This window comes from Miniopterus schreibersii (genome assembly GCF_964146895.1).
Source record: "Miniopterus schreibersii genome assembly, chromosome: 7".
Lineage (NCBI taxonomy): Eukaryota > Metazoa > Chordata > Mammalia > Chiroptera > Miniopteridae > Miniopterus > Miniopterus schreibersii.
The window spans coordinates 1-107166 of NC_138108.1; the positions used below are offsets into that span (position 1 = coordinate 1).

General features: G+C 53.8%; 4 protein-coding genes across 5 annotated transcripts; 1 reads left to right on the plus strand and 3 right to left on the minus strand.

Annotated features, from left to right (window-relative positions):
- Positions 1–24731: 24731 nt before the first annotated feature.
- Positions 24732–51299, minus strand: RTP5 (receptor transporter protein 5 (putative); the record flags this gene model as incomplete). Its single annotated transcript, XM_081142849.1, is given in 9 exon segments — positions 24732–25007; positions 47089–47185; positions 48807–49006; positions 49009–49041; positions 49044–49097; positions 49100–49222; positions 49225–49249; positions 49253–49376; positions 51148–51299. Coding segments are annotated over 9 exon segments (1084 nt in total), but the record flags the coding sequence as incomplete, so codon positions are not given.
- Positions 51300–57642: 6343 nt separating this feature from the next.
- On the plus strand, positions 57643–66831 carry PDCD1 (programmed cell death 1). Of its 2 annotated transcripts, none has more exons than XM_081142705.1 (5): positions 57643–57768; positions 63698–64057; positions 64303–64446; positions 65582–65616; positions 65869–66831. In XM_081142705.1, the coding sequence occupies exons 1-5, from the start codon at positions 57693–57695 to the stop codon at positions 66100–66102; spliced, it is 849 nt and encodes a 282-aa protein (XP_080998831.1). In that variant the 5' UTR covers positions 57643–57692; the 3' UTR covers positions 66103–66831. The 2 variants fall into 2 exon arrangements, with proteins under 2 accessions (XP_080998831.1, XP_080998832.1); XM_081142706.1 differs by having other exon boundaries at positions 57656–57768; positions 65872–66831.
- Positions 66832–79299: 12468 nt separating this feature from the next.
- NEU4 (neuraminidase 4) lies at positions 79300–85096 on the minus strand (the record flags this gene model as incomplete). The annotated part of the gene is made up of 4 exons (XM_081142707.1): positions 84991–85096; positions 81821–82024; positions 81499–81754; positions 79300–80300 (listed from the first exon to the last, which is right to left on the minus strand). The coding sequence occupies exons 2-4, from the start codon at positions 82019–82021 to the stop codon at positions 79300–79302; spliced, it is 1458 nt and encodes a 485-aa protein (XP_080998833.1). The 5' UTR covers positions 82022–82024; positions 84991–85096.
- A 4799-nt stretch (positions 85097–89895) lies between these two features.
- On the minus strand, positions 89896–99954 carry GAL3ST2 (galactose-3-O-sulfotransferase 2; the record flags this gene model as incomplete). The annotated part of the gene is made up of 4 exons (XM_081142850.1): positions 89896–90714; positions 91608–91881; positions 92977–93060; positions 99926–99954. The coding sequence occupies 4 exons, from the start codon at positions 99952–99954 to the stop codon at positions 89896–89898; spliced, it is 1206 nt and encodes a 401-aa protein (XP_080998976.1).
- Positions 99955–107166: the final 7212 nt, after the last annotated feature.

Below are 107166 nucleotides of genomic sequence, written 5' to 3' on the forward strand. Positions count from 1 at the left end.
ATAAAAATAAATAGATAGCCCTGGCTGGGTGGGCCAGTCAGTTGGAGCATCCTCCCCTACACCAAAAAGATTGCAGGTTCGATTCTGGGTCAGGGCACAAACCTAGGTTTTGTGTTCGATCCCCAATAGGGGTGCATGCTGATCAATGTTTCTCATATCAGTGTTTCTCTCTCTCTCCCCCTCCTTCCTCTCTCTCTAAAATAAATAAAAACATATCCTTGGTTGAAGATTAAAAAACAATAATAATAACCCTGACCATTTGCTCAGTGGTTCGAGCATCAGCCATGGACTGAAGGGTCCCAGGTTTGATTCCAGCCAAGGGCAGGTACCTTGCTTCCAGGCTTGATCGCAGGCCCCAGTCAGGGTGCGTGCAGGAGGCAACCAATCAATGTGTCCCTCCCACATAGATGTTTCTCTCTGTCTCCTTTCCACTCTCTCTGAAAAGCAATGGAAATAATATCCCCAGGTGAGGATTAAAAAACAACAATAATAATAGACACAGCGTGGAGGTGCAAGAGGGTATAGGGGGGATAAATGGTGATGGAAAAAATAAAAGAAAGAAAGAAGAATAAATAAATATATATTTATAGATAATTAATAAGCATTAAGTATATAAAATACAAAAGTGAGTAAGAACTAACTAATTCAGAACAGCTGTCATCACAGAGGAGGAAGAAGACCTGGCTGCCTATTAGCTTGCATAGGGACATATGAGAAAAATTAATAATCATGGTGATTAAGGGGGTTGGGCTGTGGGCCTGGGTAGAGAGTAGTTCATCACTTAATCAGGCCTTGATGTTTGCCATGGCATCATTCTGTCAACTTTCATGAAAGTGTGGTCAGTAGGGTCGTCCCGCTTTCACGGGACTGGGGTTTAAACACAGCTGAAGTCAAGATGTTATCTCTAACTTACCCAAAACTCTGTGTCTATGGCCAACAGACCTGAGCCTTTGTTCCTAAGACTGTGTGATGCTTACCAGAATCAAATGATTAAGAAAGGGGGTGGACGGCCAGTACGTGCAAAGGTGGAAGGATAAGAAAGGAAGGAGGCAAAGTAGTCACGGTGCCATTGGACTGGACAAGGCCAGTGTGAATCAAGAAGACAGAAAGGAGAAACAGAGTTTGTGAATGGTTACGGAGCCTTTATTACATTTCTGTCATGAATAGCTAATTTTTTACATAAATGTAATAGATAACTTATAAACATAGGAGGAAGCAGAGATGATGCTTTCTCTCTTTTTTTTTTTTTTTAACATTCTAAAATAATTGATGTCCCCAATAGAATCATAGGCCTTAATGAAACCTCAGAAAACATTTTCCAGTTATCCTTGGACTATCCTTGTATTACTCTCTGATTTAGAATTCTCTGTCTCTCATAAGAATCTCCAGATTTTGGAAAAAATTACCAACCAAAACACTGATTTCTCGTCATCTTTTAGTCAAACCTTCTTGGGCGACCTTCAGAGTAGAACAGAGTAAATACCAGAAGGTGTGTATTTCCCAAATCCTGTTGACAAGAAAATCTTACTCATGGGTGCAATTCAGGTAAGAGTAGGAAAATGCAGAGAGTATCCTAGGAACTGCTGCCTTCCTCTGCTGATCTCTTCAACACAATGTCCGATATTATCATCTTAATAGTTCATGACAACACCAACAAGAGTAGCTACCACTCATTTTATTTTCACAATGTTTCAGACTTTAAGAATTCAACATGAATAAACTCACTTAAACCTTACCCCACTCCTATGAGCTAGGTACTATAACGATCACCGTTTCTGATGAGGAAACCAAGGTTTCAGACATATAGAAATGTTTGATTTTTCTGAGATCACAGTATCAGTGGTAATGCAATATAATCCACAGCCTCTTCTCTAAACCACTTACAAGCTCATTAAATCAGTCATACTTCTATACATTTTACCCTGTCTTATTCATATATCACTACATCATTCATCTGATTGGTGATTCCAAACTCAGCTCTTTTCTGCTATGCTTCAGTGAGAGATGCACTAAGACCCTCTAACTAACAGAAGCTCACTCATGTATAGACAGTTTGTACAGTGGGTGGTCCCAGATGAAGAAGGGTGCAGGATCCCCGGTATCAGAGCCTCCCACTCTGAAAAAAGAAAGCATCTCCCATCCCTGAAAAGCTTCAGGCTTGATGACTGAGGAACAACAAATAAATAATAACGTGACTTAAGGACTTCATCTATGTTACACACTATTCAATAGAAACTTATCCATCTGGAACTGATTTCAAAGGTCCACTCCTGTAGGAGGAAGTACCAGCTTCTTTCTCTGACCTCTAATTAGGCCACTCTCATCTTGTTTGGAACCATTTGTTCAGCCTGCCTGGCTCTGCATTGTGAGCTCTTTGAGAGGCTGATTCTTCTAGAAGTCCCAGGCTCAGCTCAGGGTCCCTGAGGGTCCCCTGAATGTTTGCTGAATGAATGATTTCATATTTACAAATTAAACTAGAGGAAGGTCAATGAATACTAAAGATAATTAATGTGCAATTTCAAATATGGAGATGGCTGAGGGGTAAACTGATAACAAGACTGTAATCTCACAGTCAGTATTAAATAGCTCACAAAACACTTTGGTGTGGACATCATTATATTTCATGTTCACTATAACATTAAGAATTAGCATGCGCCCAGCCAGGCATGGCTCAGTGGTTGAGCGTCGACCTAGGATCCAGGCGATCAGGGTTCGATTCCCGGGCAGGGCACATGCCCGGGTTGTGGGCTCGATCAATGACTCTCTCATCATGGATGTTTCTATCTCTCTCTCTCCCTCTCCTTTCCTCTCTGAAATCAATAAAGATATATTTTTAAAAAGAAAAAAAAAAAAGAATTCGCATGTTATCGATCAGGAAACTGAAGAGAACTAGCTAGTGATACAACCTTACTCAAACATAACTGATGGGAGCCAGCTAAACTAATCACAAATATTCTTTCCAAGATACAACAATTTGCAAATTTCAACACCAATTTCTGTATTGTTTAGATATATTTCTGCAAACTATTTCTTTTTTCTCTCCCCAGTACCCCTCACTTTCACTACTATAGAGAAAACTGAAAGGAAAGAGCCTTAAGGCATGGGTTCCAATCTTGGATTCACTACCCACATGGCCCTTTCTTTTCCCTCTAATATTCATACTTCCCAGGTATTTCCAAGGGTTGTTGAAGTATTGATTAAAGTCATGCATGTAAAATATATCATAAGTCTTAAAGCATTAAGAAATGAATGTTGTCTTTTAACGTGTGACTTTTACATTGCAGGCAATGTCCAGGGCACCATTAAGTAATGATTCCAGTTTGAAGGAATTGTCAGGAACAGCAAATCTGCTGACCACAAGTGGTTCATAGCCGGTCCAGAAACCAGTGTCCCCTCCTGGGGAAGCAAGTACCTCTGGACAGCACTCTAGACCAAAATTGGGTAAGAGAAAATAATTTGGAGGTTTCAGTTCCACTAAGTCCTCTAGAAAGGCTGATAAGTATGGCTTATGTATGTGGGGTAGACTGCAGAGGCCTGGATTGAAGCTGGACTAAGCTGAGACAGAAGGTAGCACTGGAACTTTGGGCAAATCTTATAAACCCTGAGCTCCTGAATGCTCATGTGTAAAGGGAACATAAGGATACATAACTCATATATTGTTTGAGAGCATTACATTATATTTAAAGTAACTGACACATGCAAGTTTTCCAATAAATCCATCTGTGATAATAGCAACCATACTTTCTTGGTGTTGTACGCCCAAGCCTTTACTCAATACCTAACCCATAATGTACCCTCAATAAATATTTTATGAATGAGTAAAGATTGGGAAAGATTTTCCCTGATAATGGGAAAAATCTAGAAACTAAAATTGAATCCGTCTTTGGTAGTCTTTGTGGAGCCTTAGTCTCTCTTACTTAACAGAGGAAAATACCAAGAGTATATAGAAGAACAGGTAATAATTTTTTAAAAATATATCTTTATTGATTTCAGAGAGAGGAAAGGAGAGGGAGAGAGATAGAAACATCCATGATGAGAGAGTCATTGATTGGCTGTAGCCCGCAACCCGGGCATGTGCCCTGACCGGGAATCGAACCCTGATCGCCTGGATCCTAGGTCGACGCTCAACTGCTGAGCCACACCTGGCTGGGCAGAACAGGTAATAATTTAATGGGAGGAGATTGTGTGTTTTCTGACAAAACAGGGACCAACACTCCACACCCCACCACCCTCTCTCACCTGCTCTTCTCCAACTTAGAATTCAGGAGGAAGGGGATGGAAGTGAAGATGTACAGCTTACAAGAAAGAAAGGGCCACATGTACCAAGAGGTCAGCGAACACCCAGGACGGCGACTACCTCTGTAAGTGACCCTCACCAAGAAGCATGTTATATCTTGATACAATAATTTCATCTGGTCATTGGGTGCCCAAATCATTCCTTTCCTCTAGTGACCTGGAGTACAGGATTGAGGCTCAATTATGTGAGTGCCTGGGTTCTCTCTGAAACTCTTTACGTCCAGGAACATGCACTACACCTTTCCTGATCCCTGTTCCTCTTGCTTCCAGATTGTGAGAAGTGTCAGAACTTCTTCATTGACAGCATGGGCCCCCTATATTTGTAAAAGACAGTGCAGTGGACAAGGGGCACCCCAACCACTCAGCCTTCACTCTGCCCCCTGGGTTGAAAATCAGACTGTGAAGCATCCCCGAGGCTGTGCTTGGAGTGTGGAAAGAGGAATCGGATCTGCCGGTGGGTCTGCACTTTGGCCCTTATGAGGGCCAGATCACAGAAGATGAAGATGCAGCCAACAGTGGATACCCCTGTCCTCTGGCTTCACACATCCCTCCTGTGGTTTGGTGGGACCCCACCTTCTACATGCTAGATCATGGGTGGGCATAATATGGTTAGCTCTGTGTACTGAGTGGAGTTTGTATGAACAGGGAGCTCCTGTTTGAGGATCAGACCGTGAGTGGGAGCAAGGTGGTACAGACACAAAGGAGCGGCTCCTCCCTGTGAGACTCCTGCTCTGAGTGGACAAATGGACTCAGACATATAGATTATGAGTCAGAAAAATATCGTGTGGTCACCATCGACAGTTGAATCCCCATGCAGGCTGAAGGAACCCTAGCCCTAACGCTAACAACCCTAAGCCTAGCCCTAGCTCTAAACCTAGCCCTCGCCCTCGCCCTCGCCCTCGCCCTCACCCTAGCACTAGCCCATTTCAAAGAATGGATGAATGAATTTGTTAGTCTTTTGCCAATATTTCCCAATCCTTAAGTTTTTAAGAGTGACTGTCCTTATTTTACAATTAGTCTTTATAGGGCCACAGGTGTGGCTCCAAAATATCCAAGCCCACCAAATCTTTTTACCTCCCCAAAACCTCCTCAGTTCCTCAGATTCACATAGATAATTGGCTTTACGAAACCCAGTCCTTGGACCTTTCAAATGCAAATACCTGGTCAAAAACTCTTATCTAGATAATCTTTTAAAATACGGAAATAAAATACAAGTTTCTGGGAGGTGAGCCTTTTTGAAAGGAAAGAAAAAGGAAAAGAAAAAGGAGAACCTTAGCAATCTATGTAAATCAATTTAACTTATTTCAACTATTCCTTTTTAAATTTCAAGCTGTTGATTTAATGTCTTATAATTTGTGGGAGGTGTGCTTTTTGAAACTGAGAGTATGTTTGAAATGTGTTCATAAAACTCAATCTAAAGAGTAGTAATTGCTTACTTTAGAGGGGTCACTAAAATCAAAGGTTTTAAAGAGTTACGAATTTTAATTAATTGGGAAGAAAGCGTATGCTTTGGATAACAGAAGGTATAAGGTACGGAAACATATTTTCAAGGGAAAAATAAAGTGAGTTGTTCTAAAGCTGCTTGTTTCAGAATGGGTAAAAAGGTCTGAACTTAATAACACACTCAAAGAATATAAAAAAGACTTACAAGGGAAAATAGACAAATTGATAATCGTAATAGATTTAACACACCTCTCATTCAGGGACAGAGCCTACCTCTTTCAGAACCAACAGACGGCCACTAAAACCTCAATGTGATGTAAGAAACTTCAACAACATGACCCGCAAATGGAGTTCAACATTCACAAATAATCCGCTCTACCCCCAGGTTTGCCTGATCACCTGCGCCCGGGTGTTATTCCCAAGGTGCCCACGAGATGGCAGCATTCAACATGCAGGTGATGCCCTCTACCCGGCCGCTTTTCCTGAGCTCCTGCGCCCGGGTGTTATTCCCAAGGTGCCCAGGAGACGGCAGCAGAGAAACACGCTTGGAATGTCTCTAAAGTGACCGTGGCCAGGGCGCAGAGGGAGCAGAACAAAGGCGCTACACCCTCTGCGCCCCAAGGATCATGATCCTGGGAACTGAATCTGACCGGGGCCTCCTGGGTGAAACGCGCAGGGAATGCTGTTGGCCGAGGGGCTCCCCAACTCCGTCTCCACTTCACGGACAGAGGCCGAGGCCCATGAAGGCAGCCAGTCCGCAGCCAGCTCCATCAGGAACCTCGGTGTCCAGCCTCTGGGCCCCAAAGATGCGACGTCAGGCCGGGCACCAAGCAACATCACGTGGGCTAAGACGTCACGGCGTGATATTGTTGGGGGCAGAGATGTGGATCACCCTCTGTTAACCATGATTGTGAAATGGGGAGGGCACCTCGTAGGAACAGGACCCTCGTTTAATGATGATTCACCTTACTGACTATAGGGGATTTTCCTACAGAGCCCGGGAAACTGCCGGATGTGCTATGGCGCAGCCCACATCGAGCCCACTGAATAAACCTCATTTCAGCCTCAGGACATGTCCCAGTGGCTGCCAGGGCAAGAGGGTTTAAAGGTCACTTCCACCGCAAGGAGACGTTAACTAGACTGCGACAGAGGGGTTGGCGTGTCATTGGCAGCCCGGCAGAATACCGCGGTTGGTTAGAGGGCCCTCCAGACTAGGACAAGGTTGCGGGTTCGATCCCCGCCAGGGCACATATAAGAATCAACCGATGGGTGTGCGTCACGGAAGATGATGCACCGGCTGGGGCCCTAGGACATGGCCTGTGGCCCACAAAGTCCCCCAAGTTACAGGAGCCGCTGTGACCACAATGCCAACCGCATCCTCCCCCACGGTCAGCACCAATGGCTCAGGGCGCCAAGGCCACCACCCCCTTCCCAGGGAAGAGGGCCTGCAACCACAGACCTGACAGCTTCACCACCCCGAAGCCCCGCCCTCGATGCTCAGACTGGGCGAGCGCCCCTGGAGAAAATGAAATGACTGAGGTGAACGAGGAAATTGCCAGGTAGAAAACTCCTCCCACCTTGAGATGGGAATGACTCTGGAAAAGAAAGGAAAGCATCAACGGGAAGTTGCGACTCAAAGGCATCCTTGGCCCACCTGGAGACAGACGAAAGCATCCTAATGAGGAGACAGAAGCAGAATCACGGCGGAAAGAACACCATGGCCTGTGACCGCAGCATTAGAGTTCCCGAGGACCTTCCAAACATGGCATGGGCCAGAGCCCCCACAGCACTTCTCAGCAGAACAACCCAGGGAACTCAGGAAATCTCCCATTTTCATCAGGATAAAGCTGTCACTTGTGTTGAATGGACGAATGGCCACACCTGCTTCCCTAGGGCACTGGCCTGGCTCTGAGAGGTGGCTCAGCCCAGGCTTCCCCCTGAAAGCTCAAGGAGCATCCTGGCCCCCCAGAAGGCATCGCTGCAAGCCTGGCTGTCAGCCCACTGTGCCTGGAAACCCACACAGCATTACTCAGGCAGGTGCCCTCTGCCTGACTCCCCCTCCGCCCTGAACAACCCTGCTCCCCACTGCACAACCCCCAGCTCCCATTCCATTGACGTCCAGCCTCGAGGCCTCATGTCCTGTGTTCATCTTTGGCTAGCTGATTCACTCCAGGAGTTAGGAAGGAAGCCCACACTACCTCCTAGGAAAGCCTCACCTGGCTGGATGGCAGGGGCTAGAGCTGGGAAAGGTAGACAGGCAGGTGTGGAAATTCCTCGCCACACTCCTTGGTTCCCCCTGTCTGCATGCTCCTGGACTGTTGCTCTGGATGCTGCTGGACTGTTGCTCTGGCCCCACACACAGCCAGTCCACAGCACCCAGGATCCCCATGGCCCTCCCAAGGCCCTTTAAGACTACAATCTGGATATGAATCCAGGATCTTTATGCTGCTCAGAAACTCTGACAGCCTTTATCTGGGGAAAGAAAAGGCCAGAAAGAGGCTGCAGGAAAATCCCAGGACAATCTCAGGAAAAGGCCTGAGCACCATCCTTGGGACAGATATCCTGTCTGCCCTCACGATTCGGGAAGTTTGTCTGAGGGAAAAAACACCCTCTTCTTTTTGGGAGATGCTGGCTGGGGACTGTTGTGATTTCCAGAAACAGGTAAGCAAAGGACTTTATTGGCACTGTCTTGGTGGGCATCAGTAAACCAGGTAAGACTCCCCCCATAGCCTGTGGATAGTGTTGCCTGAGCCACAAGGCTTTGCTGCCTTACCTCTGATGGAAGGCAAATTCTGGAGCCTGCAGTGGGGGCTGTGTCACCAGGAAGCTGCCCACCTGTCTGCCTGCCTGGCTAACACCGGTGCCTGGACCCTCCTCCTGGTATGTGCTCTGGGGGCTGCTGCTGGGTGGGTCCACGAATCCTGCACACAAGGAACATCCACAGCCCAATGTGGGGGGGATGGGGCCCGGCTCACATTCAGCACAACCAAGGCAAAGCTAGGAATTCTCTTAAAATATATCTGTCGAAATACAATATTGGAAGACAGAGTTTAAGAAACACCCTCGAAAGCATGTCCAATAACAAAGAAAAGAAGACCTAAGAAACAAGGTAACCATTTTGGAAGATTGGTCCAGGATTTCCAACATCCACATCACATCTGTGCTCGAGAGAGAGACCTGAGAGCATGGAAGGAAGAGATCATCAAAGAGACTATTGAGTAAGATGACCAAACAATGCCCAGGGCTTAAAGGAGACCTTGATATTGTATTTAAACTCAAAGGCTTAGCACGAAGGTGAATTAGAAAGACTCTTACCTAGGACTTAAAACTCAAAACAAAACCCTCCTTTTCAGCTTCAGCCATTCACGGCAGATGGAGTATAAAACAAAAAGAGTAACCAGTGAACTAACAAAACAATCCAACTCATAGGGACAGGTCCCAAAAGGGTGGTTACCTGGCAATGGGGGTAGAGGAGGGAGAATTGGGTAAAGGACTCAAAATACAGGGTAACGGCTCAGGCGGGGTGACTCCGTGGTTGAGCATCAACCTATGAACCAGGAGGTCCGAGTTTCAATGCCAGGTCAGGGCACATACCTGGGTTTTGGGCTCGATCCCCAGTAAGAGGCATGCAGGAGGCAGCCCATCAATGACTTTCTCTCATCATTGATGTTTCTCTCTCCCCCCTTCCCCCCCTCTCCCTCTCCCTTCCTCTCTCTGAAATCAATAAAAACATACTAAAATATATATATACAAAGGTTAAGCACACAACTCAGTATACAGACACCAAATTATGATGAACTGTACCTGCCAATTATGTGATGTTAGTAACCAGTTACCTGCATAACTTTAATCTTTTCAAAAGCGCCAATAAAGGAATCGCAGGTGACCTGCAGAAAAGGAAATGTCCGAGCGACTTATGACTTATCAAGGACCCTGGCTGACGCAGTGATACAAGGCCTTCAGGTTTCTAGTGGGAAAAGTATTTTAAACTCTGAATTCTGTCCCTGTCAAATCGTTAGTCCAATGTGAGGGCAGATGAAAGACAACCTGAGAACAATTTATGAGGAAATTTATTTTTCATTCACCCTTTACTGTCAAGTTAACTGAAGACAGTCTCGGACATAATAGGGGTGTCAGGACAGAGAGGGTGAGACCTGTGACTCGGGACACCCTAGAGCCGACCCAGGGAAGCTACTGCAAGGGCTGTCGGGAGGACGGCCTCACCCCTGGCTCAGGGACACATCCCTGAGATGGGGACAGGGAGGAGGGCTGCAAGCAGCAAGTCTTCACTGGGGACACTTCAAACACTAGAAAGACTGAAGGATGTGAAAAAAAAGCAGGCGATGGAAGAAGAAAAGGAAGACAATTAGAAAACCCAAGAAAACATGCCTGTAACCACAGAAGACTCAGAAATGTGGGGGAGGGGCCGCAGTCATAGCCCAGGCACCTTCCTGAAGAGGTGGGAGGTCTCACGATGCTATTGTACTGGAGGACAATACAGATACACCTATCGCAATGCACATTCTTTAAAGGGACTGATGACGGCAATAACCCCTAGGAAATAAACCCAGATAATGATATTTCTACTGTGGGGTGAGAGTGGGGGGAGGCGGGTCTCAGAACCTCCACCCTCTGCTGCAGGGCAGGAGCTGGCAGGTCCTCAGGGGCACTGCAGTGGGGAGTGCAGGGCTGGCAGCGGCGTCCTTTCATTTTCTGCTCTTTCCTCACTGTCCTATTTTGTTTCATGTGCATATTTTATTTTGACAGATAAAAGACATGAGAACGATAACCTGGGCACATTAAGGGTGGGGGAGGACTGAGTGGAAGCTACCCTGCCGCTCTCCCAGGACCAAACTGGAATGACAGCTAAACTACACAACAACCATCCTGAAAAACCAACTGCAACTGAAGACGAGCTAGACAGCACCCCCATAACCAAGGAAGAAAAGGGGAGATCGCATAGAGATGTGTAGGAAGTGCGGAGGCACGAGAGGGCTGGCTGGGCTCCCACAGGCAGCAGCTGAAGGTCCAGAGGGAGTTCTCAGCTGTGGGGGGTTCCCACTGAGGACTCTGGGGCCTAAACCCCTGACAGGGCTCCCCAGCCCAGAGCACCAGACCTGAGACAGGTGCCCACATAACATCTGGCCCTGAAAAGCACCCTGGTTTCTATCTACCAGGGAGAGATGGCTGGAAATGCAGACCCCCCCTCTTAAAGAGCCAATGCACAAAGTTTCGTGTGCAGCCACTCACCTTGGGCTCCAGCAAAGGGAGGGCAGAGTGGACTAGAGCTGTGTGAGAACCTAGGGCTGAGGGCCCTGGACATGGAGCTCAAAGGGCAGGCCTCTGGATTCTTGGGCCCAGTCATTCCCCCAGACTGCAGAGGCAGGCATTTGCTTACCCAGCAGCTTTTGCCTGAGGAAAAAGCCATTGCCCCACCCTGCAAGAAAACCTCTTGCCCTATCCCCCTGGAGTTTCTACAGCCTGAGGCTCATTAAGAGAATCAGATTAATCAGCCTGCAGGCAGAGGCAGACCTCAGAGTGCTTTGAGTCTTTGCCTGATCTGCTTCTGGACAGGGGCTTGCAAAAGCAGACTTTGGTGTGCATCTCAGACCTGTTCGAACACACTCAGCTCCAACAGAGGGGACCTCAAGCTGTGGGCTGCTGATAGCTTTAAACAGGTTACTCAAGGCCACTCACAAACAGTGTCTGGCATTGGCTTGCATTAGAGACCCTCCACAAGGACAGCTTGTCCTAGCAGGCCAACCTAATGATTAGAAACAAACGCCAATAGGCAGCTATTACGGTAACCATCAGCTGCTAACGGACCCTGACATGGAACCCTAACACAAAACCTAAAGCAAACTTTCATCCTAACACTAAACCTAACATTAGCCTAAACACTATCCCTAAACCTAGACTTACCCCTAGACATAAACCTAACCCTAACCTTAGCCCAAACCCTAACTCTAACCCTAACGCTGGACCTAAACCTAGCCACAACCCTATCCCTAACCCTTACCCTAGTCATAGCCCTAACCCTAGCACTAACCCTAATGATAACCACAAACCTAACCCTAACACTAGCCCTAACCATAATCTAAGCCCTAACTCTAACCCTCCCCCTAAATGTAACCCTAACCCTAACCAAAGCCCTAGCCTTAAACTTAACCCAGCCCCAACCTTAATCCTAATCCTAACCCTAGCCCTATCCCTATCCTTAACCCTAACCCCAACCCTAGCACTAACCCTAACGATAACCAGAGACCTAACTCTAACACTAGCATTAACCCTAATACTAGCCTTAACCCCAACACTAACCCTAAACTTAGCACTAACCCTAACCTTAACTCTAGCCATAATCCTATTCCTAACCCTAACCCTAATCCTATTTCTAAACATAACCCTATCACTAACAAAGTTCTAGATTTAAACCTAACCCTAGATCAAACTCTAACGCTAAACCTACCACTAATCCTAACCCTAACCCTAACCCTAATCCTAGCCTTAAAACTAACCAGAGGCTTAACCTTAGCCCTAAAGCTATCCCTCTCACTAACCCTAGAACTAAACCTAATTCTAACCCTAACCCTAGCTTTAACACTAAACCTTACCATAGCCCTAAGCCTAACTGTAACACTACCACTAATCCTAACCTTAGCCATAGTCTATCCATTGCCCTAGTTCTACCCCTAATACTAACACTAGCCCTTACAATAACCCTAAGCCTAACCATAGCCTTAAAACTAACCTTAGCACTAGCCCTAAATCTAGCCCTCTCACTAACCCTAGCACTAAACCTAATTCTAGCCTAAGCCTAAGCCTAGCCCTAGCCCTAGCACTAGCCCTAACCCTTACCCCAGCCCTAGCCCTAACCCTAACCCCAACCCTAACAGCCCCAACCCTAACAGCCCCAGTCCCAGCCCTAGCCCCTAGCCCCTAGCCCCTAGCCCCCAGCCCCTAGGCCCTAGGCCCTAGGCCCCAGCCCTAGCCTTAGCCCTAACCCTAACTCTAACTCTAACTCTAACCCTAACCCTGACCCTGACCTTGACCCTGACCTGACCCTGACCCTAGCTCTAGCCCTAGCCCTAACCCTAATCCAAAACCCTGACACTGACCCTTACCCTAACCCTAAACCCTGACCCTGACCCTACCCCTAACCCTGACACTAACCCTAACCCTAACCCTAAAACCCTAACCCTAACCCTAACCCCTAACCCCAACCCCAACCCCAACCCTACCCCTAACCCTAACCCTAAAACCCTAACCCTAACCCTAACCATAAAACCCTAACCCGAACCCTAACCCGAACCCTAACCCTAACAACCCTAACCCTAACCCTAACCCGAACCCTAACCCTAAAACCCTAAAACCCTAACCCTAAAACCCTAAAACCCTAAAACCCTGACCCTGACCCTGACCCGACCCTGACCCTAACCCGACCCTGACCCTGACCCTGACCCTGACCCTAACCCCTAACCCCTAACCCCTAACCCCTAGCCCTAGCCCTAGCCCTAACCCTAACCTTAGCCCTAGCCCTAGCCCTAGCCCTAACCCTAACCCTAACCCTCACCCTCCCCCACGAGTCCACATGGGACCGCAGACCTGACAGCTTCACCAGCCCCGAAGCCCAGGCCTAGATCTTCAGCCTGGGAGAGTGCCATGGAAGATGATGAAATGAGGACTGAGGCAAACAATGAAATTGCCAGATAGAAAACAAAACCCCTCAGAAATGACTTTGGAAGAGAAAGGAAATCATCATGGGGAAGCTGCAACTCAAAGACATCTCAGTTGACCTAGAGATGGGAGAAAGCATCCTAATAAGCAGACAGAAGCACTTTCACCGCGGGAAGAACACCATGGCATTAGAGGTCCCGAGGCAACTTCCCAACATGGCATGGGCCAGAGAGCCCACAGGGCTTCTCAGCAGAACCCCCCAGGGAACTCAGGAAATCTCCCCTTTTTATCAGGATAAAGCTCTGTAACCTGTGTTGAATGGCCGAATGTCCACACCTGCTTCCCCAGGACACCAGCCTGGCTCTGAGAGGTAGCTCAGCCCAGGCTTCCCCCTGAAAGCTCAAGGAGCATCCTGGCCCCCCAGTGGGCATCGCTGCAAGCCTGGCTGTCAGCCCACTGTGCCTGGAAAACCAACACAGCATTACACAGGCAGGTGCCTTCTGCCTGACTCCCCCCCCCCCCCACAACCCTGCCCCGCAGCACACAGCCCCCAGTTCCCATTGCACCAACGTCCAGCCTCGAGACCTCACGTCCCGTGTTCATCTTTGGCCAGCTGATTCACTCCAGGAGTTAGGAAGGAAGCCCACACTACCTCCTAGGAAAGCCTCACTTGGCTGGATGGCAGGGGCTTGCTCAGATCCACAGCAGTCGCAGGGCTGGGAAAGGTAGACAGGGCAGGTGTGGAAATTCCTCGCCACACTCCTCGGTTCCTCCTGTCTGCAGCCTTCTGGACTGTTGTCCTGGCCCCAGGGCCAGTCCACAGCAGCCAGGATACCCACGGCCCTCCCAAGCCCCTTTAAGACTACAATCTCGATATGAATCCAGGATCTTTATGCTGCTCGGAAACTCTGACAGCCTTTATCTGGGGAAAGAAAATGCCAGAAAGAGGCTGCAGGAAAATCCCAGGGCAATCTCAGGGAAGAGGCCTGAGCACCATCCAGATGTCCTGTCTGCCCTCATGTTTCTGGATCTTCATTTGTCTGATGGAAAACCACCCTCTTCTTTTTGGGAGATGCTGGCTGGGGAAAGCTGTGGTTTCCAGAAACAGGTAAGCAAAGGGCTTTATGGGCACCAGCTGGGTGGGAGTCTGTAAACCAGGTGTGACTCCTCACATAGCCTGTGGATAGTGTTGCCTGAGACACAAGGCTTTGCTGCCTTACCTCTGAGGGAAGACACATTCTGGAGCCTGCAGTAGTGTCTCCAGGAAGCTGCCCGCCTGTGTGCCTGCCTGGCTAACGCCAGTGCCCTGATCCTCCTCCCGGTATGTGCTCTGGGGCTGCTGCTGGGTGGGTCTGCGAATCCTGCACACAAGGAACGTCCACAGCCCAATGTGGGGGGATGGGGCCCGGCTCACATGCACCACAACCAAGGCAGAGCCTGGAATTCTCTTAAAATATAGAACTGTCCAAAGAAAATATTGGAAGGCAGATTTTAAGAAACACCCTCAAAGCATGTCCAATGACCAAAAAAAGAAGACCTAAGAAACAAGGTAACCATTTTGGAAGATTGGTCCAGCATTTCCAACATCCACATCACATCTGTGCTCAAGAGAGACACCTGAGAACATGGAGGGAAGAAATTATCAAAGAGACTATGGAGTAAGATGACCAAAAACTGCCCAGCGCTTAAAGGAGACCTTGATGTCTTACTTTAACTCAAAGGCTTAGCACCAAGGTGAATTAAAAGGTCTCTTACCTAGGACTTAAAACTCAAAACAAAACCCTCCTTTTCAGCTTCAGCCATTCACGGTGGATGGGATATAAAACAAAAAAAGGAACCACTGAACTGACAAAAACAATCCAACTCATAGGTATAGGTCTCACAAGTGTGGTTACCTGAAGAAGGGGGTGGGAGAGGGAGAATTGGGTAAAGGGCTCAAAATATAGGATAACACCCCAGGCGGTGTGGCTCAGGGGTCGAGTGTCAACCCATGAACCAGGAGGTCTGCAGTTCGATGCCCGGTCAGGACACATGCCTGGGTTTTCGACTCGATCCCCAGGAGGGGGTGTGCAGGAGGCAGCCCATCAATAACTTTCTCTCATCACTGATTTTTCTCTCTCGCCCTCCTTCCCTCCCTCCCTCTCTGTGAAATCAATAAAAACACATTAAAATATATATATACAGTCAAAGGTGGTTAAGCATACAACTGAATATACAGATACCAAGTTATGATGAAAAGTACCTGGCAATTACGTGATGTTAGGAACCAAAGTTACCTCCGAAACTTTAATCTCTTAAAAAGCTCCAATAAATGAATTGCAGGTAACCTGCAGAGAAGGAAACGTCCAAGCGACTTGTGACTTATCAAGGACACTGGCTGCCGCAGTGATACGGAGCTTTCAGGTTTCTAGTGGGAAAAGTATTTTAAACTCTGAATTCTGTCCCTGTCAAATCGTTAGTCCAATGTGAGGGCAGATTAAAGACAACCTGAGAACAACTTACGCCCTTTCCTATAAAATTAACTGAAGACGGTCTCCGACATAAGACATGTGTCAGGACAGAGAGGGCGAGACCTGTGACTTGGGACTCCCTGGAGCTGACCCAGGGAAGCTACTGCAGGGGCTGTCGGGAGGATTTCCACACCCCTGGCTCGGGGACACATCCCTGGGATGGGGACAGGGAGGAGGGCTGCAAGCAGCACGTCTTCAATGGGGACGCTTCAAACACTAGAAAGGCTTAAGGATATGAAGAAAAGCAGGTGATGGAAGAAGAAAAGGAAGACAATTAGAAAACATGTCTGTAACCACAGAGGACTCAGAAAAGTGGGGGAGGGGCTGCAGTCATAGCCCAGGCGCCTTCCTGAAGAGGTGGGAGGTCTCAGGATGCTATTGTACTGGAGGATAAAATACAGATGCACCTATCGAGGTGCACATTCTTTAAAGGGATTAATGACAACAATGACCCCTAGGAAATAAACCCAGATAATGATATTCCTACTGTGGGCTGAGAGTGGGGAGAGGCGGGTCTCAGAACCTCCACCCTCTGCTGCAGGAGCAGGAGCTGGCAGGTCCTCAGGGGCACTGCAGTGGGGAGTGGAGGGCTGGCAGCGGCTTCCTTTCATTTTCTGCTCTTTCCTCACTGTCCCATTTTGTTTCATGTGCATATTTTATTTTGACAAAGAGACGACATGAGAACGATAACCTGGGTGGATTAAAGGTGACGGAGGACTGAGTGGAAGCTACCCTGCCACTCTCCCGGGACCAAACTGGAATGACAACTAAACTACAGAAAAACCATCCTGAATAACCAACTGCAACTGAAGACGAGCTGGACGGCACCCCCATGACCAAGGAAGAAAAGAGAAGATCGCAGAGACGTGTAGGAAGTGCGGAAGCACGAGAGGGCTGCATAGGCTCCCACAGGCAGCAGCTGAAGGTCCAGAGGGAGATCTCAGCTGTGGGGGGTTCCCACTGAGGACTCTGGGGCCTCAACCCCTGGTGGGGCTCCCCAGCCCAGAGCACCAGACCTGAGACGGATGCCCACATAACATCTGGCCCTGAAAAGCAGCCACATTTCTGGCAGGGAGAGATGGCTGGAAATGCAGGCCCCCTCTTCAAGAGCCAACCCACAAAGTTTGGTGTGCAGCCACTCACCTTGGGCTCCAGCAGAGGGAGGGCAGAGTGAACCGTAGCTGTGTGGGAAGAATCTAGCCCGAAGGCACCCCTCTGGATTCCGGTGCAGAGCCATTCCCCCAGACTGCAGAGGCAGACACTGACCTTTCCAGCAGGTTTTGCCTGAGGAGGAAGCAATTGCCCCCACCCTGCTAGAAAACCTCTCGCCCTACCCCCCTGGAGTTTCTAAAGCAGGAGGCTCATTAAGAGAATCAGGTTTATCAGCCTGCAGGCAGAGGCAGACCTCAGAGTGCTTTGAGTCTCTGCCTGATCTGCTTCTCAACCTGGGCCTTGCAAAAGCAGACTTAGGTGTGCATCTCGGTCCTGCCAAAACACACTCAGCCCCGAGAGAGGGGACCTCAAGCTGTGGGTTGCTGATAGCTCCAAACAGGATGCTCAAAGCCACTCACAAACAGCATCTGGCATTTGCCTGCATTAGAGACCCTCCAAAAGGACAGCTTGACCTAGCAGGCCAACCTAATGAATAGAAACTTGCCCAAATAGGCAGCTATTAGGGCAAGCTTCAGCTTCTAACAGATCCCATGCAAAACAGGTCCACTGTCCTAAGGGTTTTACCTGTTCCTTTTTGTTTTATACAAACAAAATTTATTTGAAATGCAGATGTCCAAGGCCTATCTCCAGAAATTCTTCAGCTGAATTTGGAGTAATATCCAAGAATATGCATTTTAAACATGTTTAGATATTTATATCTGGATTACTGCCTGAATTTTACAACTGGCTTCTGTTTTTGTATTTGCTGAGACACAATGACAAGTAAATGGGCTTGAATTTGGAATGTCAAGATGGACCAGATATATTATATTTGAAGTTAATGTAATACTCAACATAAGATTAGTGGTGTACGCCTCTCTCGTTGCTTTCTATTTATATAGGGTTAGATATAGTTTGTATTTCTCAAGGTACTGCTTCCCATTTTAAGTCTCTTTTTGCACATTAACTCCCTCATATGTGCTGATGTCTATTATGTATTTATTTAACAAACCAATTAAAATCAGTATATTTACTTATTTACTTTATAATCAAACCTCCATTACACCTCTGACTTAGACACTCCAAAATCCTGAGGCTGTGCGTTCCTATTGCCTCCTTCATAAAGTAGAAAACTCCTACCCTATTACTTAATGAAAAAAGAACTTTCCTACATTGAAAAGGGTTATTGGAAACAAGGGGAGAGATGTACAAAATTATATAGCCACAAAGATGACGCAAGAAATTGAGCCAAGAAAGACTTTTACAAATGGATTTGTGCCCCTTTTTTGTGGCTCTTACATTATGATTATTTTCATAAGTGCTAATGAAAAATCTTCAGGGAGATGATGGCATCTAACAAAGTCATGACTTCAGGGATGCTTGACGTCCTTCCAGTCAAAAGAAGAAGAAAAAGTTGCCTAAGATAAAAAATTACAGGTACTAGTTAACTCCTATGCCCAAGTCCAAATTCAGATGTTGAAAACCCATAGCCCTAAATAAAAATTTATTCACTCTCTCTAGTTTTTCAGCATTGTGCCTAGAAGAGGAAGGTAAGAGAAATGGAAATAGGCATCTAGGATGAAAAAATAATGCAAATTGAAGGGAGATATAAAAATTATCAAACGAAGGCTGAGAAATTCAGGAATATCGTCTTAGATATTTATTGTAATCTCCAAAAATTAAAAGAAGATAAATCCAAAGAACAAAAACCACTTTCTATACAGAATTCACATACAAATACCTAATACAGCGCATACAATTTTTACACAATGAACTTCAAGAGAAGTAAAATTTCAAATGTGAACGCACTTTATAGCTTTAAGCCCAGGCAAGAGCTCCTGTGGCCACGTGAAGAGTCACGAGATTTGCCGCGCAGTTTTCAGCTGAACAGCAGATCGCCACAGGAAAGCATGCAGCAGTTGCTAGTATTTGCTCAAGAAGAGCTCCACGGTGTCCCCAAGGCGCCCGGGGCGCCCTCCCTCCCGGCCGCCGCGACCCGCACACGACCTCTGGCGGGCGGGGCTCACCGCCCGAGTTACCTGAGGGCGAACTGCGGCTCCCAGGGCGCCTGGGGCCGCCCCCACTCCCGTTCTCGGCGACTTCCTTCTCCCTCAGTCCCGGGTAAATCTCGGCCTCTTTGTAACCCCGGGGGAGGCTCTCAACGGACGGGGCGGGGCCAGTGGCGGCTCAGCCAATCCAGGCCGCTCGCCCGTCTCCACGGCGACCGCGGGGCTCGCTCCCTTCCCAGCTGCTGAGCGTCTCTGCTGAAGGTCGCTTGCGGTTTCTGAATCGTGTATAAAAGAATCTAATAAACAAAATAGACTGAAGAAGAAAAAAGATCCAGAGAAACAGAAGCAGGGAACAGTCTGATGAATCTCAGTGGGGAGGCGGGGGTGGGGGAGTGGGTGGGGGGAGATTAATCAAAGACCTTATATGCATAACCTATAGACGCAAGGCAACTGTGTGGTGAAGGACTGGGGGGCGCGGATGCCGGGTGGACGGGACCCACGGGGAGAAAAGGGGGGGATATATATAATACTTCCAACAATAAAAGTAATTTTTTTTTTTTTTTTTAATTAAGACAGCTCAAATAAAGTCAGACCTGCTACCAAAAGCAAAGGAAGGTCCAGGATCCAGGAGACACTCACACAACTTCACCACATGGGCAGGGAACCAGCAGGCTCAATGGCCCTTTCCTGGATCCTAGCACCGGGTCGGAGTCAAAGGGGTGGTCTTGGGGGAGCATCTTTGGAAGCCTAATGACTGCACCAAGTAATGTTAATGTCAGAAATCATTCAAACCTGTGAAGATATTTTGTGAGTTTATTTTAAATGGCATGCATGAAATCCATTGGTGATACATTAGGGAGGCAGGAGAAAGCAAAGCAGGGAAACCTCTGTGATTGGATAAAAGGTACAATGATAGACACATACTTCTTTTACGTAGGTGGTTACAGGATAGTTAACAGTCAACAGTTAACAAGATATCAATAACAATGAGAAAATTCCTGGTCTCTGCCCTATTGCATTGAGGGCCTGGAAATTACTTTGTTTTGCAAAGACATGTGTTAGGTGTGCCATCCCAGATGCAAAAGACAACAGGTTAATGTGAAAATTAACCTTTGTCAGTGAAAAATACTGCCTCAGGAAAAGGCTATGAACCATAAGACTCTGATTGCTCAAACCGTATGTCCTCTGGCCACCAGGCCAGTGTCAAGAAACAGCCTGAGAAACGAACAAACCTGAGTTCGAGCAATGGGAATGAAAGAGACAAAGTTATGGGATCAGGAAGACTGCTCTCTGACGAGGAGCAGCCCCAAATGGCTTCAATGCCTTTATTGTATAGTAAGTGACAATTGGTAATGAGGTGAGGGTGATACAAAGTATCGCCTTCAAGGCTACATAAACACTTTCAGAGTAAACTCCCTGCCTCCCCCGTGAGCCCAGACCGTGGTAATTTCTTTATCTCGGCTCCTCATGGGAACTTGTGGGGAGGGTTGAGTCCTTGACTTCAAACCCTCAGGTGACATGGGCCATGTCCGGACACGTCACCAGCTCCCAACAGTCCGGGGAAAGGGCTGCTTTACTTTCCCTTCTTGTCCAGGATCGGGAGGGTGAGGCAGTAATTCTAGCTAAAAACAGAATGACTAACTGCAAGAGTAAAACTAAATAACTATGAACACCTGGCAGTGATGAACTGGCACCAAAGGTACGAGGCATGTCTTCCCTCCAGTCTCTGCAAGCAGACACTCTCAGGTGACTGAGGGTCTCCTTCACGATGTGCAAGGGCCTCATAGGGACTCTAGAATACAATTGTAACTAGACTTTGACCCATCTGGGGAGTGCATATAAGGTTTGGTCGCCCAGCATTTCGGTCCTCAGGGTTGTTTTAGACAGCCTGTGAGAGAAACCGAGGCACGTAAACTGAGCGAGGGTGACCATCAGGCTTCGCAGCCTCTGAGCACCTCCTCCACAAGCAGCACACTCTGACCCACCACGTTGATCCCCAAGGATTCGGCTCGCAGCCGTGACCCTCGAACCCACACTCTCGCCGTATAATCCTATCACCCATGTGTTGTTACGATTTAATAGGCCTCACCTGCCCAACTGGTCTGTTTAACCTACACTTTCGCTGGTCTCTATGCTCCAGGAACACTGTTGCATTTGTCCCTCAGTTAAAAACTGGACAGGAACCGTTAGACAGGAATCACTTTCTAGGACAGGAAATGGAGCCTCCTCTTCTTACCTGTGCCCTAGTGACATTGTAGGGAACATCGCTGGGCTAGCTCTTTATTTTTAATATATTTTTATTGATTTCACAGAGAGGAAGGGAGAGGAAGAGAGAGCTAGAAACGTCAATGATGAGTCAGTGATCGGCTGCCTCCTGCACACCCCCTGCTGGGGATCAAGCCTGGAACCGGGGCATGTGCCCTGACTGGGAATCTAACCTCGATCTCCTGGATCCTAGGTCGATGCTCAACCACAGAGCCACGCTGGCAGGGCTGGGCTAGCTCTTTAAATTGGCAGCTAATAACCTGTATCTGGAGGTGGTGAATGCCGAACTCTTTGCAGGAAAACAATAAAGCCAGTCGTCCTCAACACTGTGGCTTGAAGGACAAGGTTAACTGTGGTCTCTTTCCTCCCTGCATCTTTTCATAGCTATGGAGTTCCCTCTCTCTCCTTCCCTCCCTCTCCCTCCCTCCCTCCCCCTCCCCCTCCCCCTCTCTCTCCCTCTCCCTCCCCCTCCCTCTCCCTCCCCTCCCCCTCTCTCTCCCTCTCCCTCCCTCCCCCTCCCCCTCTCCCTCTCTCCCCCTCCCCCTCCCCCCCCCCTCTCTCTCTGCAGACTGCCACACTGTGCAGGCATGGGTGGAGTATTTAAGAGCCATTAGGCACACGCCACTCCCGCAACAGGATGAGTTGGCATGGACCAGGGAAGTTTGCAGTAGGGACCTCGGTGACTGCAAGACAACGTCCATACGCCCAGGAACACTGTGAAATCACACAAGGCCCTTCCCCACAGATTTTCCCTGTTAGGTCACTAGTTCCAATGGAGACAGAGTTTTTTGGGTTGTTGTTTTTTAATATGTATCTTTCTTGATTTCAAAGAGAGGAAGGGAGAGGGAGAGGGACAGATAGAAACATCAAGGATGACAGACAGTCATTGATCGGCTGCCTCCTGCACACCCCTGACTGGGGATCGAGCCTGCAACTCCGGCATGTGCCCTGAACCAGGAATCAAACTGTGATCTCCTGGATCCTAGGTCGACGCTCCACCTCTGAGCCACACCCAGCCAGGCTGGGGAGAGAGATCTTTGCCCTTTGGCTGGAAGGATGTTCTTTTCTTCACTTTCTCTTCCTTCCTTTGTGTCTGTAGTTAAACTCAGATGAACTTCTTTGAGCTTCTTGAAATCCTCAAGGTAGCGCTAAGGGTTAAGGGTTGAGAGACCCTAGGCTACAGGTAAGGGTCAAGAAAATTAAGAACAGGGGAAAAAATAGATGGCTGTTCTTTAACATTCACGTTTCTGTTGGAGTTGCTTTGTGAGGGTCTGAACAGGACATGATGCTGGATAAATGAGAGCCCAAAATATTCTGACTTGGAAAATGAGGGACACCTGGCAGTTTCTAACCTTCCTAACGAGGCCCACAGGGCTCACCCCCGGGGCCGGAGGTGCTGTCTCTGGCTGGCTGCCCAGCTAACCTGCAGGGAGTACGCCCACCCTCACTGCGACTGGGCGTCTGGGGCTGCTGGGAGGTCTGCCCTCAGGGCACCAGGAAAGCTCCACATCCCCTGGCCCCCTGGGCGAAAGGGACCCTGCCCTGCTGTGGTTCTCAGGCCACAGGACTACTGCCCGGACAGTCCAGAGACTAGCAGGGACGCCTCTGACTCTCGGCTGGGAATTTACGTCCTCCGCAGATGGGAGCCAGTCCACAGTGTCTGCAGATACCCCACTGGGGTGACATGCCCCTGGGGGTGAAATGTGACGAGTCCCTCAAGCTTTGGTTTTATCTGTGTGTGTTTTTTTATCTTTATTGTTGAAAGTATTAGAAATGTCCCTTTTTCCCATTTACCCCTCGCGCCCGCTCCCTTCCCCTCTCCAGCCTTCCCCTCACTATCATGGCTCCCTAACGAGCGTGAACACTATCGTCCGTCCCTCACGGGCATGGACACTATCGCCCGTCCCTCACGGGCATAAACACCTGCAAGTTCATTGGTGACTCTCTTCCCTCCTCCCTCTTCCCTCTGAAACACGTCGGTCTGACGCTTTATTTCTGAAGCCTTTTTGGACCTGCCTTAGTTAAACATAACTATTACTCACGATGCCACTTCGAGATTTAAAGTTCTCCCAGTGACTCTCCTACTATATTATTTCACCTGTTCTTTGACTATTTGAGCCCCACGCACTGTTCCGTCCACGACTTGTCTGGGGAGGATGTGCTGACAGTCCCCCGGGTGCAGCGCAGCCCTCACCACACACGACCTGGGTACTGTTCGTCCTGAAAGGAGGGTGACAAGGAAGGGCGCCCACGGGCCCAGGAGAAAGTCCGCGTCCTGAGCACAGTCTGGCGGCAGGAAGGCCCGGTCCGCCCTCAGGACCTGCGGGCGCTCCGCTCTCCCAGCTCCTGCGGCGCCGGCGCCTCACCGCCGCGGGGGAAACTAGCGGGAGAAACCGCCCGCCGCCGAAGGCTTCTTGACAGGCACGCGCAGGCCCCAGAGCAGCCAATCACCGCGCGGTGGGGCGGGTCCTTCCACAGGATGCGAAGACCCGCCCACCAGACGCGAGCCCAAGATCCTGACCGTGACTGACAGACAGGCTCCACGCTATGCCCCGCCCTTTCAGCTTCTTCTGACCACCCATTGGCCCGCAGGGCCCTGTGATCGCAGCACTGATTGGTGGCTTTGCCTGACGCCTCTATAAGGCGGGAACCTAGCCCCGGGCGCCCTCACTCCTCCTGAGGGCAGGTAGCGCGAGGGGCTCAGAGAGGGCGCTCGGCCAGGGTGGGCAGCGCAGCAGGAGAGCCGGGACACTGACAGGAAAATGGGCACCTTGCTATACGAAACCCTTAGCCCGAGGCCTTCGAATTCCAGCCCAAGACCCTAGATGCATCTCCTCCTGAGATGCTCCAAGTCCTCTCAGCATTGAAGGACCCCAAGTCTCCTCACCCAGATAAACACTAAACGCCCCAATGCTCACATCCCCAGACACCCTGAAAACCCCATTCCCCTCAGCCGGGGGCACTGTAAATACAGCCCAGAAAGACCAAATCTCCCACAACTCAAACCCTAAATGCCCCCATCCTGGGAGCTCAATGTCAGGAAGCCTGAAACCCCTTAATGAGAGACCCCAAATCTCCTCACCCTCAGAGGTCCCAAATCCTGTCACCCCGAACATTCTAAATGTCCTTGACCAGAAAAACCCAGGTCTTGTCCAAGTCTCCTCAGGCTGAGAAGTGTCTGCCCCTTGGAGACTGCGCCTCATTATGCGCAGATTTTTCTAGAATGTCCAGGTGGAATTCCCTCCATTGTCGCCGGCACAGCCCCTCCTAGCTGTCAGAGCGCCTCCAGCCTCGACCCTCAGGACCCCCAGACCCCAACTTTCCCCTCAGGGCCCCTCAGGACCCCACGGTCACCCCCCCAGGCCCCTCACCCACCCCTGACCCGCCTCCCCAGGCCCCTCAGACGCCCCTGCGGCAGTGAGGCGGGAGCTGCGGGAGCGAGTCTGCTTCCACCGGCGGGTCTGCATGGCCGCGTCCCCGTCCCAGCCGTGCCCTGGTCGCAGCTGGGTCCCGCGTCTTCCCCTCTGGACGCCCTGCCCGACGGGGAGACGGGCTGTCACCCTCTCAGCACCTTCTCGTTCCACAGGCACCTTGGCCTCAGGCTCGGGGACTCGGGGTCGCAGCACCATGAACCCCGACAGGGGCTCGCAGAAGAGCCCTGAGGAAGAAGGGGGAGAGCGGGGTGGAAACCCAAGGTGGGAGGTGGGGGTCCGCGGGGAGCCGGGGAGCAGGGCTGGGTGTCCCTCTCTGCGCATGGGCAGCGTGGAGGCCGGGAGAGCCCCCCAGGGGTCAGGGCCGGGTCAGGTCACGGCGGGGGCACGAGCGCCAGAGCGGCTCAGGAGCCGGGACGCGACGGGCGGGGCGGGGGGCAGAGCGCTCCGTCCCGGCTCCGCAGAGGCCACAGAGGCCTGGCTGCTCCCCGCGTGAGGCGGAGCGAAGGCCCCGCTGCGAGTTCTCCCGCAGGAGTGAGTTGTCGACGGGATCTATTATCGTCTCCAGGCCAGAGCCGCTCTCAGAGACATTTCCGTCTACTTCCCCCGGGAAGAGCGGGCGCAGGTGGGAGACGGGAGAACGCGGCGCGGGAACGTGAAGAGGAGCCACGAGGGGCTCCCAGCCTAGGGGACGGCGGTGCTGGGCCGGGGGACCCGGGACACGGCGCACGGGGCTGTCTCTCCTCAGGCGCTCTGCCTGCAGCGCCCTCCCGGGTGGGCACCAGTCCCGGGGATGCTGCTCCTGCGTCAGTGCAGGGCTCGCGCTGGCCGTGCAGAGCTCTCAGCACCTGGTTCTGGACTCTCCATCCCCTCCCCTCCCCTCCCCTCCCCTCCCCTCCCCTCCCCTCCCCTCCCCTCCCCTCCCCTCCCCTCCCCTCCCCTCCCCTCCCCTCCCCCCTCCTCTCCCCTCCCCTCCCGTCCCATCCCCCCTCCCCTCCCCCCCCATCGCATCCCATCACCACCGGCTTGGTGGCCTTTGTTCCTCCTTCAAACTCTTCACTTTCAGGACCAAGGTTTTGTTTCCTTCCAGGTCTCAGAGCCCCTCGACCAGCTGTCATGTGTCACCGCAGGCAGGCCACCAAACCCCAGGCGGAGGACCCTGAGGACCCTGGTGAGGAGAGGACCCCGAGGCAGCAAGGTGAGGGGCCTGGAGAACTCAGAGGTGCCCTCCAGGAATGGACCTGGGTTTAGGTCAGGCTGCATCTCAGGAGTTACCAAGGGAACTGTGTTTGCTTGTTCAGCAAACAAGCAAGATGCAAAACTGTTATACAGTAAGGGGCTATTCATATAAACTCTTTAAATGTGTAAAAGAATTATATGTTTTTATTGTCGACACTATTACAGAGGCCCCCATTCCCATATATATTTATATATATATTGAAAGCACACCCACGCCTTTCTGCCCCCCCCCCTTCTTCCCCACAGCGTACGTCTCCTAAACACTAAAGGGCCCCAGGAGGTTTGCATGAGCATCAGCAGCTTGTTCCTGGATAACCCCCTGAACCTGTCTCCAAGGCCCTTTCTCTGTGAATTTACAATGAGCCAAAGCAGCCCAGACTAGGCTCTCTCCTGTGCCTTCTTCTGTCCTAAGCCCTTCCTTGTTTCACTGTGCCCAGCTTTAATAAACATACTCTCAAAATAAAAATAAATAGATAGCCCTGGCTGGGTGGGCCAATCAGCTGGAGCATCCTCCCCTACACCAAAAAGACTGCAGGTTCAATTCTGGGTCAGAGCACATACTTAGGTTTTGGGTTCGATCTCCGATAGGGGTGCACACTGATCAGTGTTTCTCTCTCACATCAATGTTTCTCTCTCTCCCCCTTCCTCTCTCTCTAAAATAAATAAAAACATATCCTTGGTTGAAGATTAAAAAAACAATAATAATAGCCCTGACAAGTTGCTCAGTGGTTAGAGCATCAGCCATGGACTGAAGAGTCCCAGGTTCGATTCCAGCCAAGGGCAGGTACCTTGCTTCCAGGCTTGATCCCAAGCCCCAGTTGGGGTGCGTGCAGGAGGCAACCAATCAATGTGTCCCTCTCACATAGATGTTTTTCTCTCTCTCTCCTTTCCACTCTCTCTGAAAAGCAATGGAAAAAATATCCGCAGGTGAGGGTTAAAAAACAACAACAATAATAATAGACGCAGCGTGGAGGTGCAAGAGGGTATGGGGGGGATAAATGGTGATGGAAAAATAAAAGAAAGAAAGAATAAATAAACATATATTTATAGATAATTAGTAAGCATTAAGTATATAAAATACAAAAGTGAGTAAGAGCTAACTAATTCAGAACAGCTGTCATCACAGAGGAGGAAGGTCTGGCAGGTGAGTGGTGCTCTAAGACCTGGCTGCTTGTTGGCTTGCATAGGGACATGTGAGAAAAATTACTAATCATGGTGATTAAGGGGGTTGGGCTGTGGGCCAGGGTAGAGAGTGGTTCATCATTTAATCAGGTCCTGATGTCTGCCATGGCATCATTCTGTCAACTTTCATGAAAGTGTGGTCAGTAGAGTCGTCCCGCTTTCACGGGTCTGTGGTTTAAACACAACTGAAGTCAAGATGGTATCTGTAATTTACCCAAAACTCTGTGTCTGTGGCCAACAGACCTGAGTCTTTGTTCCTAAGACTGTGTGATGCTTACCAGAATCAAATGTTTAAGAAAGGGGGTGGATGGCCAGTACGTGCAAAGGTGGAAGGATAAGAAAGGAATGAGGCAAAGTAGTCACGGTGCCACTGGATTGGACAAGGCCAGTGTGAATCAAGAAGACAGAAAGGAGAAACAGAGTTTGTGAATGGTTATGGGGCCTTTATTACATTTCTATCATGGATAGGCCAACTTTTTACATAAATGTAATAGATACCTTGTAAACATAGGAGGAAGCAGAGATGATGCTTTGTCTTTTTTTTTTAAACATTGTAAGATAATTGGTTGATGTCCCCAATAGAATCATAGGCCTTAAGGAAACCTCATAAAACATTTTCCAGTTATCCTTGGACTATCCTTGTATTACTCTCTGATTTAGAATTCTGTGTCCCTAATAAGAATCTCCAGATTTTGGAAACAATTACCAACCAAAACACTGATTTCTCATCATCTTTTTTTTTTTTTAAATATATCTTTATTGATTTCAGAGAGAGGAAGGGAGAGGGAGAGAGAGAGATAGAAACATCAATGATGAGAGAGTTATTGATCGGCTGCAGCCCGCAACCTGGGCATATGCCCTAACCGGGAATCGAACCCCAATCTCCTGGATCCTAGGTTGATGCTCAACCACTGAGCCATGCCCGACTGGGCTCTCATCATCTTTTAGTCAGACCTTCTTGGGTGGCCTTCAGAGTGGAACAGAGTAAACACCAGAAGGTATTTCCCAAATCCTGTTGACAAGAAAATCTTACTCATGGGTGTAAATGCAGGTAAGAGTAGGAAAATGCAGAGAGTATCCTAGGAACCGCTGCCTTCCTCTGCTGATCTCTTCAACACAATGTCGGATATTATCTTAATAGTTCATGACAACAGCAACAAGAGTAGCTACCACTCATTTTATTTTCACAATGTTTCAGACTTTAAAAATTCTACGTGAATAAACTCACTTAAACCTTACCCCACTCCTATGAGCTAGGTATTATAACAATCACCGTTTCTGATGAGGAAACTAAGGTTTCAGACATATAGAAATGTTTGATTTTTCTGAGATCGCAGTATCAGTGGTAGTGCAATATAATCCACAGCCTCTTCTCTAAACCACTTACAAGCTCATTAAACCATTCATAGTTCTATACATTTTACCCTGTCTTATTCATATATCACTACATCATTCATCTGACTGGTGATTCCAAACTCAGCTCTTTTCTGCTATACTTCGGTGAGAGGTGCACTAAGACCCTCTAACTAACAGAAGCTCACTGATGTATAGACAGTTTGTACAGTGGATGGTCCCAGATGAAGAAGGGTGCAGGATCCCCAGTATCAGACCTTCCCACTCTAATAAAAGAAAGCATCTCCCATCCCTGAAAAGCTTCAGGTTTGATGATTGAGGAACAACAAATAATAAAGTGACTTAAGGACTTCATCTATGTTACACACTATTCAATAGAAACTTATCCATCTGGAACTGATTTCAAAGGTCCACTCCTGTAGGAGGAAGTACCAGCTTCTTTCTCTGAGCTCTGATTAGGCCACTCTCATCTTGTTTGGAACCATTTGTTCAGCCTGCCTATCTCTGCATTGTGAGCTCTTTCAGAGGCTGATTCTTCTAAGAAGTCCCAGGTTGAGCTTCAACCTATGAACCAGGAGGTCTGTGGTTGGATGCCGGGTCAGGGCACATGCCTGGGTTTGGGGCTCAATCCCCAGTAGGGGGTGTGCAGGAGGCAGCCTATCAGTGACTTTCTCTCATCATTGATGTTTCTCTCTCCTTCTCCTCCCCCTCTCTGCCTCTACCTTCCTCTCTCTGAAATCAATAAAAACATGTTAAAATATACATATACAGTCAAAGAAGGTTAAGCACACAACTGAGTATACAGATACCAAATTATGATGAACAATACCTGCCAATAATGTGATGTTAGTAACCAATGTTACTTGCATAACTTTAATCTTTTCAAAATCTCCAAAAAAGAAATCGCAGGTGACCTGCATAGAAGGAAACATCAGAGTGGCGTGTGACTTATCAAGGACCCTGGCTGCCGCACTGATATGAGGCCTTCAGGTTTCTCGTGGGAAAACTATTTTAAACTCTGATTTCTGTCCCTGTCAAATCGTTGGTCCAATGTGAGGGCAGATTAAAGACAACCTGAGAACAACTTATCAGGAAATTTATTTTTCACTCACCCTTTACTGTAAAATTAACTGAAGAAGGTCTCCAACATAAGACATGTGTCGGGAAAGAGAGGGGGAAACCTGTGACTCGGGACACCCTGGAGCCGACCCAGGGAAGCTACTGCAGGGGCTGTCGGGAGGACGGCCTAACCCCTGGCTCGGGGACACATCCCTGGGATGGGGACAGGGAGGAGGGCTGCAAGCAGCAAGTCTTCACTGGGGACACTTCAAACACTAGAAAGACTAAAGGATGTGAAAAAGAGCAGGCTATGGGAGAATAAAAGGAAGACAATTAGAAAACCCAAGAAAACATGTCTGTAACCACAGAAGACTAAGAAATGTGGGGGAGGGGCCGCAGTCATAGCCCAGGCACCTTCCTGAAGAGGTGGGAGGTCTCAGGATGCTATTGTACTGGATGACAATAGAGATACACCTATTGAGGTGCAAATTCTTTAAAGGGATTGATGATGACAATGGCCCCTAGGAAATAAACCAAGATAATGATATTTCTACTGTGGGGTGAGAGTGGGGGGAGGCGGGTCTCAGAATCTCCACCCTCTGCTGCAGGGCAGGAGCTGGCAGGTCCTCAGGGGCACTGCAGAGGGGAGTGCAGGGCTGGCAGCGGCTTCCTTTCATTTTCTGCTCTTTCCTCACTGTCCTATTTTGTTCCATATGCATATTTTATTTTGACAAATAAAAGACATGAGAACGCTAACCTGGACAGATTAAGGGTGGGGGAGGACTGAGTGGAAGCTACCCTGCCGCCCTCCCAGGACCAAACTGGAATGACAACTAAACTACAGAAAAACCATCCTGAAAAACCAACTGCAACTGAAGACAAGCTGGACAGCACACCCATAACCAAGGAGGAAAAGGGGAGATCGCATAGAGATTTGTAGGAAGTGCGGGAGCACGAGAGGGCTGGCTGGGCTCCCACAGGCAGCAGCTGAAGGTCTGGAGGGAGAGCTCAGCTGTGGGGGGTTCCCACTGAGGACTCTGGGGCCTAAACCTCAGGCTGGGCTCCCCAGCCCAGAGCACTAGATCTGAGACAGGTGCCCACATAACATCTGGCTGTGAAAAGCAGCCACATTTCTGCCAAAGAGAGATGCCTAGAAATGCAGGCCCCCCCTCTTCAAGAGCCAACGCACAAAATTTCATGTGCAGCTACTCACCTTGGGCTCGGAGGGCAGAGTGGACCATAGCTGTGTGAGGAGAATCTAGACCGAGGCACCCCTCTGGATTCCTGTGCTGAGCCATTCCCCCAGACTGCAGAGGCAGACACTGACCTTCTCAGCAGGTTTTGCCTGAGAAGGAAGCAACTGCCCCACCCTGCTAGAAAACCTCTCACCCTACCCCCCTGGAGTTTCTACAGCCTGAGGCTCATTAAGAGAATCAAATTAATCAGGCTGCAGGCAGAGGCAGACCTCAGAGTGCTTTGAGTCTTTGCCTGATCTGCTTCAGGACCCAGGCCTTGCAAAAGCAGACTTTGGTGTGCATCTTGGTCTTGTCCAAACACACTCAGCCCCGATAGAGGGGGACCTCAAGCTGTGTGTTGTTGATAGGTCCAAAGAGGGTGCTCAAAGCCACTCACAAACGGCGTCTGGCACTGGCCTATATTAGAGACCCTCCAAAAGGACAGCTTGTCCTAGCAGGCCAACCTAATGAATAGAAACAAACCCAAATAGGCAGCTATTACAGCAAGCATCAGCTTGTAACAGACCCCAACACCAAACCATAAAAAAAAAACCTAAACCAAACTCACTCTAACACTAACCCTGGCCTTAGCCTAAACAGTATTCCTAAACCTAAACTTACGCCTAGACCTGACCCTAACCCACACCCTAGCCCTTACTCTAATACTAACCCTGAATCTAGCCATAACCCTAACTCTAACACTAGCCATAACTGTAACCCTAACCCTAGCCATAAACCTAACCCTAGCCCTACCCCTAATCCTACCCTAAACATAGGCCGAACCCTAAGCCTAGCCCTGACCCTAACCTTAACCCCTAACCCTGACCCTGACCCTACCCTTGACCGTGGCCCTTGACCCTGACCCCTGACCCTAACTCTAACCCCTAACCCTAAACCCTAACCCTGACTCTAACCCTACCCCCTAACCCTAGCCCTCACCCTCACCCTAACTCTCACCCTAACCCTCAGCCTAACAACCCTAACCCTCACCCTCACCTTTGCCCTCGCCCTAACCTTTCACCCCTCACTTTTGACATCTGACCCCTGACCTTTGACCCCCTTACATTTTTCTCTCTCATGGCCTATGAACCTTGACCTATGACACTTTGATCCTTAACGTCTGACGCTGGACTCTTGAACTTTGCCCTTTGCTCTTTTACCTCTGAAACCAACCTGAACCCTTAACCCGTCATATCCTCAACCTCCTGACCTTAATTTTAACCCTAACCTCAACTATTACCCTCAGCCTGTTCCTCTGAAATTCTAATCTAACTTATATTAGAAAAAACATATCATTTCATTAAATCTAACTCAATAAAATGACCCTATGACAACATACAGTAGACATGAAGTCATGGGTCAGAGGTCAAGGGTCATACTTCTGGACACTATCACAAGAGGCAGCTACTATGGCAAGTGGCAGCTACTAGCCAATAGCCAGCCTCCCAACCAGGCACTACTGCCTGAGGCAGCAATTATCTTGAGAGGCAGCCAGTACCTTGAGAGGCACACACTCAGGTGAAAGGCATTTATTATCCCAAGAGGTATCAGTTTTGAGAGGCAGCTATTATCTCAAGAGGTGCCCAGTATCACAAGAGGCAGGATCTACAGCAAGAGGCTGGAACTATTTCAAAAGGCAGCCAGTATCTGGCGATAGGCAGCCAGTACCTTGAAAAGGCAGGCACTAAGGTGAGAGTCATTCATTATCCCAAGAGGCATCAGTTTCAAGAAGCAACCATTATCTCAAGAGGCAGCCAGTATCTCAAGAGGCAGGCACTGTCAGAAGAGGTGGCCAGTATTGAGAGAGGCAGGCACTATGGAGAGAGGCAGAAACTATCAAGAGGCAACCAGTATGGCGAGAGGCAGGCACAAAATAGGGGCCTCCTTAAAACCTGGAGGAGCTGGAAACACTCAGAGGCATCTAATCCAACTAGTAGAGGCCAAGGAGATGCCCAGCTGACACCTGACAGATTGGCACCGAGCCTGTACGGGAGCTGCTGCAGGAACGAGAGCCTGCTACCCACTGGTGCCTCTCCTCATGCGCCCAGACACTCTGGGTATAGACAGCGCTGTTATTAGAAGAATCTTTTTTTTTTTTTTTTAATATATCTTTATTGATTTCAGAGATAGGAAAGGAGAGGGAGAGAGAGAGAGATAGAAACATCAATGATGAGAGAGTCATTGATCGGCTGCAGTCCACAACCCGGGCATGAGCCCTGACCGGGAATTGAACCCTCATTGCCTGGATCCTAGGTCGACGCTTTAACCACTGAGCTATGCCCGGCTGGGCTAGAAGAATCTTTCTTCTACTGAGACTGTTAATGTAAGAAGACATTCAAACCTGTGAAGAATTTTTGTGAGTTTATTTGAGACAAACTGTCGACATATACTGGGAAGCAAAATCTCAATGGATTGAATTTATGACCAAAAGAGAAATATATGACCCAAAAGGGGCTCAATACTAACCTGATAACCCCAAGCAATGACTGCATGACAGCCTCGGTAACTCAGAGACCTAAAGTGACCTCAAAGGATAGTCCAAAATGAAAACGTTTTAACTAAAAGCAGTTTGTGGCAGACGGTCATGCCCTAGATGAGAACCTTCCCTGACAAGAGCCATCATCATCCTAACTAGGCCTGTCTGTTGTCTGTCTCCTTTTAGTTTTCCTTATATTTGGAAAATAGAAAGATTTTTAAATTAGCAATATTTTTAAAAGCCATAATAGTAATTACTAGTGTATTTAGCCCATACTCAATTTCTTCTTAATTTTGATTATTTGCCAGTATTTTTATGAATTCAGTTATTTCTTAGAGTTTTATACATATTTATTTAGTTTCATGACCTGTTTAAAAACTTGTAATTTAGAGTAAATCAGGCTCCTTTTCATGGATTTTTTTAAAAGATGTAATTTATTTATAAATGTATTAGATTAAAACAATGACTGTCTGTAAATTACAAAAAAAGTGGCATGGTTATAGATTTGATTATAAAGTAACTGAGACATTCTTGAATAAGATGGCGGCGTAGGCAACCGCTGTACCCACCGCCTCCCAAAACCACATCAAAATTACAACTAAAATACAGAACCACCATCACTCAGAGCCTCCTGAAATCTGGCTGCACAGAAGCCCTACAACCAGGGAACTGAATGAGCACCGAGACCGGTAGGAGGGGCGGAGACATGGGCGGATCAGGGCTGGATCACTGAGACCCGGCCACGGGCCCACACCCGGTGCCGCGGTTTAAACCCGGGAGGGAATCTCGGTGGTGGAGATAACCTGGAGGAGTAAGGGGTCCCAGCCCCACATCAGGTCCCCAGCCCAGGGCTCCAGGGCTGGGAAGAGAAAGCCCCTCAGCTTCGGGCTGTGAAACCAGCGGGGACTGTGGCTGAGGGTCCCGGAGGCTGCGGGAGCCCCAGGCTTTCCTCTTAAAGGGCCCGGCATGGACTCCCTCAGAGCCCAGCGCCGGGCAGCAGCCTGAAAGGACCCGGGACACTTGGGGGGGAACTAACCTGCCTAAAATCCGGGCGAGAGCTGGAGGGGCAGCTTCCTCCCAGGCAGAAGGGCTGGCACAGGCCATTGTTCCTTCGGTGAGGCCCCCGCCCCCCCAGCCGGCAGGCAGGTGCCACGTTTGAGTCGCCAGCACCTCACTCACACCTTTGGCCCCGCCCCATGATTCCCGGAGGCCCCGCCCCTCCCCACCTGCAGCTCATCCAGACCATTTCCAGGGGCTTTTCTGTGCAAGCGGCCTCTCGAGCCCCATGCTTAGGACTTTCCTAAAATCTCTCAAACAAGCAGCAGCTGCCCCCATATGGCTGGATAAGCGGCCCCAGGCCTGGCAATAGTGGCAGCCTGCACTGGCTCATAGCTTGGCCTCACCTGGACACCTTCAAGCCCAGCACATGTAGCAGCCAACTATGGTTTGCTGTGTAGCTCATGCTGGGGGGCCCTGGGCAAGGCACTGGCACAGGTTGACTTTGCATCTCCCAGGAGGCCCCAGAGACAGTGCACCTGGTGATCAGACTCAACCATGCTGGATTACAACCCTACCACAGTCATGAGGGACACACTCAAGGGGCACACTTGGTGAACACCAAAGCTCCACCTAAGTAAATCCTGCTCCACAGGGGTGTCTCCAGCACAGCAGCTCTCTGGCTGTAGTTGCAGCTGGTCCTCACAGCTGATCGGCCTGGGGGTCAGTTCCTCCCAGAGACACCAACAGAAACCAAGGCTCAACTACAACAGGACACTGCGCACAGCCCACACAGGGGAGCACCTAGAAGGCCCAGCTCAGGGGACTGGGGAGGCTGAGCCACTGGGCCCAACAGGACACCTACTACACAAAGCCACTCTACAAATTCCAGGAGACATAGCAGCTCTACCTAATACATAGAAACAAACACCTGGAAGCAGCCAAAATGTGGGGGCAAAGAAACACGTCACAAAGGAAAGAACAGAAAAAAAATCTCTAGAAGAGGAACTAAAAGAAATAGATCCAAGCAAGCTAACAGATACAGAGTTCAGAATAATGGTTATAAGGATGCTCAAGCATATTAATAAGAGTATTATGAAAACAAGTGAGACCATCGATGACATAATAAAGGACCAATTTGAAATGAAGGCTACATGAGCTGAAATGAATAGTTTACAGGGAATCAACAGTAGAGTAGAGGATGCTGAGAATCAAATCAGCAATTTGGAACATGAGGAAACAAAAAACACCCAACCAGAAGAGCAAAAAGAAAAAAGAATCCAGAAATATGAAGATAGTATAAGGAGCCTCTGGGACAGCTACAAGGGCCCAACATTCGTATTATTGGGGTGCCAGAAGGGGAAAAAAGACAGCAAGAAATTGAAAACCTATTTGAAAAAAATAATTACAGAAAACTTCCCCTACCTGGGAAAAGAAATAGACTTACAAGTCCAGGAAGCACGGAGGGTCCCAAACAAAAGGAACCCAAAGAGGCCCACAGCAAGACACATCGTAATTAAAATGTCAAAGGTTAAAGAGAGAGAGAGGATCTTAAAAGCCTGGGCAGAAGGAGGTGAGGAGTCCAGTTTTCCTCTCTCCACAGGCACTCAACCTGGGCTGCCTTATTTGATTTGGGGGGCGGGAAAAGTCTATTCGGAATGTTACAGACTAGATTTCTTTGGTGCCAGTGGGTGCTCCTGATTCGTACGGGGGACTTGGGAAGTTCAGGAGATATGGACGGTTAAAACATCGACCGAGGGACCAAAGGTGTTCTCCCAAATTCCGCTTTCGCTCTGCTTTTCAGATATACAAGTGATACACACTCAATATAAAAATTTTACAATATGCTTAAAAAATAAGAGAAAGCTACTTGCAACCTTGCTGCCTTCCCATAAGCATAATTGATTTATTATTTGCAGACCATCCCTTCAGACAACCTCTACATACATATTAAAATCAAGAAGGGTTGGATGCACACTGCTTTTTAAAAAACCTCAACCTACAAGGCTTCTTGGGATTAGCTATCAGGAGAAGGTGCTCTTGTCGCTGTTGGTAACACGATCTTGCAGAGAGGGAGCCAAGCAGAGGAGACTCACTGAGCTGCCATTCGGACTCTGGAAGAGGCTCTGAGGGATGCCTGCCCACCAGTAAGTGCGCGAGGGAGCCAGATTGTCTCTGAGGGCCACGGCCAGACTGAAGGCAGGTCATCTTTCCTAGCACTGAATGGACGCCAAGCACTGGCCACCAAACTCGTATAAGAGGGAGTGACCGGAGTCACCTGGGCACGCACAGGGAGACGGCACCCAAGGACGCCCACCCCAGGACATCTCCCGGTTTGGCTGAGAAGCAACTAAAAAGTAAGCTCTGTCTGAGGGGAACTTATCTCTGTTTACAACTTTTCCCACCCGGATTTCTGATGAAAATGCTCTGGTGGAGAAGCAGCTGGTGTTCGCCTGTCCACTGCTCACCTGCCTTCAGGTGTCTTCTCACTGTGCCTTCCTCTGGCTCTCTAGTTCCCCTCACCTGTGGTTGTTTCTAGCCCGAGAGGGTCTGGGGGCTGCAGTGGGACCGAGCCAGGAGCAGCTTTGTTTCCACTTGGTTTCAATGAACCAGGCTCCTGTGTAGGTCCCTGAGCCCCCTGCCAGCAGCTGAGGGAAGCCTGTGGTGTCGGCACGTCTCTCAGCCAGGGTTTCATTCCTTTAATTTGCCCGCAGCATTCACTCAGTGCAGATATGCGCTGACCTCAGTGCCTCATGGGAAACGGCGCATCTGGAAGGGTCTGGGAGGGGGAGGAGCCCGTGTCCGGCATCTCTGTATCCACCTGGCAGTGTTCTTCCTCGACCTCCTGAGAACCCCCGTAGTGGTTTTTCCAGCCCCATGGCCATCGCACCTGCTTCCAGGGATGATGGTCACAGCCACAGCAACACAGACTTGACGTCACACAGAGCATTTCAGACATGCTCCCAGTCCCTGGTCAGTGCTGTCTGAGACAGTTCCAGAGCCTCCCTAAGCAGGTGGTTGCTGCCTAACGGGGAACTTGGCAGTGTGAGGACCAGCAGTGAGGGGCAGTCCCGAGAGGAGCAGGGGCAGCATCCTGTGTCTCCCCCTGAGCCCTGCAGGTGTGAGTTCACGCACAGCCACAGTGAGGGGCTCAGGCAGCTGCAGACAGTGGGCACCTCCTTCATTCAGAGAACTGAGGGCCTCACGCTCTGGATGGTGGCCCTGGGTCCTCCTGTCACCTTTTCCAAGGGCACAGGGTGGGTGTCCACAGAGGCCTGGACCAGGCCAGACAGGTGCACACACAGGACCTGCTCCCTGTGCCCTGGACAGGTGACAGGACAGCCTGCCCATGGGCTCCCATGTGGCATTAACAGGGATAAGTTCTCCGCAAAGCAGCTGTCAGAGTGGTTCCTGTGTTACAGACGTTCTTGTAGGCACTGGGTTTGTGTTCAGAGACCACTGACGTCTCATCTCAGGGTCATTCAGTGCAAAAGAATGAGTGAGACATGAGCTTCCTCAGCCTCACTTTACCACATTCTACCAAATACACAGTGAGGGTGAGTGTGCCAGACGCAGTTTGATGTTGGGGCTGAGCCAGTGTCCTTATTGTCCACCTGCTGGCTCTCCTGTGCTCTCAGAACACAGCGCAGAACGGCTAAGTCTTGTAAATTTTCCCTCTTCCAGGAAATGAGAAAAAGCTACACTTTGAAGCACCCCAGACGGGTAGCCTCTGATGCAGAGGAGCTGAAGGTGTTCTGGGAGAAAAAAATCCAGCTTCATGCACAGCAGCTGCAGAGCGAGGGAGAGCGGGTCCGCAGAAGTGCCCTGCACAGGTAGTGGGCTCCAGGTCTACGGCACAGCCGACCCCCTGGGCTCAGCCCCCAGAGCAGAGGCACTCAGCCTACTGCCCCCCCCCCATCGACACCTTCCACTCCCAGATCTCACAACCTACACCACCCATATTAACTCAGCTTCTAACCACAGCAATGAACAAGTGGGAGAGAGAAACATGCCAAGGTGCCATCACCCGATCCCGCCACCCCCCACACTCCATCCCCATCCCTCCACCTGCATCCCTCCATCCCCATCCCCCATCCCTCCACCCCATCCCTCCATCCCCATCCCTCCATCCCCACCCCCCATCCCCCATCCCCATCCCTCTATCCCTCCATCCCCATCCCCCATCCCCCATCTCCCATCCCCATCCCTCCATCCCCCATCCCCATCCCCCATCCCCCATCCCCATCCCCCATCACTCCATCCCCCCACCCCCCCACCCCATCCCTCCATCCCCCATCCCTATCCCTCCATCCCTCCATCCCTCCATCCCCATCCCCATCCCCCCATCCCCCCATCCCCCATCCCCCCACCCCATCCCTCCATCCCCATCCCTCCATCCCCCCATCCGCCCATCCCTCCATCCCCCCATCCCCGCACCCCATCCCCATCCCTCCACCCCACACTCCTGAGAACTCCATCTGTGGAGCCTGTTATGGAGGCATGTCTTGCTTTGGCCTGATAGTCTCACAACTGCTCCCAAGAAGTGTATTCATCCCTCCTCCCACACATTTGCAGGACTGCAGCTCCAAAGCTGACATCCCTTTCTTTTGCAGCCATGCCCAGCGACCTTGGTGGTAAGGGGGACCTCCTAGGTGACCCCAAGCAGAGCCAGGATATCTGGTCTCAGGGACAGCTAAGAGGGCAGATTAGCACATAATTCACACCTAGACAAGGGCTCCAAAGGCCAGAAACTCCAAAGTAGTCACAACCTCTTCCCCAAATAGCACCAGCCCAGCAGCTGCTACCCGGGGAGCAGGTTGGGAAGGAGGGTCCTGGTGATGGCCTGGACGTAGCTGGACTCACCTTCTAGCCACCAGAGGTTTGGGTGCTGAGCTGGCCCACCCTCCCCACCTATGGTCCCCTGGCTGTGGGATAGGCTCTGTCATTCAGGACATCTGTCCCGGTAAGCATAGGTAGGGGAACCGTGGTACCCTCCTCTCCACATGGCATGGCCCCCACCTCTGCTCTCAAGGGTCCTCACACTGATGGCCCCTCCCAGCCACAGCTCCCTGCTGATGTCTCAGGGCCTCGTCCCATCAGGCCTTGGAACCTTCTGGGTCTTCAACAGGGGGACAGGTCCCAGGAGTGGGCTCTGGGTCCAGCAGTGAGGGTGCCGTCAGCACCAGCTGGGTATGGGCTAATAGGACGTGTCTGTGGGCAGGATATTCTGCGCCTGTCTGGGAAGATGTGTTTGGTTGTCAGGACCACAGACCACAGCCAGGATACATCCTGTCCCCTGGACAACAGCAGCCCCTGAGAATGTCCTCACAGGCACTCAGCGGTTCCCAGGAGCCTTCTGCTTCTTAATGTCTGGTCTTGGGGCAGCCAGTCAGCAGCTGGGGACTGGTGAAGGGCCATCATGCATGGGGCCGGCCGAGTAGGCACTGCTGTCCTGGTCCAACCACCTGCTGCTTGGAGGTGCCATCCTCATTTAGGCCCCTGGGTGCCGGGACAGGTGTCTGAGTGGATGCCTTTACCAAGTTCTCACCAGCCCTAGAGGTCGGTTAGAGATCAGCACCCATCTCTCTCCACTCCCTAAAGCCAAACCACACACTTCCTTGGGCCCAAAGGCACCAAGTGGTCACTGTCTGTGGGCAGACGTCCAGGATGTGGGGAGCCTAGACCCCTGAATCTGGCTGTCCCACAGCCGACCACCCACACTGTGTGCTGTGGTGACATGTGCTGCCTGCCAAGATGGTCGGGCTGGGCAGACAGGTGGGCGCAGAGAAGGAAGGAGGGGAGTACAACAGGGCTGGTGTGAGGACAATGCACAGGCTCCTCTACAATGAACTGGGCGCTTGCCAAGCAGAGTTCGGGATGTGGCTCAGTCTCTCTGGGGCTCGGAAGTTTCCAGAAGCTACTTCTTAGGGAAAAGTGCTTTTCCTCTGGGTCTAGGGTCCTGAGATAGACCCTCTATGACAGGCCTGGCCCTGACCCTGAAGTGGCCGGCCTGAGATCACAGGGCTCTCCAGAACCTCACAAGGTCACAGCTGCCATCTGGGTGGGGCCGCAGCCCAGGGAGGGGGCAGCTGTGCTCATACATGTGCGCAGTGCCGACAGACGAGGCCTAGCGTCACAGGGTCCTGGGAAGGTGACTCACAGTGCTGACATTCCTGCCATCCAGGCTCCGTGGAGAATGGGCTCAGAAGCTGGAGCTGAGGCACAGGACGCTGCAGGGACCCCTGGAGGTCACTCCTCGGTCGCCCGGAGACAAGACAGCAGCCTGAGTCCTGTGTGGAGCAGAGGCACACGGCCAGCCACCTGAGCTCCCCAAGAAGGGATGCCCTGCGGGGGGCTGTGTGTCGGTGCTGCCCACAGAGCCATTGTGCCCATGACGGCTTCACGGGTGCTCTCACCCTTGCTCCCCTCAGGCTGCCATGAAAGCCATTGGTTTTGCTTTTCCGGCACATAGTAGGTGCCTAATAAAACGTGAGATAATTGGATTGAGGGTTTGTGCAAAATTTTCTTCCTATCTTTAAAATTCATACATCTTAAAAGCTGACCACGAAGTTTCTAACTTGCAACAGCCATAGTAAGAAACTCGGCTGCATCACAAGGTTTTCTGACTCCTACTTGCAAATTTTATTTTACCTTTAGTCAAAACACGCCCATAAATCTCAACCCCAGGATAATGCCCAATATGATATTGTATAAAGTTTTGTGCTTTTCCAAAATACCCTTAAGTTTTCAGTTGGAAAAGTTCAGGTTTGCAGAGGCACGAGTTTCCTGAGGCCATGAAGGTATTAAGGACAGGATTTCACCCCTCCTAGAGCCCCCACTATGGCTGTGACCACCCTGGATAGGCAAGAGGCAGAGCTCAGCAGAGGTCAGGCCACCACAGGACCTGGGCCCTCTCATCTTCCAAAGGCAAGGACTCGGCTCCAACAGTGACCATCCTCATATTTGTGCTCAAACTCCACAACCTACGCTCTCACCGGTACAAGCCCAGCTGTGGTCACTGGGTCCACCCTAGTGCTACGGAAGCTGCTGGTTTGGGGCTGGAGTCTAGTCTGTGGCTCCCTCTGGGGTCTCGAGTCATCTCTCTAGGTTTAGCTGCTTGTTGGTTTGGGTTCTGTTTTGCATTGACACTCTGTCAAGTGGGCAAAGGGAGGGGAAGGGGCATGGCTCTGCCTGCTGTGGGGACTCTCCAGGGAGATACCCAGAGAAAAAGCTCTGAGGGCAGCAGCCAGGGACCTTCTGTGCCCATAGATTCCTCAGAGGGCACTTCCAGAGCTGACTTCACAGCCTGGATGGGCAAGTGGAAAGTCCAGAAAGAACAAGTGGAGAGGACACCGCATGGGTCCCTTACAAGGCAGACCCACAAACAAGCTCCTCAGTCATCACCTGGACCATCAGTCACCATTCGTGACTCAGGAGATTCCATTGACAAGCACAATGGGGAACCTGGCAATTAATAGCCCTAAAAATAGTTTGAGAAGAGGAGTCTCTCACTAATACTTGTAAAGCCCAGATTGCTGGAGGTAATTTTATCTGAGGATATACTTAGACCATCTCTTCTGTCACCACCAATAAGCCGAGGCGTCGGAATAACCCATTCTGGCTAGAATGGCACATCCCTGTCTCTGTGAGGCTGTGCAGGACCCTCGGGAACAGCCACACCCTCCTTGCCATCTGTCACAATCCCAATCTCTCCCCAATAATGACAGGAGCCAAAATCACAGGAACACAGCAACTCACCCACTTCAAATTCCCTCTCTGAGTCGTTGAGCCCATCCTCAAGCAAAGCTGAGCCAGACTCGAAGGCTGGGAGGCTCTTGGTGAGGAGGGGCGGGGGAGAAGCAGGAGACGGGAAGCAGGTGGGCCTGGGGCTTGAGGTGAGTAGGACCCTAGCCCCCAGGCCCCTTGTAGGGGCTCGGCTCGGAGCCCCTCCTCACTTGGGCCCTTTGTAATTTGCCTGGTGTGGGAGTGCGGAAGGTATCCCTGAAATCCCAGCTCCAGGGGCTGAATTACTATAGAACATCTGTTCTTTCTCTCAAGAGGGAAACTGAGACAAGGAGAGAGACATGAGGACAAGCTCAGGCCACGCAGCCTGGAGGAAAGGGGACATTTATTTTCCTCGGTAAGCAACTGCTGTGTGAGGGAGTCTGGAGTCCCTGAGGGAGACCAGCGAAGATGGACGGGAAGGGAAGGAGGACCTGGGGACACCTGGGTGCTGCCTGAACCCGGGGCTGACCCAAGGAGAGGGATGCAACCAAGGGCTATAAACAGACTTCTCAACTTCGGGCAGACAAAATTTTGCTGAGGAATTCAGTGTGAGGTTCTCGTTGCTCTGGGCTATCTCACTTGCAGTGGTCGGCAGAATAACACCCTCCCACAGATATCTAGGTCTTAACCCCCCAGACCTGTGAGTATGTGACCGTCACAGCAAAGATTATGAGGGGGGGTTTCCAGGTATCATCACAGGGTCCTTACAAGAGGAAGGCAGAGCACTATTTTAGGAAGACATCTGCACCCCCTCTTCATCACAGCAAAATCCACAGTAACCAAGGCACAGAAACAATCTACATGTCTATAGATGGATGAGTGGATGAGAAAATGTGAGCTGCATGTGTATATATGACGGAACATCTCTGGGCCATGGGTAAAGAGGACATCCTGCCATTTGCCACAGCATGGATGGACCTTGAGGGCGTTATGCTGAGTGAGACAAGCCAGAGGAAGACACATAGTGCATTACCTCACTTACATGGGGAAGCTGGAAAAAAAACCTCATAGAGACAGAGAGTAAACTGGTGGTTGCCAGGGGCTGGGGAGGGGGAAGGGGGAGAGATCGGTCATAGGCACAAACTTCCAGTTATAGGTGAGAGTTCTGGGGAGCTAATGTTCAGCACGGCGACTATAGTTAACAACACTGTGTTGTATACTTGAAAGTCACTAAGAGAGTAGATCGTAAGTATTATCACCACACACTAAAATGGTAAGTAGGTGAGGTGATGGAGATGTTCACTGACCTCGCTGTAGCATCGTTTCACAACACGTTCGTATATCATCACAGTGCACGCCTTAGATTCACCAATGTTATGTGTTAATCGTGTCTCCATAAAGTGGGGAAAGAAGAGGCAGGACGGCCAGAGTCAGATGTGAGGGTGGAAGCAGGGACCAGAGACCACAAGTCTGCAAAAGGCAAGAATTGGGTGCTCCCTGGAGCCTCAGAGGGTTTAGCCCTGGATACCCAGTCTCCCTCCTGTGTGTGGCCGCGGGGGGAGGTGCCCATCCCAAAAGTGACTGTGGTCCTGAGTCCCAGGCGCCCCTCTCTCTCTGGAGCACGCTCTGTGCCCAATAAAGCCCATTTGTCACTCCCAAGTTGGCAGGGCTCACAATTCAGGGGCAACAGGGTCAGAAGTGCATTTCAGAAAATCATTACTGGGGCAGGAGGAAGGAGGGCAAAGCTGACAAAATCAGAACAAACAACACCATCCACCCACTGGACCAACTAACATTTACAGAACATTTCCCCCAAAACTTCAGAACACACACGACTTTCAAGCGTACAAGGAACATTTCCCAAGACTAAAGACATTTCAGAAAGGAAGGTATTGTAATGGCCAACAAGCCCATAAAAGGATTTTGCCATCAGGAGTTGTTAAGGAAATGCAGATTAAGGCCACTGCAAGTCTGATAGGTCACAGGTGCAGTGAAAGGGCCGAGTACTGATGACAAATGGAGTTAGGAACAGGAGCCACCCTGTCGTCAGGGGTGGTGGCTACATGCAGAGTGTCTGACACAGAGTAACCTCTGTGTGTTTTTTAAACAGCGCCTTCAAATGCAGCCCAATAAAGGAAAATAAAACAGCTTCTCTTGGTTAGGCTACAATGGTGTCATGGCCGGACCAGGCTCCTTTCAAAACTAAACAGAAATGAGCAGAAATGAGGAACCTCACACCACCAGCATCCCTGGAAATTCCCAGGTCAAGGAACAGGCCCAAGAGCGGGACAGTGAACAGGGGGTAAAACTCAGAGTCAAGGGCCAGGTGGGCGAAGTTCCAGACATTCAGGCCTGAGGCCCAAAGGCGCTGCCTGGTTGCCACCCCCAGACCCGCAGATCCCCAGACCCTCAGGCCCTGGGGTAAACCAAGAGATGGCCAGGAGCCCCCACCCATGTGGTACCCCAGGCTCTGACTCTCTCAGGAATAGGAGCCACGGCCCATCCCTGCCCCCCTAACCCCCTTCATCTAGGCTGTGTGCCTGGAGGGTGAGCCGTGTGTCCAAGGGTTGGGCAGCCCAAAAAGGACAGAGACATGGACATAGCACCTGCTTCCCGACTCAGGGCACAGAGGTCCTACAGTGCGGTGAATCGGGGTGTCTGCAGAGTCAGGGCTGCTACTGGGACAGGTCTGCTCTCCTCTGAGCCCTCCTTGACAAAAATGTACGACCTGGGACCAGGGCACCACCTGGCGGCCCTGTGAGCACAAAGCCTGAGGCCCAGCCCAAAAGCCAGCAGAGCTGTTGTACTTGGGGAACCTTTCCCCTCCCAGGAATCACTGAGGGCACCAGGAGCTGTGCCTCCATCCACCTGACCCTTGGGGCTCACAGCCCCTCTGAGGCACTCATCACCCTATGAGTGGGGCTGCTCAGCCTTGCTGTGGCAGGGCATGTGCTGAGGGCGAGTCAGGGTGCCGGGAACAGGTCCTGCATGTGAGACACTCCACATAGGAGGGACTGTGTTCACATAACAGGCAACAGCAGCCAGAGCAGAGAGAGAACAGGGCCCCCACTGCTGTTCCTAAAAGCAGCAGTTCACAAAGATGTCCCAGACACCTCCCAGTAGCTCTGCAGTCCCAGCCACCTGCTATTGGCCCCTCACACCCTGTGGGCCAGAAAGACCCACCTGGGTCCTCAGGCATCCCGTCCACCTGGACTCCCAGCTGGGGTAGCAGCAGAGCCTGGCACTGACCCCAGGCCCCACTAGGTCTGTCTGCCTGGGCCGCCCCTCCTGCAGAGCCACCCAGGGGAGCCTGGACCCTGAGTCTCCATGTGGAGGGCAGCACCCACCTCTACACACCCAGAGAGGAAATAAGCCCTACCTGTTGGAGCCATCACACGCAAGGCCACCCCATGGCTCCTTTCCCAGGCCCCGGAGGCCCAGGGCTAACAGCCCCAGAATCCCAGGCAGGCTCCGCGGGAGGGATCTGCTCCAACGGGGCATCCCCATCACTGAGGCTGTATGAAGACTGAGCCCCACTGTGAATAGGCAGGGGTCTTGTGTCATCACGGTATTTCTTCCATCTACCTCTGTTTTCCTCTGTTTCTGTGATAGGCAGTTAGACAAACATGAGCAGAGCAAGGATGATGGGCCAGGTACAGAAGGTCATCAAAGTGGAAAGCCCTGGATGCCAAGCAATGGACAATTGTAGGGTGAGTCCTCACCCCCAGGGTCGCCTTTCCACCCCTAGCATATCGCTGGTCAAGCAATTTGGACTCCCTGACCTTTCCTTCCTAGAGATAACATCTAGGCCTCAGTTGTGTTCCAGCTCCAGGCCCAGAAAAGCAGCAAAACCAGCCACGGCTGACCTCAGGACCAGTTGCATTGGATAATGACCCCCCCACCCCCACCCCACCTTGGCGCTAACCAATCAACCAGTGGAGACCACAACCCTGAAAGGACACACCTGGAAAGCTGCTGAATATTACAATGAGCTCTTTCCCTGGGAGCTCCCTTAAAACCATTAGGACGGAGGACCCAGCCCTCTTCCTCCTGGGAACATGTCCTCCCCTTCCCCCGCCCCACACATTAGCCTAGTTTCCTCACTCCCAAGCTCCAAGGGCCCTTCTTTTGCCTCTATAACTTGTTTCCTAAGCCCATTTCTTCTAGAAATTACTTCTACCTCTGCGACTTACCAAATAAATGTTCTCTTATAGTTTAGGGCTTGGCTCTGAATTCTTTCCCAGCCAGAACCCAAGTACCGAGGTCGCTGAACTCAGGTCCTGTCTGACCCCACCAGATTAACACCCAGTGCCGTTCCCACCGCATACAACATTTCTACAATAAGCATGTGTCCTTTTCATGAGTTTCTCATGTTTAAAGGACACACAATGCTGTCCTTTTGCCACCCCCACCCCCAGCCAGACATATGGGTCCTGGGCCATCGTGGGCAGATCACAGCCAGTCTCGGCAGGGCAGACTTAGCTGTTGGTTGAATGAATAATGTTATGTAGAGAATTATTTTGGCTTCTAAAGACCACCCGCAAAACCCATGCTGCCATATAGGGTTACTAATTCCCTGGACAACAGAGAAGATGCCCCTGTGCCTCCGGCTCCCGGGAGTTAAATTTTTCATGGTACTTTCATGATCATCAGCAGCGCTAAGAGTGTGGTTCTTATGAGGCCCCCAGGGAGCAGCAGCGCATCCCCGAAGCCAACCCACCCCCAGTGCCTGGAAAAGGACACAGTAGGAACACTGTCCTACCCAGGCCGATCAAGGTCACTGGGGGCAGGGACCTGCTCTGACCTGCCCTGACCCAGCCCCTTTCTGATGTGAGCTGTGAAACTTCCTAGAACTCTCTAGAAGGCAGTGCCAGGTTACCCTTGCTGATAAAAACATCTGGACTGGGGGATAGATGTCAACAAGTTGTCCTCTGACTTTTCAATTACAAGAAAAGAAACAGAAAAGCTTTCCGGGGGGGGGGGGGCGTTGGGTTACACAGGGTGGGGTCCCAGCACCCACTGAGGGGCCTCGGGCAAGCATACCTGGTAGCTGCAGGACTTGGGCCACAACAGGGTGTGTGCTGTGAACGAGGGCGTCATCGGCTAGGTCAAGCTCCCTCACCTGGGGTGTCCTTGAAGTCTGCCCCGCAGACAGGCCAGAGTGAGCTCCCAGCTGGAGAAGAGGAGAGTGCAGCTGCTCGTGTCTGCTGTGACCACTCCCTAGGGTGCAAGAAATTGGGCTCTTTTCCCTCCGCTAGGAAGTTTACCAAAAATCAGCAAAGTGTTCACATTTCAGTCCCCGTAACTTTTGCTGAACTAACAGTAATTGTATCTAAAATGCAGCTGGTCATGCATGCTACACAGGGGCTGTCCTGAACTCAGGTGTAGCCTCAGGTGATGGCTCAGATGTGAGCTCTGCTTCGGCTGTCCTGAACTTGAGTCCCAGGCTGCCCTCCACTCCATAAAGGAGTGTCCCTGTGCCTGAAGAGTCCGTGGTTATGAAGGTGCAAATAGATCAGAATAGCTGATGTACCTGCAGATGGTTCAGCCACAGGTCGGGTGAGCTGTTGCATTTAATCTCATTTTTATTACTGAATTTAACTTTAATAAATTAATTATTTATTAATTAAACAAAATGTATTCATTAAGACGAATGTTAGAGATGCTGGTGATGGGTGCAGCTGGCTGTGTTAACGAATTGGTTGATTAAACAGTTTAACAACAGGCGCCACCTCCGCCCCCGCCCCCAGTTGCAGAGCGGCGGTGCCGCCAGCTGCCACACGGGGGCGCCAAAGGACAGCGCGTACGGCCAACATGGGTGGAGGAGGGGCGAGGGGGGTCGGAGAAGGGCTGGCCCCGCCCATGCGACCTGTGGGTGGCACGACCCGGCAGCCCCCCGCCTTCTCTCCACCCCCCACCCCCTCTCCACCCCCCCACCCCGTCCCGGGGGCCCTCAGGTGGGCCGGCAGGGCGGGGTAGGGGAGGACTGACCTCGGTACCCCCAATCCGAGGAGCCCCCAGGCTGGAGATGCCCCCATACTGTTCCAGGTGTTAACCCTTCCAGGGCATCCTGGTGGGACAGGGTCCCTACACGGGGGACGGGGGGCAATTACCATGGGGGAGGCTCCTCCGACCTCTCCCCAGTCCCCCACAGGGATCCCTGTGCCCGTTCCTGTGCCTTCACGCCAGGAATCCAGAAGCTACCTGGGGAGGCATCAGGCGTCCTGCCCACCGCGCTCCGACTTCACACTTCACACCCTCAATCAGCCCCAGTGTGCTTATGGTTTTCTCTCTTTGACTCTGTTTTATTGGAGCACAGCCCACACAAGTGCCTGAACGCACAGGGACAGCTGAGGGAATGATCACCAGTGGGCATCACAGAACCTTTGCTTGAATCATGGCCAAGAGAGACAGCACAGAGGTCCAGGGAGCAGCTGGGCTGCACTGGGGGGGGGGCCTCAGCTCAGGGGGGCTGGCAGAACAGGGCAGGGCTGGCAGGGCAGGTTGGGGGCCAGCAGGCCAGCGGTACTTTGCTTTGTGTCTGGGCAGCCCAGCGGGAGGGAGAGGCAAGGTGGGGACCCAGAAGGGAGGTGGCACACCTCAGACACGCTTCTGGGAGCTGTCAGGATGTTTACAGGCACAGCGTCCAGAGGAAGGCAGCCATGCACACCCAGATCCAGGCCTTCACAGGGATCAAAGCTCGGCCAGCAACAGCACTGTCCTCCCAAGAAGTCCTCCTCCCTGGACTGGCACCTCCTCACCCAGAGCCTGTTCCCATCCTGGGAAAGCTTGATGCTGCTGAGCAGGTGGCCTTTGCCATGGAGGACGGGGGCTTCCATGTTGACCAGGGCACCCAGGCTGGTGGGTGAGGCCCTGAGATTGGCAGGCTGGTCGGCAGAGCCCCCCTTGATTATTGGCAGCCCCTGGGGACCAGCCTTGCTGAGGTGGCCCTCTCCAGGGCAGCACAACCCTTGTCCCTGCCCACACGCACCAGGGGAAAGGGACGGTGATGATGTCCATGTCCTCACTGAAGAAGTGGTTGCTCTCAGAGAGGGGTCAGACACGGAGGGGGGGACAGAGCTCGGGGAGCGATTGTCCACAGAGCTGCTGCCCAGGGCTGGCATGGCCTGGATGGTGCTGGGGCTCCTGGCCTTGGGTCTCCAGGTGGGGTCTGGGGCTTCTGAAAGAAGCAGACACCCAGGTATCAGGCTTCACAGTGGTCCCCAAAGCAGACCTCAGGGCACTGGTGGCTGTCCTCATCCCACCGCACATGGAACAGGATGTGCACGTGAGTGGAGGACCAGCCCCACTGGTAGCGGTGGCACTGCAGCCTGGGGAGGAGAGGCAGCAGTGAGTAGAAGAGACAGGGTACCTGCCACCGTGCCCCACACCTCGGTCATGTGAGCACAGACAGGGGCCCAGCATGAGCTCCATGACCTTGAGCACCCATCTGTACAGGGACAGGATGCAGATGCACAGCCCTTGCCTACAACCCAGTCTGAAAAGCAAACACCTTTCCATCAAATTGGCACAGAAACACACTGGGAGGCCGAGCCTGGCCTAACTCTCTGCTGCTTTTCTGTCACTTTGTGACTCAGGGCTTCATTGCTCTGAGGAAATGTTACCAAAAGCCAAAGACAGCCCTGTGGGTCCTGGAGAGGGAGAAGGTGCCTGTGGCAGTGGGTGCTGGGAGGGAGGAGCCCACCCACGGGAAAGAGGTAAACAGTGGAGGCTAAGGTTGGGTGATGGGGACAGTGTGGGAGACACAGAAGTGTGGGGAGAGCAGGGAAGCAGGGGTTCTTGATGACAGGGTGCACCCTGCACCGATGCAACACTGGCTTTGAGCATGCTAGTAGGGGACCCTGCCCCACCCCCTGCATGGAGGAGAAGCAGCTGCTCAGCTCCCTGGGCAGTGAAGGGGCTGGTGCCACAGACCCTCTGAGGCCACGTGTCCCTGGAGCCAGGTAGGTGGGCCCTCGGGTCCCAGATGAGTGACCCCTGTGAAGCACATACACACAGGTGTGGGAACTGGCTTGGGTGTGAGGTCGCCCCTCATGTTTCCCGGGAAGCCCTCCGGGGCATCGATGGAACTTTCCGTGACAGTAGCATTACTCTGCGTCAGTATCACAGTGGCCATGGATACCTGCACATGGAGAGTGCCCTGAGGAGCCAACCGCCCACCTTTATCTAAATTTAACTAATGAGCACTTCACAGGCAGCGCTTGGCCACTGACGGCTGTGCTGCAGAACATAGGTCTGTGTGTGTGACTGTCCACCACCTGGTGTCTCTATATGAAAATGGAAAACCAGCCCAGCAGGTCCCAGCCCTCACCTGCCTGCCCAAAGCAGTTCTTCACTTTGGCTGTGTGAATACCAGGTGTTTAAAGGTGCTTCTTAGACCTAGAAAGCCAGGATTCCACCACCTGCTTGGCCTGCAGGTCCCTACGGCACCCCTTCCCAGCCCGCCTGAGGGTGCCTGGCTAGGTGGGACCCTGCAGGTCTGGGTGGTCCCACTGTATTGACAGGGCTGTCGTCATGACAATGGAGACAGAGGCTCACTTAGTGAGCCAAGGCCACCGGGCTCCCACGGGCCCATAGCCCAGGTGGGCACAGGTGCTCCTTGTCTTGAATACACCGCCTCCGTGCACCCCTCAGCTTCCCAGTCCCTGAGGCCTGGCTCAGTGGAGAGCTGTGGTGACCATGGCCCTGCCCATACCCTGCTCCCATCAGCACTGCCATGGAAACGAGGAGAGGCCTCAAGAAGCAGACAAAGCCCTACTGCGTCTTCCCACTGGCCCCCCACCTGGGCAAGGCTCCACCTGGGCTCCAGGGGTACCCCCATGCCAAGCAGGGTCTGAGGTTGCCAATAAAGTGGACTGGGCAGGGGTTGCCCCCTACTTCCCAGACAGGAGCACAAGCACCAAGACCACCTGTTGGAGGACAGGGCCGGGCCAGACACATGTCCCTGTCCCCATCCCTCAGGGGTCAAGACACACCCAGACCGGTCTTGGGACTCAGGGCCAGCCTAGGGTCTGTGGCCCAGCAGCCTTCAGCCCCCTCCCTTTCCAGGACCCGGCAGGAGGCCCCTACCCTTCACCACACCTGGAAAGCCCCCTCAGATAGTACTGGAAACCACCACTGTCCAGGTGCCCAGAGGCCAGGTTCTCCTCAAGGACCAGCTCCCAGGTGTCCTCCAGTTTCCACTTGGCCATCAGCTGGGCTAAGGTGCTGACCCACATGTCCACCCCATCCATGCTGGCGCCAGTCTCCCTCAAAGCGGACTGAGAGCTGCACCAGCTCCAGCTCCCAGGAAGCACCCACAGGCCCACCTGCCCATCCAATCGCTGCCTTGACAACCATCCAGTCTCTACGGCAACCGGCTGATCTCAGACACACAAGAGACGGGGCTTTTTCTTATCCTTTTGAATATTTGTTATGCAAGCAATATATTTTCTTTTGTAGGAAAAATTTTAAACAAAGAGAAAAAACCCAATGTGATGAAATTGCCCATCCCCCATCCCACAGAGCTCATCGGTGCTGACGTCCATGCATGTTCCCTTGCATGTGTACATGTTAATACTCATATGTATTCTTCACAGATGGGAAACCATACTAATCGGGTCATGCTGTGCCTGGCGTTCCACACACCCCGTATCAAGGACAGTGTACCAAGCTCACTGCCAGGCTCTACCATGATGGACCTGCCTCTGCCTCTGCTTGGCAGCTCTTTGGCATTACAAACAAAGCTGTGAACACCTTTCCAAAACATGTATCATTGCAACATTTTTCTAACTTTTTACTGGCTAGAAATGTGCAACATTTACGTAAAAATGCCCAAAGCATAAATGCACACCTTCATGAACTTTTATAAAGTGTTAGGTCGGCACTTAAGAGAAGCCATAGCCCTGGAGTTCTGCTCCTGTGGCTGGGACCGCCTGCCAGCCACACTCACAGCACCCTTGGAGCTGCTCTGGGCTTTCTGTGCACGTGTGTCTGGCCTCTCCCACCTTTGCCTTTTCAGTTTTCAGTTTGAGCTTCAGGAGCACAGTGGTTTGTTGGGTATAATGAGGAAAAGTGAGTTGAGGAAAGAAAGGGCAGCAGTCAGGCAGAGCGGGGAGGGGCTGGAAGACACCAACAAAATAACAGAAATGAGAGTGTGGCACCCAGACTTGTGGGAGGATGAGGGTGGAGTCACAAAATAATTAATCCACACAGGTCAGCGCAAGAGGGGAGGACTGGAGGGACATCGGTCAGAGGGGTGCCAGGCTCGGACTGGTGATTTGAGGAGCTGGATGAGGGGCCACTAACATAGGACCATGGGGTGCAGGGAGGGTGCAGAAGTAAATCGAGACCTCAGGACAGACCCCCATGCCCCACCCTCCACACAGGATCCAGGCGAATGTCTCCGACTCTGCCTCGCGCTCCTGCATTCTGAACAATTTCTTCTCATTGTCTATCAGTTCACTGCTCCTCTCCCTATCCCTGTCCTGTCTGTAGCTAATACCGTCATGTGTGTCGATGTTCTCACACATTTGGAGATTTAAACTGCGAATTCACATTTAAACTACCAGCCGCGTTCTAGAACGTTTAGACAATAAGACTGAGAGTGTCCTGTGACCCCAGCACCCTAACAAACAGGCCGCCAGCTACCTTTATTCTTGTGCATAGTTGATGGTGAAAGTATTTCATTTAATTTGTTTAAAATTTGCTTCTTGCCCCTGGCCAGTGTGGTTCAGTTGGTTGGGGTATCATCCCATATAACAAAAGGTTGTGGGTTCGATCCCCAGTTGGGGCACAAACGGAAGGCAATCAATTGACGTTCTCTCTCACATCACTGTTTCTCGCGCTCCCTCTCTCTCTCTCTGAAGAATGAAGCTGATAGAACCTTCGTATACAAAACTCTACACTTCTGAGTGTCTAAAGAAACTCCAAAAGCCAAGGCGAGCAAGAAGCTATACCCCGGGAGTCGCTCATTTTCCCGTTCCTGGGGAGTGTGGTTTTCCACTTAACACAATGTAGCCAGACCTGCACACAAACAGGAAGACACGCGAAGAGGCCTGTTCACAGCAGCTACGGCAAGAGACCAGACTGAGCTTTGTGAGGAAGCGTCTGACCCTCCGAACGATGAACCCGGGGAGTGGCGGAGGAGACAATTCATGAAGTCTCTCAGGGCCTGGACAGTGAAGGGAGCTGGGCAGACACTTTCCACAGCCATGGGTAGCATCTAACAGCAAGACGTCTGCCTTTATTTCACAAAGTTTTATACAGAAGAGAGAAGAGAACATGTCTTTGCTTGAAAAGTTCATTATCAGGAATTTGGGGGAGGAAAGGATGAGTTGTCAAGCTGTGATGTGACATTTTCTGCAGTATTAAGCTGGTACTTAATAAGCAATAATAAAGAAATTTTAAAAAAGATGTTGGTTCATGAATTGTACCGATAAATTAGGCACCCTTTTTCAACTTCTGGGAAATGCTTCAAAAACAAGATAGAACAGAAAGTTTTTATTTGCAAACACTATTAACCATTTCCTGTTCCAACCTCAGAAGTAGTTGTGAATATGCCGGCCAGTGGCAGGTCCCACCCGGTGGGGACAGGTTGGGGACAGGGTCACTGACATCACCCCACCAGCTCCTCAGAAGTAGTTTCGGGATGATCCTCCTGCTTCCTGTGTTTCTCTGTGAATGGAAACTGCCTTTGGAGAGCACGGGGGATCCCCTCTCTCTCACTTTCCATCTGTGCTGGCTCATGTTCCCCTCCTCTCGCTCCCATGTGTGCGAGTCACACTGGGGCTGGTGCCTTGGAAACACTAAAGTGCCTGCCTGTCCCCAAAGGGGAAGGCTGGGGGTCCCATGGGTACTCTTTCAGCCCCAGGACCCTACTGCAAGAGGGAAGGGTGCTGCCCTGCAGAGAGCAGAGCGCCTCGGCCCCTTGCTTCCCTCGCTTCCTGCACTTCGTCAGTGGGTCCCGCAGGTGGCAGCCACAGTTACCGGATAAAGTGGGTTCACCACAAGTACAGGAACATGCACACCACAGCACCAGCGCCCAGGGGACCACTCCCGGGATAAAGGCTGACAGTAATACTTACACCACACCCAGGCATGGTCACTAAAACTCAACAGAAAGGGCCAGGCAGCCATTCAGCCACCCAGAGCTCTGTTCTCCTGAAAGGGGCCCACGGGGACACGTGCTCAGGGATAAAGGCCACGTGGCCCATCCCAACAGGCTACACTCAAGTCATTCATTTATATGCAGAAACAGAGAAAGTCACAGAGGTGGAAGACAGGGGAGACAGATGGCCACAGGGACTCTGGGCAGGAGGAACTCTGTGGTGATGGAGCCTGCACATGGCTGACACTGTACAGCAAACACACACACAAATTAAGTCCCTAAAACAGGCTCTGAATAGATAAGGGGGTCATGCCCATGCCAGCATTCTGACTGTGATAGGGACGGTGCTTGCACAAAGGGGTCACTGAAGACACTGAGATGAGGGTGCAGGGTCGGCTCTGTCAGTTCTTACACCCACACGAGCCCAAGATGACCTGCTAACAACATGCACCCTTCTCCGGGGGACACCCCACAGAGCTGGGGTCCTGGGCTGTCTCTGACGACCCTGCCCAGGATCTGCTTATTGGAGAGGGTCAGAGGTGAAGGAAAGAGATGGGCCAGCCTATCTGTGACCCCAGATGCAACCTTCCAAACCTGAGGGGTGAAGCCAGGACACAAGGCAGGGAGGAGAGGCCAGCAAGCGGGGTACACAGGAGCAGGGCCAAGGAGCCCCTGATCTTCCCACCTTTCTTCAACCAGGGACCCTGTCCTGCCCCTAATAAGGGATGGTGACGGAAGAGGACAGTGCGTGTTTGGGGGAACAGTGTGCTGATCAGCTGTGGGGAGCTCACCTTGGGCATGCATCATTCCAAGATTCCCTGGGCCTCTTGTCCCTGTCCTGCCTGTGCCAGGCCCCTCCCCAGGCTCTGATCCACTCATCCCGCTGGTCCTGCCCACCCCAGGTGGGCGTGAGGCTCTTCCAGGCCCTGTGTCCCCACCTCCTTTCACAGTCTCTGGGTCCCCCCGGAATTTGCCTGCCAATCTAGAACCTCCCAGCACCCAAGTGCCCCTTTCAGCTTCCTGTGTCCCCCACCCAGATCCACCTTTTGGAGGTGGGGAGGATTATAGGGAAGGCAGAGGGATAAATCAGGGGAGGAGGGGAGGGGAAGGGGTGAACAGGGGGGAGAAGAGTGAAGGGAGAGGGGACAAGAAGGAGGGGGAGGGGAAAACAAATCGGAGACCAGGGAGGTGGGCAGGAGAGACTCACTCATCCCTGACTTTCGGCCCCTGTGGACAAACGCCCAAGCTCTTGCAGAGAAAGTCACAGGAAGGGGGCTGCTGGGGTGGGGAGAAGCCCTACAACCCCATGGATCTGACTGTCTCTTCCACCCAGAGCACAGCCCCACCCTCCCCCACAATCCCCTCAGCACAAGTCCTGGGAGGACAGCTTGTCCCTAGCACAGGGCCCAGCCCCATGGGAAAAAACCATTCTGTCCTGGACAGAGGGTAGACAGAACTGAAGTCCCTGGTCCCCTGCCAGCTGGACACCTGGTGACCCTTAACCTGACCTAGCTCTACCCCCAGCCCCCGGCTAAGCCCCATCCCATCTCCAGAGTGCCAGTCCTCTGAGGGGGGCACAGGGTAGCCCATCCTGGCTCGCAGGGCCTCCTCGCCCTCCAGCCACCCACTCAGGGAGTGGCCCTTTGTTCTAGACTGAAGCCTCCTGCTCGCTCCGCCTGCAGACATCATCTTTGATGCTGTTTCCACCGTTTCTGTTCTTTAATGTTTCCCTTCACAGCGAACCCTGATCGGCTGAGCCGGGCTGTGGCGCCAGCTGCCAGGCGGTTTCTGGGTTTCTGTCTGGTTATTTTAAGCAGGTGAGACCTACGCATTGCATCACTAATATCAGCAGTTTCTTTTGCCCTGTTTTCCGTTCATTATCATAAAATGCTTAGAGCAAAAACTATCTCACAAAAGTCTCGCTGTCTGGTTGGGCAACCAGACCAGAGCCCCCTGCAGACACCAGGACCCCCACCCCCAACCTGAGGGAGCTCTGGGGGCCGCGAGGGGATTGTGACAAGGTCAGGCCTGGATGGCAGGTCTGTCTCACAGACAGCCCCAGACAGGTCAGGCTGTCAGGAAGCTGCTGACAGTGGAAAGATTTAGAAATGGGGGTCCCCAGCCTGGCATGGGGCCCCCTGAAAGCCTGAGCTGAGAGGGGGATGCTAGGCACCCGATGTCCTTCAGTAGAGTGCCAGCAGCAAGGCCACCATGGAGGCGGGGAGGGCAAGGGGGAGGACAGGATAAGGGTCTCAGGTGAGCCTGGCAGAAATGCCCCTGACCCAGGCCATGGTGCCCCCCTGCTGCTGGCTTACAGCAGGGGATGGGGATGTGGTGGGGGTGTCTCTCCAGGAGCAGGAGGGCCAGGCAAGCCCTTGGCAGGATCAGTCCATGCTGCCCGCTGCCCACTGCCCAGAGGGAAGGTGGCTGGGTAAGGGCAGCAGAGCTCTGGCCAGGCACTCCCCTGGGGCCCCAGTAGTGGCAGAGCTGTTGGGTTCAAACACTGCAGCCCTCAGGGCACCACAGAGGAGCTAGTGGGCTGTGAGCATTGGGCCGAGTCTGTCCTTCACTGTTGCCTGGTGGACCTCAGCCTGGAGTGGGTGGCCCACCTTCCCAGGGACAGGAGGATGGCTGGGAGGGGAGGAAAGAGCCACCCCCTCCATCCTGTGGAAAGAGAAAGAGGCAACCACAGATAAAGAAAAAAAATTACCCTGGATAGCCAAAATTTACACTGTATTTATTATTTCAGTCATTCCCAGAACAGGAAGAAATGAGAACACGGTTCCGCAGCCAGACCCTCCAGTTGCAGGTGCCATTAGCCTGTGTCTTGGGTGAGATTTTCAAACTCAGTGTGCCTCAGTTTCCCCACCTGCGACCCAGGCTCAACAGCACTGCCGTGTCCCATGTGGTGTCCTCCTCAAGCTCCCATCCAGACTCGGGTGCTCCGGGCCCAGGGGACCTTCTATTCCACGTCTTCTTCCTTCCTAATTCATTCACTGTATTTCTTATTTTAGTCATTCCCTTGGAAAACCCCTCTTTATGTACATGTGTTTCTTGCATTTTATGAAATATCCCAAACCCAGCAGTAGGCCGCACCCACCTTGCCCTGTGCTAGTGACGGCGGAGAGTAACCATGACAAATGACAGTCTGGAGCCACACGAGAGCTCAGAGGAGCTTCCTGACCTTCCTCAAGCCACTTATCCTCTCTGGGGGAGAGTAACCAGGACAAATGACAGCCTGGAGTCACATGAGAGCCTCAGAGAAGCTTCCTGACCTTCCTCGAGCCACTTACGCTCTCTGAGCCGAGGGTTTTGGGGAGAGAAGCACCCAAACACCCCTTCCCTCTCTCCCCCCCCCCTTCCCCTCTCTCCCTCTCTCGGTATTTCTCTCTCCACCCCCCACCCCCACCCCGCCCCTTGTGGAGGAGGAAGAGTGGGCGGGGCGGGTCCCTTCAGCCTGAGGGAAACAGTTTCCTTCCTTCAGGCACCTCTGCTAGAGCAGAGGAGAGGAGGTCGACAGTGCACCGGTGCTTGGGGCATGGGGACCCCGTGGGCTCCATGGCCACTCATCTGGGCAGTGCTGCAGCTGGGCTGGTGGCCAGGATGGCTCCTAGGTACGTGGGTCACTGGGTCCCAGTTGGGTGGCGGGGTCAGGGCTGGGAACGATCTCCCGCCCTCGGCCTCTGGTAGGTGGGGAGGGGACTGTGTGGCAGTGTGCTGTGTGGCTTTGGGCAAGGGAAGTGCCCTCTCTGGGCTCACCTGGTGGCAAGTCCCCTGAGCAGGCAGGAGTGTCCCAGTTCTTTCTCTGCGTCCAGCGGGATGGCGAGCCTGTACCCTCTCTGTAGGATGACTGGGCCGGGCTGGTCAGAGCCTCAAACCTGGGCCCAGCTGCCCCAACTTGTGTTTTCCTGAGATGGACCAGCCTCACAGGGGGCTGACTGGCTCCTGAGGTGACAGGCTGTATGGCCCAGAGACTTACTCTAGTTATATCCAAAGTAACCTTGCAAGTAAAGACTGTTCCCCCAACCCCCTGGGGGGCCTGGGGCTAGCCCACCTGAGGTCTCTGGATGAGATTGCCGGGTGTAGAGTCTGGGTATGACCACAGCGTCCACAGCAGGTTCTGGGGAGGGGGCCCTGGTTCTGAGACCCCTGTAGGAGTGTCCACTGGACAGCCCTGCAGGCCCGTGGCCAAAGTGTGATGGTCAGGGAACGGGGCTCCTCCTGGCTATCCCATCCTCAGCCAGCACTGCACGGGGGAATGGGGGGAGGTAGATCACCCACGTCTGCCCAAGGGCCTTTCCTCTGGACCTCTCTGGGATGGGGGGGTGAGGACACCTGGAAGGACCAAAACGAGGTGGGGGTGCCCTGGCACCTGGGGTCCCGGTGCCTGAGGGCTCTTGGTTGCTCTGCCCCTGCAGGGTGTGCTTGGTGACAATGGGGGTACCAGGCAGCCCAGCTTCTCCTCCTGGGCATAGGTCAACAGAGAAACTCAAAGCTGGAGTCAGTGGTCCACGGACCTGTGGCTGAAAGGTGCTTGGTGGAGGGCCTTGTGGGGACTCCAGGCATGGGAGCAGAAGGGGTGCCCTTTACCTGGGAGGAGGAACTGAGGCATCAAGGAGGCTGTGCCATGGCTTAGTCCCCGCCAGGACCCCTTCCCAGAGCAGGGAGCAACGCAAACACGGTTCCGCAGCCAGACCCTCCAGTTGCAGGTGCCGTTAGCCTGTGTCTTGGGTGAGATTTTCAAACTCAGTGTGCCTCAGTTTCCCCACCTGCAACCCAGGCTCAACAGCACTGCCGTGTCCCATGTGGTGTCCTCCTCAAGCTCCCATCCAGACTCGGGTGCTCCGGGCCCAGGGGACCTTCTATTCCATGTCTTCTTCCTTCCTAATTCATTCACTGTATTTCTTATATTAGTCATTCCCTTGGAAAACCCCCTCTTTACGTACATGTGTTTCTTGCATTTTATGAAATATCCCAAACCCAGCAGTAGGCCGCACCCACCTCACCCTGTGCTAGTGATGGGGGAGAGTAACAGGGACAGATGACAGTCTGGAACCACAAGAGAGCCTCAGAGGAGCTTCCTGACCTTCCTCGAGCCACTTACCCTCTCTGAGCCGAGGGTTTTTAAATTTTTTTTTTTTTAATCCTCACCTGAGGATATCTTTTTCCATTGCTTTTCAGAGAGAGTGGGAGAGAGAGAGAGAAACATTGATGCAAGAGCGACACATGGAGTGGTTGCCTTCCGCACCCACCCCAAGGAGGGCCGGGGATCAAGTCTACAACTGAGGTCCATGCCTTTGGCCAGAATCAAACCCGGGACCCTTCAGTCTGCAAAGCCGATGCTCTACCACTGAGCAAAACCAGCTAGGGCTGAGCCAAAGCTTTGAACCTGCAGTTTGGGGACAATAATGCCTTCTCTATAGCGTCATGAGAATTAAATCATTTATAAAAACTGTCTAGCACAACCCGTGACACAATTAAGTCGCATTGTTTTATTTATTTTTTCAAATTACAGTTTTGAAAAATATTTGAAACATAAAGAATAGTTACAAAACCAGCAGTGAACACCCTTTACCCAGAGGTGCCAGTTGATAATATTGGCACATTTGCTGTGTGTATCAGCAGCCGTGACAAATGCCACAGACCAGGCAGTCTCACAACTCAGAGGCTGGAAGCCAGGATCCAGGAGGCGGCTGAGCTGGCCCATTGGGAGGCAGGTGGAGAATCGAGCCCAGAGCTCTCAGCTCCTGGTGGTGGCCATCTGTCCTTCTCGTCCCCTGGTCCCCTGGCTTGTAAATCACCCCATCGCTGCCTCTGTCTTCACATAGTCTCTCCTGTGTGTCTGTCCAGATGTCCCTCATTCTTATAAGGACACGGTCATGTTGAATGAGGGCCACCCTCTCGACCTCATTGTGGACAATTATATGCACAAACACCTGTTTCCAAGTAAGGCCACCCTGAGGTGCTGAGTTAGGACTTAGAGTGTTAGCCTGGGCCCATGTCCTATCTGTGCATGTTCCCGAGATTTGGGCTGAGCCACAGAGGGTTGTTGCTCTGATCACGCTGCAGACGCCCCCTCCTCCCGGGACAACAGTTCTCTGTGTCCAAGCTGAGCGTTGCCTGCTTGTTTGGAGATCACGGTCCTCAGCTCCCTCTGACCAGCGCAGGCCCTGCCTCTCTGTCTTTGCAGTCCCTGGAGTTCTTTTTCCTTTAATTCAAATCTCAATCTTATTTCACACATGGGACCCTAATGGAATATTTCTATTGAGGTATAACTGGCACAACGCTGAATTTGTCCCAGGTGCACAACGTAACGATTCAGTATTTGTCCATACTGTGAAGTCATGAGCCTATTAACGGCCATCACCAAACATAAAGATTTTTTTTTTTCTTGTGATGAAAACTTTTGAGATCCACTCTCTTGGCTGCTTTCAAATGTGCAGTGGTGGTGCCTCAGTGTCCATGGGGATGGGTTCCAGGACGCCCTGGAATTCCGGTCAAGTCCCTTATATTGCAGATGTACTATAGTTTGGTTAGTGAAGGTGTTTCCTACTGAGATGTGAGGCAGCAATTCTGAACCTGCTTGTATGTACTAAGATTGAACAAAAAAGTCATGTATTGTAAACTCTGAGATCCAGTTTTCTAACCGTCAAAGAACAATAAACCTGTGGTATAGGGCTAGAATTGGATCAGGACTTGAAACTCGTGGTTTTTAACCAGCTCTCACAGCAGCCATACTTGCCAGGATGTCATCACTCCCGTGGCCACTTAGGGTCACACCACTATTCCTGCGCAGTCGGACTATCATCAGATCTTGAACATTTCTGGTGTTCTTTCCTTTCCTTGCAGCCACCACCTGGAGAGCACTTACTGACTCACACCTAAGACATGATCACATTTTCCTAACTAGTCTCAAGATTTCCGGAGGCAGAGAAAGGAGTCAGAGGTGGGCAGACTGTTGGGTGGGAACTGGGTGTCCTGGCAGGTGCCTGCTCTCCTGGAAGGGGCAGCTTCGACTTGGCCCCAGAGGTGGGAAATTGTTGCAGATTTTCTGACATTTAAGGAGAGGTCAGAAATTCAAATTTTTAAGTGACATCTTGTGCGTTTTATGTGCTAATTCTAGGCTGTTTTGTTTTGGTTTTTAAAAGTTCTATGTGAGGTAAATGGAAAAATCATATCTGGAGGTCAAATGTACCCACCACAGACATTTTGCTAGCTCTGGCCAAAAGCTTATGAGAGGAGATGACATTTAAATAAATAACTATACACATTACTCTGTACTAAAATCCGAGGATGCTCAGCATCCTTATATTGAACCACGTGGCATTTGCATATAACATCAGTGGGTTCGCCCACACATCACTTGTTTCCCGTGGATTCAGCAAATGCTCAACATGTGGCAAATTCACGTTTTGCGTCTTGGAATTTTCTGGGATTTTTGGTTCTTTTGAATATTTTGACCCGAGATTGGTTAAGTCCATGGATGCAGAACCCATGGATGCGAAGGGCTGACTGTTCAGTGCTATTAAGTATAGTTGCCGTGCTGTACACGACACCCCTAGGAACCATTCATCTTATAACTGGAAGTTTCTATCTTTTTTTTTAACCCTCAGCCAAGGATATTTTTCCACTGATTTTTTAGAGAGTGGAAGGGGAGAGAGAGAAACATTAACCAGGCCAGGGATGAACCTGCAACCCAGGTACGTGCCCGTGACCGGGAATCGGGCCCTCGACCCTTAGATCTCTCGGCTGACACTCTGAGCAATGCCTGCCCGGGCTGGAAGTTTCTATCTTTTGACCCCCTTCACCCACCCACCCCCACCTCTGGCAACCACCTCACTTTTCATTTTGTTTTGTGTTTGCATTTTAGAATCCTTATATAAGTGACATTATGTGGTATTTGACTTATTTCACTTAGCATAATGCCCTCAAGATCTATCCAGGTTGTCAAAAATGGTAGATTCTATTCTTTTTTATTGCTGAGTAACACCCCGTCGTATGTATGCACACACCTTCTTTATCCCTCTGTGTCTGCGGGCACTGAGGTGCTCCCATGGCTTGGCTCTGCAAATGCTGCCACAGTGAGCGTGAGGGTGCACGTGTTTTTTGTTGGTGGTTTTGTTTTCTTCAGATAAATACCCAGACATGGGATTGCTGGACCATATGCTCTATGTTTAATTTTTTGAGGAAACTCCACAGTTTTCCACAGTGGCTGCACCAACTTACATTCCCACCAGCAGTGCTTGAGGGCTCCCTCTCTCCATGTCCTCACAGCACTTGTTTGTTGATTTACTGAACAAATGATGATTAGCGGTGACGAGCATCTTTTCATATGTCTGTGGGCAAGTTGTATGTCCCCGTTGAAAAAAATGCCTATTCAAGCACTTTGTCCATGTGGTAATCAGATTGTTTTCTTTGTTTTTGAGTTATATAGGTTCTTCATACATTTTGGATTTTAACTCCTTATCAGATATGTGATTTACAAATATTTTCTCCCATTCGGTAGGCTGTCTTTTCACTTTGTTGACATTTCTTTGCTGTGCAGAAGCTTTCAGTCTGTATCCCGTCTAATTGTGCTTGTTGCCAGCCCTGGCACTCTGGAGGACTCCAGGCTGGGTATGCAGCTGCCCACCCCTGGGTGTCTCTGATGTTTGGTCATGGAAGATCACAAATGTGTTGGTCCTTCTTGGGGCACCCACTGGCGACCCCACAACGGGGACATCCTCTCTGAGCCCACAGCAAAAAAGGTGAAGGCACCCTGTCCCTTTGCAATGAGTGAGACTCACGGGGGCAGCTGGACAGAGACCCGCCTCGTCAAGGTCAGATTCCCCGAGAGGCGCCACAAAGAGCCAACAGACAAGTGACTCAACTGGTCACAAATTAAGGTTGGGGGTGGGGCCAATGAGATCCAAAACTGAAGAGAAACAGCACCCCCCTCCACACAGGGCCAGGACAGGGTCCCCGGACCCATTAGCAGTGTCCACTGGGCTAGGCCTGCTAGAGGGACCCGTGCAGGAAGGGGAGGGGGCTCCATGCACTGTGTGGGCTCCCAGGGGAGGTTCTTGGGCTGCCTCGGCCATGAGAGGGGGTTCTGCTTGGAGGCCATGGCAGGGTTGACCCAGGTGGAGGCATGGATTTGGGGAAGGGGTGGGACAGTGACCTCAGGTGGCGCTGTCCAGAGGGGGCCTTCCTGGGGCATTTGTGAGGGGGGCACTAAACCACCACTTGGGGAAGAAATGGGGGAGCAAGGGCAGGGGTCAGAGCCAGAGGCAGCCCAGCCCCAGGTCTCTGGACACAATCAATGGACAAGATCCCACCATGGTATCACCTGGTGAGAGGTGAGCTCCCCGTCCCTGGGAGTGTGCTAGGAGGAGCTGCAAGGCTCCATGGCAGAGGCTCTGCAGAGGGGACTACAGCATGGGCTGGGCCTCCCAGAACCTTCCTATCTGACAGACCCCATGTGGGAAAATGGGAGAGGGGTCTCGGTGGGCTGTCATACACCCCTTCCTCAAGGCCTGCTGTTCTCTCTCCACCACCCCCCAGAAACCCCCGACAAGCCCTGGAGTTCTCTCACCTTCAACCCGCCCCAGCTCACTGTGGCTGAAGGGGAGACTGCCACCTTCACCTGCAGCTTCTCCAACACGTCTGAACGCTTCGTGCTCAACTGGTACCGTATGAGCCCCAGCAACCAGACAGACAAGCTGGCTGCCTTCCCTGAGGACAGCAAGCAGGCCCACAGGGACCAGCGCTTCCACGTAACTCGGCTCCCCAACGGGCGGGACTTCGAAATGAGTGTCCTCACCACCCAGCGCAACGACAGTGGCATCTACCTCTGTGGGGCCATCTACCTGCCCCCCGAGACACAGATCCACGAGAGCCCCCACGCAGAGCTCACGGTGACAGGTGCAGGGGCGAGATCTGAGGACAAGGGTGAAGAAGGGGGCAGGGGTGAGCAGGGCAGGGAAGGTGAGGCATAGCGGGCAGGGATTCTCCAGGCTTCACTCCAGGACTCTGTCTCATGCCCAGGACCACAATGACCAATGGCTACAGGCCTCTGTGCTCAGAAACACCCCAGACCCACTTGTCCTGGGGGAGGGGCAGGGGACCCTGCGTCCCCATTCCTGAGTCTCTGTCCTCTGTGTCTCCAGAGAGAGTCCTGGAACTGCCCACTAAGAGCCCCAGCCCCCTGCCCAGGCCGGTAGGTCACCTACAGGGCCTGGTCATCGGTGTCACAAGTGTCCTGGTGGGCGTCCTGCTGCTTCTGCTGCTGACCTGGGTCCTGGCCACTCGAGGTAATGCCCCAGCCAGCCCCCACTGCTGTCCCAGCCAGGCAGAGCCCGAGGCACTGCCAGAGGCCTCTCCTGGGAAACCCGGGCCCTGCTCCCAGGAGGGTCTGAGGTAAAGGCAGCTGTCAAGGTCACACAGGAGGCAAGGGGAGTCCCCCCAAGGCTGAGGTAGCTGTGTGGCTGCCCAAGGCAGCCCCCAAGCCTCAGGCTGCACCTTAGGCTGCAACACACTGTGACCATGCTTCTAGCAGCCACTGGGGCCTGTGATGACAGCCACAGCCACCTCTTACCACCAGAAAGAAGGCTGTGGGTGTCTCACTCCACGCACATACCCTGACAGGTGGTCCCAGGCAGCTGGTCCTCAGTCACTCTGATGATAGGTGGACATCTTTGGGGCTGAGAAAAGGGACCGCTACCCAGAGGGGCCCCAGCCCAGGGTTAGGTCAGTTCCTCCGCAGGCCCTGCACACCAGAGGCTCTGGTCATGCTCTCCCAGGGCAGGCACCTAGGGGTAATGTGGCAACAGCAGGAGGCCACACGAGGGCCTGGACAAGGGCAAGCACCCGCCTCCACACCCTTCCCCTGAGCAGTTCGGGGCAGCGGCTGCTCTAACCTGCCAGGACAGGCCCTGTGGGGTTCATCTCTCCAGGGATCACATTTCTCTCCTTCAGATATTTTTGAGCTGTGTGCCCCAGGCGCTGACACTAGTGGAGATACATGTGGCGTTCCTGTGGGGCACGGACCAGGGAGATGCTGCCACAGCATCGCTGATTATGGGTCTGCTGTGTGCTTTATGGCGCCAGCTGGGGACCCAGGGTGGGTGTGGTGCCCTGCAGTGGGCGCCAGGCTCTGCCAGGTTTGTAACCAGCAGGAACCCTAGGCCTGGAAGCCAGGAGGTCCTATATGGATGTGTACCCATATAACTCACGTCCAGACAAGACCCTTGGAGATGAGCAGGGGCTCAGGTGGTTGCACAGGGGGTGGGGGCAGGCAGGGAGGATGCTTGGCCACCCAGGCCTGAAGACTTAAGGCCCTTCCCATGGCCAGAGGCCTCCCCAACCCCACTCTCTGCTGAGACCCCCCTGAGACCCACCCCTGCCTAGGCCTCCTGGGCTCCCTGACCCCCATGTGTTTCTCTGCAGGGGCCTGTGCCTGCTGGAGTGAGAACCAGCCTCTGGTGAGTTTCCTTCCCCTTCTGGCAATGGTGCTGGGGGCACTGCAGGGAAGGAGGGGGGACAGGATACTCTGCCCCAGGGGTGGGTGGCCTCAGGAGTGGCCACACCCATCCCCAACCATGACGGGTTATGGGGCTCAGGCCCTGCCCCACTGTGTATGTGTGTATGTGCACACTTGTGTGTGCGTGTGCGTGCATCTGTGTTTTTCACCAGCCACTCAGAGAGTGCTGACTCCTTTCTCCCTCTCCGCTAAGAAGGAGGGCCCCTCCCCAGGGCCTGTTTTCTCCGTGGACTATGGGGAGCTGGACTTCCAGTGGCGGGAGAAGACCCCGGAGCCCCCTGCCCCTTGTGTCCCGGAACAGACGGAGTACGCCACCATTGTCTTCCCTGGAAAACCAGGCTCCCCCAGCCGCAGGGCCTCTGCCAACAGCCCACAGGGGGCCTGGCCTGTGAGACACGAGGATGGACACTGCTCTTGGCCCCTCTGATAGCTCCTCGGCCGCCATGACCTTCAGGCCCTGCAATAGTAGGGTGGCCACCCGGGGCTGAACCCTGTGAGGGTCACACCCCTGTGAGCCCTGCCTGGCTCTCCTTTTAATCCTCGAGGGATCTGGGAACGGGAGAGACCACTGTCCCATCTGGGTGAGGAAAGGAGACTCGCCCAGGACTCCAGGCACAGACGCGCTGAGCTGGCGAGGTCACTGTCCTGAACTGCTGCTCTGTGCCTCCTATACACCCTCCCTGGGTGTCTGGGGGCTTCGGGAGTCACTGTGACCCGCTGCCTCTTGGGGAGACTGGTGCCTGGACTGGGGCAAGGGGTCCTGGCTGGAGATGCTGCTGGGGCGCCAGGTGAGGTGCCTCCATAACAAGGAAATCCAGCTCACACCTGAAGGACACAGGGGGACATGCAAGAGCCTGATTCTCTCCAGGCCTGGAAAGAGCTCCTGGCCGTGCAGAAGTGGCTTCTTCCTTGGCACCCTGTCATGGTGCTATTTAAAGGCGCCTTGGAGGCTCCTGCCTGGGATGCTGGGTGGGCGCCCTCCAGCCAGGCCTGCCACTCCTCGCCCACCACACACAGAGCACTGGCTGCCTGGCAGGGTGATCTGTGGACACCTGGGCATGGGGGCTCAGAAGCAGGTGCCCTCGTGGGCTCCACATACATGTGAGAGGCCCTTTCCCTTTTCTATTATATTATAATTAAATAATGATGGAAGCTCAAAGAAAGGCCTGGGTTCTGTGCTGCTCACAAAGTCATGGGGGAGGGGAGGGGGCGCTGCTGTTGCTGGGCAGATGGAGGGCTCTGGCTCTCTACATCACTATTCCAGAAAGAGGCAGTCCCCCTGAGGCCCCTCATCTCTGCTCCCCCCTCACTCACTCAGCCTCTGACTTCAAGGAACTGCTGGACATCACCCCTTAGAAGCCCTTTCTGGGCTTCACACTCTACAACACCGTGCCCCCAGCCCACCTCAGCCTGGCACAGGGCATCCCTGAGCAGTTGTGCCTGTATCTGCCACACTGCAGACCCTATAAGTCCCCATACCTCAGGGTCCCTCCCAGGCAGGGTCGGTGCCCCTGGCTGGGGCCAGGCCAGGCCAGGCAGTGGGCGGGCTGCACCAGGCTACCAGCAAGCAGGTTAGGGTACAGCAAAGAGAATACCTGATCAGTCCTCTAGAGGGGACAGGACATCACCACGCCGGTTCCCTGACTGTAATGACAGAGGCCCCCAACCTGCCGCCTCCCAGTGTGCCCCATCCAGGACCAGCCAGCTCCCCAGCCCTCTGAACTCACAACCTGTGCCTGGCACCCTGGAGTCCTGTCCTAGGTGGGGCGGGAGGTGGAGCCACCTGTCCAGGCCAAGGCAGGGATGCCAGACAAGGTCGCACACCCGAGGGAACACCGCCCAGGAAGTCTGCAGTGATGCAGGAGCCTGGAAGACCCAGTAGGTTTCCTGGGAAAGTACTACAGCAACAAGCAAATCCAGGCAAGGAGCAGATGTAAACTTAAGAGGGCTGTCAGAGTCTAACATTAACCAGCTGGCAGAAAGTGTGGAGAGTGTTCCGTCTACAGCAGAACAGCGGAGATCAAATGCCTGAGGCGTAATTTATCGAGAAATGAGCAAACCCGCAAGAGAGCTGGTGTGGGCCTGGCTGACGGGAACACGCACCCTGGTTAGGATGACTCGACACCACTGAGGTGTCAGCTCTTCCTGGGTTACTTTATAAATCTAACAGGATCCCAACAAAACCCCACACATCTGACCTGTGAAGTTCACATGGAAAAATGAGCAAGTAACAGCCCAGAACCGTGAAGAGAAAGCGAAAGACCTGCTTTCTCAGGTCTAAACTTACGGTGAGAGCAGTGGGATCAGCCCACGAAGAGACAGGAATGGACGCCCCCGGCAGAAGGCAGACCTTCTGACGACCGGTGCAGGGGCCACACCGTTACCTGGAAAAGCATCCAGGTAGACTCACCTTATGCTGCGCACCTGCAGAAATCCTCATGAAGCAGGGACATGAGTATGGAAGAGAAACCCTACAAGGCAGAAGCCCATGCGGCGAACTGTTCCTTACCCTGGCTCAGAATCAAGGCGCCAGGAAAGAGGGCGGGACACAGCCTGGCAGCAGCACCACAGGCCGGGGGGCAGAGTGCGCAATGTCACGGACCTAGGAACAGGGCGAGCAGCTCGCAGGTGTCACGGGAAGGTGAGGAGGAGGTGCGGCAGGCAGTGCACACATGTACACACGCACGCACACGTGCACACAAGGCGCCTGCCACATGTGCACACACCACAAACACATGTGTGCACGCTGGCACATATATATGATATGTATGTGTGCTGTGTGCGCACTCCTTAAACAATGAAAGCATGTTCAGTTTTACTCATAATGAGAAAGGTGCAGGTTACACCGAAAGCTCCGACCAGGCCTCCGGCAGGGCCGCAGGGGCTCCGGCGCACCAAGCGCCAAATGGAGGCGCGCGGGCGACATCCAGCAGTCAGCAAAGCGCCTGGCCCCGCGCCCAGGGGCCCCGCGCCCAGGGGCCCCGCGCCCAGGGGCCCGCCTGGAACGCCTCCCGGCGGCTGGCGACAGTACGAACCGCACTTGGGGTCACTGTGCTGGGTCTGGGGTCACAGAGGACTGGGGGGAAGGGCAGCAGCAGACGCAGGGGGGCCTGGCCGGACCCTGGGAGACCGCTCCTCGGCCGAGGACAGTGCGGGCGGGCGGGGCGGGGGCAGGAGGGGCGAAAGGGAACGAGCAGCTCGCTGCCCGGCGGAAGACGAGACGGAGGATGCGAGCATCACGACGCCCAGCGCTGAATCACCCGTCGAGCGCCGGGCTCGGAGGACGGTTGGGAGGCCGAGGCGCGGCCGCCGGAGGCGGGGACGTCAGCACTTCCCGGCCGCCTTCCGGGACGCCGCCGCCACTCACTTTTTCCGCTCCGCTCCCCAGCCGCAGGTGCCGGCCGGCGGGCAGCGCGCCCGCCCCGCCCACGGCCCGCGGGTCTGTCCCTGCGCCTCCCGCGGGCCTGGGGAGGTTGTGGCGGGCCTGCCCCCCCCCCCCCCCGCGGGCCTGGGCTTCCTGAGGCGCGGCCGGCGGGCAGGGCAGGCGGGCAGGGCGGGCACAGGGCGGGCGGGCAGGGCGGGCACAGGGCGGGCGGGCAGGGCGGGCACAGGGCGGGCGGGCAGGGCCGGCGGGCAGGCGGGCAGGGCGGGCACAGGGCCGGCGGGCAGGGCGGGCAGGGCGGGCGGGCAGGGCCGGCGGGCAGGGCGGGCAGGGCCGGCGGGCAGGGCGGGCACAGGGCCGGCGGGCAGGGCGGGCACAGGGCCGGCGGGCAGGGCGGGCGGGCAGGGCGGGCACAGGGCCGGCGGGCAGGGCGGGCAGGGCCGGCGGGCAGGGCGGGCACAGGGCCGGCGGGCAGGGCGGGCACAGGGCCGGCGGGCAGGGCGGGCAGGGCCGGCGGCAGGGACGAGGGGCGCCCGCCCCGCCCCGCCCCGCCCCGCCCCGCTCCGGGCGCGCCCCGGACCCCCGCCCTGCAGCCCCTCTGCGGGAGACCCGCCCGCCAGCCGCTGGGAGGGGCTGGACACCTGGGCGAGGAGGGAGCCCGAGGTCCCGCGGAGCAGGAAAAAAGGGGACGGGTGAGGCCGGCAGGGCCGGGTGAGGGCTCCGGCCAAGGTCTCCCGGAAGGAGGAAGGCTTGGCCCTCAAAGGGAACCCAAGGCTGCTGGCCCGCCTGGGAGCTCTGGGGTCTCAGCCCTAGTGGGGCAGCGGTCCAGTGTGAAGGGATCCCCTTTACACGTGGGTGAGGTTCCTGAGTTTTGAGGACTTTAGGATGTGGGGCCCCCTCCTGAGGGTGATCAAGGCAGTGTGGCCAGCACAGTATTCACCCCAACCACTGGGGCACCCTGACTTGGCTCAATCGAACCATTTCTGGGGGTCCTGTACCCTCTAACCCCAGCCAGGCTGCCCTGCCTGCCTGCCTGCCTGCCTGCCTGCGGGGCCCTGTATTGGGGCTCCTGAGCCCACTGACTCTGTGGACAGGGGTGTGTGGCCCCCTTCTGCCTTCAGCTCCCTCACCCTGGGGTGCCCTGAGCTCACCATGTGTCAGGGGCACCTCCAAGAGCCACTCAAGCAGAAGGGTGAGTGGCTGAGGTGTTGGCCCTCAGGCAGGAAGAGACTCTGGGCAGAGGCGGCCATGTGTCCACTATGTGGCCTTGAACCTTCATGTCTGCCATGGGGTAGCTGATCCCCCTACCCCAGGAGCCACTTCCCAACCTCTCCCATACCTTTGGCCCCAGCCAGAGGTCCTGGCATGGCCACATATCCCCAGGACTCAGCTCTTGCTGGTCTTTGGGCAAAATGAAGCCAGCCTGGGGGGGGGGGGGGGGGGCTGGATGGCAGGAGTTGCTTGGGGCTCAAGTTCCCCAGGCTTCTGCCTTGGGCACAAATCAATGGTTGGTTTTTGTTATGTTTTTACCTCAATCTGAATTCCAAAAATAAATTTACATGGAATATTATTCACCTGTTAAAATAATTTTTGATGTTTGTTCATCAATGCACAAAACATCAATCCATAATAGCCAGCAGACGGAAGCAGCCCCAGCGTCCCCGGAGGGATGAAAGGACCGACAAATGGGGTCCATCCACACAGCCCAGTAAGATTGAGCCTGAAAAGGGAGCACAGTCTCACACTTACTACACATGATAGGACCTTGAGGACTGACACTCAGTGCAATAAGCCAGGCAGAAGGACAAACACTGTGTGATTCCACTGATCTGAGATCTCTGGAGGAGTCAGGCTCAGAGACAGAGAGTAGACGGTGGGGGACAGGGTGGGTGGAGGAGGGGAGTGAGTGTTTAATAGGGACAGTAGGTCAGTTGGGGAAGATGACATCTGGGCTAGGAAGTCAACCTCTGAGCCACAGGGACTGGTCAGAGCACCTGCCTGCCCTCAGAAGGCTGGCCCCTAGACCAGGTGCAGTGGTGGAAGGCCCGTAGGTGGGCCTGCAGTTCAGAAGGGGACTGATGTACACGAAGGGGGCACGAGGCCCAGGGAGAGGTTCCTGAGTCAGTTGGGGTTCTCAAGGAAACTGAACCCACAGGATGGGTGCACAGAGATTTATTTTAAGGAACTGGCTCATGTAATTGAGGAACTGGAGACCCAGGGAGGAGCTGATGTTGCAGCTCGAGTCTGAAGGCCATCTGGAGGCAGTTCCTCTCTCATGAGACCTCAGTCTCTTCTCCTAAATCTCACATGACTGGGTGAGACCCACCACATCACGGGCTGGGGGGGTGGGGGGTGGTATTTGCTTTACTCAAAGTCTGTTAAATGTTAATCTCACCTTTAAAAAAAAAACATCTTCACAGAAACATCTAGACTGGCATTTGACCAAATGTCTGGGTACCGTGGCCTAGCCAAGTTGACACATAAAATTAACCACCACAGCATCTACAGGCCAAGGTAAGTGTAGGCAAACAAGCGTGAAACCCAGATTGCCATGCATCCCCAAATCCGCAGGGTTATGGGGGCAGCTGGGCCTCCCCACAGCCAGAGCAGGGCCCAGAGGTCCAGCTGAGTAGTCAACACCAGGTCCACAGACTGAAGGACATGACATCTTGGTTTCTTCCAAGTTTTGGCAATTATGAACAAAGCTGCTATAAACATACGTGGGCAGATTTCCATGTGAACATAAGTCTTCAATTCCTTTGGGTAAACGCCAAGGAGCACGATGCTGGATCATATGGTGAGAGTCTGTAAGAAACCACCAGTGTGCACTCCCACCAGCATGAGTAAGGTTCCTGCTGCTCCATGTCCTCCCAGCACTGGGTGTGGCCAGTGATCGGGATTTTGGCCATTCTGATAGATGTGCAGTGGCATCTCACTGCTGTTTTATTCTGGGTGTCCCTGATGACATGATGTGAGGCATCTTTTCACATGTTTGCTTGCCATCATATGCAAATGATTTTTAAAACTCAACACTATGAAAACAAGCAACCCAGCTAAAACATAGCCAAAGATCTGGACAAACACCTCACCAAAGAAGATACACAGACGGTATGGCCACTGTGGAAGACAGTCTGGCACTTTCTTATCAAATACGAGTTTTGCAACAATTTTCTCCCAGTCTGTGGCTTGTCTTTTCATTCTCTTAACGTGTCAACTTTTCTCATCACATTTTCCTTCATGGATTGTGCTTTGGGTGTTGTGCTAGTGTACTTTAAGAACTTTGCTTCTTAAAATGTACCTAATTCCTTAGCTCTTTGATGGTTTCTCCTCCAGGAGCAGCGCCTATAGCGTCAGCCCCGCGCTCTCCACAGGGACACATGATGCACAAAGATCCTTAGTGTTTGACAGGATTCACTAGGAAAGCCACCTGGAGTGTTCTTAGTGTGCAGATTTTAAATTGTGGATTCAATTTCTTTAACAGGATTCTCCAGATTTCCCCTTTCATCTTGTATCAGTTCTAATAAGTCATATTTTTCCAAAAATTGTCCATTTCATCTAAATTTTCAAGTTTATTGGCATAAAGTTGCTCTTGGTGAGCATCTGTAGGATCCCATGTTTCCTCTCTCATTCCTGGCATTGATTATTTGCATTTTCTTTTTTCTTTTTTTAATCTTCACCCGAGGACATGCCGGGGGGGGGGGGGGCATGGATGTGCCTCCTGTACACTCCTGACTGGGAATCAAACCCGCAACCCAGGTGTGTGCCCTGACCGGAATCAGGCCAGCACCCTTTCCGTGCATGGGATGACACCCAGCCCACTGAGCCCCTTTGGCTGGGCTGTTCCTCCTTTTGTTCATGATCAGCCTCAACAGGGGTTTGTTGATTTTATTAGTTTTTCCAAAACCCAACCTTTGGCTTTATTCCCTCTCTGTAGGATTTTTCTATCCCACTGACTCTGCTGTTTGTCACTCTCTTCCTTCTGCCCTGGACCCAACTTGCTGTTCTTTCTCTCCAGAGAGCAGGACTGTCACCTTTCTCCTAATATGTTCGTTTCCCTCTATCCTGGCTTCAGCATCATCCTACAAGTTTTATGTAATGTTTGCATAATTAATTTCAAAATCTTTTATAATCACCACTGTGACTTCTTTGAACCATGAGCTATTTAGTGTTTCTAAATTCTTGAACATAGGAGGATGTTTAATTATCCTTTGTTTAATTTCTGGCTCAATTTCACTATGGTTTTTCAAGCCTTTGAAGTCTGTGGGGACTTGGTTTTAAGATCCGACATAAGTCGATCTTTGTATCTGGGTGTGTTTGGAAAGACAGCACCTCCTGTGGGTGTTTTGGGCCGAGTCTGAAGGTGTCAATATAGCTGAGCTTGTTAGGCAAGTTGGCCAAAACAGCCCTCTGCCTACCGGTTTTATTTTTGTCTGCTACCCCTCAGTTACTGAGAGACTCATGTCTAAAACTTGCTATTATCATGAGTCTATTTTCCCCAATAGATCTGTCCCTTTTTGTCCCACTTTTTGAGGCATAATATCAGGTACACACAATTTTAATTGTTATAATTTTCTGTTGAACCAAATGTTTGTGATTTTGAAATGTGTCCCTTTATACTAGTGATGCTTCTTTGGCTGTAAGGTCCTTGCCTGGTAGAAACACAGCGCCACCAGCTGTTCATCTACATGTTTCACGGGCTATTTAACCTCAGCCTCCAGCCTTTCTCTTATATATTCCGGGTGCTGTCAAGGGGCTATAGCTGGGTTTGGGGGAGGGTTTGTCGCTATTGCTTTGCTTTCTGCCATGACCATTTTGTCTCTTAATAGGAATATTAGTGAATTTACATTAATGTAATTCTGGTATGTTTCGACTGGCTTAATATTTGCTTTCTCTTTTTCTTACCAGCTGGATGTGTATTTTCTCTCATTCCTTGCCTCTTTTGAATTGATCACCTTCTATTTTATTTTTCCATTTGTCACCTACATTAATTTGGTGATTATACAGTTTTGCTATTTGTTTGTATTTGCCCTGGAGATTCCAGAGGCCAGCCTTGGCCAACATGCATGGGTGTATGTCCCTCTCCTTGGACAAGGTTCTCCAAGCTCTTCTGTCCCATTTGTCACCCCCTCAGCTTAATGCTTCTCTTACTATGTATTTAAGTCTATACCCAGCTGAAACCCCATGAGGAATCATTATCGCTTCACACAGTCAGGATGCGTCCAAATTTACCAACAGAGTGCATTGCCGATGCCATCCCACTGACATTCCACTGAAACAGCGAGTTTTCACGCTTCCCTTAGTAGGTCTGCTGGTGACAAACTAATTCATTTATATTTATGGGAGAATGTCCACTATTCTTCCTTCATTCCTGAAGGATAGTTTTGCTGGGCATAGAATTCCAGGGTGGTGGCTATTTTCTCTCAACACTTTCGGAAGGGATCGGGCCATTGTTTTCCAGTTTCCATGGTTTCTGGTGAGAAGTCAAATTCTATCTAAGCCTTGCCATGAACAGGACACTTAAACAACAGGTGGTCATTTTCTCCCAGTTCTGGAGGCCAGAAGTCTGAAACCAAGGTGTGGCCAGGTGCACTCCTAAGAGACAGTCCTTCCTGCCACCTCAGTATCCAGGGCCCCAGATGCTCCTCCAAGTCTCTGCCTCCATCTTCAGTGCCTTTTCCCAAGTGTCCTTTTCTGTCTCTTATAAGGACACTCCCATAGAACTTAGGACTCATCTTCATCCAGGGTGATCTCATCTCAATCCTCATCTTAACCACAACTACAAAGAACTTATTTCCAAATAAGTCACAATCTGAGGTTCTGGGTGGACATGAACTTGGGGGACATTACTCACCCAGTCCAGAGCTGAATGAGAGGACATGGGCCGTATACACCTGTGAGTTCTATATCTCAGACTGGCTATCCCCCCCCCCCGGGATGGGTGGAAGGGGTGGTCGGCCTGAGGTGGGGGTCCCTGGGTGAGTGCAGGCAGCCTAGAGGCTCTGAGGGGCCCTGGATCCAGGCTCCTGTCCTGCCACTGTCTGGAGCCCAGAGGTGACTCCAGAAAGGTGGCCACCCTTACAGGGGGCTGAGAATGAAGGTAAGCGATGAGGGAGTCACCCTGCTCTCATGGGGACGGGCTGCTCTGAGTTCTCTAGGCAGCCGTGGGCCCTGGGCAGCCCCAAGGCTTCCTGGACATCACCCAGTAGAGGCCTTATGAAAACATTACATCCAGGCTGGGTTGGGGGGGCACAAACGGTAGCTGACTGGAGTGTGACAGTCAGGAAAGCATCTGTGCTAAAACACAGTTGAATCTTTTTAAAAAAAGAAAAACTCAGGAGAAATGGAAAGATGGTGGCTGAGTGGGAGCCACACGGACACTCTCCCGGGACCCAACTGGAATTACAACTAAAACAGAGAATAAACCATCCTGAATAACCAACTGCAGCTGAAGACGAGCTGGAGGCACCCTCATAACCAAGGAGGAAAAGGGGAGACCGCACAGAGACAAGTAGAAAGGGCAGAGGCACGAGAGGGCTGCCTGGGCTCCCACAGGCAGCAGCTGAAGGTCCGGAGAGAGATCTCAGCTGTGGGGGGTTCCCATTGAGGACTCTGGGGCCTAAACCCCAGGCTGGGCTCCCCAGCCCAGAGCACCAGACCTGAGACAGGTGCCCACATAACATCTGGTTGTGAAAAGCAGCCGCGTTTCTATCTGCCAGGGAGAGACGGCTGGAAATGCAGACACCCCTTTAAAAAGCCAATGCACAAAGTTTCGTGTGCAGCCACTCACCCTGGGCTCCAGCGGAGGGAGGGCAGAGTGAACTGGAGCTGTGTGAGGCGAGTCCATGATGCTGGCTGGGAGAAGTAGAGCTCAGAGGGCAGCCATCTGGATTCCTGTGCCAAGTCATTCCCCCAGACTGCAGAGGACGTCTTTCTCAGGCAGGCATTTAGCATCCAAGCAGAATTTGTTTGCTGGGGAAGCAATTGCCCCACCCCCTGAGAAACCTCTTGACCCGCCCAGTGGAGTTTCTACAGCCTGAGGCTCATTAAGAGACTGAATAACAATCATCTTCCCCACCTGTGGAGTTTCTACAGCCTGAGGCTCATAAAGAGACTGAATAACATTCAGTCTCTGGGTGCTTTGAGTCTTTGTCTGATCTGCTTCTGGACCCAAGGCTTAGAAAAGCAGACCTTGGTGGGCATCTTGGTCCTTTCTAAACGCACCCAGTCCCAGCAGAGGAAACCACAAGCTATGGAGCATGGTAAGCTTCTAACAGGGTACTCAAGGCCAGTCACAAACAGCATCTGACATTGACCTGCACCAGAGACCCTCCAAAAAGACTGGGAGTCCTAGCAGATCTACCTAATACATAGAAACAAATCCAAACAGGCAACCAAAATGGGAAGACAAAAAAAAACACAAGCCACTGAGAGAACAAAAGAATTCTCCAGAAGAAGAGCTAAATGAAATGGAGGGAAGCAATCTATCAGATATAGAGTTCAGAATACTGATCATAAGGGTGCTCAACAACATGAGAAAAGAAATGGAAACTATGAAGGAAATGAAGAATGACATAGAAATAAAGAAGGAATAAACAGCAGATTAGAGGAAGCTGAGGATCAGATCAGCAAATTAGAAGACAGGGTAGAAAAAATCACTCAATCAGAGAACCAAAAAGAAAAAACAATTAAAAAACAGGACAGCTTAAAGGAGCTATAGGACAACATGAAATGTAACAATATTTGCATTACAGGAGTACCAGAGGAGGTCAAAAGTAAGTACGGGTTAGAGAACCTGTTTGAAGAAATAATGGCAGAAAACTTCCCTAACCTGGTGAAGGGAAAAGTCACACAAGTTCAGGAGGCACAGAGAGTCCCAAGCAGAAGAACCCAAAGAGGCCCATCCAGACACATCATAATTAAAATGCCAAGAATTCAAGACAAAGAGAGAATCTTAAAGGCAACAAGAGAAAAGCAATGTGTTGCCTACAAAGGAACTCCCATAAGGCTGTTAGCTGACTTCTCATCAGAAACCCTACAGGCCAGAAGGGAATGACATGAAGTATACAAGGTAATGCAAAACAAGGATCTGAAATCAAGACTACTCTGTCCACCAAGGCTATCATTCAAAATAGATGGTGAAATAAAGAGCTTCCCAGATTAAAAAAAAAAAAAAAAAAAAAAAGGCTAAAGAAGTTTATCACCACCAAACCAGCATTGCAAGAAATGTTAAAGGGACTGCTATAATAAGAAGTAGAAAGAGAGGGAGAGAAACATAGGCATAAAGAAATAAAATGGCAATAGATAAGTATCTTATCAATAATAATCTTAAATATCAATGGATTAAATGCTACAATCAAAATGGATAAGAAAACAAAGCCCAAATATATGGTGTCTACAAGAGACCCCCCCCTCAGAACAAAAGACTTACACAGGCTGAAAAATAAAAACTTCTCAAGGACATTAAAGGAGAGACTGACAGCAATACAATCATAGCACTTTATTGGATAGATCTTTCAGACAAAAAATCAACAAGGAAACAGTGACTCTAAATGACACACTAGATCAGATGGATTTAATTGACATTTACAGAACATTTCACCCCAAAGCTGCAGAATACGCATTCTCTTCAAGTGCACATGGGGCATTCAAGTTAGGACTAAAATAAGTCTCTACAAGTTCAAGAAGATTGAAATCACATCAAGCATCTTCTCAGACATTTACACCATGGAATACTATGCAGCTGTTAAAAAGGATCCTTTACCCTTTGAGACAGTGTGGTGGGACCTGGAAGTATTATACTAAGCGAAATAAGCCAATCAGAGAAAGACAAGTGTCACATGATCTCACTCATAAGTGGAATCTAATGAACAAAATAAACCGATGAACAAAATAGATCCAGAGACATAGAAGCATGGAACAGGCTGATGAATCTCAGCGGGAAAGCAGGGGTGGGTAGGTGAGTGGGTGGGGAGAGATTAACCTAAGAACTTGTATGCATGTATGCATGACCCATGGACACAGACAATAGTGTGGTGAAGGCCTGGAGGGAGGGATCCAGGGAGAAGGGGGTCAATGGGAGGCAAAGGGGGACACTTGTAATACTTTCAACAATAAAGATAAATTAAAACATTAAAAAAATAAAGTTAGTTGTACACCTGAAATTGATATATTATTAATCAATGTTATCCCAATAAATTTAATTTAAAAATTTTTTGAAAAAGTCAGAAACACCATAAGGATCGTCATGGTTATGGCCTGGGGAGGGGTCCATGTGGGGTCATTTCTATTTATTTATTTTTTATTTTTAATTGATTTCAGAGAGAAACATCGATTTGTTGTTCCCTTTACTGATGTATCATTGGTTGATTCCTGTATGTGCCCTAACCAGGGATCGAACCCACAACCTTGGCATGTGGGGATGACACTAACCAACTGAGCTACCCAGCCAGGGCACACTTCTATTTTGTCTTTACAGTTTCCTACATATCCAAAATTTGCTACTATGAGCATATTTCACTTTTATAAGCAGAAATGAAGAAGAAGAGGGGATCAAAAGGTGCTCCCAGGGGCCCTGCTCACTACAGTCCAGTGGGAAATCCAGACAGGCAGGGCAGCCCATTTGCAGACAGCACAGGTCTGGGGCTGCCATGCTAAGACCTGTTTCCTGCCCTCATCCTGCTCCCACCTCTGATGCCCCAGGCTTTGGAGAACTTGGCCAAGGGGTTGGGGGTGGGGGGTAGACAGTGCAATGAGACTGGGGGAGCAGTGGTCAGAGAAGTGAGCTAGAGAACTGGGTGCTCTCCTTGGGGCTTTGACAGGGAAATAGGAGAAACATCCCTGGACCCAAATGCACAACCTCTTTATTTCCCATCCAGAAGCCAGAAAGCAGAGCAAGACTTAAGAGCCAAAGACCAGGGCAGTGTAGCACCTGTGCTAGTCTAAGGGCCCCCGAGTCACCCTTGGCCATGGTCCACCGCCCACCCCTACGAGGCTGAGCCCACCTCCCTTGGCTTCCAGCTGCACGCACCCTTCTCAAACACCAGCTCGGCTTGTTTAAAAGTATTAAAACTGAACTTCTGTGTCACTGCAGAGGGTCCTTCATGGAGACCCACCCTCACGACTCTGTGAAGAAGCCAAGGGTCAAAGGCGCCTCTCCAGGAGGCACCCAGAGCTCCATCCAGGCCCTTGGCCCCCTTCCCCCTCATCCTGGGTGCACCTGGACAGGCCTGGTCAGAGGACTCTTCAGGAGGGCCAGCACGGCTCCCGAGGCTTGCTCCCCAGGCTGGTTGGACTGGGGCCGGGAAGTACGTTCTCCAGGACCTCGCGCAGGGAGAAAACACAAAAGGAGATCTCCTCGTAGGACACCCTGGCTCCATTCTCATACAGACAGGCGAAGGTCAGGGAGCCCTCAGCGGTGGGCCCAATGGATGCCAGGTCAGAGTAGCCACTAGGGCCCTGGTAGATCACCCAGGGCTCCGTCCAGCTGTGGGGGTCCAGGGGGAACCTGCTCAGATGGATACCCATATGGAGCCGAGCCCTGCGCCCTGCTGGGTGGGAATACAGCAGCCATGTGGGGCTCTGATACAAGGCAGCTGGGAGCCTGGTGAGCTGTGGGGTACAGGCTCTCCAGTCCCCACCGAGCCCTGGCCCTGGGCTAGGTTCCCTGGGGCCAGGGCCCCATGGACCATCCCCATATCCCTCTGTCCCTCCCAGACCCCCACCCCCTTGGGTGTCTCCAGTGCCCTCCTCTGGGGATTCCTGGACTTCAGGACAGAGGTTTGGAAGAAAGGGGGTCTTCCTGGAGCCCAATGACCATCCCTCATCACTGGATCTACTAGAGGGTGGGGCCGGGAAGCCCAGGATGCTGCCCTGGCAGCCCCGGGCAGTCTCAGCCAGGGTGGGCACCAGCTCTCCTGGCAGGAAGGAGGTGCCCTGGTCTGTGCTGAGGGCCTGCACACGGCTGCCCAAGGGGCTGCGGGCGTTGCAGTAGAGGACACTGCCCGCCTGCCCTCTGTCCACCACAGCCAGCTGGCACTCGCCCGAGCGTAGGTTGGACACGAGGCCTCCATGGTGCCAAGTCTGGCCATGGTCATCGCTGTAGAAGGCAAAGGCGTGGGGGCTGGTCCTGCAGATCTTGCCAAAGCACTCCCGCCGGTCCACACGATAGGTGTAGGCTGGCACCAGCAGGCGGCCAGAGCGCAGCTGGATGCCATGGCCAGGGCCCACGGCAAACGTGGCCCAGTCTGCAGATGGGAGGGGCTGCTGGTTACCTCAGAGGGGGACAGCCACAGCCGCAGGGGTTGGGGAGGATGGGGGGCAGTGCCTCAAATCAGGGGGCAATTTGTGAGAGACCCACCACTGACTGTGCCTCCTCCACCCTTCACTCCTGGCCACCCTGAGTCCTTTGGGGCTGGTCAAACCTCCTAAGGACATCAGCAGGGGTGGGGAGCCCAGGTAGGCCACCTGGCCAGGTTAGCAGCATGTGAGCAGGTGGCCAGTCCCCAGACACAGGTGGATAGTTAACAACTGTGCGCAGGGTGAGTGCTTTCAGACAGGGGCGGCCAGGGGAGTGGGGCGCGGAGCTTCATGGCTGGGTAGCCCTCCTGGCCCTGGCTCAGCTCCCCTGGGGTGGGGTCCACACCCACAGGAGGCTCCGTAATAGATCCAGGTCTCAGCCACCGCCAGCCGCGGTTGGGGTGGCCCCGCGGCAGTGGAGGGTTAGGCTCTTGGGGAGGGGCAGCTGGACAGGAGGAAAAGCTCTGCGGTAAAATCAACCTGCCCACAACCCTGGGGTGACACCCGCCCCCCCTGCTCCCGCGAGCGAGGCTGAGGAGGAGGAAGTGGAAAGAGGGAGGCCTCGGGGTCTGGGGGCGCAGATTAAGACGCAGCTCAGGAATAGGAAGAGCCTGCTCCTGCAGGTGCGACCAACACCGTCCGCGGACTCAGGGCTGGCGGACGGACAGCCCAGCAAGCTGCGGACAGGGCCCTTGGCTGGGGCTGGGGCGGGCAGCCCAGGGACCTGGCGCCAGACCCGCCCCACCCGCGGAGAGGCGGCGCCCCGCGCGGTGCAGACGCTGCCCCCCCCCGCAGACGCTGCCCCCCCCCGCAGACGCTGCCCCCCCGCGCCGTGCAGACGCTGCCCCCCCCCGCAGACGCTGCCCCCCCCGCAGACGCTGCCCCCCCCGCAGACGCTGCCCCCCCGCGCCGTGCAGACGCTGCGCCCCCCCCGCAGACGCTGCCCCCCGCGCCGTGCAGACGCTGCGCCCCCCCGCAGACGCTGCCCCCCCCGCAGACGCTACCCCCCCCCGCAGACGCTGCCCCCCGCGCCGTGCAATCGCTGCCCCCCCCCGCAGACGCTGCGCCCCCCCCCGCAGACGCTACACCCCCCCCAGACGCTGCCCCAAGGCCTAGACCCGGCCCCGCCTACCCGGCCCCGCCTACCCGGCTCCGCGGCGCCCACCGCCTCCGCCGTGAGGTCCCGCGCGCGGCTCCAGGTGCGTCCCGCGTCCCGGCTGGTCACGCAGCAGAGGCGCGCGGCGTTCCTGCCGGTGGAGATCTGCGCGGCCTCGGGGGTTTGGCCGCGCACGGCCACGAAGAAGAGGAAGACGGTGCCCGTGCGCGCGTCGAGCACGGGGCAGGGGTTCATGGACCGGTGCTCCTCCAGGGCCGCGGCGCCCAGCACTCGGGCGGCGCCCCACTGCCGGGGGAGGGCAGCCTCAGTTTCCGGTCCGCACGGGGCCCCCCCGCCCCCGTCCCCCCTCACCTGCACGGAGCCCCCCGCCAGCGTGCCGCGCCTCTGCACCAGGCGGTGGGCGTGCGCGTCGTCGGGGCTGAGCCGCTGCTCCGCGAAGGCCAGCAGGGTGGGCCCGGGGCCCACGGGCAGCAGCGCGGGCACGCGGTAGGTCAGGCCACTCCTCTCGCTCCGGAAGAGCACGGTCCGCACGGGGACACGGGGGGTCCCCATGTTCTGTGAGCCGGGGGCCAGCGGGTCAGGGGCAGAGTTCAGGCGGCCGCCTCTCCCCGTCGGATGGGAGAGGGAGCTCCGTAGGCGCAACCACGCCCAGCTGCCTCCTTATACCCACCTCGGACCACCCTGCCCCGGGCTCCCTACCCACCCCTTCTTCATGTCCACTACGCCCCCAAATGTCTGGGCCCAGCCCCTTCCATCCTGTCAACACAGCCGACGGAGGGAGAGCAGGGAGTCTGACCCTATACACCCTTGTGCCTGGGAGAGATCAGAGCCTGCCCAGGAGGCCAGGGCAGCCACAATCAGCACCCAACGTTTTGGACAAGGGTGGTTCAGTGACCCCAAACAGGGGCCCCACAATCTCGGGAGCCAAGCCACACAAACACAGAGAGGCACAGAAACAGACACACTAGACGCAGAAAAAAGACAGACTTACACACAAAACAGATCCATGGCAGGTGCGCACACATTCACAGACATGCACCTGGGGACAGCATATACACTCACGTTCCACACACAGGAGGAAGGCACCCTAGCTTCGGCCATCACCCTTCTCAGACCTGCAGAGTCACCAGGGTCAGGTGATTCTGGGAAGTAACCAGGAGAGATGGACGGTCACCTGCTGAAACCAAGGTGGCCCCAGAAGGTCTGCAGAGAAGGGGCCCAAACTCCAGGCCCCAGAGGGATGTACATCTGCAGGGGCAGGTGACCTGCCACCCTGTCCCTCAGGCTCCTGAGGCTGGGGGTCCTGGGGAGGTCCAGCAGAGCCACCACCACCCACAGCATGCCCCCCAATAGCTCCCCCATGTGCCTGGGAGACCTAGGATCTGTGTAGGCCAGAGGGGCAGTGAGAGGGACCCCAAGGCAGCCAGAGAGGCCACCACCCCACGGTCCTGCCCCTGCCCATCCCGGCAGAGAGGAGCCAGTGTATTGAACTTGAAAGCAGTTGCCCCCACACAGTAAAGGGAGGAAGATGAGCGCCCCCTGCATCTGAGCCCTCCCCTGGCTGAGCCCCCCCAACTGGTGCGCACACAGGAGAGGAGCCCTGCTGGGGGAGAGTGTGTGGGAGGCTGAGTGGGTTTCCTAGAGTGGAGAGCTAAGGTGGAGGAGCTGAGTGGAGGCAACATTCCAGGCACCAGGGGAGCCCTGGTAAGGGATCACCCAGTGATGCAGCAAGGGTTAGAGGCCCCTCCCCCACAGCCTTCCCCCACAGTCAGGCCTGTCTCCCACAGCCCCCCCCCCCCACCTGCCCCTGGTCCAGGGCCACTGCCCAACACAGCCCAGTTCCCTAAACCTTGCTGGGCTCCCGCAGGGGTGACAGAGTGGGCCTGGGCAGCCTTTCTGGGGGCAGCCTACTCCTGGACACATGGTCCTGAGGGGGGCTCAAGGGCAGGGCCTCAGTGGGGGTGAATTTGGAGCACACGTGGGGTTGGCAATCCAGATAGCCCTCGGCCAGGGGGCGTCTTTCTCTAATCTGTTGGCCTCAGGGAGGGAGAGAGATAAGCTGAGACCGGCAGTGGGGGGCCAGGCCCTGCAGACAGTAAGAAGAGGTGGTGCCTGGGCACTGAAGGGAGGAGGAGGGACTCAAGTGGAACCCCTGTGCACAGCACATTGGAGGTGACAGTTGGGATGCAGAGCAGGGTGACAGGAATGAACACACAGCAGGACAGAGGGCCCTAACTAGAGGTGCCTCACTCAGGCACACGGGAGGGTGTATCCCCTGCCTGAGGTCCCCAACACAGACACCTCAGCCTCCGGCAACCTTTGCCAAAACCACCTGCTCCTGGAACCACCTGCCCAGCAGACTCCCTGTCAAACCCCAGGTCTGCCATCCCACCGCAGCCTCTGGGGGTTCAGAGACCGCTTCCCATGTCCTAGAAGCCCTGCCCCCCCATCATGTGCATCCAAAGGGCGGCTGTGCCCAAGCAGGAAGCAGGTGTGGGTCCCACGTGTCCGTCGGGGAGTGAATGGACACAGCAGGACATTCTCTCCACTTGGCTCACTCCCCAGGGCCTGGGACCACCCCAAATGATGTCAGCAGAAACAGGGGGTACAGGCCCACATCCGGCCTGGGGACAGAGCAGCTGACATTTCTGCTTGCTGCACAGAGCAGGACAGGGCTGCCAGGTACTTGGAGCACCCTTGTCCAGACCAGAGCCCCAAAGTTCTGGGGAGGCCCCCATTGTAGGAGGAGGAACCAGACCTCCCAGGCAGGCGGCCCTACCCAGTGTGGCCAGCTGAGCAGGTTCTGGGGCTTTGATTTGATCAGTTGGCTACATCTGAACATGAACTGGAGCCTGAACCTTTAAGTCTGGGTGCCCAACCACCCTCCCCAACAGGGGGTGGCACATCACAGAAGAGGAAGCTGAGGCCCAGAGAGGCCATGGGACCTCCAAGAGAACTTGGTCCCCTGACCCTGGACCCCGGGCAAGCCATTGGGCTTATTCTGCCTCTGCAGGGGCTTGCCCCAGACCTACCTGCAGCCTGTCCTGTCCAGGCTCCGCCCTGGAGCACTGGGGCCAGCCCAGGTCATCCGCTAGACACCCTCCCTCCTTTGGACGTTTGGACCTGTTACTGCTGGGCCAGCTCAGCCTGCTGAAATGCCGAAGGTAAACAGCCAAGACCCTTTGCATAGAAATCAGGCAGAAAGACTGTGGCTCTGTCCCCGGTGAGGGCTCCAGTCTAACCTGTCTGCCCTGTGCTCTGTGTGGACAACAACTCAATTACAGACCCTTCTGCCTAGTGGAGCGTCACTCACAGGCCCTCTGGTCCTGCAGACTGGACACCCAGTCTGCATCCATCCCATCCTCTGAATCTACCTCCAGGGCCCTTTGGTGCCACACCTGCACCCTGAGCCATTGGGGATCCATGCGCCCATGGCCCTCAGCCCAAAGAGGGGCAGCCAGAGAGGACCAGAGGAGTCGGGTCCTAGCCCTGGGTGGCTGGGAAGCAGGGAGGGGACTCACCGGGCACCGCAGGGAAGCAGCAGAGTGGGCTGTGGGGCGGCCACAGGACTGCCTGCCTGCCTGCCCTTCGGACACAGCGAGCTATGCAGAGACAAGGGCCCACTGTATGGGAGGGAGGCGGGAGCTGGCCTTGTCCCAGGGCTGCGTCAGGACCCAGGACCCTCCTTCCAGCTGTGCGGCTGTGGTGCAGTAGAGCAGTCAGGGGATGCAGAACGGTACCCAGGGTGGGGGCCACACAGGGCTCCTCTCTTCTGGATGACCTGCTCCACCCTAGGGTGCTGGGATCTGAGGGCACGGGGGCCACAGCTGCACCCAGGCCTCCTGCAGAGATACCTCAAACTACATGAAACTCTGTACCCTTCCATTGCCCACAGAATGTGGGTGGCCTCTTGGCCCTCACTGGGCTCCCATGTCTGTGCTCAGGACCCTGGCTCCAAGCAGGCAGGCCAGCATCCCACCCCCTCCCCAGCACCAGCCACCTCCCAGGGCTCCCTCCTGCCAACTGGCCCCATTCACCCTCATCTGCTCCCCACTGCTATCCCCACGGTGGCTTTGTGGGTGACTGCTACTTGGGTCACCACTGTCCAGGTGACCACTACCCAGTGACCACTGCCTAGGTGACTGCCAGCCCACTTACCTCTGCCCAGGCCAGGGCCTCAGGGGAGGTGCTGTCAGTGAAAGGGGCCCTCGGAGGGGCCAGCCTCCTTAGGCACACCCTGAGCCCAGCACCTCTCCTTTTCCTGCCCCTCCCTCCAACGTGAGGGAACTTCAGAGGGAGAAATGGGCTCTGGGAAAATTAAACCATCATATGATGTCCACACGGAGATGACAAACCTGCTGTGTCCCTTCAGGTCCTCAGCCACCAGCCACTCAACACCCAGCACAAGCACAGCCCCAGGAGGACTGTCCGCCCATCCTGCAGAGGCAGCTGGACCGGCACCATCACCTCTGCCCACCTCCGTGAGCCCCAGGGCCATCCTTAGCCAGCAGCCGGTACCCAGACCAAAGCCCAGGGGTTTGATGTGAAAGGAGAGGGGAAGTTAACACACCTTTCACTCAGAGCCCCACCCAAGCCCATCTCCACCCCCTGTCCCCCAAGCCCAGGCCTGGTACAGTCTGATGGAGCCCAGGGGAAATGGGGCCTACAAGCCCCTGATCACCTGTGTGAAGCCCCCAAGTCCAGGCAGAGCCATCTAACCAGGGTGCCCCCCAGAGCCCCGGAAGGAGCCCAGGTGGCCCACATGCTGCTCAGGGTTTTGTTGTTCTAGTTGGAGCAGTTTCTTTAAACATGGAGATTCCACATAAAGACCTGTATTTTCAGCTTCTCTGAAAAAAATCAGAGGGTCTGCCTCCCGGGCTTCCCGCCCTCCCCCCCGTTACGAGCACATGTCCTATGGCCGCCGGCAACCCCTCACCTGCTCCCAAAAGGAGGGTCAGGCAGAGTCTGCTCCCAGCTCTCACTGGCCTCACTCCCCTGCTGTGTCCCAAGGGATTCGGCTCTGCCTGTGCCCAGGTGAGGGTGGGCGGTCCCCAGCTCACCCTGGCTCCCTGCAGTTCCTCTTCCTCCCTGTCTCTATTCGGTTTTCTGGAGGTCACTTTTTCAGAGTTCAAATATATATTGTTTTTTATTTTCAAATTGGTTGCAATATATCCTCTAATATTTGGGGGGGGGGTTGAGAGGACATTCATTAAAGCTGGGGACAGTGAAACGAGGAAGGGCTTAGGGTAGAAGCAGCAACAGGAGAGAGACTAGTTGGGGCCACTTTAGCTCTCTAGGAACTTTACGGGAAATCCGTGAGCCAAGGCGGGGCGGCTGTCAGCTCAGGGAAACCTCAGGGGAAAGGGGCCTTGGACACGGGTTCGGGGTTAGCCCAGGATGAGCTGCTGCTGCCCGTTGCTGCCCTGGTGGCAAGTCTCATGGGGACCCTTGGAGGGGCCTGCCGGTGGCCGAGGAAGAAGAGGGTAAGGCGTGGGCTCCCAGGAAGAAAAGCTCACACAGTTCTTTGTCTCAGGTGTTTTAAAGGCTGGGAGTTTAGGGGAGGATCTCTTTGTTTTTATTAAATTGAGAGAGAGAGAGAGGGAATTAGAGAAACGTGGATTTGTTGCTCCACCTACTCATGCACCATTGGTTGCTTCTTGTATGTGCCCTGGCCAGGAATCGAACCCACAACTTTGGCGTATTGAGACAATGCTCTAACCATCTGAGCTACCCGGCAAGGGCCTAGGAGAGGATTTCAATGGAATATTCATCAGATTTATGCTGATGCACCAAAATGAGATTTATTTCTTTAACTGCGTCCATCCTTGGGTGTGGCTGGTAAAGATTGTACTGATGATTTCTGCTCTCTCTGAGTTGAGTCTTTTAGGAAGACGTGTAAACCATTTACTCTCAGGTGTCGTTAGTTACGGAAGATAGGATTTTGTGTTTTACTAGCTGGCTGTGAACTGCTTGGTCATTTAAATATTTGTCTCAATTTTCCTGTTCTACTTTCCCTGGCTTACTTGCCTGTCTTAACTGGACCAGGGTTTTCCTGAAGAGCCAAAGTCACCTAGTGGTATTGCCGTGTAGAGTGTCCTCCTATCAGAAGCCATGGCACTAAAAAACCTTAAATGTTGCTTCAAAGGCAACTCTGTCGTTTACCCTGCTGTGTGGGTTAAAACACTTTAAAAAGGTTTGCCCCTAGTATGGTTGCAAACACACTCCTGTGTTTCCCCTTTACTTTCACACGACTCTCACCACACGTTTGTGTGGGTTCCGTTCACACCAAGCAGCTCAGCAACAACAGCTGGGTGTCCTACAGTTCAGTTAATTCTGGCACTAACTGCAACTAGTGAGAACCCTCAGGGTGAGGCTCAGTTCCACAAGACTGCTCCCCACGTCAAGCTCCAGGCACAGTCAGTGGGTCCCCGGGTCTCCTCCGGTGTTGTTCTACTGAGCGAGGAAATAAAACATTTCCACCACATTTAAAGCTTTTCTCCAGGGTGAATTCTCCGGTGTTCAATGAGGTGAAATTATCAGCGACAGCATTTCCCACAATCACTACATTCATACGCTTTCTCCCACGTGAAGGCTCCTTTTGAATGAGAACAGCTTTGTCCCACATTCTCAACACTCATAACCCTCTCCTCCAGGGCAGGCACCCTGACATCGAGCACACTTATGGTTGTGGCTGGCAGCCAACTGGTGATGCCTTTTTCCACCATGAAAAACCTGCCTGCTCTCATTGCCACTGTTGGAGTGGCCCGGTGCTGGAGAAGGCCTGAGATGGCTGGAAAGTGCTCCCCAACCTTTCTACCGATGAAAGGTGCCCGATACATAGAAGCTGCACCTGGTCACAAACGAGGCCCTGACCATATCTCCCTTCCAGGGCTCCTCTCCACTGGCATCCCTCTGTTGCTGGTGAGGGTTTGCACAGGACAGAAGCCTCTCACGCATGCGTCACTGACAAAGGCTTTCTGCTCAAGGTTTGCTGCTCGGCCCTCAATCAGGTGCAAAATATATTTCAAGACAGAGGCACACTGCTCACAGGATGGGTCTTCTGGGTGGCTGGAGCTGTCCTAGAAACCCCAAATTGTGACTCCCCTTCTACAGACACACTCTGCTCATCTGTGTTATACCAACAGCCCACGACGCAACAGTGCAAAGATCTCCAGCATCACATCACAGTACAGACGTCTCTGAGCCTCATCAAGGAGCCCCCACCCCTCCTGGGAGAGGCAATGGCCACGTCCTCAAAATTCGTATCTTACAGTTCCCAGTGTCCAAGGGAGCTCCTGCCTGTTCTTATCCTTTGGGGGTTTCCCCTTCTTTGAAATGCTGATTCACCTGAAAAGTGCGGACACACCTACACACAGGAATACCCACAGCAAGTGCCCGGCACAGCTGCCAGAGTCTTCTGAACTGCGGGCCCTGAGGTGAAGGGAAGGGGTCCCCCAACACCAGGCAGGCAGGCCAGGCTGAGCATGTGAGAACAGCCCTGTTTTTCCAGTACTCCAGGCACCCCACTTTTTGAAGGGTGCAGGACATATGACACTGAGTGTGTGCACCCCACTCTAACCGCTGGGCCCCCAAGCAACCAGGGATCATGTCCTGCCAAGCAGGGCATCCTAAGTCCCTCCCCATGAACAACAAACAAGGGTACCTGCAGGCTGCCCTCTTCTGGAACTGCATTCAACTCGATCTATACGGCAGCCAAGGGTGAGCTCCTGTTGCAGGTGTTTTCCCTCACTGGACACTGGGGGTGGGGGTGGGGGGAGGTAATCCCAACTAGGGCTGCAGCACTGACCCTCCACCATTGATCTTGCAAGCAATCTGAACATTTCTCAACCTAAAACCATTCTTTGGTGGGAAATAAGCCTCCTACCACCAAAGATGGGAAGCTCAGCGTTCCAGACCCTTGCCCCCAATCCCAGCTCCCCGGTGCCAGCGCCATCTTCAAAACATTGCCCCTGGTGCTGTGCCAGCTTCTCAGCGACTAGCCTGTGTCCCCATGGCTGGTGGATGCAGGGGAGCCACTCCAGCTCCATCAGGAGCCCACAGCCACACCGCCCAGGCCCCTCCACATTCCCTGGGCTTGTCCTGCTGACCAGTGTTGAGTCCACAGGTGTTCTCTCCAGTGGGCATTGTGCTGACATGTAGTTAAATATTCCTCACGTCCCTGCCTTGTAAGACTTTTCCTATTTGATGAATGTGTTCACATCCTCACACGCCATGTGCGCCTGTTGTCCTAGACTTGGGGCCCTCACCACGAGGGCAGATCACTGGTGAGTGTCTTTATAGATGCTCACCCAGAAGACCCGGGTCCAGCAGGGCTGGGTCTCCTGATGCCCCAGGAGCCCAAGTAGGAGCGTGAGGCCCAGGGCCTCCCAGGATGACAGCAAAGGGACTGGTGTCAAAAGGAAGGGCTACGCCTCCAGGAAGGGGATGTTCTTGGGGGGCTTTTCGGGGAACTGCAGGGTGTACAAGCGGGCCATGTACTGGAGCTCTGGCATGACCATCCTCTGACACATGCGCAGGGTCTCGTTGTCCAAGTCGGTCCTAAGGTTGTAGCCCAGGATGTCGGCCTCCCCCGACTGGAAGGGCTGCAGCCTGCGGTCAGTGATCTGCGTCTTGCTCTTGGGCGCGCTGTCCTGAAGGCACAGAGCTGTGAGCTCCCCCCGCCGCGCCCGCAGCTGGGCCACCTCTGAGTGCAGCCGCCCTTGGCCGAGCTGGGTGAGCAACGAGGCCCAGAAGGTGCGGTTGAAGTGCTGGTAGAGGAGCCAGTCCAGGGCACACCACCGCTTGGCGCGCTCCTGGCCTTCTGGCGTCAGGCTGGTGACGCTGTGCTGGCTGCGCGAGTTGAGCTTGAAGGAGACAACGTCGTCCAGCCGCCAGCGAAGCCGGTGCCTCAGCAGCACCATGGACTCGTCGAAGTGCTCAGCGATGAGCACCAGCTGGAAGCGCTGCTCCACCTCGGCCAGGCGCGCGCTGACATAGCTCTCCTCCACCGGCGCGTTGGGGTCAAAGCCCAGGTCGAACCACATGTGGTTCCTGGCGTAGGCGTTGCTCAGGCCCAGGCTCTGGTTGTAGTAGGTGTGCGGGGCAGCGAGGAAGGCATCCAGGCTCGCCGCGGCCTTGAAGGCGGGTGCGGCCCTTCTGTAGTAGCTGAAGGAGGACTCCAGCTGGAACACGGGGTTTCTGAGGATAGTAAAGTAGAAAGTGTCGTTGGGCATCACTTTCTGCACCTGTGTGGAGACGGAATGAAGGCTGGTGACGCTCCTGGCTTCTTCCAGACACTCAGGGGGCAGGTGTCCTCTTCTCCCCCCAGCCCCCAGCCCACTGCACCCTACCCACCGACTCTCCCACTGGCTTCCCTGCACCCTGTCCATGCCACCTTGCTCCCCTGACTGCCACTTTCCACCAGTATCCAAAATGATCCTAAAACACCTGAACCTGGCCACTCCCTTCCCCCAAACTCCCTCCACTTCCTCCTCTCCCTCCTGGAAGGGAAGTCAGGGAAGCCTCCTCGGAGGAGGAGGTGACTTCTAAGCTGAGACCCAATGACCCACAGGAGGGGGTGTGAAGAGCATCACACCAAAGGGGATGGTATGTGCAAATGTCCTGGGGTGGGAAGACTGAGCAGTTTGGGAGCCAAGAGGAAGCTGGAGAAGGAGAGGGTGGCAGACGTGGGGCACCCACATCTGATTCCAAGAACAACCGCAGGCCCCTGGAAGTGGAGGGTGCGGGTGGCAGGATCTTCCGATGGACCGCTACCAGCCCCCTTCAGCCAGGTCCCTGTACACCCCCGCACAGCCTTAGTCTCTCCAGTGGCCAGGCCGTGACCCCTCCCTCCAGGGTCATTTCCCTAATGGTTGTATTTCCCTAATGACTAATGACTAATGATGTTGACTGTCTTCTTTAGATAAATGGCTCAGTCATTTGCCCAGTTTTTAATTGGGGTGTTTCTTATTGTTGATTTGTAGAAGTTTTTTATAGATTCTGGATGTTGGTCCCTTTATCAGATAAATGATTTGCAAATAAAAATTTTAAAAAGCCACAAAGTAATCCGAGGCCTGGGGCTGAGCCCTCCTCTCCATTACGCCCCATCACCCACCTGCAGAGGGCCCGCCCCCCTCACCTCTGTTGGGTTAAACCTCAGGTGGTTGCACATGATGTTGAATTGCCTGAATTGCTGCTGCGGGCCGTCCTGCTGTGCGCCCTCCACATAGCGGGTCTGGAAGAGCCAGGGGTAGCCCAGGTGGAAGCTCGAGCTGGCTGGCAGCGCCACCGACAGGTTGTGCGCCTCGGCGAAGCGGAAGAGCATGTTGAGCACTGTGCTGCTGGCGGTCTTGTGCGTCTTGAGGAACATGACGTTGGTGATGGGCGGCCCCTCAGCTTGGCCCCTGAGCAGGCTGGGCGGAGAGCATGCTGCCCTCAGTGAGGGACACCACCCCTCCCAACCGGAAACCCACTCAGAGAGCCCAACCCAGCAACCCCAACCTGCTCCCCTAACTGCATGACCCCCAGCCCAGCAACTCCCCAACCCACATTCCCCATAGTGGTGACACACCCCAACCCTATACCCCCAGCCCCATCACTGTGGTCCTCCTAACCTAGAGACACCCCCAACCCTGCAGCCCCCGAGGACCCACTGGCACAAAGAAGATTCTTCCTAAGTGGTTGCACCATCTGGCCCCCATGTACCACAGGCTGGGCCCCCAGGCCCGGGCACCCCTCTTGGCCTCCAACTTCTTGTCTAGCTCCCAGGGCACCTGGCATGGCTCTGGCCCTGTGGTATGGGCCACATGTCTAGCATTTCTTGGCTGACCCTTAGTATCAGGATGGGCTGACCTGACCACAGGGCCAGAGTGGAGGCTGGTGCCCACCCAGCTGTGGACTCCAGTCTGGAGCAGCAGGGCCCCAAAGCAGGGCCAGTAAGAGTGACCCAGGGTGGGGGTACAGGGTCTAGAACCTACACCGGCCCTGGGGACAGTGAGGAGGTGGGGTTGGCAAAGAGACCCGGGGACTTTGGCAACCCCCCATCTCCCATGGAGATCCAATCAGAGGGGTGGGGTGGGGACAAAGGGAGGTGGCCTGGGGCCACAAAACCCTCCCAGCAGCCAGGCTAAGGTGCTGGGCCTGTGTGGCCATCCAGGTAGACCCTGGGCTTCACAGAGGACACACCACTGGCAGGCAAGTAGCAGGAGTCCTGATCTCTCCAGACCCACCATGGGCCCCAGCCCTGCCTCCCAGCACAAGGTCTCCCTCTGGACACAGCAGCTCTCCCCCCAAGACACCCCCAGCCCTGGCCCAGTCTCCACCCTCCCAGAGCCCTCCTCACTGCCCACAGGACTCACTGGGAGGACCTCAGGAAGCTAATGAGTCCCCAAAAGGAAGGGCCCACCCAACCAGGCAGTGTGACCCACCAGGTCACTGGCCAATGCTTGGAGGTAGGCAGGCTGGGGCCCTGCACTGGTCTGGGAGGGAGCACCTAATGCAGCACTCACGGTGTGAACATTTTGATGTCCACGTGCAGGAGGCCGGCCAGCAGGAACAGGATCAGGGTCAGGAGGAGGAGGGTCCAGAAGCACCTGTGGACAAGGGAACCAGTGAGCCCCCCAGTTAGGGGCACAGGAGGGACCAGTGCTGCCCAGCCCACCCACCTCCACTCAGCAACCTTCCAGGTAGCAGCTCCTATTGCACCCCTACAGTGTGTGGCCTATGCTGGCCCTGGGTGGATGGATCATCAGACTCCACTGCCCCTCAGCCCCCCTGCCACACCACCCACTGCCCAAAGCCAGGAAAAGCCAAGAGGCATATCCATTCCCAGGAAAGTGGTCAGGAATCCGACAGATTGAGATGAGAGCAGGTCATGGGGTGCCCAGAGACTGGCCTGACTAAGACCCCTGAGCTCACACGCCAGAGGCACATCTGGGGTGGGGGCCGAAAGGAGGTATATCCTGACATTCCACTCCCGCAGAAGGGGAGGAGCCCCACAAAAGGGGACACTTAGAGGGACTGCCTGGGTGCCAGGAACTCAGCAGGTGGGGTTCAGGCAATGGTCCCTGGGCTGGGACACCCAAGGGAGACACTGACTAGATCAGGGAAGAGACAGGCTAAGACAGGGGTGCCCCATGGTATACGGCTGTCCCTCCCTGTCATTGGTGTTCTGATTGACACTTCTCGCGACCTCTTAGTCAACGTGCACAGAGCCTTTGTCCAGAGAGAATGTGTCCAGGGATTTGTCCTGCAGTCACCAAGTACCCCTGTATCTCGATACCCAACCTGCTCTACCCCCTGGAGTCCCAAGAGGTCACTGGTACCCAGTGGGCACAGGAAGACCATATGCCTCGCCGGAAGGCGCACACTGGAGAAGAGGGTTATGGCCCAGAGCCACATTAACCAGCAGGCTGTCCTGTCCCCACCCTCACAGCATCGGTGTCCTTCCCTGTCCTTCCCCACGGGCAGGTGGGGAAGCCTCCTGGAGGGCTGGAAGAGCCAAGACACATCCAGCAAAGCACGTCCGGTGGAAAGAATCAGGTCAGGACAGAGTGGCACCGTTGTGGGGAGGGGCAAGCTCGAGTTGATGCCAGAGACCCTGAGGGTTTGCCCCAGGAAGGGAAATGAGGGGGTGTTGGTGGGAGCTGGAGAGACTGGACTTGGTTACATTGTTGCCTTTTCGTGGGAAATGCTGTCTCTGTGTGTCCAGGGTCTGTTTCTCTTGATAGCCAGATTGTCTTTTGTTACATAGGTCCTGTGCCTCTCCTTGTATTTATTTTGATTTGCTAGTTTTTGTTGCCCTTGTAAATGAAATATTTATCCAAGTTCCAGTTCTATCACTAGAACAGAAAAACATTTTTTAATGTACACTATATCTAGTCACTTTACCAGGCCACCTGTCACCTTTTATTTTAGAATCTGATGCCTCTGTCTTGGTGGCGCCCTTGCTGCCTGGTATGACAAGGTGTTCCAGGCTTGTCTTGTTCACTTCCTAGCCCCGGCCTGGACCAGCCACGTCTTCTAGAAGCCCTGAGTCCTGTTGGTAGGGACCATGATCGGTGGCGGGGGGTGCTCACTGCTCTGGGTCCTCTCGGTCACAGAGCTGAGAACTACACACACCAAGGCAGAGTCCTGCATGATTTGCACCCACATATCCAGCTCTAATTCAAGACTGTGGCTTTTAAAAAAAGAACTTGAAATTTTATTTTTCAATTACAGTTTACAGTCAATATTGTTCTGTATTAGTTTCAGGTGTACAGCATAGTGATTAGACAATCATATACTTTACAAAGTGGTCCCCCTGATAGTTACAGTACCCGCCTGGCACCATACACAGTTAGCAAAATATTATTCCCTGTGCTGGACTTTACATTCTGTGACTATTTTGTAACTGCCAATTTTTAAAAAGCCTAACCTGAGGATATGTTTTTTTAATTGATTTTAGAGACAGAGGAAGGGAGAGAAAGAGAAACATTGATGCAAGAAAGCAACATCAACCAGTAGCCTCCCTACCCACTTATCTGGGGATCAAACCCGAACCCTAGGTACGTGCCCTGACGAGAAATCAAACCGTCAACCTTTTGGTATACAGGACCAGGCTCCAACTAAATGGGCCGCCCAGCCAGGGCATAACTGCCAATTTATATTTCTGAATGCCTTCACTTTTTCACCCAAGACTGTGGTCTCAAAGACACAGGGGTGTAGACGCAGAGCACCCAATAATTATCCCTGCCTCATCCACACTGAGCACACTGGGACACCACACACACTGTAGACACTGCACACACTGTGGACAGTATGCACACAAAGCACACGCGCTGCACACACTGTGGACACTGCACACACAATAATATGGACACTCGATACGCTTTTCCTCCCTCACCTCAGCCTTGTGCTCCAAGTAATTCCCTCCCCAACTCCCCCCCACCGTCCTTATGACAAGTGGGAATAGCTGGTCCTTAAGAAGCAATGGAACAGCAGTGGGTGGGGCCCAAGTCAGCTGGCAGCAGTGACCTGTGGGCAGTAGCACAGGGACCCCTTGAGGTGCAGAAGTGAACAGAAGGAGCAGGTGGGGGGCTGCGGAGAAGAGGAGCCCCAATAAGGTGTACAGGTCTGGGGGCCCAGTAGCCTGCGCCAGGCTGAGAAGGGACAAGTTTCTAAACCCCAAAGGGTTGCCCTTCTGGAAGGTCACACTGTGGCCACAGGGTCATGCATAGGGTCACAGGGTTTCTGTGCTAGTCATTTCCACTGAACCCAGGAGACCCTCCCAGGGAAGCGCTGTGCTGTCCCCTGGTGCCTGAGCGCCTCGGAGCCGCATGGTCTACGGCCCTGCTGGGACGTTCACCAGGCTGGTCCCTTCCGATCCCACCCGGGCGTCACTTTGTTCCACCATAAAACTCCCTCCCACAAACACTGCAGGTTTCCGGGTTTCCTGGCTCCTTGCAGAGGAGTTTAATAAGATTCTGCCCACACTGACCATCTGTTTGAAACTTGCAATAACCCCTTTGGCCTTGAGGCAGCACGAATATGTCTCAGTTCTTCGCAGCTGCCCAGTGAGAACCATAAACTCTGCCAGAGAACCCCCCCGTTTCTAAAGAGGCTCTTCCTTTACCAAAAGACCCCTGGTCCCAATGCCCGCCCATGGGATAAGTAGGGCCACAGAGGCTGGAGCAACTGGGGAACATGGCAGCTGTGTGGTCAGCCCAGAGGAGCCTGTGTGCTTGACCAACCCTCAGGGCCGAGGAAGGGAGTCCCTCTCAGGCCTGTCCTGATACCGGGAGTTACTCACAGACGCTCAGTATTGAACAAGAGCCCAGGGGTTGCACAACGTTAAATGGGTGAATTGTTTGGTATGTGAATTACATGTCAATAAAGCTGTTTAAAAAAGTAAATTTTTAAAATATTCTAAATTACTTCAGCTGCTAAAAAATTTGAAAGCCAATAATTGTGCTTCCAAGTGCTTTCAGCTGGAAGGGGCCACCTCAAACCCCAAGAACCTCGCCACTCAAACCGACACTTCTCTGTGGCACCCCCTTCCCTTTGGGAGGTGGCCTGCATCCTCAGGAGCCTCAAACTCCCTGCCTTTGGAACCGAGAACCGGATGTGGCGTTGGTCCAGTTCCACTGGGGGCCAGGAGTAAGTGTAAGGCCCCCAGGCCCAGGCCCCAGTGAGCCGCAGGCTGACAGGTGAGTGTACCCAGGGTGGGTCCACTCCCAGGTCATTCAGGAAGAATTGCTGGGCATCTGATTGATACCAACCAATAAAATATATAAAGTTGAGAGCAATAAAGTCAAGACAGCCAGCTTCTGAGCAAGATTCACGGTGGTTTTATACCCAGGATTCCACACACCCCTGCGGGCCCATCAGACCAGCTCCGTAGGGCTGAAAAAGGGCATAGAACCAAGTGTCTGACCATCATTCAGTGGTCAGTCAATTTTAGCTGGAATCTAGAAAAACAGCTGCCTAATCTCTGGAGCTTACAAGTCACCCCCCAAAATCCAGCACCACAGGTAGAAGGATCCAGGAGGCCCCAGGCCACACCTGGTCACCTGCCCCACCCTCTCTCAGCAGCCTCTCTCGGAAGCAGAATGGACTGGAAAGGGCTACTGCCCTCCCCCCACCACACACACAATGGTCAATCGTTATAAAGCTCTCCATCTATCCTCTGGTCTCTGGACCCAACCACAGGCTTTCTTAGAACAAATTCTTCCTCTGCTGATCCAGGGCCCCCACCTAGGGCTCATGCGTAGGATCTGACATCATCAGCTAAAGCCGCCCCCCCCAGCAGCAGTCACTGCTCATCTATCCACGTTTTGTCCCTTCACTGGGTCCTCATTGAGCCCCAAGCGCACTCTGGGGTCTGGGGACAAACCGAGGGCGTGAGGTCAGAGGGAGCATTTAGTTATCAGGGGCCCAGGACAAGACTGAAGAGTTTCTTAGGGCTCCCCTGTGCGCACTTGCACACACACACACTCACACACACACTCACACACACACACTGGTGGGAAAGGCTGCATCCTCAGGAAACAGGCATCCAGACCACTTCCCCATTCAGTGACCTGAGAAAAAGCAGTGAGGAGCTGGCCTCCAGTGCCCCCACAGATGGATCAGCTCCAGGCCAGGTGCAGGTCTCCCTGAGGCCAGGGGCAATTCCCAGCACTGGAGACCCCATCCCTGCAGGGTGGAGGCCATGGGCCAGCAAGTTTGGAGCACAGAGCTATCCGTATAGAGGCCAAATCAGAAAGAAACAGGAACGGGGTGCCGGACATCCCTCAAATAACAGAGGGGAGAAGTGTGGGCCACCCTGCACCCAGGGGCTTCTTCTAGAAAAAGAAAAGGCCACCGTTGTCACCACCTACAGGATGTGGCAGAGGAGAAACGTGGCCACAGACACCTGTCCCGCACCCACCACCTACCTTCCACCCTCCCATCAAGATAACCCCCATTTTACTGCCATTGAATCAGGAATGACAGGGTGTAGCTTTGGCAAATAGGATGTGCTAGAAGTGATGCTACGCGATCCTGAGCTCAGCCTTAAGAATCCTGCAGTGTCTGCTTCTGCTCACCTGAGACCCTGCTCAAGACAGCCACCCAGGGAAGCTATTGTACTGCTGGAAGAGAAAGGCCATGTGGGGGGAAACTGAGGCAACCTCGCGTAGAGCCAGTGAGCACAGGGCTATCCAGGGCCTTCCAGTCCCTCGACTGTCCAGCTGAACGCAGCCATTGGGGGGGGGGGGCAGGCGGGGCCTCTGAGAAACAGCAGGCCCTCACTTCCAGCGGCTGGGTCCCGGGGGCCTTGTTAACAGACTGCTGGTGCAAGGAAAAATAGATATAGGATAGAAAATAATAATCAGAATAGATGGAAATAAATATAGGACAGAACAGGAAGTATCAGGGCTGTGGGCCTGCGGTGGCCCCTCCTTTGGCCCCACAAGTGCCGGTGCCCAGAGCTCAATCCCCCAGGGGAGGCAGCACCGTCTCCACCAGCAGGGGCAGGAAAGTTCTGCTGCCTAATCAGCAAGTGGGGTCCCATCAGGGTTGGGTGGGAGTCACCCACACAGCCCCCCACAGGGCCATAGAGCCCCCACAGATCACGCAGCCCCCCCAGGTCACACAACCCCACAGGCATAGATCCTCAGGGCTCGGTTCCCAGGGTTCTTTGCTCCCCACAGAACTGAGTCCAAAACAAACAGAAAGGCAGGTTCTCAGAGGCCCCGGCGAATATCTCAGAGCCATCACCCACTGCCAGGCAGCCAGCGAGTCCACGGCCTTGGGCTGGGGTCCCCAGCAGCCATGAGAGCCTGGGGAGATGCCCCCAAATCAGGGGTCACCCAGAACCTTAAAGTCACTGAGTAGAGTTTGGGCCTAAACCCATCACAGGCTGAGACCCCACAGCCCATCCTGCCAGAGACTCAGCTCTGCTCCTACCTCTCCTCTGACCACCCAAGGCCACTGGGTTGCCAGCCTGGCTGCCCTGACCAGGGTTATTCCCTCTCTGTCCCTCAACAAGCAAGCATGCTTGGCGGTCCATGTCAGGGTTGTGGGGACAAGGACTCAGTGAGGCTGCAGTGATTGGGGAACCCCTTCCTTCAAGGACTTTGAGCTGAACCCATGAGCCTGGGACACTCAGAGCAACCACTAAGCTGAGCTTTGTGTCAGAACAACCATCCTGCTACCCAAATGGGCAGCCTATACCCTGGGGCTCCCACGCAGCCTCACCTGCACAGGGTGCTGGAGAACTGGCAACACCCAGCTTAGGCACACTAATGGGGGGATCTCACCCCAGCCTGCAAGCCTCCTCTTCACAGTGTGGTGACAATGTCCACAGGGAGGGGGACACCTGGGACCCTTCCCCATCTCTGCTGGCCCCCAGGGCCCACAGGGAAGGGTGGGGATGGTGGAGAGGTGGGCACCAGAGGAGCTGGAATACCCCAAAAGCATGTGGGATGAGGCAGAGAAGTGAAATGCAAAGCATCTGCAGACCACGCCCACCTCCCTCCCAAGCTCAGCGTGTCTGAGACTCTGTCTCCCCTAAGAGGAACAGCCACGTCACCCGGAGCTGGGGGACCCACTCTCGGGCACTCAGCCCCTCAGCAAGCATCCTAAGTGCAAACGCAGGTCACTGCCAACACCAGGAAGCTCGCCTGGAAGGTCTCTGCAAATACAGCGGCCCAGCCACTGGAACGTGACAGCAAAACCGGGCCGGGGGTCTCAGAGCCCAGCAGCCACCCACCAGGGCCTCCAGCATCTTCTCCTTGCCCCTGGGCCCTCGTCCGCGAGACCCAGGCCTGGGGGGCGAGTTCAGGGAACTGTTAGTGGGAAAGCCCTCAGTGACTTCCATTTAAAGACAGACACAAAAGGGCTCCTTTCTGCCAGGTTCTCAGAACATTCGATGATTAAAGAAGTGAACCACCTCCCCTTGAGGACTCAGCATCCCCTGGCCCCGCCCCACCTTACCTCCTCGTGCCGCCCAGAGGGGACGGCATGCTGGCGGGTCCTGGGCGCTGGCACAGCAGGGCAAGTGGGCTCAGACTTCCTGCCGGCCCTCACCCCCTGGGCACAGGCTGCAAGTGGCACCTTGCAGAGTATGAACTTGACTCCCAGAGAAGCTCAGCTGCCAGCTCAGGTGTGAGGCCACGCCCTCCACCCTCCAATGGGAGGGATTAACACGGGGCCAAAGGAAGAGGGCCACAGGTGGGAGCTCCTTCCTCCTCCTGCCCTCCTGGCTACCTCGCCGCCCACCCCAGGGGTCAGTCGGCCCAGGGTGAGCTTGGAGGAGCTGTGGGCAGCCTCCAGGGCCTCTGGATCCAGAACTCAGGAGGTGAAAGTACTCGCGTGTGAAATGAAGACAGTCAACAGCTTTGAGTGGGAAGAAGGGAAATATTAGACCAAGTTCAGTTTTCCTCCCTCTCCTTTTCTTCTGAAAAGCGTACTTGATGCTAGGAAGAAATTTACTGTTTCTTACATCTTGGGCTGAAAAAACTTTCAATGAGGTACCATCATAGAAGTGCAACAAAATATCAGTAGATTTTGCTGCAGAACGTTTCCTTCTTCAGGAAATAAATACATCTAATTCAAAGACAGCCAACAGATGACAGACTGGGGAAATGTTTGCAGCACTTGACTACGTGTAAAGTCCATAAAATAAAATTTTAAAGGCCCCATAGCCCATGGGCCTGCCCCACAGAGGCTCCTCCCACACCCAGCCTGCCTTTCCCTGGTCTCAGCTGTGCCTTCTTTCGAGGAGAGGTGCAGGGCTGGGGCTGCACAGCTTTCTGTGGGCCACCTTCCCCCAAGGCTCCCTCTCTGTGCCACTGAGTCTCTGCTCCCAGATTGGTCCGAGCCCACCGGTGGTCCCCTGTCCTGGCCAGTGGCAGGTGCAGTTGCCAGCTATATAGGAGGTGAGCTGAGGGCTTGGACAGGAGAGACAGCCACTGAGGACGAGTCCAGGCTCTTGGGGAGACACTGCCACACCCTTTCTAACCCTCGCCTAGCCTGGCGGGAGAGGCCACCAGTGTGGGAACGCCATCTCTACTGTGGCATTTCTCCGGCATACACAGAGCTCCAGGGGCCACGGCTCGGAGGGCAGGGGGTCTGCTCCCCAGGAGAGCCCTCAACTAAAACGGGGTGAGAAGTGTGAGGCCCTGCCTCCATCCTTGGAGGGGAGCTGGAGCCAAGCACCCTGTGTTTCAGTTCTAAAATGGGGGTGGGAGTTGAAATAAGAAAAATCAGATACCGCCAAGGACAGACGGGCAGTGCACGAGCAGGACCCACCTCGCCAGGAACCCAAGCAGCACAAACCCACAGGTTAGGACACGAACCTACACACTGGCCAGCGAGCCCCTCGCTCGTGCTGCGTGACAACCACCGAACCCCGGAGGCTCTGCAGCAGGGGCCGCGCCTCAAGCTCACGGTCTGTGGGGCAGTGGTGGCCCTGCCATAGGTTCTGTTTCGGGCAGGGTGTTTATTCTGGGCCGGAGCGGCCACCAGGACACACTCTTTATTGGGGGATAGTCGGGAGGCTACCTGCACGTCTCACGCCCAGAGGCCAGCGAAGCCACAGGGCCAAGTCGGAGGTCAGGGGAAAGGCATGAAGCCAGGGCGAGCTCTCCTACAGGGAGCCTTTCTTGGGAGTGCCATGTTCTGGCGGAACGTTTCAGGCACGCACTGGGTAACGGCACACGGCACCACTCTAAGAAGCTGCTGAGTTTTCAGCCCCAGCCCAGGCGAGAGACGTGGCGCTGGAGATACCAGCCAGCCCATGGCCCCAGGGAGGGTGCTCACTGCTCACTGACCAGTGGGAGGTGGGGCCAGGCCCTAGGCAGTCTGTGGGTGGTCCTCCCCTCTGTGCCCCGTCCCCATCCAACGTCCAGTCCCCACCACTGTGCCCACCTCCCTCATCTCCTCCCAGAGGCAGGAGCCCCAGGGTGCAGGATGTAGGGTTTCCAATGCTTTCTCAGGGCCAGCCCTCCCTGGGCCCGATGCAGGCACCAGCCTAGCTCCTGGGGGAGTTCCAGTGGGGCAAGTGAGTCAGGGAAAACCGCAGCAGTTACTGGTTACGAAATGCATTCCTCTGAGTCATCGGGGCACACTTGTGGCGCTGGGCTGGAGAAAAGGGTAGTCGTTCTGACCAAGCCACCGACGGACTGACCAGCCAGCCAGACCCAGGGCAGCCAACTGTTCACCTGTTCAAAGACGGGAGGGAGTCCCCAGGGTCGGGGGGGGACACTAAGTGCCACATGTGGGGACATCTCAGGACAGAAGTGCCGAGGCCCCACCTCCCACCCTCTGGGGCCTCAGATTTTGTTGTTGTTACAAATGTTTACTTTCCTCCAAATTTGTTGTGTTTTTCTGTAACCCCAACTCTAACCCAACACCCTGGTGTAGACAGTGACCACAGCCCACACGGTCAAATTCTCAGAACACTTGGAGAGGGGACTCCAGAGAAAGGGCAGCTGTGAGGACACCATGGGAAGCATCCCAGGGCCCCATCCTGAGGGAACAGAGGGACCCCAGAACCATTAGTCCTGAAGGTGGCCCAGGTCCCGGGGTATTGGCACAGTTGGTGATGGGCTGGGCCCAAGGAGTGGAGCCTCTGGAGAAAGACCGCAGCTGCATGCTGGGTCCAGGGCGAGGCCTGGGTGGAGGCCATGGCCTCAGCACCTGGTGTCCAAAGCTAGGAGTCCCCAGGAGGGCCCCTCGGGAGCAGCCAGCAGGGGAGAGGAGGAGCCCAAGGGCCCAGCCTCAGCTGGTGGGGGCTGGGAGGCTGGAGGGGAGGAGGCAGCAGCTAAGGACACCGAGGCCGAAGGATCTGGGGAGTCAGCTGTCAGGTAGGTGAGGAGCAAGGAGGGGAACAGGTGAAGGGGGAGCGAGGCCCCACCGGTGGCTGCTCGGCAGTAGGGGCTGGGGCTCCAGGAGAGGAACTGACTTAAAACCCTGTAGGCAGGGAGGGGAGCTGGGTGCCAGGGTTGGGGTGGCAGGGACTCGGCCCTCCCATGGCAACCAGGGCTGGGGAGCAGCCATGGGCAGCCTGGTCTGTACCAGCGAGCGCAACCCCCCTCCTGGCTGGACCCTCCCACCCACCACCTGAGGAAGGCTGCGCACCCAGGCGGCCTGGCTCACTGACTGAGCAACCTCGCCTTGCTCACACCCCAGTCAGGGCTGCAGAAGGCAGGGAATGGAGGGCCAGGAGCCATGCCGTCCCCTTTCCATCCTTCCACCCCCATCAAGAGCCCTCCTTGGACCCCCTGAACCCCACCTCCTCCCTTCCTACCCCAAGGGGCTCAATGCCCCTTTCTGACCCTCCAAGTTGGGGGGGGGGGTTGGGAGACGAGCGGAGGGACAGGAGAGGGCCCTTGGGTGGCCTGAGCCCCGGGACACCCCTACAGAGGGTGATGGGCTCGGTGACAGAGCAAAGAGGAGTTCCTTGTGTAGCGCCCGCAGAGGTCTCTTGTGGGGCCTACGTCTCCCTGTGTCCTCTACCCTGGGAGGTGGGGGGTCCTGTAGTCAGGGTGGGGACAGCCACTCACCTTCGATGCATCCCGGATCTGGGCATCACAGAGGAGGGGTCTGGCTGGAAGATAGCCAGGTCATCCACCAGAGGCCAGCCCCGGGGGGGCATCCAGAGGGCTGTGTGGACATGGGCTCCGGGAGACACTCAGGCCTGGCCTCCCTGGCCTCAGAGACCCTCGGCAGGCACACAGCCCCTCACACCTCACCCACAGCATCCAACTAGGGTGGGAAGTCCATCGTCCCTGCTTCCCTCCACCTGCACCCTGAGGTCATGGTGTGGACTCCAGCCTGGGCAGCTCTCCACCTCAACGCTCCCTGCCCCCTCCGCATTCCAACCTCTAAGAAGGTCCGGGGGCTGCCTTGCTCCATCTTTAAAGGGAACGCTCTCTTTCCACCCAGCAGCCCGCACCTCAAGCGTCGTCATGACTCGGATCCCTTGCAGGTGCTGGGGCCTAGGGACACCCCACTCCAGTTGGGTCCCAGGTCCCGAGATCCAGGCAGGAAGAGTGAGTTGAGGCAGGAGGCCCAGAGCCTTTGCTGCCAGCCAGCTCAGACAGAGCCCATGACATGGACTTTTGAGGTCAACTGCCCAGGTGACCCAGGGAAGGAGGGAGAGGTCCCCTGTGACCTGTGTGTTCCAGCTGGAGCCCCCATAAGACCAGGGCCAGAGGTGTAGATGAAGCACGGAGAAGCCACGAGTGAAGTCTGGGGGCTGGCAGTACCCCTGCAGGCAGGGCCAGAGCAGAGGACACAGGGGCACCTCCAAGCCCACCCTGCCACCTGCTTGCTAGGAGGGACCTTGACCGTGGCCAGGGCTGCCTCTAGCCACTCATGCTCACACTTGTGCCAGGTGTGTGGCCTGGATCCCGTGGGGATGGACAGCCTCTGGGGCCGACCCAAGGTGGGAGGGGAGGCCAGCCAGGCTAAGTGCTTCCTCCTCCCCTGGGTGTGGGTGGCCATGGGCAAGGAGCTGGCAGGACCCATGGGTGGGAGGGGCTTCCATCCACAGAATCAGAAGTCACCTCTTTGCCAGGAAAGCGGGCACCAGGAATCCAGCTGGCGACATGCGAGAGGACCCTCCAGGCAGCAGCCCCTCCGGGCCCTGGCTTTGGCCAGAGCACATGAACTGACCCCAAGGCCTGAGTCAGGAGGAGGTCCAGAGCCCAGACCTCTGCCTCAGACCAAATGAGCTGGAATGTGAGCAACCAGGTCCAACGTTCCACCCCTCACACCAGTCTCCCTCAGACCCACATGACCCATCCCTCTCTGCGAGGCTCAGGTTGCTGCAAACTCCGCCCAGAAACAAGGGCGTATCACGCACTTCCCAGCCCCGTCCACGGACACCTATTTGCACACGTCTGGACCAGGGCCAGGGCCTGTCCCAGAAGCCCCTTCCTCATGCACCCCTGCACCAGGAACTGATCTAGAAACTTTGGTGACTCAGTTGTCCCCACTCCCCATGTGGCCTTCATGGCCTGAACTTTTGCTGGAAGAGCCTGCCCTCCCCTGGGCCCCTGAGTCCGAGGGGCCTCGAGCTGAGGATGGTGGGTGGTGTCCTAGGTGGGGGTGGGGTGGTGAAGCCAGCTGAGCCACCCTAGTCCTCATGGGGATCAGGGAGGAGTTGGAGGGATGGCCTGGGACTGCGTCCAGTGTGAGGTCAGTGGGGTCGAGGTCAGGGGTCAGGCACATTGCGCTGTGACTTGTCATCGCCCCTCTCCATAGAGCAGCATTCCAGTGGCTGCCCTCAGGAGCCCTGTGGGCAACACGACCCCTAGACTCTTCCTCAGAGCCCTCTGGATCCAGTCATGGAACACCCCAAGTCCTGAGCTAACAGGAAGCCTGCTGTCCCCAGGGACTCCGTTCCCTACAGGCCTGGGCAGGGCTTCCCATCCCCAACCACATCCCTGGGGTTGAGGGGCAGACGCCTTGCCCCCTACACTTCCCCAACCTGCTCCCCGGGCTGAGACCACAGACACACCCTCCCTCGCCACTCCCTGGGCTCCTCCAGGGAGTGTCTCCACAAGGGCCCCTCTTACATAACCTCTTCTCACATTGCACAGTTTAGAGGTTTTAAAGCAAAAATCATAAGCTTTTCCTCATCCAAACCCGATGGCCACCCCTCTCCACCTCCGGCACGCTCGAGATTATCCTCAGCAGAAGTCAGGCCTGGTGGAGATGGCTTCTGGAGAGGAGTTGTCTCTCCACCCCACAGGCTAGGGGGCTAGGCTCAGGGTTCAGGGCTCAGGCCTTGGGGTTCGGGGACTGGAAGGCAGGTTTTGGTTTGCTGACATTCCCGACTGAACTGCTCCGCTTCCTCTTTCCACGTGACGCTGAGTGTGCAGCGTGGCCAGGATGGTGTGGGATTCACTGTGCTGTTCTCGTGGACACTGCACCAGCTTTCATGAGATCGCAGCCACGGAGTGCGTTCCCCGTGGGACAAGGGCATGCTGCCTGCGCCCAGTGGGTCTGCGGTGTCATCCAGACAGAAGTCTAGTCAGTGTTTCCCGCTGGTTCCAATAGGATTTCCTGGGTATGTGAACATTCGAGACCTCCCTGTCTTTAGGGTGCACATTTTATGATCATAAACATACTTTGCCCCTCACTTCCTATCCCAAGTCCACTTTGCTAGGCTGTGTTGTTTCACTGACTCTGAGCCACTGACTTTCAGCGCCACAAAAAAAAGCCAGATGAGTAATTGGAGGGAGGGGTCTAAAAGACACCCGGCTCCCCAGTGTCAAATAAACACCATGAGAGCAAACAGCTGCCCACCCCCACCCCCCAACACTGTGAGCTCCCAGAGACCCGGTCCTCATGGGGCCCACTGCCCTCCAGGTCACATTGGTAGGAAATGCCTGGCCTGAAACCATGTCCCATGTCCAGTAACTGCCACTGGGCGGAGCAGCCCCAGCCTCCAACCCAGAAGCAGCTAGAAAAACACCAGCCTCAAACACCTGGCTTCCAGGGGGTCAGAGGCTATGTGCCAGGAGCTGCTTGCCAACCTCGGAAGGACAGAGGACAGAGAGAGTGGCCGGCTGCCAGGCTCTGAGTGTCAGGCACCACAGGGTTTGTCCCGTGCCGTGGCCGCCTGAGGCTGCCTATGGGCACCCAGCCAGGGTCAGTGGAACAGTGGCCACAGACATGGGAGTCTGCTACTGGGGCCAGTGGGGCAGGAGGGCCCAGGGAGCTGCCACAGCAGCCCCCTACCCCACCCCACCCCACCTCACCCCAGGAGGGAAGGTGGGGCCCTTGTTTTAAATCCTGGCAGAGTGGGAGGGAGGAGACAAAGAGGGGACAGAGAGGAGGCCGGCCACTTAGCCCAGGCAGTCACAGTCGTCCTGATGCAACCACTGCTGGGCCAGTACAGGGGCTCGAAACTGGCCCTTGACCTGTGCCCTGAAATCTAGCTGGGTCAAAACACCCCCAAGAGAACACAAGCCTCCACCAGGGTGTGGCCTATCCACAGCCTAGGACCCTGACCAGGCAGGTGGCCCCAGGGACCAGATGGGGGAGCAGGGACTCTGCTTGGGCTGCACTCCCTAGGGTATGGGGGCAGGGACCATGGGTGCACCTCCAATGAGGCCTTGCGGGTAGCCCAGTGGCAGCTGGCTCCCCTGACCCGGATCTCTCAATCAGCTTGTTGCCAGGTTTGTCCTGTGTGGGATTTTTTTTAAAGTGTACATGAGCTT

Bases quoted from the DNA above. Each gene is read 5' to 3' on its own strand.
- PDCD1 (XM_081142705.1), top strand. From the start codon at position 57,693: ATGGGGACCCCGTGGGCTCCATGGCCACTCATCTGGGCAGTGCTGCAG. The intron at 64,447-65,581 runs GTAATGCCCCAG...GTTTCTCTGCAG, and splicing joins CTGGGTCCTGGCCACTCGAG to GGGCCTGTGCCTGCTGGAGT. The intron at 65,617-65,868 runs GTGAGTTTCCTT...CTCTCCGCTAAG, and splicing joins GGAGTGAGAACCAGCCTCTG to AAGGAGGGCCCCTCCCCAGG.